We start from the raw sequence: 142,190 nt of genomic DNA, 5'->3' as shown, positions 1-142,190 counted from the left end.
CAATTACTCTAAAAATTACAGTAGTATTTTGTTAAAATTACAGACTTTTCTCTCATGTACATTTAAATTCACAGTAAAAATCTGTGAAAAAAATTGCAATCACATACCGTAATTTTAGCAGGGACAAGAGGTTAAAAATACTGCATGATCAAGAAAGTTCTGTAGAAAATACAGTAAAAACCTGTCAACCTGCAAAACCTGTGAACAAGCACCAATTTGTTGTTATGTCCATATTTGTTTCTCAGTGCTACACCACATGATGCTGCCTTGTGAAATAAACGGACAGTTACAGTTAATATGAAAACCTTATTGAAACCAAGAATGGTACCAAAAATCATTTTGTTTGTTCTTAATTTGATGGATGAAAGTGGTCAATTATTTTAGTTTAACTGATTTATTGGAAAAGAATGATGTTAATTGCTCTCACAAAGAATGCCATTGCATTTGTAAAGCCATTCCACTTCCTTTAATGCATCTAACACAAAATACATTGATGTACTTTAATGTTTCAGTCAATCTTCCAGAACTGAAATTGGATGACACATATTACCGATAGGAAATATAACAAGGTAATTGGAAAGAACTATTTTATATATACATAAAGAGAGAGAGAGAGAGATACATACTGTATATATAATATGTATATAATACAGTTGAATATATAGTATATACATTATATAAATACAATAGTTATTTTTACTGGTTAAACAACTTAAACATGAATGCAAATAGAATGACAAGAAACCCTCCATAATCAGTTTTAAAAATGAATGGGAACTGTACATATAGTCTATCAAATAGATTTCTAAGGGAAAAAAAATTCTTAAAAAAAAAACAATATGAAACCATGGTTTAGTTTCTGAAATTTTGATTTACTTCTCATACCTTATGTAATTTAATCTAAACTTCTCTTTATCTGTATGTGGGGTTATTTATGTCTAGTAAATACGTTTTGTTTCATGTGCCAATGCTGTATTAACTATTGGAATCTGTTCAATAAAGTTGTATCAATATAAAAAATAAATATATAAAAATAATTTTGAAAAACTGTTTCCCGTCGCCATTCAACCCTATCTACACAGGAACGTTTTCTATTCTGTCTGTACTAGAACAGCGATTTGGGTGTTTAAAAATGGAACAATTTGGAAACGAGCTACAGAGTGAACAGTTTTCAGTCACCTCCCTCCATGTACACAAACAGTGCTGCTTTCTCGAAATGCGTTTGCGCACTGTGGTTGCAGTCAATCGCCATGCGCGAATACGGTTTCGCGCAGGCGCGGGGAAAGAAAGACCTTATACGCATGCGTGTGTGGTTCGTTGGAAAATCAAACCGCCAACGGCTGCCTGGTAAACTACAGCGTTTTCGTGTCTTCTGTGGTCTCGTGTGCGCGGAAATATTTCATAAAGTTGCTGTCTGCTCGTAGAACGAGCTGCAAACGAAGATGGAATACAAAGCAGGACATTGGCGTGTATTAATTCGACGTCACCCGGAGCATCAGCCTACGAGCTATTGGTAAGGTATGTAGAACTTCTTTTGTCGTAGTGTCAAATATTTCTTGAGTTCTTTTCATTCAGTAACACCACGTGTTTATAGGTAGAAGTTAAATGGGTCAGGAGGCATTTTGTTTCAATTCTAGACCAGCCAACATTGCTGTTTGATTTGTATTGTTTGCTGTCATTTTAGCGTGGAGAACGTTGAACACTTGCTGTGTTGGGGACCATAAGTGAACCCCAAGCTCAGAGCTAACTCCGCCCACTTCAGACTTTTGAAAAATGCACAAAAAATGGGCGGTTGGATACTGGGAACACTGGGAAGAGGGAGAGGAAAAAGGACGGAGTTTTCCAGATGAGGTGGGAGTGACCGTGAGGACCGTGATGTCCCCTAGCCAAAAAGTGAGAGTCCCGCCGCAGCACTGATGCTTTAGAGCGACCTAAGGTGAAGGATCTTTCCCCTTCAGAGTCATATTCATATCTGTGTTCAGAGTCACATTCATATCTGTGTTCAGAGTCATATTCATATCTGTGTTCAGAGTCATATTCATATCTGTGTTCAGAGTCACATTCATATCTGTGTTCAGAGTCTCCTGAGGCAGGCTTTCCAGCTTATTCCTACCCCTCCATGAATATGGACGCAACTTCCGCTCCGTTCTATCTAAATGGGACTTTGCATAGAAACGAGATGCTAAACGTGACTATTAAAGCAATTTTAATACCAAACTACATAAAGTTAGACTGCTTCACCTCAGACGGGATAATATTATTATTATTTCTCTAGCCTCTACTGGAGAGTTCAAATTGATGACATTACTTTAGATAACCTACACGGGCGTATTTAGCTAACTTTAGTAGCTTTATATCGGTATAAAAAGATACATTTCTAGTTTGTGGAGTTGCTGAAATTCTCATTTTACAAACTAATCCCTCTTAAATATGGGAATTATATTTATAAAATTATCCATGACTCAAGTTGCCAGCTCTTCAGTTTGGTAAATGTCAAGTTTTGTATTAAGAATTAATGATAAATTAATACTAAAAGAATCACATCCCCGATGCATTTAGACAGTGGACAGCATGCTGTGAGAGACATATTTAACTTTGTCATAATATTAGTACCATGAACATAGCAACAGGTACTGAGCATTACAGAAAATATGATTAAAACATTTCAGCTCATTGATTTAACAAAAATGAAGCAGTATTTATTACAGCAAATATTTATTTATTTCAGAACAACCACTGTTGACACTAAATCACTTTAGTAAGCCTTTGGAAAAATCATGTTTTTGCTATTATTGTTACTGTACTGGAAGTTCCACTTCCATTCATAGCTACAGTAGACCCCCAGGAATAATGTGGTATCCACCTTATTTACTTATCTACAGCTTATAATACAAACAATGTGAACATGTGATAGCAAAAATATATACAAATTCCAGAAGAATTCCTATTGAAACAACTGTCGTTCTTTGTTAGCGTCCATAGTTAGTTGCTGTACTAGAATACATGTATTTAATGTAGCCTACTTCCGTTTTGGCACCGGAAGTTTCGCCCATATTCACATTTACAGTAGCGGCCCCAGGAATAAGGGGGATAGTGTGGTGGTGGACTGTGGTGGTCCTGGGCACTACCTGTTGGCTCCAGCACCTCCTAAATGCACAATGGGGATATGTGCACGTCAGTGTCATGGCACTAAAGATTTAATAGCTCACTTGATTTTTGCAGGATGCAACAAAGCTCAAGATTCAGAGAGGACAGTTGGAGGGCTGCTCAGAGGACATAAAGGGCTTCTCTCCTGTTTCGACAAAAAAGAAGACAACCTCTTTTGCCTTGTTGAAACATTCTTGCCAGATGGGGTACCAGTGGAAAGCCTGCCCCATGTATTGTTTTTTGTAGTAAGTGGATCTCAGAAACACTTTAAAGACTGATTTGGATGGTAATGGATGATTTGCTTGTAATTCTTTTCTACTTTTATCATCCTCCCAGGAGCCTCTTGCTAGGCTTCAAGGCAGCTCATGCTATGCATTGACCAGCATTGGGATCCACTCAGGAGTTCCTACAGAGGTAATAATTTTTCCTCTTTAGAGGTAGTTATATGGTATAGTGTAATGCTGGCAAAATGTTTTATTTCCTTCCAGCCGTGTGCATCATATGATACAATATCAGTTATTTTTATAACTGTGTTATTGTCACCTGTAACAACTGCTATCCTGAGGAAGACGGTTCAGGACAATAAGAGCCAAAACTAACAGACTGAAAAACAGCACGTATCCCAGAGCAGTTGCAATAATAAACTAGAAAAGCACTCAGAGAGCGCAGACCTCCGCCATTAGCCCTATCTCCCAATAGTGAAGAGTCCTTTAAAAATTCCTAGATCCAGACGATGATCTGGATCAGTCCCAAAATCAAATCCGTTCTTCCTTTTGCCATTTCTGACATTCCCTGGAAATTTCATCAGAATCTATCCATAACTTTTTGGGTTATGTTGCCAACAAACAAACCCTGCCGATCACATAACCTCCTTGGCAGAGGTAATAATAATTGCACTGAATGGAACTGTGCAAAATTTCGTTGTACTTGTGTACAATGACAATAAAGATTCTGGTTCAGATTTTTAGGTTTGATAGTATCCAAATTTTCAAATTTAAAAAACAAAAAAGAAATAGATGTGCAGCATTTTTTTCTAAACCAAAACTGTTGTGAGCAGAAAAAGCGCAAGGGCGAGCAAGATGACATACAGAGTTGTGGGATCAACACACACTCTAAGTGGAGAGGGTAGCACCAGTCACAGCTTAGTGTTGATTTTAGAAGAACATATAAACACAGAAACACCCGTCTTATAACTGCTTAACAGCTGGATCACTCTACATGTATGTCTGCATTTTGTGTCTGCTGTAGCTTCTGCCACAAAACACAAGGGATGTGACAAGACATTCAGCTCACGGGACAAGAAGAGATTGGGTCCCCTCCTTTTTTGAGTGAATTCAAAAATTGGATAGTACTTTGCAATCAGTGCATACATAAGTGTTCAAAACTTCTAAGTTGACATGATTTGGTGCTTTACCTTGTCTTTCTATTTTTCCTTACTCTTTTTTAAGGTCCTGTTTCTTCTGCTAGTGGTGACTAGGACTCCATTACTTTATACTGTCTCCGGTATTCCACTCTTCTAAAAAGACGCCAGTTATCAAGGAAAAATAATGGTAAGCCTTGCACAGCATTTGTACATACCTCAATAAATTCTTTAGATTAATCTTTCTTTAAGCAACATGAAGCCATTTTATGTTTATTTTATGTAGTTTACACCAAGCACTGCATTAATCTGGTCATGTAGAAATACCCAGAATACTGCCATGCCACTGCTTTGTCCAGCTTGTTCTCAGTGTTCTGATGATCACACCATATGGGGGCCAATACAGTTTTCTGTGTGAGTCATATGTTTTCATTATGATTGATTTAAAATTCAGCGCCCATCATCTTTGTTACAGCAAAATCCTTTTGTACCCCAAAGCATTTAGGGTAAGTGTACCCATTAGGCCCACCAAAATCTAAGTTCACGTATTTTTCATAGATACTAAGATGGTTTATAAACATGATCATTTGTTAGAATGAAGGATTAATCCCTCATTTGAAGGTATATTTATTTACTTATGCATATTTTAGAGAACAAATTAAAGAAATGTTATAAATAAAGTCAAAAGTCTGGCATGGGCTTAATTGGTACCTAAGTACCATTTAAGCCCACGTGTGTTCCAAATAAGCCCACAACCACGTTTATTGACAGAAATTAAAAAAATTATTACATTTTTCAAGTAGTAAACATATATTAATTCAGTAACATGTTATACATGTTAAACACAATTTATTTTTTGAACTTGGATTTAATGTTTGGCTTGTAACAATGGACCACCACAAACATGACTAAGTAGGCCTAAAACTAATTTTCATTGGCTTCAGTATTTAACATTTCATTGAACATTTTATTTAATATTAACAAAATTTGATTCAATATTGACAAAATAAAAAAAATGTGTTTGTTTTTAAAAGTATTAAATGACATTACAGTGAATCAACAATATCTTATTGAACTTGGATTTAATGTTTGGCTGTAACAATGATGATTTTAGGACAGTTGCTGTAATTCCTCTTTTTTGTTGGCATTTTTCTCACTATAAACAAATAATTATGCAAAATTAACTGACATAACAATTCTTCTGGTCAGTGTGTGATCTGTGATGTACTCGTGTTAATGAAGTTAGTATAACAACATCCAACACAGGATTACAGCGAAAAGCTATCAAACCTCAAAATTTCATTTTTTTCTGTTGAAACACATAAGATGGGCTTAAATGGTACTACAGTGACTACCAGGGAAATGAAGATAATATGTTCTCACCAAAATTAAACAAATGTTTAAAGAAATGCCTGTAGGCTAAATATGCTGCAAAACTTGCCATCACAGTTATTCCTCTTCTGCCAAACTTTCTGAATTATCAAGGAATTCTTGTTCAAAGTTTTATGTAAGATTTATGTAAAATGAATCAGAAAACACTTAGTTTGTGTACTTATCATTTTTAATCATTAAGCAGTGTATCTATCAGTAGGGCTACATGTATTGACTAGTGATTAGCTTGCTACGCTAGCTAGCATGACTCATCTTTTCACATAAAACTAAATAGTAAGAAATTACAAAAAACTACCTGTTTATACACAAAAAAACAAATCAATAATCTCTCAAATTACATAATATGAATGTACTTAACAAGTCAGTGGCTGAAAATGGTTGAAAAGAGGTTCTTTCTGAGGGGTCCCAAAACACCAAAGTTTTGAGGCGACTTTATCTGAGCCTCCTTGAGACTGCACAAATGTAGGCGGGCCTTTTTCAATATCTACAAATGTGATTGGTGTCAAACAAAAACTGACATATAATTAAGAAATTGTGTGATTGGACAAAATAATGTATAGCATAAGACAGGCCCCTCTTTTTTTTTTTTTTAATTTGACTTCAAAGTCGCAAGTGGGCTTAAATGGTGCCTGGGCTTAATGGGTAGGCTTACCCTAATACAATACAATAATAACTTTATTCATCCCCGAAGGGAAATTAGATAGAAATTATATATAAAATTATATATTATATTTACATGTAAAAGCAAATTCTATATTTATTTGGGTGGTCTTACAAGTAAATATATAAATAAAGAGCATAGTTTGCAAATATTTATCTTGTGGTTCAACTACCTAAAATCACAATATAACCCTTATGAATGGTTCATACCAAGGTCTTTTGCTAACACTTGTGGTTTGGGCTATGGTGTGTAGCTTTAAACCAGTGTTAATTTCGTCGACTAAAACTATGACTAAAAATGTTCATCGACAGCTTTGTTTTCCATGACAAAAACTAGACTAAGACTAACAAAAATAGATCTGTGATGACTAAAACTGACAAAAACTAAGTTTAGTTTTTGACTAGAATGTAATGTAGTTTTAGTCGGACAATCAAAATCAATGATATCTCTCCACTGTGGGTAATTCTGTCAAAAACAATGCAGCTGTAGCTCTTCTGTCTCTCAGCTGTAGAAAGCAGGACCCCAGGTTTGGCAGGGTGCAGAGAACATCCCACTATGACTTGGTACCAGATTTAAGCAAGACAATAAATGCTTGGACTAAAAGTAAAACCTAAAATGTGAGGACTTTTTATGGACTAAAACTAAATGGACAGAAATTACTAAAATGTGACTGAAACTAAAATTCATTTCACTTAAAGACTAAAACTAAGACTAAAATTAAAAATATCTGCCAAAATTAAAACTGCTTTAAATAATGACATCAATTCAAATTTATGTTTAGTTTTTACAGCAATAGCTATGTCACTTTTTTGTGTGGGTCCATATCTTCTTGGATATGTGAAGGAGGGGGTAGCTCAGTGGATACAAGCCTGGGCACCACAGCTCTAAACTATAAAGGAAAAGCAAATTGCAATTAATATGTCATAACTGTCTCATTATAATCAATAACGGAAAAAGTAATTGGCTGTTGTTAGGTGATTGCTGACTTAATAGCTGGCACTTGTGGGTACATTTATGCTTTCTTCACCATATTCTATTATAGAAGCGATCTGTATGTACTGTACACACTGTTTATTTTATTCTGTTGTGCTGATTGTAAGCATGGCTTATTAGAGCCTAGTTTTCTCAAATTTACATCTGTGTAGGCATTAAACTGAAGCACTGAATCACTCTAACTTTGTTTTGTATATGTACTTCCTGCAGAGAGGATGGAGCCAGTCCAAAGTAGAACACTTGATGAACTGTGCTCGAGTCTTCAAGAAGATGAAGTTTCTTGGCCATGTGAAGCCTCCCAAGTGGAAGGCCTTCTTCAGTCAAGACTGGACTCATTACTCTTGAATCATTTAGGGGCAAGTGACTTTGTTTCATCTTCATGCATTACACCAAGGACTACCTGTCATACATATGGACACAAGCTTTTTTTTCCAAGATCTAAACTGCTTTGTGAGTATACAGACAAGTTATCAGATGTGTTGAAAGGTTTTTTATTGCAAACATATAACTGCAGAGTTTCTTATTGTTTATCAGAGAGCTTGAATCTTTTGTTAAAAGTAGGAGTATTAGGGCACTACTGCAAAAATCTAGCAAATTAACTGAAATTTCACATGTTTTGTACTGTATTTTTTACAGTAAATTTCTGGCAACCACAGCTGCTGGTAATTTACCGTAAATTTAAAGTAAGGCAGTATTAAGCTACTACTGTAAAATCTGCAAACATCAGCTGTAATTTCTCATGTTTTGTCCTGTATTTTTTACAGTAAATTTCTGGTAACCACAGCTGCCAGTAATTTACTGTAAAATTTAAAGTTGGGCAGTATTTTGCTACTACCGTAAAATCTGCAAATATCAGCTGTAATTTCTCATGTTTTGTACTGTATTTTTTACGGTAAATTTCTGGTAACCACAGCTGCCAGTAATTTACTGTAAAATTTAAGTAGTTATAATAAAATACCGTTTAACATTATACGGGTCTACTGTTTTTATTACTGAGATAGATTGTATTTAGGTTTACAGGATTTCTGGTGTTTTTACAGTAATTTACTGTAAACAGGTTTGTTTCATTATCGTTATTTTTACAGCCAATCCCTGTAGAAAATGTTGTAATAGAGCTGTAACTTCTACATCAAATTACAGTAAGTTGTACAGCAAATTACCGTAAATATGGTTACAGTATAACTGTTATTTTTACAGCAAATCCTTGTATAAACGGTTACAATATTGTATTTTTTTTAACAGAAATTTACAGTTAAAAAAAAAACAGGTTTGAACTGTAATATTTACAGTTGTAGAATGAAAACACAGTTTTTTCTCATACATTCTCACTGTAATTTTTACAGTAAATCTCTGGTAACCACAGCTGCCAGCGTTTTACCGTAAATTTAACGGAATTTTTTTTACAGTGTACAGTTATCTGAGTAAGGTTTTTATTAGGTGAAGTTGGTCTAATATTTTTGTATTTGCTCAATCCGTAAAATCCATGTCCAGAAATGTAGTTTGTCAAAGTAAACAAGAAGACTCGAAATGTAATTTTCTGTCCCATATTTGTAAACCCATGGCAAGAAAAGAGTTGAGATCAATGTGAATTATCTTGATGGTGTCAGTATGCAACAAGATCCAACAAACTTTCACTTTACCTGCATACAACTGCACACACATTTAGTTGAATGTGCCAAGATGGTCAACAATCTTTAGATTGATTTTTTCTTTTTCAATTAACAAATTAAAAATCTCCACTCAAATGAGCAATGATATTGCAAAGATAATAAACTGCCAAATTTCTAACCAAAAACTGATAAGACTAATGAATTTAAAATGACTGGTTTCCTGTTGGAGATGCATTGTTGGCCCAAGAGGCTTTTTTGTTGGTCTCTCCAAGTTGCATCTGCACACAAAATTTCATAAATCTATGAAAACACTGAAGGAGGGAGCTTAACATTGAAAACCATTAGGGGGTACTACTGATGCAATTCTGAATGGTTGCAGTGGGGACCCAAAATAAATCAAAATTTCACAAGACTGAATTCGCCTGCAAAGTTGTACAACTTTTCACAGATGTTAAGACCCTCAAAAGTGCATATGATGATGGAAAATTATCAGAAAATCCCTGTTGGGGGTCCTAATTACCAGGTGCATAAGACCTGTTCTGCTGTTGCTATTGAAATGGGATGGCCCACCCATGGTGATGGCTGGGACCTTAAAAGACCCAGTAGAGGGTGTCCCCATTTGTGATTAAACAATCTAAACTACATGCTTGATTGGTAGTGCTAGCACTCACCTCACCAACATGCATCTCCTTGGCCTTTGAAGGATAAGCGATGGAGATTATTATTGGGGTCAAATGCCCAAACTAGCTTTTATTCTTTCCTTTTTAGCTATCTTAACTTTAGTTTGTTCTTTAAAGGCTGAGCCTTGTCCAATAGTTAAGTCCACTTGTCCTCTATGTGATCAAATTTTAAACAAAGAGGCTCATACCATTTAAAGAAAGTAGGGTTTACTTTTGAAAAGGGCTCATTTTACTGGGGAAATTAGAAAATAAAAGGTGTAAAAGTAATGTGTGTTCATCATTGGTTCAATTCAGGATAGACCATTTTACTTAAACTGGGCCCCCCTAATGTGGCCTTGGAAGTATGTCTTAATTCTGTCTGATTTTCATTATAATCATTGTAAAGTCTTAAAATCTGGCAACATGACAACCTCAGTACATACTGTATAAAATGTTTCAGACTCTCCCAATTCAAACGACTATTTCCAGGATTTCAGTTTTAAAACTAAAGAAATTATTTTTCTATAACTTGGCAAGGCCAGATTTACATCTTCAAATTAAGTTTTTGATGAGACATCCTTTATTTTTTCAGAGCCACGTTCAGGATGATCAATACCTCGCGTCTTACACCATTGAGCCGATGATCGAGATGCTCTGGACCGAAGACTCCACTCATGAGGACACTCGATACAAAGTCCTCTTCCCCATCACGACTCCATTACTGTCTCAGCCTCTGCAAGTCATCGACAGTAAGTCTTCTTGCTCTTCAAATGTTAAAATTTATTACAGGCACCCTCCATCATGTTTTATTTCCTGCCCCGCAGACACCGTCCCTCAGGAGCAGGTATTTAAAGTCCTGCTCGGGCCCTTCGGCACTGATGTGGCTCTAATGAACATTACCTTCCCCTCGGAGGTTTTATCCGTGGCTGACTTCAGTGTCAGAGGCTTTAACTTCCTGGAGCACATGTCTCCAAACAGCAGCTCTAAGGTCTTCACTGTAGAGGTGCCTTTCACAGACCCAGTGGTACAACCAATGGTAAGTAACAGCCTGCACATGGGAAATTAAATATTCCTGGTGGTTAATTTTACTTAATCAGTTTATTTCCCACCAGAGAGAAAAGGGGATGACGGTCCTCTCTCTTCACATGACGTTGGGCCTGCTAGTCCTGCCAGAGTTTGCTCCATTTTCTCACACTGCTTATGTGGAGGCCAGATTGGTAGACGTTGGTGTGTATATAGATTTGATTTACTCAAGGTGTGCTCCAGGGCACTTAAGCTGATGATCAACACTGTTCAAATGTGGAAAAAGAACATTGGTACTTGTCCTATTTAAAATGAGTGTTTATCCCCTCTGCAGTTCCTCCCTCCATCAGCGGTGTCTGTGACGAACACAGCTTCTATGTCCTGGTGAACCAAGGGAGCATGAGCTTTCAGACCATAGTGGGAAAACAGATTTTGACCCCTCATCTTGCTCAGCAGTATGGTGTAGTGGAGAACGGGACACACTTCAGTTTGACAGTGCCGTATTCTGCTTCTGATGTTGCATCTGAGGTATGTTTATGTGTTGGGAGTGTATGAGAGGGCAAAGGTGGGGAAAATGCATGTAAATTATTTTGAGTTATAAATATAAGGCAAATAATTAAAATGCCTCTGTTTATAACAAATTGACTGAAAAAAATCCAACTACCCATGAGCTGACTTCAACATTTTTTAATTCACATGCATGTCACCCTCTAATTTTGACTTCCACCTCTTCTATTATCTTGATATTTTACTTCCTGTTCAAGTAATTTATACTTTCTGAAACCCCCTCAGGCCGTTCAAGTGTCGACCATCAGAAGCAGACTTGACATCATCCTTAGAAATCCAGAAAACAACAAAAACATCAAAGAATTCTCCATGGCATGCAACTTCGTTTCATCGCTGACAGGTTTGCTATCTGAATTTAGCATCCTAAATTGTTAAACAAAGCACTCAGCACTAACTGGGACCACTTCATCTTTCAGAGTGTTTTCCCAATGGAACCATTACAGCGTGGGCCATCAAACTGGAGTCAGTGCCCAGTCTGAACCCTTCTCAGCTCACGCTCAGAGACCCCGCCTGTGGCCCCGCTTACAGCGACGACAACTTCGCCTATTTTGTCTTCACTGCAAACTCCTGCGGGACGACCAGGAAGGTAGTGTTTCCAGTCAGTCATATCCATCAACATGCTGAAAAGACATTTCATTTAAACTCGCATCCTTATTCCTGTAGTTTCTACCCAACATGATGCTGTATGAGAATGAAATCTCTCTGCCAGATGGGCTTCAAACAAATCAGGATCCAAACAGTGAAGAGCCTGAGTATGAGTAAGTGTGAAGGACCTTCATTAGCTGAAACGAACAGAGCTGTCAAAAGATAAACAATTAATCTCAAAATTTCTTTAATTGCATACTATTTTTAAGATCGCATGTGGAAATTCCAATATTTTGCATTTAAAACTGTCATTTTGGATTTGAAGTCTTGAATTGAGGGTATAATGACTTTATAGGTAGACTGAAGATCAGCATGATAAAAAGAAACTTGTTATGGATCTTAAAGGGAATAAGGGAACAGTATAAAGGCAATTATGATTTCACAAGGTGCACATGACTTTTGTCCACTGAGCTGTCTCAGTTTTGTAAAAACTGAAATGAGACAAGTAAAGGCTCTGTAAAGTGATAATAAATCTTTATTTTAGGTTTGTTGTATGACAGGCCACTGTGTTATGGACCACCAGGCCATATTTCAGGAATTAAAAACCTCTAAGTCTATCAAATTAAACTTCAAAATCATGAAAAATGAGGCGGTAGAATCTGCTCTAGGATGGTGTGGGCGTGTCTTTTGAATGAGCTCAAGCCACGCCCACTCATGAGAAATATGATCCTCTTGATTTTAAAAAATGCTTCTGATCAGAGCGCAGCTGTCCGGATCTGTGCCAGAGCAGAGAGATAGCAGTTGGGATTAAACTTACTGTTTTCTGGTACAAATCTGTTTTGATCATAAACTGTAGAAAGAATCAGACAAAGCCTGTGTCACATCAACTGTTTTATTATAATAGCCGGACTCAGACAGCTTTTGAAGCCAATCTGTGGTAGCCTCCTTATTGAAATTGCTGTCTCAACTGAACTTTGGATGAACCTAATGGCAGACAAGAGCCCGCCCACTGAGCTAGACTTCCTGTCAGCTAAGCTAGCACTACTAGATATAAATCATTATACTTTTTCAGTTTATTTTCTATATTTAATGTTTAGTTCCTGTACACTGAGAGCAAAGCTAGCTAGAGTCAATTCCTTGTTGCACAAGCATACTTGGCCACTAAAGCGGAGTCTGGTTCTTTTGGCAGCATAATGGCTCCTGTTTGGTTTAGAAATTTGAATTCTTTTGATTTATGTGGAATTATAACCTATTGTTGGTTAAAAGGGGGTCACATTAGGTCAAAAAACGTGTACATGTGAAACCTAAGGACATATGTAGATAGTATAATTAGTTTTTTACATCCCTACAGCATGCAGAAGAAGGTCCACTTACAAAACCTACGAATTATCCTAGACTAGGATGCTTTATGGAAGATAGATGATTGACACTACATTTAAATTTCTTCTGAATATTTTCAGTGATGTTGGAGTGAATGTTTTACAATGGATCCTGATGTAAGATGAGCAGATTATTTGCCAAAACAAAAGTGTTGCATTGCCAGTCAGTGTGAAATAAAAATAAATGTAATTTCTCACCACTCCAAACCCTTTCCTATGATTGTCTTTCTTCAGGTTAAAGGTGTCCTGTTACTATAACATCAACAAAACTCATGCTGTGGCCTTCCACACCAGACCTCGCAGGAGTGAACCGTACGCTGAAAATGCAAAAGGAGAGCTACAGGTGGAAATGAGACTTGCTTTGGGTAAGAGTCTGAATATATTATATATTTGCACTTATTTCCTGATGTTTGGAATCACTATCTTCATCTGTAACTTTAAAACCGCCTATTTAAGCCATTAAAACAGGTTAGTATTATTCACACTCACTGGTCACTTCATTAGGTACACCTGTCCAGCTGCTCATAAATTCAAATATCGAGTCAGCCAATCACATGGCAGTAACCAATGCTTTTAGGCATGTAGACATGGCAGATGATCTGCTGAAGGTGAAACCAAACATCAGACTGTTTCTATTTTACAAGAGGCCCAGAGAAGGAAGAGTGGATTAAAAAGGGCTTTTTAGTAGGTGATGCATATGCATTAAATGTGGACAGGCTGCCTCAAAGACCAAAAAACAATCATGTGACTCCCTATTTCTTCATCATTTTGTTTTATATAGACAGCTCAGTAGATGTTGAAAATGGGAATGGATCAGAGTTTGACTAATCTGCATAATGGAGGCTTGTGGAGTGTCTTGTAGTGTTTCAGTTTTAAAAATCCTCCAGGATGCTTTTCTTTGGTACACTGACTGTCTTTTATAATAATTTTTTGTGTGTTCCTAAAATAATGGGACTTGTATTAAATTCATTAATGTTTCTCTGCCCTCGCCGCCCCATTGTCAGCTGGTTGATTAAGAGGATTAGATCTACTTTGGATTATTAGACACCTCAAAGTTCTGTGTACAGTCCTCTTCTATTTCTGGTAATTCAGGTCAACATGCACGGTCTCTTTTCACTCAGATGATTCGTACACCGAGTTTTACAACGTGGAGGATTATCCAGTAGCAAAGTACCTACAGCAGCCGCTCTATTTTGAAGTTGAGCTGATGAGGTCGACAAATCCTCGGGTGTCTCTGGAGCTGGAGAACTGCTGGGCCACGCTGGATGATGACAGGACGTCCCAGCCAAGATGGAACCTCATCATAAATGGGTAACTTCTCAATGTTGACCTTTGGGGATGGTTTATAAATCAGAATGACTTCTGTTGACATTTTCTGGATGTTTTAAAGTTAGATTCTGTGAATATATTTTTCCTCCCTGTACTATGGAAGGAAAGTGAGCCACATGATCTGTCGCTCGAGAGAACTGCAGGCTTGTAACCAAAGGTGAAGACTACCAGTGCAAGCTTTGAATTGCAAAACAGCAATGAAACCACATAGAAACAGCACAACTGGAAAACCCAAAATGACTGTATGTAGATGTTGTTATGGGCGTGGTTAGATTTGAAGCTGGTAGAAGCTGAAGCTGTTGAAACACAATGAATGATTGTACATGTATGCAAAGAAATGAGCCTCATAAAGAGACCCTGAGGCATACATTTATAGTGATGAGACTTTGTCAACACTCACTGAATGTTTAAATGTCTTATCACAGAGAATTAAAAAAAAGTCCTCATAGCTTAAAGCTGTAGTCTTTGCCACTTGTAGCTTTATTTTTCCCTCCTGAATGTGTGAAATTCATCCATACGGATGAAACAAATGCAACACAATTTAGCCTCGTTTACACATTACGAGCTTAATTTGAGATTCACACTGCACATTTGCAGCATTTGTGCCTCAGCAGCAGCCCCAGGTGAATTCAGGTCTACCTGCATCTTTACGTTGACTTTACATACAGTAAACTCTTGAAAATGATTTTACTCATATCTGGTGTGAACACAATATTCAATTTGTTGAAGACTTGTCACATTACAATTACAAAATCTAGATTTATAGGTTGGGCAAGAACCCCTCTGAGACCAGCGACACAGGTTGTTAAAAGTTAAACAACTTTTTAATCTGAAATTATAGCCTCACACTTTTCCCTCACAGCTGCTGTGCCTATCAGTGACCTTATCCATGACCTTGATTTCCTTTGGTGATTTCAGGGGTCTTTTGTGATTAAATGTTTAAATCCACAAATTCTGAAATTGAATGTATTTTAATCTGTTTCCATCATTTCTGCTGCTAGCAGATAATGCTAACTGCCATTTTGTATCTGAAAAAATGCTTTGTTGGTCAGTGCAGCTGTAACTGCACAGATCCTGGTGGAGATGGCCTGAATTAATCATAGTGAATAGAAAGCAAAAAGGAGCCTGTGGTGTGGCCCTCAGTGTCACTGCAGATGGGAACTGCTTTGAATAATTGCTCTGAAACAGCCTTTTTTTGTAAATATGTGAATATTTTTAAGACTTGTCACAGAATGTTTTTTTTTTTTAGTTTTTGATCTCCAAGAGATGGGAGAACTAGTTTGTTCAAATGCGATACACAGTAAGCAATAGTGTTTTGATTTCTTCTTTTGTCTTTATAGCCAAAGTTTTTTGTTAATTCAAGTGACAATACTTCAGCATACATTTTTAGAGCCCAGGTTTTCCTTGAAAAAATATGTTTAAAGTGTGACTATGCAACACAGGTTAAAGTTTTACAAGCTTAAGACAATAAGTCCAGGTGAGACAAAATGGTTTTATAGCTTACGGTTTGAAGGGCTAAGAACTTATTTAAAAATATAGAGGAATTGACATGTTTTATGTAGATATTTTATTTTAAAAGTTTTGTGTATTTAACATTCAAGTTCCTAAAGATGGACAGTCACACACTTGAGCCATACCAAAAATTGTCTTCATAACAAAGTGTTAACTGCCTCTCTGTTGCTGTGTTTCATTCATGTTTTGTGCTTACTTGTGATGAACAATCATTTTTGTCACTCAGAGTTTAACTAACCCCAAACCCCTGATCCCTGCGATGGTCTGGCCCCATGTCACATTCCCATGTAGGGTCTTAAAGCTCAACTTTGCCAACCTCTGTTGCAAACCAGGAAGGCCACTTTTAACTGTGTGAAAGCCCGCTGGTGGCAGAAAAGAGTTTAAACATGGATATTACTGATTTTAAGAACCATGGTGTCAAAGGGGGATGCTTGGGAGAAATGTCAGATGGTTGGAGACGATCAAAATGAAAGTTATCACAAAACGTAGCAGAATTTCTCTACCTTACTCCTGAATGATCCGTTTTGTCCCCTTTCCAGGTGTGGAAACCCAGTAGATCCGCACCAGTTGATCCTGCATCCAGTTTGGCCCAATGACAGAGTAAAGTATCCTTCTAACTTCAAACGCTTTGAGGTCCAGATGTTCGCCTTCGCTGAAGACGATGATAACCTGAGTCGCCAGGTAATTTTATAAAATACTCCAGTGTTTTTCTTTAACGTTGCAGGACTGGAACACTTCTGACCACCTATTAATACTTTTACATGTCCTGCAGGTGTTCGTCCACTGTGACGTCGTGATCTGTGATCCCAGAAACCCTCTGGGTGGAGTTTGTAATGGACCGTGTTCAAACCAGCAAAACCGAGCCAGAGGTAGGAAACCTTGTTCGATGAAGTGAATGCATAAATTGGAATAAGTGGCTTGATGATTTTATTCTTCACAGGTCAAAGACATGCAGTTTCTGATGTGGACAGTTTCAAGCATGTGTCATCAGGACCCATAATTCTAAGTTGACATGCTCTAATAAAAGATTTTTAACAAAGTCACTCATGTTTTTACTTGGCATTCCCCCAACTGAACTCACAACTGTAGTTTGTAATTGTTTTCTGCAACTGTAAATTTCAGCTTTAGACCTCATCCCATTAAATCCAGTCTGTACTAGCTGAGGACACATGTCTGAGCTTTATTAATAACTTATTGATCACGAAGAGGAAGTATCATGAGTGCAGGAACCAAAAGCAGCAAAAGATATCTTGGTAAAATTCTAGTTACACTGAAAAGTTTACTATTTTTTATTTTCATTTTATAAATGCCATGGTGTCATTCATAAGGCTCCTGATAAGACAATTGCAAAAGTTCATTATATTCAGTATGTAATGGCAGCAGGTCCTACAGTTTACTTAAACCAACAGCAGATGGAACAAACGACCTCATACGTCTGTTAAATTTGGCCCTCCTGGTTCAAGTAAACCACCTCCTTAGTGGAAGAAGTCACGCAGAGGGTGTTGAGGGTCTCCCAGGAGGCCCCTCTTTAGTCTAGAGTCCTTATGAAGAAGGTTTGAGGATGTGGTGTGGGGTGGCTGTCTGATCTGGGCCTGGACACTGATGATCCCTACAGGAAGTGAATGGGGTGGAGGAGGTTAGCATGGATCCATGCTGAAAACAGAGGAGAGAGGAGAGCTTATTTGAGGTTTGGCACCAATAAGATTGGATCAAGGAGGTCATCCTCAGTGTCCAGGATTCTTCTGAGTCAGGTCCTACGGAGGGGAGGCAAAAGTCGCTGGCTACTGTTGAACACAATGGTTACACCCATATACCCAGTGGAAATAAAAATGGAGGCGGTTCTGAAAACAGCTTGATACAACTTTTACCCAGAGACCATTAATGTGCTATCATATCTATAATAAATATGATATGTATGTTACCCATCCATTTTTACTTTGAGGCCATAAAACTTTAACATTTACAGTTGAAATGATGCATTTAAAATCTGCTTGAGTATTTGAGGACCTAGCTTCCTCCTGATTTTTTTTTTCTTTTGAGAAGGAAAACAGTGAGCATTGGATTGTGGGTAATTCCTCAAGCAGAGGATGCATATACAGACTCAGTCAGAGTTTTGACAAAAGTTGAGGCCCATATCCCGCTGATCACCAGGGCTTGAAGGAACAGGCAGAGACGGTGAGCAATGTGAATGACAATGGAGCAGGCATCCTGCCTGCCTACACTTAACTTCATATATTATGAATGAGGGCTATGCATCTGATAAACTTCACTTTCTGATTAATTTTTTATCTGAGAGGGTCATCTTGCGTAAACAGAAAAACAACACTTAGAAGAAGAAGCTTTCCAAGACTTTCACTCCTGTTGTGGAAGAGTTTAACAGTGCTGAATCCCCCTCTCTCTCATAATATAAATTTAGCAAAAAAGTAAGGAAATTTGTGTTTGGTAGATTATTTTGTTGTTGTAAAAATTCTAAATCTTATACCATTGGAAAACCTGTTTATTACCCTTTTAAATGGTGCCACATTTGTAAGGAACATACAAACGTGGGATGAGCAGCAGAGCAGAGTGTGTGGGTTGCGTCCATGAAAAATGAGCCAAATCTCTGCCAGTGCTTAAGAGTTTATTCTGCCATTGACTCTTGTTTAGTGTTTGACGGACTGGATGATGGAAGTCTGAAGGAATTCTGGCAATTTAACAATTTAATCATTTAAGGAGCCACCTCCTCCTCATGCTGGTCACACACTGCTGTGGGATGGCATCCCATTCTTCAACCAGCATTTGTCACAAGCCAGCAGATGTGGTTGTGTTGGTCTCTCTGGCACAAACAGCACACCCAAGCTGATCCCACAAGTGTTCAATGGGGTTGAGGTCAGGACTGCTGGCAGGCCATTCCATCCTCTCCACTCCCAAATTCTGGAGGAAGTCTCTGATAAACCTGCTCTGTGGGGGTGAGTATTGTCATGTTGGAGGATAGAGTTCAGTCAGGTTTTAGAATCTCATCTCGATCTCCCTGCATCGACGTTGCCTACAATAAAGACAAGCCTTGTTTTTCCAGAGAGTGAGATGCCGCCCCACACCATTACACTGCCTCCACCAAAAGACATTACTCTATCTCCACACTTTGACGCTACAATCCAGCTGCTGTAAGTAGAATCTTGACTAGTCGCTGAACATAACAGGTGTCAGTCAGGCACCTGATTGTCAGCACCTGGAGGTACCAGAAGCTCAAAATTGGCATTGGCAGAGAACTTTTGGCAAATTTTTCATGGGTGCAATCCACATACTTAGCTGTGTTGCTCATCCCACAAATGCATGCTCCTTACTAATGTGGCACCATTTAAATGGGAAATAAACAGGCTTTCCAACAGTTTAAGATTTAGTGCTAAGAAGCAATCTTACAAAGAAATAATCTGACACAAATTTCCTTATTTTTTTGTGCAAAGTCACACATATTCCATTTTGTTTCTTGTGCAGTGGTTCTAGCGACAGTCCAAACAATTAGTCCTTTTTGTCACTGGTCCCATTTTCATCTTTTCTGTATAGATTGAATGTCTACTGTAATGTAATCAAAAAACAAAAGGGAGGATTAAAACTCTCAGGACAAATCTTTTGAAAAATACTTCAGGCTCCTTAAACAGTTTAATCAGGGCACTCAAATTTATATTGGACGTTAGTCAAGCTGCTAAAGTAAATCAATGAAGAATTACACTCTGAACAAATTTACAAGATTGCTTTCAGAATTATGATTGTATTAATAGCATCTACTCTGGAAAAATCAGCATTTGTTTCCCAAAAATTGACCAGATTTTTTGGTTCAAATGTGAGCAGCCTATCAGATTTCCAGAGTCAGTATTGTCAGCTTTCCAACCTTCATTTCTTTGGCTTTTATTGTAAAAGAAGCTTTGAAATCAGAGACAAAGTAAAGTTAAGAAAATGTGTTTATTCAGAGTTTGTGTACTAATAGAATGGGTCCAGAAGAGAGCCGTGTTTGATGAGAGTCTGTGCTTCTTTGTTCTAGGAAAAAAAAAAAAAAGTTTACCTCATAACCTGCACGTAGACTTTGAATACAGTCTGTTTTAATCCAGATTAAATAGAGAAACTCACCTCTTTTTACTCCTCCTTTAATCCCTTGATGCCTGGAGTCACTTGTGCTTGCAGTTTGGACACACTGTCCTCTGCAGGAGCCGTCTGCTCGGCTGTTTGTGTCACAAATCACTGCATCACAGTGGACATAAATCTGTGGGAAAAAGATGATTTACTATGCAGGGCCCTGCGCAGCTGACCATAAGATGTCTCATTTTGAGGGAATTTGTACCTCGTCTTTCAGAACCTCTTCATCTTGTGTAAAGGTGAACATCTTTATTGAGAAACGCTTGGCATGGGACGGGAGTGTAATCCTCGAGTCACTCACAACAGGATGGAAGAGGGTCATGTAGCTGTCATCGTGATTTTCACAGCTAGAGATACCAGGGAGTAGAAGTTTAATAAATCACAACAGCCTCTTACAGCATAAAATCCTTATTTATACCTTCATTAAAAGTGAATTTTGTGACTGTTACAAAGAAGTCCATTGGTTTTTATGATCCCCTTAATGTAAAATGTGATCAAGGTTAATTTAAATAAAAGGGGGAACACTGTGTCAAAAGGCATTAAATGTCCTAAGTCTGAATAGAGCCCTCAGATTCAAAACCTACAAAGAAACAGATCAAATTTGTGGACTGTCGCAACATCACAGAGTAGCTCTCCCAGCTTTAAGAAGACTAGCATACCTAGATAATGCCTTTTGAGATTGAGCTAGCCTACTTTTGCATGTATACGCCTCAATCAGGTGTTCTGTGTATGCAACAATCTCTGGTTTTGACCCAGAAGTTGAACAGCATACAGGAATTAAATGTAGTCTGTCATCTGCTACTGACATCACCGCCAGCTAAGGGTATTGTGTTCATCTCATTTGTACAATAAGTAAAGCACAGAGTGTGAAAAGACATACAGAGCTGTAAGTTTGTTTCACTCCGACAGAACAACCTGATAGCCAGCGACTATCTTGCAGCTATCAATCTTGTAAGCAAGGTCAAAAGGTAAAAAGGTCCACACTAGCTAGCTGAAAGGGGATATACAGGTATCACCATCTATTGATGGGAGTCAGACATGCTCCCATCAATAAATCAACATAACAGCAGATAAGTGCTGACAAACATCTGAAAACGAGATTCTAAAATCCATTTTACAACAATATACATCAACATTGATGTGGTTGCCATGTTTTTCAGGCCTAAAGAGTCTGTTTACACTGGGCCTCATTCATAAACAGTTCTTAAATGTGTAAATAAAAAAAAAAAAAAAAAAAAAGTACCTAGTTTGAGTTTCTGACATTCAAAGCTTTTTGCCAAGAACAAAATTCTAAAAAAAAAAGATGGCACTCTTACACACATTTGAGTGCAGCTACAGGGCGGTATATAATTTGGCACATTTATATTTTTATTCAATTGGTGTAAAATAAATAGTTACACTGAGGGTGTTCGTGACCAAAAATGGCAGCATATATAAATATATGTTAATATTTTTTCAACTTCTTTTACATCTATTTTTTAATCAAGATCAGACTAGATCATACATTAATTTTTGGGAAATTTAACCTCTTCAGTACCAGTGTGAGTGCAAATGCAAAAAGTGATTTGTCATGAAATACACAAAATATTTTTCATACACTACATGCAAATTGGATTCTATTGAAGGGGATTATCACAGAACTGAACATGTAGATGAGTTACGACTTTGATTTTTATTCCTTATTTGAAATTAAATTGTCATGCTCAGGATGCAAGTTTGCCAGAAATAGATGCCATACATAATAATAAAAATATATACACAGTTAATTTTCTCTTAATCTCACTTTTTGGATTGTATTTTTTATCAAGATTAGACATGATCATAAATATCAAATATTGCTTGGTTTTAGGGCATGTAACTCTTTCAATGCCAGTTTAATCTTGAAAAGAGGGGTATGGGTCAGGGTAAAACTTAGAAAGGGACTGAGCCATAGAGATGTCTGATGTTTTTCCAGTCATTGTCAGGGAATAAACATTTTATATGGTCAGGTTTTGCATAAACTGAAGAAGGTAATGTGTAATACTGTTCCATTACCTGTCCACGATAATGTCCCAGCTGGGCAGAGATGTCCTGTCTTCATGCAGTGTGGCCCAACAATTCTCCAGGATGAGCTCCAGCTGTGGGTCAGCTGACTCCTTCAACTCCACCTCAAAATACAGAGGCTGCCTCAGAAATCTGACCACTGGATAGTCTTCAGCTTGGTAGAAGAGCTCATACGAAGCATCTGGAGAAGAATGCCATTAGAGGGGGGAGGCACTGACCACAGACATAAAAGACTGTTAATATGTCTTGTATGGAGCAGGATACGTGAAGGCCATTTAGTCAAATCCCACATTACCATGAGACAGCCTCATCTGCACCATCAGCTGTCCTGAGCCAATCTCCGCTGCAGGCTCTTCGCTTCGGGGTTTGTAGGTAAATGATACAGTCTGAGTGTCGTTGACCATGTAGTAGCAGGAAATTAGTTGCCTAGAAGATGCATTAAGTGTGGTTAACCTAAAAATCCCCTTCAAACATGCAGAGTAAAGATCAGAGGAAGCTGCTTACTTGTAATCAGGATCAACAGGTGATGTGTAGGCAGCTCCTTTGTTGAAGTTGTGTTTGTTGTTGTAGTAAAGGCCAATCTCGTTCTCATACAGCATGTAGTTGTCAAAGAACTAAAAGAAAGGACAAGCTTAATATAAAAATGCCTACGAGAAGCACAAAAATATCTTGAATCCAGCTGACACTGTATTTACTATTCTGCTAGTCCCACAGGAATCGGCGCTGAACGAGAAATATGCAAAGCGATCATCAGCAAACGTCGGCTTGCATGACTGATCCCTCAGAGTCAGAGAGCCAGGGTTGAGATTGGGCACAGATTCCACCTTCACAGCCAGAGCTGTTATTGTTCCATTTGAGTGGCACTCTAAAAGAGGAAACCGATAACAAAAAAATCCTTTAACATATTTTAAATATCCTTTTCAAAGCAGGAAGTAAATCATTACAGTTTTGGCCTGTCCAAAAGGAAGGCCCTTTTGTCCCACACATCAATTCTTTGAGTGTTAGACTAAAATGTCCCTCTTACAATGCACAGTATCAGATTCAGCCACCAGGGGGATCTCAACCAAAACTATCAGTACAGAACAGTGCTGCACAGCTCCACCCACTTCTGCCATTCACTTCTGGTCTTGAATTTATAGAGTTAATTTTGAGAGCCATTTTTAAGTTTAGTCTTCATCCTAAGATTAAAATGTTCATTTGTTTTAGTCATATTTTAGTAATTTCAAGCCTTTAGTGTTTTAGTGTACAGAAACTTAATTTCAGTCCATGGAAAGTGATAACATTTTAGTCTCAACTTTTATTTAACATTTAATCTCTTTGCCTGAATCTGGTATCAGATCATACTTGCGTGTTCTATGCACTCTCCCAAACCTAAAATCCCTGCAGAGAAGCAGAAGAACTACAGAGGTCTTGTCTTTTGATAGATTTACAGACTGTGGAGAAATGGCATTGATTTTGACTGACAAAAACTAAATTCTATTTTTTTCTCGTTGTAGTTTCCTTTACAAAAACTTAACTAACTTTTCAGAGTAGTAGTCATCAAAGATCTGTTTTTAGCACATCTTACACCCTATTCGTATGGGATTAGCATTACCAAGAGGCCTCTGGTAATTTGTAATAATTACACAGGATGCACATGTATTCCGGTGCTGGTAATTCATGTCCATAAATAACAAGTTAAACAATTCCAGGGGAAATTACCAACCACATTTCAGCACACAGAGGTCTACAGGTAATTCTAATCCAGTGCGAATCGGCATCTCTGTAATTTAGAGTTGTATTCATGATACTTTTAGGTCCATGTGGCTTTTTCTGATCAAAAATATAACAGAGGCAGGGTAGGAGACTGTTACATTACAGACTTCACTTATCCTGTGTAAATGGACCTCACCAAACACTAACGTCAGGGGGTAATTCACGAATTATCAGAGGTCCACAGGTAATAGTAGTCCCATGCGAATACTTCTTTAGTCTTGTCTTTCCCATAGAAAAAAAGGCTGTTGAGTAAAATTTTAGTCATACTTTAAGTCAAGTTCGACCCTGGGGGACCACACAATAAAACACCTCATATGGCATATTCACTAGACAAAACCATCTCATTCAGACATTTCTTACAATAGAAATGCACTTAAGAGCACTTCCATGTTCACACTGGAACCAGTCCCAGGATGTGCATGGCTCTAGAGTTTCTTCTTGGTTGGTTTTCTGTTTAGAAAATTAACTTTTGAGGCGTTTTATTTATCAGAGACCTTAGTCTTAGAGGTGGGCGGCACAAAGCAGTGCTGTTCTAAACTTGCTGTGTGTGTGGGGGGGCTTTCGGAGGAAAGTTTGGGCAACTGAACTTACTTATAATGTATGGCAGCCACTATGACAAGACCTGTCCTGTTACAGATGTGCAAATTAAGAATTTCTGTCTTTTGGAAATATTTGAAATACTGTGAAAAAAATGCAACATAGGAATGGTCACTTTTTAAACTAATATATGTTTCATTGCAAAAATTTTAAATAGCGTCTTTTGTGACCTTTCCATTTAAATCATTCAACCAAACAATACTTATTTGTAATGATAGTTATGGAGGGTCTAAGGGCATTTGTAGTTGATAAGTAGCCTCAAATAGTTTCTTTCAGGACCAAATGAGCTTTATGTCTAGCTCTATGCTCTTTGACCTAAGACTCAAAACTTATTAATGGCCTTCATGACTCATTACTTGAGACAATTTAAACTGCTTTAAAAACTGTCTTGTTTTAAATCTGTGCTTTGATATTTAGAATTATGAAATATATATTTAACAAATCATCTTCTTGCCAGACAAAGATATGGAATTGTGGCAGAAATCGAAGCCACACATTTCCCCAAGCACCCATCTTTTGTTTAAATGTACTATAAACACCTGTGCATCTCTATGATTGGACAGATAGCCAAAGACTTTGCCGAGTGATGTCCGTTTAAGTCTTGTTTTATAATTATACTGAACAAAACTGGAGAGGTATCACCCTGATTATTTCACCAATGATGACTACGTTTGGATCCACAAGGAAGGAATAGGAATATAAAGTTTAAAAAGAAAAAAATGGTATGTTATCCATTAAAAACTGCAGAAGGTACTAAAATGAACATCCTACTGGTTGTCGTCAAAGGGAAGTTGCAGGCCAGGTAGAGATCAGTCAGCACCCAGTTGTTTTGGGGATCGTAAAGAAGCATGTCAAGTCTGGCTCGGACTGAATCTGTTGTCAGGAGCTGTAAGACAAAATCGACTTATACAATGAATATTACTTTACGGTGAAGCCCTCAGGACACCTTATATATCCAGATGTTTTATTTCACAATTTTCCTGTGTTAGCAAGTACATTAATCGTTTTCTGAAGAGTTATGACTTTGTTGTTTGATGAGAAATTAACTCACAGTAAAACCAGCTGTGATATCCTAAGATAAGATAACCAAGGCCACGTCTAAACAAATACACTGTAAAATGTGTTTTCATTTTATACAGGATTCAATCATTCAATTCTGGCCTGTGGCTACTTTCCTCACTCTCTCATCCCCGGTTCTGACTATAAGTAGAGAAGGACAGTGGATAAAAGGCGTGAAAGCCCCAAATAAGAAAACCCTGTAAAATTACTCCACAGTAAAAGTGTATGGGCTTCTGTTTACGGTGATATTTTGAAAAGTCTAGACATACCTCGTATGCCACGTCCTTGGCAGTGTATGGCACAGTGAGGCTGTAGTGAGTTCTGTTCTCATTAAAGTGGTAGCTCTCAGCTAGCTCAGGTGTTAGCTGTCGAGGTCCGACCATGGTCTCAAAATTGCTGCCTTGGCTCCCGTACGTCACACTGATGTAAAACAGGTTCTGGTCACATGTACCGGTGACACTGGGTGGAACTAAACCAGAGTTAGTTACATTTTTTTAGGTGGATAAAAGCATTAGTGATCAAAAGTTGAGTAAAGTCAACTGACTCACCAACATCCTGCAGGGACGCCTGCAGGTCCACTGGATGGGCAAAGGGAGTTTCTTCAGGCAGAATGATGAACCCAAAGACCAGAGGGAGGGAGTAGACTGTAGCCAAGGGTTCAGGATTCTGCAAAAGTCAAAACAAGCTCAGCTAAAACACTGAAAGCATGGCCAGAGAGCACGCAAGCTAAATGGAGATGCATACATGTTGGAGGACGACGCCAGCATCAAAGGGCACTTTGAGAGAGAAGCTCTTTGTTCCATTAGGAAAGCTGTGCTCCTCAACAGTGAATCCTCTGGCATTGCTTTCTTCAACAGAGAGAACCCCGGTGGAAAATGTGATGTTCCTCAACTCCACGTCATCAAGGAAGGTTCCTACATGTACGCTGAACATGCGGCCCTCTGGGACTGTATCTGAACAGAGATAAAAAGGTTAACTTCCTCGAGCTTCAATTTCTAAAGTCTTAAAAAAAAGTGGGACTTACGGTCTTGGGAATGTGGAGGTCGAGGCATCAGAGGGGTGGTGATTGGGAACAAAACCTTGTATCTGGTGTCCTCCTGGGTGTTGTCAGCCCTCCACAGCACCTCCAGCATGGGCTCCACAGTATACGTGATGTGATACTGGTAATCTGGGGCATGGCTCTGCAATAATTCATGGCGCTTCAATAAAACATGCAAATGGACCAGTGACCAGAGTCTTGCATATCAAATCTAGATTCTCTCTCAGACCTTGTAATAACCGTCAGGCGAGCCCACAGGGATCTCCATGACGATGTGGAAGTCAGTGGTGGTTAGTGAATACCCCCGTGTGGCCATCTGAGATTTATCCAGACGCTGTCCATTGATGCCCATGTGCATCTCTGTGATTCTAAAGCCGCCATCTACCAGGGGGGTCACTCGGCGAGGCACGTGCCAAGAGATGACATCCTCGGTGAAGAGAACACCACCTGTTAACAATGAAGAGGTAAAGAAAATATCTAAAGATCATGAGAGTTTTCATTTTTAATCACAGTAACGGCCACATTGGAGAATGAGATTAAAGGTCTAATTTTAAGTCATACTTTATGAGCTAAGTGGTAAATTTATGTTAAATGTATAATTTTAGTCTGTTTTTACTATATAAACATATGCACAGCCATCTGCCTGTGCCATCTGCTCATTCTGAAGTGCTGCACAACTATAACAACTCTCAGAAAAAAACCCTTGAAATATCTTGACAGTCTTTTACAATGTTCACCTTCTTTGAATTATGAGAAAAAAGTTATTGTGACAGATTAGATCAAATGTTCAAGGACATAATAAAGGCATTCAGAATAAACAGTTTTAGGAAAAATATTTGAAAACTGCCCATGAAAATCAGTGCCCATTGAAAGACTTAAAAACAAGTGACTTATTGCTTGGATTATAACCAAAAAATGTGATATATACTTTTGCAACTTAAATCTCTTAAAATCATGACCTTAGGCTTTATAGTTAATGTAATTCTTTATATTTACAACTTTATCTCATACTATTTTTGACTTTATTTTCACAATATTTCAACTATTCTCAAAAATTTCAAATTTTTCCATAACAGATCCCTGATAATCCTGGATACACAGGACTCTGATGATTTCAGTCAAAGATACACCTTTAATAACTTCATTTAAAAAGGTATGCTGAAAATATACAGGTGCATCTCAGAAAGTTAGAATACTGTGAAAAAGTTCATGTTTGGCTGACCTCTGAGGTCAGCCCTCCACATGGCTCTGTATGTGACTGGCTGAGTGAGGGACTCTACTTTCAGAACCATAAAGAGTTGCGCTATGTGCGTGGTTTTGTTGTACTGAAAGCCATCAGTAATGGCTGCTTCCACTGCTGTAAATACCTCAACCACTGGCTGTTTTCGAATTGGCCTACTGCATACTCCTGTCAAACGCAGTACGCAGTATAGCGCACTGCGTACTGCATTTGACAGTAGTATGCAGTATGAATGCCAGTCGGACGTTTGTGTAGTACGCTTGGCCTGGTTTAGCTGGTTTCCGGTATACAGAAGTACGTCATACCCTGGTCAATATAAAATGACGCTACATTGTTTTCCATCCATTTACGTACAGAAAAAATCTGGGAAACATTATTTGATTTTTCGGAATTTTTATAGCTGTTGTTTATAGCTTAGCATGTATAGTGCAGTGAAAGGACACACTTGTCAGCACCTTTCTGGCCGTTATGAGCCTTAGGGCAAAACCAAAAACAACAGTGACCTTATTACAACTTATTTTGCTATAGCACATGTTAAAAAGGTAAAGATGAAAGGTAATGGCACTTTTTGTAACCATCAGTCGCTCCGGTGAAAGTTCCGCCACTCTCCGCTATTATGAACTCTGACCTGGTGCTTTGCATCGTGGGTAACAGTAGGCAAAGAAGACTGGTCTGATGCATACTGTGAGATTTTCCTGAATCAGTACGTCATCCGGGTATTTTTGGCATACTGCAACTTTCGCATTTGTTCGCATACTGCATACTGCATACTACATTTTGGGCAAATCAGTACGCACTGCTAGTATAGTAGGCGAATTTGAAAACAGCCCCTAATACCAGCGGTTTCCAAAGTGTGAGGCGGCCTCCTGTGGGGCTGACTGATTGCCTGGAAAAGACAGATGTTTAAGAACATTTGCAGACAAAAAGATCCAAAATATGTTAAAATTTGTTACTGATTAGACATGAATGTTTGATAATATGGTTGTTTATTATTATTTTTTCCAATCTGAATCTTTATCAGGGTGGGGGCCACTGAATGAATCATTTTCTCTGAGGGGAGGCTCACCCTCCCACACCCCTGGGTTATACTAAAACCAGACCATGTTTCTGCATGCAATAAAGAATAAAAACACCCTAGAAGCTTTTCATGTTGGGAAAGATGTTTTCGCTCTTCTGCTGACCTGCTTGGCATGAGTATGTAATAGTTCTTGGAGGAGGGCAACACGGAAAGCTTTCCGTGACAGAAAAGGTGTTTTTGCTCTACTCCCGCTCTGTTGTGGCATGGGTTTGTGATCACTACGGTGGGGTTGTCTGGTGTATCCAGGAGCTGCTGCCTCGGTAGCTGTTAGCTGTGATGTAGCTGTAGGAAAGGCAGTTTAATCGGAACTGGACCACTTCTTTTTAAAACAAACCCCAAGAGTCACAATGAAAGCTTGTCTTACATACAGTTTGACGCACTGGAAAATTTTTCCACCATTCATCGTGTATACAGTGATTGCAGCAATGCAGACCACACCAGCAGGGGTTCACAACACTTTTTACCATCTTTTCTCTCTTTAGATCAGTGGTTTTCAACTGGTGGAGCAGGACCCAAAAGTGGGTCACAAAGCCCCTTTCAGTGTGTCACAAATGTGTTCCTGGAAGCAAAAAATGTGCAAAAGCATGTGAAACTCTTAGAGCATGCTTGTTTTGTCCAATCTCTTTGATCTGTCACGTTTTGTACTGTATGTACTATTTTTCATTGAAGAAATCCAGTCAAAAAAAATCTGAGTTGGGCTGCAATTTCTCATTGAGTTGATGGTTGGACCTGAGGATCATAATCCTCCATGTGAAGAAAACAAGAATATACTGATAAGTGCATAAACCTTGTGAAGCACTGGTTTGATTGAAAAGAGAAGTGACTGGTGAAGGAGGGCAGAGTGGCTCATGGACTATGAGTCTGTCATCACAAAAACAGGATGAGAGCTCAACTAACCTATTAAAGCTGGCAGGAGTGAAGGCTCTTGGTGGCAAATGACAAGCTACTGAAAGAGCTGCATGGAAACTGAACATTGGACTCTGCTAAATGCAAAGTCACGCAGGAAGAAAATTCAAACCTTTGTTCCCTCTGGGAGACAAACAGAATGCTTCTTGTGCACCAGTGCGACTTACAATCTAGATTTTATGGTACCGATTCATCTTTATGACCTACGGATCAGCTAGATTGTTTTTTCAATGCCTTAGGGCAGCTGTCAGACAATACACAGCACTGCAGCTCTGCCAAAACAGCCTTTGATTCTAATGGTTACTGCAAGTTTCTCAAATGATGCATTTGACTCTCAAAATTAGATCTTTGTCACAGAACAACCTTAACATAAACAGGACAATCTTGGCGAAGAAAAAAGAGGTATTACTTGGAGTCTGAGAGTATATTTTAACCTTCTAATCATGCATGGCAATAAATCCCAATTTAGGATTCAACTATTACAGAGCTGCATGCCATTTAGATGTGGTAAATGGAGTATATCCTCCCCTCTTCAGCACAATATGTGCTCTGCATCAAAACAGCTCTTGCTTTAATTTAAGTGAGGAGCAGAGAGAGCTACAGCACACACTCCTAAGTTTAAAAAGCCAGGGGGCTAGAGATGACAGTCACATGGAACCACGCTGGTTGTGATGCATCAGAGCTTGAAACAATGCAAAACTAACTTGCTGAATTTGTTCCATGTTTGTGGCTGCTTCTCAAGGCAGCAAGACCAATTTCATTATTTGAAAGCCACACTTTTATGCCGATGTTGTAAAATCTGTGCGTAATCATTTAACAGTTGTGATCCACTATCTAGATTTGCCCTACTGCCCAACATCTTCATATTTTCATTGTTTGAGACTCACCTGTGGGACAAGCAGCTGCCAGGTTCACCACATTCAGACCTTGTGGCGCCTTGTAATAAGCGCTCACCCTGAAGACTTCCATTGGGACTCCGGCCATCTAGAGAGTGAGGACACAACATTTATGAGAAGGAAAATCAATGAAACAGGAGTGTCAGTAAGTTATTTTGCTTACATCCTCTGAATAAGTCTCAGCCGTGTTATACGGGCTTCTCATAACCAGACGGTTTGCAGTCTTCATGGCACCATATCCAGCTTGTTCAGCCTCCCTCAGCACCATCGACACCGGCTCTGGAGTGTAAAACGTCATCTTCCAGATACCATGAGCTGCGCCAGAGGCCTATGGAGGAGAGAGAACATGCATTTCCATCGAAGGGATGCTAAATGGTGAAGTTACAGAATTGGAATTGTACTTCAGGAATGGCGTTCATCTTGGAGTTGTTTTCTTGAGTCTGCCCCTTCGCTTCAGCTTGTGAATCAGGTGTAGCCATGTAGTTTGACACCTACAAAAAAGAAACATATATATACAGGGCTATAATTTGTCAAATATAAGAGGAAAGAAAGAATTGATGTGGTGAGACATACTTCCATGTAGTTCCTGTCACAGAGGATCTCTCTGGAGGCCCACCGAGTGTAGCTACAGGTCTGCGTCACATCATGACTAACCACATCTGATGGGCTCTGGCTGTACATGTGGAGTCTCAAGCCAGCGTTAAATGTTAAGTCTTCCTATGAAATAAATACATTTTATGCAGGAGAACAGACATTCATCTTTAATGACTTTGGTTTAAGAGCTGACATGGTCTTTAAGATGCAGATTCAACCTTGCGTGTGTGTGGGAGGGGTTACCAAATTTTCTTAGTGTTTGTACAAGAAATCATACTTGACATTTTCAACATTTTCAGATACCACACGGCAGAGACGGGCACAAGTGACTTATTGCAAATAAATCTCTTATGGACATAGGTAACTCGACATAACAGGAAAATACTGCTAGAATAATTAGACCTATACAATATTGAGAGTTTCAGTACAACTGCGGTGTGGTCTATAAATGCACCTACTCCTGATCAGTGGTGTAGAGGTGTCTGAAAAGTGGGTGTACCCTTCATTTGTGCCCCATTGTTTTATATATCTACACATCCACGAAAGGACACACACACACTGCTCTGCAGAAACAGGTCTTAAGTATTTGCACATTGACATTAAACTTTTATTCCTTCACTTTAAGTAGATAGGATCAATATGAAATTATGTCAGGCTATGAAAAAATGAGTGAATACATGAGCCATTTAAAGGCTTAATGGGTGGAAAACTCTGATTAACTGTTAAAGAAAATTCTTCATAATAACTTAACATTTCATACTTTGTTGTCCACATAGCAGGCCATCAGAGACGTGTAGATCCTGGTGTTACCCCACGGGTCAGACTCCATGCTGTACCCACACTGAGCCGCTAATGTTGGTGTAAGCAAAATTTGCTGTGTGCCATCTAGAAAGAAAAGAAAATTAGTAAACTCCTCTACCTGTGACGTCATCGTCAGCAAATTGTATACTCACTGAGGGCTTCCACCTCCAGCTGGTTCCCCACGGCAAGAGCTTTGTCCAATGACAGCCTCATGAGATTCCCCGCACAGTCCGACTTTAGACCACTGTCTGAAGGAAGACAGGCCTTTAACTTTTAATAACATAACGTGTTTATTTTGTGTGAATGGAGGCTTACTTGACTGATAATTTTGCTTCTTATTTGGCCTTGCTTGCCCCAGGATGGTCACTGCAGCCACCAAGTTCCATAACAAACTTGGACAGATAAAGAACATTTCACAACATTAAAACCAGTACATGTCAGCCATTATGAGAGATTCTCTAATAACTTACATGTTCTCAAGCCTCTTCATGTTGCAGTCTTCACACAAATATGAAGAAAAAAACTACAGGGTTCCAATCACTATCAGAATTTGGAACCGAAACCCCAGCAAACCCCCACCAACAAACCAGCTCTGAGGTGACGAGGCTGGCTGTCAACAGGTGTTGCTTATGTCACTTAATGACAGTGCACAGGTGAGGCACATCAGTGGTTCACCACCCACTTCACATGGAGCTATGTGTCAGACTGGATGTTTGTGTAAATGAAGAAAAAGTATAATTTTATCATAAAATAATTTATTGCTTATTGCAAACATATTTACACGTGATTGGCATCAGACATAATGATTATACAAGAAATTAATGCTGCCAAAAGAGTCTGAGAAAACGGTGACTTTGAGCATGTAATGACATATTTCTACAAAAACAAACAAATCAAATCCTGATTTATTAGAATAATTTCTGGGCATTTTTGTAATTCAATCAGACTGTATTAAGATGTGAATAATATTTTTCTACAACATTTAAAATCAACCTGAGAAACTGATGTCTAAAGGCTAAATCATCATAAAATTCTTAAAGCTCCAGTAAAGAAATTGTGTTTTTTGTTGACTTTGGCGCCCCCTTTAGACAAAGAATACCATTAATCTCCTCTAAATGTGTGAGTGTGTGATTTTTTAAACAAATTGTCCTTCAGCTTTCTTTGAACAGTGAAACAATTCACTCACGGAGAATTGTTGCTGTGTTGAACGTAGCTTTTAAAAGGTTGTTTCTGCAGCTCATGAATATACTATATTAAGATGAATGGTGCAACAGCCTCCTGGGATTGAAGCCCAGAAAGATGGAGTGCTTTACCAGCATATCTCTAACTGAATTCAGACTGGGGTCACTTCAAACTCAGACTGAAGAACTGGATTTGACTCGAAATTTTGTTGGGAATTTGCTGGAAATTTTTCAGGAATTTTACTGAAAGATTTGGGGAATATAAGAGATTTTTTATTGGATTTCTTAATTAGTTTGATTTTTTTTTTCCAAGACCTCCTGAACTTTTAGTGGTTATTTAGTTCACACTTAGCTTTAACAAGTTCTTCTGGTCCATCTGAAAAATGACAAGACCAAATGTTTCTAAATGACTGACCCCTTTTTTTACTGATTGAATGACCCCTTACCAACTGGTAGACACAGCCAAAACGAATGGTCAAAAGCCTACTCAGCTGTGTGTTGTTTTTGCAGAAAAAGGGCCTTGCAGAGATGTGTTGTGATGTTCCTTCTTCCTGTTCAAACACAATACTTAGATTTTATCCTTATTACATCCCACTTATCCAGAATAATTAGGAGAAACAAAAAGACATATTCCAAACTAAAGTACAAGTCTCAGGAAGTTAAAGAGGACTCAGTCTTGTAGTTATGCATGGTCTTATACCTCCTGTTTAACTCTGTGCTACCGTGTGATATTATATATTTTGTGTTGTTATGTCCTTCTATTGTTGAGTGATTTGTGAACTGTTTTTTTAGTTAGTTTTATGCATATCAAATGTCAAACTAGGGATAGGCATTGCAAATTAGCTTGGATATAAAAAGTCTTCTTGATGATGATTCCTTTTGCTTTTGTAGGTCATATAGTGACATTTATATTCGTTTTGGCCTTGTCCTGATGGTTTTGTTTGCACTTGTAGGTCAAAGACAGGCACCAGTAATAATCTATAACAGTTTTATAACCAGTTAAAAACTTCTTACTGAGCTTTAATTTATGTCAAAGCCTTAAAATGGGAGAGAAAATGTGCTCCTTTTGTAGCTAAGGTGCTCCTCATCGTGACTCTATGTGAGTACGTATTTTTATAACTACTGGCCTCCTTTGAGTGTCTTTATTACTGACAGTAAAACACAGGCTCATCATTTCACCTGCTACACTGGGGTCGCTTAGTCTGCGCCATCTCCTTGCAATTATACACTGATATACTTTCATTTATGAGGCCATTACATCTTCTCCTACTGGAAGGGTCTTGAGTCAGTGCACAAAATGAATTTTCTACGCTCTGCTTCACAAAACTCCTGATAAAAGTCACGCCTGATCAGGTAGGATGCCTACAGACTTACATTTTTCATCTAATACTGTTTCTGGGTTTCAGACAGGTCACTGAAAATGGTTTATGTTGTTTGTTTCTCACTTTAGGTGACTTTGTGTAATATCTATACATAATGAAACAGCTCATCTTCAGATAAGATCTTCTTCGACTTTTATGTGCCAGCTCAACTTTAGTTCACTTAGAATCGCTTTCTATCACATGTAATTTTAAATATATAAACGTTCCACTCTGTAGTTTATGACTTTGTCAGTATCCTCTGTTGATCTTGTGCTGCTGGTCCAGAAGAGTCTGTTTCAGGCTCACTTTTGCATCTTCAAAATCTGGATTGAGCTTTAACACTTGCTCGAAGTCACTCTTAGCCTCGTTAAAAAAACCTGCAGAGAGCAGAGAACAAATGTAAATCCACTGTTAGAATCACTGTGATTTTTACGTACTAAGGAGGGTTGATAGAGACAGTAGTTCTGTTTTTTTCCAAGGCAGCATTAACACAAGTGAATAAACAGCTCCATCTAGTGAGAAAGAAAGAACACACAGCATTTTCACACACATGCCTATGATTATCCTGATGGAAAGACAGACTGGAAAGCAGAAAAATGTCTAGTTTGAACTTAAAGACATCTGATAACATGTGCTGTGAGCTTGACATGCAAAAATACTTTTAGACCAAGTACATTTTGATGAGATTGGCACGCTGATACCTCTTAAACTGTGTGATGCTGTCATGCTGTGTTGTTTAAGTTGGTTTTACATTGCTGGCCAAGTCTCTATTGTGAATAGGAACTTTTCTCCATGGGACTTCCTGGAAAATGTAGGATAATTGATGCATTTATACTCGTTTTTAAGCACTCAGGCATCTATTCATGAATATATATTTTGAGTGTTTTTTTCTTTTGTTACATGTCTTCAAACTGCCTAAATTTGGTAGACAGTTGGTGGCATTTAAAGGAGGAAAACATCTTTAAATTGTCCGTGTGAATAACAGCTGATACATCTTTGAGTTCAGAATTTTTCAAGTCTCTCTAACTTTATGTCCATCTGAGGCCGCAATTGGGCAGGAAAGGGGATTGAAACAACCCAGGCCATGCTCTTGATGTCCTTGCATATTACAGGGGCACGGGAAAAAATGTTGTTGAAAACTTAAAGTCCACCCCTTTAGGGTAGAGTAAGTGGCCTAGGGCAGTGGTTCTCAACGTGGGATCAGGACCCCCTTGGGGGTCATGAGACAATGAGAGGGGGTCACCAGGGGGGTCCTGCATCACCAGAGGTGAAAAGGCCCGGACAAAAGACACGCTAATGAGCTTGACCTTGTCTGCCAAGTCACACGTGTGTCAACATGTGTCCAAACTTGACTCTGGTCATCCTGTCCCATCCAGTTCAGCCTTGGGTAGTGGCACATTGGGCCCCATGATTGAATCCTTAGCGCTCTGCATGCTCAAAACTTGTGCACGTGGTTGTATTCACCTCATATTTCAGCCCACCTATACTAGTAGTACAACTACAAACAAAAAGTCTTGGCTGATCTAACTTTAAAATATTGTCTTAATTTGATTAGGAATCTTAATGCGCAATAGAAACTGAAACAAACAAAAATAATTTATTGTTGCCCTTTCAATTTTATAAATAAAACTTTGCCCACCCTCCTACACAGTAGGTGGCAGTAATGCACCTCAAAGCAGAGTGCAAGACAGGAAAGAGGAAGACGACTCCGTCAAATATATAAAAAACAGTTGTCTGTACGGTCTTATTTTGTAATTTTAAGGGACATGAGACTTGATTATCCTTACCTAATCTATAGTGGATAAGTCCTCTGTTGTAGTAGGGCGTTTCAAACCGACTGTCAGTCTGTATTGCTGTAGTGTAGTCCTCTACCGCTTCATGAAAATCCACACGGAGATACTTTATCTGCCCTCGGTTGTTGTAAGCAGTGGCGAGACTACTGGCTTCACAGTCCCTATGGAGACATGGCATTATTAGGATGTTTGAAAAAAAATATATATATATATCTAGCGGAGAGCAATTCCGAAAACTGCGAAGGATTTCTCACATTTACAAACAGTTAATGAAAGGTGGGTCACAAATTTGACAGGTTACAAAAGGTGTTGTAACACCAGCTAGCTGAGCCAGTAACCGTTAAGCTCGTTTTACTTCCCCAGAAAGGTTAGGCGATACCTGGACTGTAAGCATGAAGTAATAAACTTCGTGTATAGTTCCTCCGCCTGTTTGTAATTCTGCATTTTAAACTCGGAGTGAGCACGTTCGAGTATTTGGGAATAGTTTTCCTCCATGAGTCTGCGACGGGTTGTTTATACGCAGGCGGATGTGACGTTGATGGTAGGGTGTCCAATCATCGTTTAGTGCGTCAAAGGTGGCGCGGCGTATCTACTAAAATTGAATAAATGCTCAATTAGATTGTAAATTCTAAACACAAAAGTCAGTAAAATAAATTGAAAAAGAAATTCTTGATTTAAAAGAAAAAAAAATATGGCTACCTATGTTCAGTTTCACATCGTGCATTTGCGATACCTTTTTTCTCTTGATTTATCGGCGCTGTTATTATTTGTCTAACAAGATTAATCCGCATATATGTTTCAGCATTTGAACACTTGCAAATAGACATAAAAACAGAATTCTTCGCAGTCTCTTAACTCATATTTTAATATTTTAATTCACTACACACATGAACAACGTGAGATGTTGGAGCTTTGACATTTTTCCTATTGCATGAAAATTTTTGACTCATTTTGAATTTGATGTCAGCAACACTACTCAAAAAAGTCAGGATGGGGCAACAAAAGGCTGGAAAAGTCAGTTGCACCAATGACAAACAACTAGAGGAGCATTTTACAGCCAATTTGGTTAATGGGCAACTGGTCAATAACATGACTGGATATGAAATGAGCATTTTAGAGAAGTAGAGTCTCACAGAAGTAAAGATGGGCAAAGGTTCAGAAATCTGCAAAAAAAAAAAAACAAACTGCATTGGAAAAACTCTGGAACAATTTCAGAAAAATGTTCCTAAACATAACATGTCAGAGAAATTTTCTCCAGACAATCTGGAGAAATCTCAGTGCACAAGGCCAAAGGTCAATATTGGATGCTTGTGATCCTAAGGCCCTCAGGTGACCCTGCATCAAAAACAGGCATGGTTCTTTACTGAAAATCCCTGCATGGGCTCAGGAACACTTCCAGAAATATCTGTTAACACAGTTCACTGTCAGGTCAGCACTCAAAAGGGTCCTTTTAAATACTTTAACTCTGGGTAAGGCAGTATGACAGACACAACAAACATGTTTTGACAAGCAGTCTTCCTCAGCATTTTATTCAAAGAAGTCAAATGTGAACACAGTCCAGAAATGTTGCCATCTTCTCTGGGGTAAGGCTCATTTAAAATGGACTGAGGCAAATGGAAAACTGTTCTGTGGTCAAATGAATCAGAATTTAAAACATGGGTTTAAGAGATTTGCAAATCAATGCGTTCTGTTTTTATTTATGATTTACAGAGTGCCCCAACTTTTTTGGAATAAGGGTTGCATATTTCTATACTTTTCATCATTATATCATCATAATATTCAAATACTTATATCATTTTCCCCAAGCTCTTCTTCAGTTATGTCCCAACAGCAGGTGGTGGACTTGAATCAAATCTCACTAAAACATAAGTCATCATTTTTAATTTGCTGTGAGTGCCATTTAAAATAGATGCAATTATAGATACAAATTCATCAACGTAGGAGTTTTAAAATTATGGACAGTGACTTTATACGTAAAACTATACAGGTTTTCTCTAATTTTAGTGACAGACTGTGACTGTACAGACTCAAGCATCTGAGACAATATTGACCCTCAGTGCTGAAGCAAATATACAACAAGGAGGAAACCCATAACCGAACTAGTGAGACATTCTCAAACAATCTCCCAGGTGATAAAGTCAACCACCTTGGTGAAAAACGTCACCTTTAGGAAGCAGAGGTCACTGTAGTCATGCTCCAACTTCCCTTTTGCAGCCCATTTGTCTCCAGTGTGTGTGGATGAGTGGAAATAGATCAAACAGAGACCAGCGTGACCCTGAGGAAGAGTTTGTAGGACACTAGCTTTTGACACTGCTGGGAAAATGGCAATAACATACAATATAGGCTAGCTGAAGGCTCGCACATTAGACAGAGAAGTTTCTGCATCTGAAAGACTCTAGGGTGTAAAAGAAATTGAAGCTGAGGAAGAGCACAGACAGTGTAAAACTCCATGATGTTCAGGAAAATCTTAAAAGATTTATTTGGGCATGTCTAATCCTGAAGTGGAGAATTCCTGAGCTCCTCTTGCTCCCTAAAAGTTGCTGTTTGCTGACAGAATTAACACAAAGTATTAAAGTCCACTTTGGCTGAGTGAAAACGGGACAGGCATCAATCACAGTCCCTTATCCAAGAGAACACAGTATGTTTCAATGTAGTTTGACCTTTCACTACTTTTACAATCACTTAATGCTTTGGATCATTTTCCAACTCAACCAGAGAAAAACAAAAAAGGGATCAGACCAGATCAGATGAGTCCTCTTCTTCAGGCAGAGAAAGAAAGTGACATTTTAAAAATGCTGACGTAGGAGGACATTAAAAAAGGCTGGGTAAGTCAAGCAGACTGTCCTGGTCAAGAACTATCATCATTTTACCAACAGGCGCTCAGGTTATCCCTTTAAATTAGCATTTGTTTTTATGTTGCAGCCTGATGCTACAGTTGAAAATAATCTTTTTACACTCTACACTCAGTACCCCATCATGATCGTGAGGTTAAAAGAACTGCCTGCAGGGCTCAGAGACAGGACTGCTGCAAGGCACAGATCTGGGGAAGGCTGCAAAAAATGTCTGCTGCCCTGAAGGTTCCCAAGAGTACAGTGGCCTCTCAGATGGAGGAAGTTTTGCACAACCAGGACTCTTCCAAGAGCTAGTCACCCAACCAAACCGAGCAAATGGGGGAGAAGGGCCTTAGTAGGAGAGGTGACCAAGAACCGGATGGTCGCTCTGACTGAGCTTCAGAGATCCTGCGTGGAGATGAGACAAAGTTCCAGAAGGACAAATATCTCTGCAGCCCTCCACCGATCTGGGCTTCATGGCAGAGTGCCTCTCATTTGTGCAAAACACATGAAAGCCAGCTTTGAGTTTGCAAAACGCCCTGAATGAAAGCTGATGGTAAAATTTGTGGTCAGGCTTTAACGAATGCATAAAGGATAATGGACTGGTTTGAGCTGGTGCTGGTTTGGCGTGAAGAAGAATTTGAGATTCAAGGTGTTGCAACCAGTTAAGGTTGAATGGATACTGGACATAAAGGTAAACTTTCCATAACATAACATTTTCTCCCTCTGCAGTTACAAAAACACAGCTCTTAATGAAACAGTAGACTGTGACGCTGTTTTGAGACATTGTTGAAAATTCCCCTCCCTGAATGGGGATGTTTGCACTGAAGTTTATGTGTCTTTTTCTCTTCTCAGAGTTGTGTGAGTCCCATTCATCTCTTCCCCCTGAAACAGCGGTGGGCTCACCTCTCTGACCGGCCGTGTGTGTGGTAACCATGAAAGCCCCTGAAATAGCAAACAAACATATAACAGCTGTCTGGTTAAAGGAAGGAGGACCAGACTCAGGATAAATGTTGGCGTGTTGACTCTCTCCCTCACACAGACAGAGCAGACAGAGACGCTCTGTTGTCAGTGCTGCTTCAGACAAATATGCCAACTCATTCCAGAGGTTACACCATGACCCCTCTCTGTTGGGTTTTTTTTTTCCCCCTTTCAGCGATGAAGACATGAGGGGGAGAAAGGGTTAAGAAACAGATGGTGGTGTAGATGACTGTTTTACATCATTTCCCTCTATTCTGGGGTATATATTTGACTTTATTCCAGCTTTATTTATGATCTTGTTCCTGAGTAAAGGTTGACATATGATCGTCCCCTGACCTTAGATATCAGAAGGATTGGACCATTTTTGAGAAGCAAGAGAAACTTATAACACATTGTTAATAGAAATGTCAGAGCCCAGCTATCATATTTACCTTTCTATATTGACATAGAAATACATGCCCGGCATTAAATCTGACAGTTATACAAGAACGACTGATATAATGCCTCTTTGTATCTACAGAAACAGATTTGAGACAGTATGTTGAATCTCCCAAACAGGATCTAGTGCCAGCTGAGATTTTTTCTCATAGAGGACTCCTCAATACTTGTGTTTTACCAAAGCAACTTAGGAACAGTTGAAAAATTGAAAAATCACTTTCTAATATACTGAGTGGTAAGAATAATGTGTTCTCTCTCACATACAAATATGTACTTACAACAAGTGTTGCTGATAGTTCTCTTATATAGTCACCACTGAAATAGGCAAATTCACATTCTGTCCTCTGCCCCCCTCATAAATTAGGCCACCCCAGATCCTATTAAAATTCTTAATTTAAGGAAAATTCACAGTGCCACCTCTGTGATACTTTGTCCCCGCCATGAATGCCATGGAGGTATAATGGAGGGACAAAGGTTATATGGGGAAATTGGGATCACCTGAGTGCTGTGAAAGTGTCTTAAGTGATTGTAGTATGCAGATGCCTACGTCTCGAAGGTCTGATTATCTGTATTCCCGGCTACCATTACACCATGAAGACAAAAGAACACTCCAAGCAAGAGAGAAAAGGTTATTGAAAAGTATAAGTCAGGGGATTGATATAGACAAATCCAATGCACTGAGCATCCCCAGAGTTTGATTAAATCTTTCAACAAGAAATGGAAGGAATATGGTGCATGTGTAAATCTGCCAAGATCTCACAGACGGAGTGACCGTGCAAAAAGGAGACTAGGGAGAGAAGACACTCACACCTTTGACTGCTCTGATGGAGTTACAAGCGTCAGCAGCTGAGATAGGAGAGACTCTGCATACAAGTGTTGTCCAGGTTCTTCATCAGTCAAAGCTTTATCGGAGAGTGGTAAAGAGAAAGCCACTATTGAAGAAAACTTAGACTCAATATGAACTATAGTTTGTCAAAATATCCGTGGGAAACTCCATGGTCAAGTGGAAGAAAGCTCTTTGGTGTGATGAGAGCAAAATGGGACTTTTTGGCCATCAGACATGGCACTATATTTGGTGCACATCAAACACTGCACATAACCACAAACACATCATCCCCATAAGAAGCATGGTGGTGGCAGCATCATGCTGTGGGGATGCTTCTTAGCAGTGGGCCCTGGAAGGTTTGCAAAGGCAAACAATGACATAATTGCAGCAAAATATAGGAAAATCCTGGAGGAGAATCTTATCCAACCTGCAAGAGAACTACGGCTTGGGAGAAGATTTATTTTTTTCAGAGAGATAATAATCCTAAGTATACAATGAAAGCTGCACAGAAATGGTTTAAAGATGACAAGGTGAATGTTCTGCAGTGGCCAGTGAAAGCCCAGACCTCAGTCAAAATGTGCAGCCTGAATAAGACCCGTCCACACAGACTCAGCGCTGTGATTGCATCAATATGTGAATCTACTAAATACTGAGTTGAAGGGGTGAATATTTATGCTGTCAGTTATTGTATATTACAAATTTTTGTTTAATTGGCATTACTTTGTATTAATCTGTTTTCACTTTGACATTAACGTTTTTTTAATCAAAAAAGCCAAATTATATTGACTTTGATTGATTTATAAAATCAGTCAAAGGGTAAACTATCCATTAAGGTGAATACTTGTACTGTACAGCTCATATGGGGCCTACATGGACATGCTGGCTAAAGCACAGTGCTGTGTGTGATCCGTGGAGCTCTTGCGCTCTCTCGTGCTTCTGCAAAGCCACAGTGTAATGTGAATTAGCAGACTGGGACACTAAATATTAAACCATCGTGGAATCAATATGGTTATCTTAGTGATGGCAGAGCTTCATTGCCACACTGTTGCAGAAATGCAGTGAAAACATGCAGTGAAATGATTCGTAATCTGCCAGGGCAGAGGTGGGACATAAATTTCACTCAACATGCATGATCTCATTACAGATAAAGTTACGTGTATTCATTGCATTAATTTAGACTATGATTGATATCAAGGTTGGATGCTTAAATGTTTTACTCTTTCATGTATACGCCTCAATCAGCTCGAACAGGGTTATGCACTCAGTGAGAACCGTGTATTTTTATGGCAAAGGATCCACAGTTCATGTTGTGCTCAGCTTGAAGTACATGGATGAGAGGATTCACAGAATGAGACTGATGATCTTATACTGTATATGTGACTTAATGCATCATCCAGAAGAAGGCCAAATATGATCACACTTAAAGAGGCATATTGCCACCTAATATAGCAGAGCTGGACATGCTGCAGTCAATAAATTAATCTCTTGGTGTTTGTATACTGGGACAAGAACAGTAGATTGATAAAATGGCCAAATCATGCTATAAATGTGCATGCAAACATACAGTAGAGTAACAGACTAGTAGTGAATCTATGATATTTAAATACAACACATTTCTTTTGTTGGTGCCCCCGGTTGTTTTCAGTGGAGATGGTAAAACATTAGGAACGCCTTTACAGCACACCACCACTATCTACACCATTTTCTACCACCATTTTCTATACCGCTTATCCCGTTGGGGGTGTGGGGGTCTGGAGCCTATCCCAGCTGGCACTGGGCGAGAGGACGGGTACACCCTGGACTGGTCGCAAGTCAATTGCGGGGCCGACATGTAGAGACAATCACAGCTACGGGCAATTTAGAGTCACCAATTAACCTAACAAGCATGTCTTTGGTGGTTAGGGTTAGGAGAGCATCTGGAGAGAACCCATGCGTGCATGGGGTGAACATGCAAACTCCACACAGAAAGGCCCTGATGGGGAAGCAAACCAGGAACCTTCTTGCTGTGAGCCAATGGCGCTACCCCTGTGTCGACATGAAGTCTTCTATGTACAACTAAATTGAGAAATAAAAATCAGAATTATTGACTTTCTGGCCATGTAAAGGACACCTGAAGATGTAGGGGCTTCATAAAGCTGAAGTTATGGCAAAGTTGTTGTACTAAATTGTATGAGAAAGCATAATTTTATGGCTGATTGGGGTAAATAAATGCTAAGTGGACAACTGCATATATGCAAAAATTACCATTTAAGCCCCTTTATATGAACACATGAAAGTGCACAACAGCTTTCTCTTTAATCGTTTTATTGTCCAGTCTGATCACATTTCAACAATTACCATAGCACACTATACAAGGTGTAAATATATAACTCTTCATGGTTAAGCTGTTGTAACAGAGATTATACAGCAAAGAAAATATGCAAATATATCTCATATATAAAGAAAATTGCATGCTTAAAAGCACATTTTTTTATACTGTTCCTGAATATACTGACCTTTTCATTAAAAAAACTATATACAATATAGAACAAATAGTACAGAAAACATTCATAAAACAGTACAAAAGACAGAAATAATACTCATTTTCATATATCATTAAACATTACACCATACTTATAGTGTAAGTTGCTTTACAGCAGTTTTAAAAGTTCATTAAACAGGATAAAATGTAGATTTTGTTAATGCTCATCAATATTAACTTCAGGGATACTGGTTTGTAAATCACTGCTTGGCTCCATCTGTCATTAATGTTCATCCAGTTGTGATGGGAGACTTGATGACAGGAAGCAAGCCATCTGTCTCTGCAAAGGTAAATAAACAAAAGGTCAAACTGCATGCTTGGTTGACAGACTTTTAGCTACAAATCATCCCAGAGAGAAAGCTTTCAGCACCTACCGTCATTCCCAGCTTTAGCCCCGGCCCACCATGTTCTCCAGGCGATCTATTCTCCCAGAAACATCGGTCAGTGAGACCAGTCAAGGAGTCATATCCACCAGGACATATTACTTCCTTTAGACATATACAAGACACACTGGTAAATCATACTCCAATAAAGCCAGCGGGTACAAATACACAGCCGCAGAGGCTGTCTAATAAAATATCTTCCATCTGAAACAACATGAAGGATATGCTTGGCTGTGAGCTGCTCAATGGCGGCCTGCGTCTTCTTCTGGAAAACCAGTCTGGCTTCACATTTACAGGGATCCTCCACTACCTCCACCTTCACCTCTTTCACCGGGAAAAAGAAAATGTCACATCAGTGTGGCAGATCATGTAGAGAGTGAATGAGCACACAGAAAATCTCCAACTCTACTTTTCCAACTGGGAGGAAACACAAACAAAGCTTGCACAAACTGAAGCACATCTGGATGTAAAAACTCCATAATTTTGCCACAACAATTAAAAAAAAACAATTCTATAATATTACCTGATAATTGTCCAACAAATACTACAGTGAATTACAGCACAATCATGCACCAGTTGGTTGTGATGTTGTGGAGCCGAACACACACTGCGTTTAAAGCTTACTTTTAGCAACAATATCACAGCAAAAAAGGCAAAAATTTGCTGCAGGAATCCATACAGTATGCTCTTACGTTTCAGGGAGCATGTTTTCTTGTCCGGATTCAAGATATAACCATCCCGGCACTGGCAGAAATAGGAGGCATTGCTGTTGACACAAATGTGTTGGCAGTCATTTCCCATGGCACAGGGGTCCACACCTGGAATAAGGCGGGGATTAAGGGATGGTGCTGTCAGCATGGCAGCATGCATACAGTTTCTAAAATACAGTGTAGTATAGATAAGTAGCTGGTTGAAGGTAAGGTAATGCTCTGTAAAAGGTCAAATCTACTTAACCTCTTTTACTGCTGCAACTAATTTTGATTGGATTTCTCAGATATTTTTTGCCTGAAAAGGTTAAAATATCCAAACTTTTCTTTGGTGTTTGTACTCGACCACATGTCACTTGTAGTGGAAAACGTCATCCTTCACCACATCTCAGCCAAGGTCATTTTGCAAACTGCTGAGGTTCACTGTGTGTTGGACAACACAGGTAAAATCACAGAACCCTGAAGTACAACAGCAATCACAGTTACACAGACAAATTACATCACAAATGCAAGAGAGACAGGACAAACATCAGATAGAAAAATTACAGAAAAACTGCAGTAGAACCTCATTTGTCCAAATATTCAATGTTCTTTCAAAGCAAAATTTGCCATTTCAAGCTAAATGATCCAAATCTTGTAATAATAAGAGTCTCTACTTTCTATAAACATTAGCAGGCCTGTTCACAGAATTGACTGCCCCCCCTCAAAAACCCAGTGAATGGGCCCTCCCCAGTGGTGATTTATTGACATCATAAATGCATATGTGTTAGATCGATAGCACTAATGCTAGCATCCTAGCTAACAATTACTTCATTTTGGAGATGAAAAGTATGTCAAGCTATTAGCTAAGCTTGCACATTTTGCCACATTTGTTTCTACCTTATATCCCATTTCTACCACTTTTGGCCAATTTTTGACATCTTTTTTAACCCCTTTTCACTGCTGCATCTATTCACTGCTGCAGCTCCCAATTTATGCCTCTTTTTTGCCACTTTTTAGTTGCTTTTCATCATTTGACCCCCGTTTGTTTGCACATTAACCCAATTTTACCACTTTCAGCCAATTTAAAAAAAAAATTAACTCTTTTTACTAGTTTAGCCTCCCAACTGCTTTTTCACAATTTTTACCACCCATTTTTGCCACTTTTACCCAAATCTTTGCTGCTTGAACCCATTTTTTGCCACTTTTTTTTAACCATTTTGCTACTCTAACCATTTCTAACTACCTATTTCTGCCAATTTTTGTGACTTTTGCCTATCGTTGCCACTCTTCAACTGCTTTTCCCCATTTTTACCCCTCATTTATGCCCCTTCTAGCCAAATTTTTGCCGCTTGAAGCCAAATTGCGCAACTTTAGACCGATTATTTCTACTTTCACTACTTATTTCTGCCAGTTTTTGCCACTTTTAACCCCCGTTGGCCAATTTTGGTTTTTATTCTGCAATAATCTAATTCTTTTTCCTTTAAGTTATATCAGTTTCTTTCACTTTATTCCCTGGTATCCTGATGTTTGTGCACATCATGGCTTAGCTATGAAGTCTAACGTTACTTTCCAAGTGGTTTAGTGTATGTGCCCATCCACATTGTTAACATCACCAAAAAAAAGGTAATTCTGTTTTAAGAGAAGGGGTTTAAATGTTGATAAGAGGCTATATTGTACTACAGCATAAATTTAAAAAATCCTATTTTAATGCTTTGATTAAGAGTGCTTATTATTTCAGGTGAAATATAAAATATTGTTATTGCTGAATAACTTTACAATGGAAAATGATTTTCTTGATTTCCATGGGTCCCCCACATTGGCTGGGCCCAAGAAAGCTTCCCCTTTTATCCCCCCTTATGGGCGGCCTTGCACATTAGTGCCTTATGTCATGTCACTAAAGTGCCTTATGTTTAGGTTATGTACAAATGTTCACATTCTCATTGTCTTCATTCTTTCGTTTCTGATTGAATTGAACAACTGAGGTTATTTTGTACTCTTCAACAAATAAAATCAAACATTCAAAGCAATCAAAATACTGATACTTTGATTGCAAAACAAATGAAGATTCATCAATAATCCTTTTTTTTTTTTTGCTTTTTGCTTTTTAACAAAGAAGCTGAAAGTTTAGGGCTGCATGGCCCCAAGACTTTACCCTTGTTTATTTTGGCGACTATACAAGCAGGTTCTAGTGCCGACATCTGCAGTCCATGTGGGGGTTGAGAGCGTGTGGTATGTCCCTCATGTTTCAGAGTTTATAATTTAACAGTAACACAGTAACTGATCCAAACTTGCAGCAAAACCCCCAGTAGACTGTAGGTGCCCCTTACTGAGGAACTAGAACCGAGGTTAATGGCGGGAGAAAGGTCTCGTGGGTCTCCTTGTCCTACCGCACAGTGTCTCCCTGAACTTAGAGGTGAGTTTCTCGATGACTCCATACGTCTCCACATAGAAGACGTGGTCCTCCAGAGGGATGCTCGCCATCTGCTGCAGGGAGCGCATGTCAGCACGGTCAACACCTACGGCGTAGATCTCAATGCCTGACGCCCGAGCTGCTGCAGACACCTCCTCCACCTGGTCCTGAGGTCTCCCATCTGTCACAATGATAGCCACTTTGGAGATGTTCCTAGAGCGAGGTCGGGCCCCAGACTGTTCAGTGAAGGCTTCATTCACAGCTGTCTTGATGGCAAGGCCGGTCATGGTGCCAGCCGCAAGAGGCTCGATGCGGGAGATGGCTTTCTTCATTTCGATTTTATTGGCATGGTCTTTGAGCAGGAACTCAATCTTGACTGTGCTGGCGTAGTTGACCACAGCGACTCTGGTGGCATCAGCACCCACATCCAATGTGTCCACCATGTCAGCAAGGAAAATCTTCACCTTCTCAAACTCAGCTGGACGCACGCTCCGAGAGCTGTCGATGATGAAGACCAGGTCGAGGGGCCGGCTCCTGCACTGAGAGTCTGTCTCTGGTGATTAACCACAGCATGTCAGAATAAATCCATTTGGTACTGAACATCCAGTTCACTTTTGCTTGTAAAACATCACAGATAGTGTGACACAGTTCACATTCAAAACAAAGGACACTATGGGATGCACAATACATGCTCCCACAGGGTTAAGTATTGTGCATCACTGTGGTGGTAAAATAAAAGTTTATGGTCCTGGTGAAATTATACAGTATTCCATAATTCATACTGTATCCTTTCAGAGTGACATCAGTCCATCAGAGACTTTCCATTGGACTTTTATCCTTTACCTCGAAAGAAAAGGATGTTCGATGCCCACACATTAAGAGTGAAAACACACCTGAAGCTGGAGACAGTGTTAGAAGCCCTCCCCACAATTCACATACACACACACTGACCTACAATGCAGCATTTCAATCTTAGATCATCACTGCTTGGTCTTATGTTAAGCTTGAGGCACATATTTCTAAGCTCTGCTCAGATTGGTTTATACATTCAAATAAACTGAATAATGAGGGGAAATAAAATGTTAATTCAGTCTGCCTTGAGGGATACTTACTTTTCCTACAAATACTAATGCAAATGGCCAAACTTAGCTTCAGTTCAGCACAAAGACAGGAGACAATGGAGATATTACAAGCTGAGTTAAATGCATATCTAAGCTCAGAAAAAACAACATTATCTGTTAAAAGCTGAAGTGAACAGGCATGCCGTGGTTTATTGGAGGGGTTGTGCACTATTTATTGGAGTATTTACCTCCTGATGTTGTTGCTGGTTGCCTGGCAGCCTTACTGTGTCAACAATCCTCCACAAAGTTATTGCAAAGGGCCAACCTGTGAGCCCAGACAACCACAATGTGGCCCTATGTACACTTCAGCTGGTGTAGACTTCATCAAAAGACCTAGAAGGATTTATATTTTACTGTTTTAAACCAGAATGTCTCTCAATGGCTGCTGTGTTCTGCATAGTATCAGCCACACGCTTACATAGAAACGGTCAAATTATTCAAATCTTTAGCTAATTACCAAACAAATAAAGACTTAAAAATTATGAAAAAGGTTGTACTTCATTTTTTGTTGAACATTTAGTGTTGCCATGTTAGAACCATTCTAATAGGAGCCCTTCATTTTAAGACATACTGACCTTTTAAGAACAACGACAATGTCTTTTATATGGAAATTGCACAAAAATAAACACTATATTTCTAAATATTTTAGGAAATTAAAAACAATAAACTCACACATAGGCTGCCATTGGTGTTCAATGCATCCTGGGTAGTGATGTCAAATGACTATTTTGTTTTTCAAATAGGCTTTAAGAAAGGCACTTCATGGGAAAAGATGTGGGAAGACATATTTCCACTTGTTACTCATTTTTCCTTTTTTCCAAAAAGAAATAGATAAAACAAAAAGCACTTCTGATTTGTATTTGGTATCAAAAAAAAAACAAACTGAAAATCAAAACTTGTATCACTGGGGCTATAACATTCCCCTCCCAAAAAAAGAAAAAAAAACTACAGACGCGAAACAGAAAACCTAAAATCAGAATGGATCATTTTTCACCATCATTTTTTTGGATTCTGGATAAAATACTGGAGCTCCTCAAAGGCCCAATGGCACATTTTCCTTTGTGGGTTGTGCCCCATGTATGCAGGCAATCCTGGGTTCAAGTCCAGCCTGTGGTTCTCTCAACTCATGTCATCCCCAACCCTCTCATCCCCGTTTCTGGTTCTACCCACTGTCCTATCTCTCTTACAAAGGCCCCCCTAGAAAAAAAAACAAAACAAAAAAAAACTTTAAATTGTAACCTACAAACAGCTTGTTTCTTAATTTGGGATTTTCAATTTCAAAATGAAAGTTTGTTAACTTTGAAATACAATGACCAAACTACAATCCTGATTTTTATGTTTTATTACTAATTATGACCAAGCCCATTAATATCTTGATGAATTAAAGTCCAGGAGCCTAAACTTTGGAATAACCTACAAGTACCTGCTGAAAAAACCTGTTTGCATACTCTTTTTCAGCTTTTAAATCTCTTATTTAAATTTAATTTTATACTAAGACCATTACCTCTGTATATGCTCTTATTGCCTTAAATTTTGTGTTATTTTAATTGCAGATAAAGTCTTTTTAGACATATTATTCATTTATGTGTTAACTTGTAGTGTATTTGAGCCTATATCTGCAAAACATCCTGTAACTTTTTAAGAAAAAAATGCATTTTTAGATAAATTTTACAGTTGTTCTTCTTATTATTGACATCACTACCTGGAGTCCAATGCACATGGCTGCCTACATGTTAATCTATTTTCTAAATGTTTAAAAAAAAGTACAATTCAAGTATGGTTCTTTGTGTGCCATACAAACAAAACACTTGCATAACTAAAAATAGTCAACAAGTCTGAATGTGCTGGGCTACTTTTAAAGATATTTCAGATTTTGAGTTAGTGGAGTTGATTTCTCTGGACAAAAGCAGGCTAGCTGTTCCCTGTTGTTTCCAGTCTTTGTGCTAAGCTACGTATGCTAACAGTCTGCTGGATATAGATATGACAGGTGCTTATGTAGCACAGAAAAAGAAGTGTACATCTCACCGCTGCTGGCAGACAGACCTTAAATGGCATTAACAGATTTCTGTTCTTTCCTGTGACAATATCAACAGATCTGACCTGGAAAGCATTGAGGAGCAGTGTTTGGGTTGGAAAGCAAACCTAGCTGGTAATATTTCTACCTGTCTCCACAGGACTGACGGTGGTGATGAAGCCGCTTTGGGTACTGACCGATAACGTCACAGGAGTGGTGGTCTCCACAGTGGTCACCAACACCGGCATGGTGGTTGTCAGCGGTGCCGCTGTAGTTTCCGGCAGAGTTGGCAGCACTGTCGGCTCTGGTAGAATCGGAGGGATTGTTGGGGGCTGGAGCACAAGTGGTGGTGGTATTGTTGGGTCTGACTTTTCGGGGCAGGGGCCTTTTATTTTGTAGGGGAAATGGCCTTTAAGCTTTTGATGAGGATGGTGGAATATAGGAGGGGAGAAACCTTTGTATATGTGGTGCATGTGAGGTGACACCGGCCCTTTAAATCTGTGGTGGTAGGGGGGCATGGGGACTGAGGGTCTGTGGTAAGTCACTGGAGGAGCAAGAGGAAGAGGTTGGTGTATGACCGGTGGAGGGATCCTTGGTGGCTGGTAGTGGTAGTGATACCCTCCTCTATACGTGTAGTCACTTCTGTGAACTACAAAGCCACCAGAAAGGAGAAGTGATAGAGAACATTAGTACGATGAAAGCAGGTAAACAGGAAAGTTGTGTTGAAATTTACAACTTTTCATTCTTGAGACACAGACAACTTATTAGTTGAAGCATGAGAGTAAATTCAGCCACCTGGCGTGTTTGCAACAAGCTGGATTATTCAGTCAAGTGCTTGTGAAACATCCAGTGAACATTTCATGCATGAAAGTGTAGAACAACAGCAAAACACTGCTGGGTAAATAACATTATTAAATGACCAAATTTCAATCAAGAGCATTTACTTTCTATCTTTATAAACAGATGAACAAAAGGAATGACTTTTCTGCAATATAATTGTCAAAAATGTATGGCTAATATCACAGAAAGTTTACATTTCTTAAAGTTTAACTCTTATTGGATACTTGAGGGCAGCTTTATAATGTAATGCTAGTACATTTACTCAAGTACAAATCTTAACTTCTTACGCAACTTTACACTTATACTACAGTAACTGAAAAAAAATGAAAGAGAGAGAAATGTTTAACTTTTACTTATTTGAATATGAATAACATTGTTAGTGAGAAAATATTGTGTTTTATATTGGAATGATCTAACAAAGTTAAGTTTGGCTTAGTTGGCAGGCTACCAGAAATAATGGTCCAGGAATGTACTTTTATGGAACTGAAGTGGTCACATGGGGTGCCTCCCTGGATCGGGCGTCAAGTGTATAAATGACTGTCAAAGTGTGCATTCTCTGTCTTTGGCCTGTGCATCTGTCAATGACCGCAGCTGCTGCAAGTAAATTAAGAGATCCCCAGTCTCTCTGTGTCTGTGAAGTTTCTGAATCTTCCTCTCATGCCAATACATTTATTTCCACATAACAAACACTAAGCCCAAAGAATACTGTATCTTTCCAACTATTGACCAATGAGGAAGTTACTGTTTATCCAGTACAACAACAGTGTAATGATAGTTCAACACTGAGGGATTTTCCCCTTCATAAAATCCACTTTGCATTTAAATAACATTATCACTATGTGGATTTTTTGCCAATGTCTGTTACAATTAAGTATTGATAAAGTATAGTATTGATACAGTATCGTATTGATAAAGTATCGTATTGATACAGTATCGTATTGATAAAGTATAGTATTGATACAGTATCGTATTGATAAGGTACAGTATTGATACAGTACTTCAGCCCATAAAACACATTTTAAGTTTCAGGAATGGACAAAAAGTATTTTAGCTTAAAGATGTCTGTTGATCCTGCCTACAACTCCACAAACATATTTGTTTATATCTGTAGATACCAACATAATACTGATAATACTGGATATCCCTAGTTTTGTTAGTATAAAAGAGCACGTTAATGTATCATTACCAGTAAAAACTAAATAATAAGGTTAAAAATAATGGTTAATTTAGGGTGATGTGGTAATTCTGTGAATATATGATCTAATTTTCCTACATAAATACACTTTTTATTCATTACTAGGGATTCAGAATTATTGGATTTTTGCTGATATCTGATTTGATGATATTTCCAGGTTAATTTAAGCCAATGACAAGCCCAAATTTAGCCAATATCTTGGATTTCCCTCAGGATTGATAACATATCTATCACCCATCTCTAATACTGATATCAATAGCAGTACTGATATTTATAGGGTTGTTATCCAGCCTAAAACTTAACAAACTTATTCATTCATACAGTTAATATTTACAGCTGATATAGGAACATTTTCCTTGCCAAAATATCAGTTGTAAATATGGGAAGATATGTTCATAACTGCCAATACGATATTTCACTTTTTTAAGCTAACGTCTGCTTATACCAATATTATACCAATTATATTGTTCATCCCTATTCATTAAGGTAATGATTTGTATCCAGTAAGTTTCAACTGGCCTACAGAACATGAATGCAAGCATACATCTTATTTTACTCTTTTTCCTGTGATAACATGTAAGGTTTTGTTTTCTGAAGATCTTGAAAAAGCTACACATTGTCATTGGAAAAACAGCTTTCTCCATCCTAAGACAATAAGCTCAATATTTCCATATCTAATAAAGAAATACTAAAATTTCACTTATTATCTCAGTAAAAGGAAGTAAAATAAAACATATGAATGTTTGTCCAATAAGGCTTTCCACACATCAAAGACTCTTTGCCACGTTTTTCCCTCCATATGTCTGGATACAGCTCCAGAGTTGAGAACCAATGAGCTTCAATCTGCCATCAATTAAAGGAGTAGACGGAGCATATTTTTGAAGCGTAATGACGTACTTAGTAGTAGAAGAAGTCTAAAGTTGCGTCAACCAAAGATGCAAACTTGAGTAAATGTTGCCCTTACCTAAATCTTCCACAACTATCTTACAAACTTTCCGAGTCAAACTTACTCGCAGGGTTGAGGGTCCTGTGCGGTGGTCGGCCATTATGCCTGCTCTGAGCGTGGCTCTGTGCGGCTAACAGGTGAGGGTCTCCCGCACTGAGGTGGTACGTGGCCCGTACGTCAGACAGCAGCAGAGAGCCGCAGTACAGCAGGCTCCAGAGGAAAGACTTCATCCTGTCTGCTCTCAGGGTCCTCCTGGTGGTCTGCTCTCACTCACAGGATCCTGCTCAGCTCAGCGGGGGTCTGACCGCCTCCTAATATGAGGGGCTCCCGGTGCAACACGTCAAACCGTCCGCCCAATCCAGAGCCAGGACACCGGGACGTGACCTGCAGGTTCCAGACGGTATAGAGGACGGTATGGAGACGACTCCCACTTCTGTACCTTTTTGAGACGTTTTGTTTATTTCATCTGATAAAAAGATTCTATTCTAGGCTTGATATTTAACATACAGGAGTCACTGGTCCGTAAACATAATACACGTTTTGACCGGAAGTGCACTTGCAGCAAAAAGGTTATATGGTGGCCCACAGCAGGCTAATTATGCTCACATTTATACTGAGTTGCTACGTATTATCCCAGATTGAATGCTTCAGTTTTGTTGAAAAGCTTCTCATCACGCCAACAAAAATAACTTAGATATGCTCATAGGTGGTTTTACCAGGCAAAGGTAGGCAGTTGCCTGTGGCCTCTGCATTACGGCCCGGAGGCCCAGGCGATGGTGTGAATCATATGTAAGGTGTCACATATTATTTCAATAATTAATATAGCTATTTCGAATATAAAAAGTTGCCCAGAGTGCATTAAATAGCATCAAAATAGTTAGATTGTCCAAAAAACATCCTTAGATAGGACCCCTGGATCCCCTAGTAAGTTCAAGTCCCTCTCAAAGCCCCACCACATCTTTTTATCCAAAGTAGATCTCCACAGACATATCAAATTTGTAAGTGCACATATTTGTATTTCTGCATTGCGACTACTGAGATGTGGAGATTGAGTTATAGTGTCACTCATTTAAGAGATGATCACATTCTGCTTTCTCGCATTTGGTTCTGTCCTGTACTTCTGTGGCTTTGTTCCTTGAAAAGTAAAGATTCAAAATACTTTTCCTTATTCCTTTAAGCAAAAAGGTAAAGGACCTCATATTGCTCTTTGCCTGAGGCCTCCAAATGAATAAAACTGCCCCTGGAAATCCAATAGTCTGGCTTGCAGCCTTTTCACTTTAGAAGGCATGAAAAGAATGGTTTGTTCAGGAAAAATGGGGTTAAAAATATCTAAATAAGTGATCAAAGTTGAACATAACATATGATTATATACTTTACTATCCCAGTAGTAAAATTCACAGTGAAAAGCCTACAAGAACACAAAGCTTAGACAAATTTCAAGAACTTTTTTTCTTCATTGTAGTATTCTATACTGTGATTTATATAAAAAAAATAACAATAGTTGTTAATTCATGCAAAAGTTTGCTTAATTATAGTCCTGTGGTTAAAAAAGGCTTTTATTCACAACTATAACCCCTTAAAGCCTATTGTATCTTATTTGATACCTGAGTTTGTGAGACCTCTCTCTAATTAACATGGGCAATAATTCCTTTAATAAACCTTTTGAATACATATCTGATAAAAGGTGAAAATGCCCTCCAGTGGATTAACAATTGCCTGGAATGTGTAATGCATCAAATGTGAAAATATGTGAAATTTTATGTCAGTTGTTTTAGATTTTGTTAGAAGGTTAAATAACATAATCTCAGTATATATCTCAGTTAAAAAAAGAGAATTGTCTGGCTATTATTTGAGGTATTAGGCTTTAAAATGTTAAGATTTATTTTAAAGAGCTTGAAATTAAGAGCAAAAACACTCTACTAAATGTTTTGAATATCTGTAGCAGTCCAGGGTTCTTACACACTATAATCAAATTTCAATTAAAAATGTCAAACTAAAGACATTTTAAAGACCTGAATTGTGACAAATTTAGCACTTTTTGCAACAAAAGGTCAATAAAAGGTATGCAAGATTATTTAGTACTCCGGGCAGGGCTGAATTTGGTGATTTAATACACTGTTGATGAAATGTCAAATGGTATAGGACAAAGACATTTTTCTCTTATAATTACGCAAATTTGATGACTGATGGTATATTTCATACCTCTATTTAATTAATAAACTGTATGATTATATTTTTAAATCTAGCATGTTTGCTAAATTCATTCCAAGCAACGCAAAAAAGGATAATTGAAAATGACAGAAAACAAAGCTTGGATAAAAACATGTCTGGCCTTGAATTTCAAATGTCCAGTATAAGACTTTTTAAGGATCCACAGAAACCCTGCGGTCAACTTTTTAAAGCTTCCACGCCAGAGATAGCTGAAGTTGTAGGCATAAAGTTTGTTTTGAGTAAAAGCAATATTTTAGAAACTCTTAAAAAAATTTTTTTCAAACTTTCCCAAATTTCCACTCTGACTAATAATGCTCTGGTTTCATCTTGGATGTAACAGGTCAAAAGTCAGTGTCATTGGGCCTCATGTTCATCCCTAGTGCAATATCTCAAGAGCGCTTTGAGAGATTTTCTTAACCTTTGCACTAATATCCACTCTAACTCAAGGATAAACTGATTAGACTGCAAATTATTTGCTTACCAAGATTCAAAAAAATAGATTTAGAAATTCCAGATAATTTATCTTGTTTTAAGTTAATTCCTTATTTTCAGTGTGCAACTTTACAGTAAAATCCTAAACTGATCATGATCATACATTTTTTGTCTCAATTGGTAAGGAAACTAAAAATAAGTGAATAACTGTTAAAATAAGGGTTCTGCTGACTTATTTCTCAATAAAATAATCTTGATCATAATTTTAAGATATCTTGTCAAGTAAAATTATCCTGCTGCATGGTCAAATAATTTCACTAGTTTTGAGTACCTTTCTTCTTAGATTTAGTGTTTTTATCATTGGAGGTTATAGGTCAAAGATCAGTGTCACATCTCCACAGAAACCCACCCTGCCCTTGATCTTAACCCATCAGTGTATGCTCATTGTCTGGTAAATGTTTATCTTTTCACAGGCAGGTAACTGTCAGGATGTGGTTCTAGCACATTTCTAAGACTTTTCTAAAAATATCCAGAACAGGAACTCTGGGGAGGTCTTTTAACTGTCAATATATTTCTTTATTATTTCCATGATGAGCCTGTAGTTGTATCTACCTTGGACATTGTGTTAAAGGAGCAATCTACAGCAAAGCTGCTGCTTTTTATATCTACTTCAGAATTCATTAACAAAGACAAAAGTCATAATGGTATCAATCCTCTGAAACTTTTATTGAAGTCAAATGTTTTTCACTACAGTAGGATAAAATTATATAACCAGTAAAATAATGTGGAGGGATGTTGATGATCAGCATGCAACTACTAATGTTCACAAGACCAGCTGTTTGCTCCAGCTGTGAGGTGAGAAAGAAGCAGAGAAAAGGATTCATCATCAGCTCCCTCTGCTGTCAGCCTCTCTCAGTCTCAGCTGGAAAACTCGTCACTAGCTTTGCTAAAACATCGGGGCAGCAGAAACTGTCAGGGGGCGGTGGAGGTGAACTGAACCACAGCAAAGCTAAATAAATAAAAGACAAAAAGTGCTACAGACTTCATTCAAGACTGAAATAGAATAGTCCAGATCTTCATTATTAGGGGGGTAAAGTAACACGATTCAACAGTAAGAGCTATAATAAGTGGATTGTCTTAATAGATTCTTTTTACACTTCATATATCAATCTATAGATAGGATGGTGCTGGATCGATGAAAGCATTTTAAGCTATTTTATTTTACATGTATCCCTTTTACTAAGACATAAAAAAGGCCAGAGGGTGGGAGGGGTAGCAGCTTCTGTCACTTTTCAAACATCACATTCATCCATTTTTTTCACACAGATTACAGTCTGTCCCACCTTTCTCCTCACACCTCCAGAATAATCTTTAGAAATACAGAGGGAGGGGTGAACTTAACATTTTAGTGGCCTTACACGTACACACAGAGGGTCAGAGAGGGGGGGATAAGGGCATAGTGGTGCTCAGAAAGGTTAGTGAGGGAAGGTAGGAATGCATATGGTGTTGTGTGTGTGTGTGCGCGCATGTTTGTGTGTTTTGGCAATAGGGCTGGTGCTTAAGCAGGCATGTAAGGAGGAGGGGGTTCCTTCTCTGGCATCTTCATCGCCATCTCATAAGTTGGCAGGATGTACTGGAGGAGAGAGAGAGAGAGAGAGAGAAACAATTTAGAGTGCACAATAGAACTGCTTGATAATGGCAAAAATCATAATCACAATTATTTTGATTGATATGGAGATCATATTATAAAACATTATCACTAGATGATTTTACAACATTTGCAACACATGCATTTATCAAACTTAGACACTGTTAACTCTGATAAAAGGCACCAAATAAGAATGAGTGAAATGAACAAATATATCCAAATAAAGATAAATAATAACAACGAATCAACAAAAATAATTACTTGTATGGCCAAAGTAGAACAACAAACACAGAGACATTTACCACATGACAAATCCTATGGACAAAACAGGATGTATCAAAGTACTCGTTTAATCATCATGATGGTGAGAAGCTGAAACCATGATTGAAATGTAAACTACAGTACAACACCAAGAAGACATTTCACAATAAAAAAAATCTGGATCATAGCTTTGAGGAAATATTGTTCAACATATTAAAAAAATAATAAAGCAGTTATCGCATACAGGTGCATCTAAGTATATTAGAATATCATCAAAAAGTTGATTTATTTCAGTAATTCAATCAAAAGGTGAAACCCATAACTTACATAGATTAATTACACGCAAGACTGATATATTTCAAGTGTTTCTTTTCATTTTGATGATTATGGCTTACAGCTAATGAAAACCTAAAATTCAGTATTTCAGAAAATTAGAATATTACTTACAACCAATAAAAAAATTAGCTTTAACAAAGAAATGTTGGACTACTGAAAAGTATGAACATGTACAGCACTCAATACTTGGTCAGGGCTCATTTTGCATGAATTACTGCAGCAATGCTGCATGTCACAGAGGCTGTGGAACTGCTGAGGTGTTATGGAAGCCCAGGTTGCTCTGATAGGGGCCTTCAACATGCATTGTCTTTGCAGCTGTGTAGCTCTATTGGATGAAATGGATGATAATACTAAATCCCAGCGTATCAAAAAAACAACCAGTATTGGTGTAGTTACCGTCTTAAAGACTGCAATGTAATGAGTGCATTAGCATAATAAATGCCTTAAGAATATGCGTCAGCAGCACCACTATCTGTGTGTTAAGATGCTTTAAACATAATAAATGAAATTCTGCTATTGGTTACAGGACGATTGGGCAAACAACAATTGTGCATCTATACGGCACATATACACTCGTGCGTGGCACGGCTGATTGTTATGTGATCCAAGGCAATGTACGTTTAAAAACGTGTTAAGTTTTCTTTCTGTGTGTAGATCAGTGATGAGAAATGATTAAGTTTAGGCTTTTAAAAAACACAGGTGCTGCAGTAGCAACATCAAGCACGATTAAACCGTCAACACTTTTTAAAAAACATTCAAACTTGTCTTAACCCTTTTTACAAGAAACGTAGATTAAACTTATCAATGCCTGTTTGTTTTTTTAGACTCCAAAGTAGTCAGTAACTTTTTCTAAACTTCCCGTAAAGAGAACTTGGAGCAGGATGGAGCTTGCCAGGCTGCGCAACATGGAAATAAAGTGTAACTAAATCCATTGTTTAACAGTAGAGTAGAAGCATACAGAGCATTAATTCTTGGACAATGTTTGATAATAATTGAGGCTTATTATTTCTCATAAATCCCCTTAACAACGGGGGGCTGGCATATGAGCTCTTAAGCATAGAGAGCGAGAGGAAAAAAAGGAGACAGCATCATTTGATTACTTACGTGGGAAGTTTTAAAAACAATTCTTCAACTTTGTATTACTTCCAGCCCCCTGTATTCAATGCCATTTTTTTAACTAAAGGCGTTTTGTCTAAGGATTAAATGAAGCACGGGGCACAGATGGCTTAGTGGTTAGGTTGTGTTCCATGTATGGGTTAGGGTTAGGGAACTGCACTGTGCTTGCATATGTACGTGGACAAATGCATGTAAAATGTGTTCTTTGAACACCCAGCAGTAGGGTATTATCGTATACCCTGATAAAATTTGGGGAGGGTTTGGCTGTAACAAAAACAGATACCACCAAATCCTATCTTCTAATATTATCTGTTTAGGCAATTGAGAGTTTGCACCTCTGCTAGCTGTGGTAACTGATCTATCAGTTTGCAGGGACTGTCAAGATGAGTGAGTTGCTCTGCCCACCACCCTCATTTGCTGTCTTTGATTAAGGGGTCTTTTCAACCAGACAAGTGCTCCACACTGTTTATACATATGTATCCCACATTTTCTATAAATGTGGAATTATGACCTAATGAGGGCAAGCCTGATCTTCATCGCTACGTAGCACAACACAGTGTGAGCAGTAAGTGGCCGCTTACAATTGAAAGAGTACAGGGGTGAATTTTCAATCACATCAGGTCTTACATAATGTGTGATTATGGAAGTACTCTTGGTCACAAACAGAGACAGTACAAGTCTCAGCAAGCTATATTGGTTGCACTGATATCTATGTTGCAGCCAACTTCCTAATGAAAAATAGGTATTAAAGTGCTGTTTATAAAGTAGATTTTATGGTACTTTGAAGAAATAGGAACAGAATCAACTTTGTGCAGCATATTTGAGGGAGATCAGTTGATCAAATAGCTGCGCTTGGTCCAAACACTAAGGGATGAGGAGAGAGGGTGTGGTTTGTGTTTTGTCTGAGAGAGGTGTGACATCAGCTGGACATCTACTCTGAAAGTATTATGTTTTACAGCAGGATGGTTTCGGTGTTTTTTTTTGGGGGGGGGGGTTATAATCAGGTTAATATGTTTAACAGTGTATCATAACTATACTAAAAGTTATTAGTAAAAGAAAAATCATGTTAGAGTAAACTCTTATAATCAGTTAACTTTATAATCAGATGCATACTGCAATAACTGTCGTGTCTGATTTTAAGCCCCCTGCTGGTTTGCTATTATCATTATATGCAACTACATCTGACGGGCCATAACAGGATATTTTTGAGACTTATGAACCCTCAGTGATCAGTGAGAGAGTATATGGGGCATTTTAGGTCAAGTTCTTTCTTATTTCTAACCTGGGGAGGAGTCTCAAAGGCAGGGTAGACGGCGATCTCTGGCATGTTCCTGTTGTTGATGTACTTATAGCAGTTCCACACACAGTTGATCAAGTAAGCCTGAAAAACAAAGATAAGATAGTGTTCAGGGTTTTATTGTTTAACAAGGTTGAAAACAACTTATCTCCTAGAGCTCCTCAAACCAAATCTAACTGGCCCAACTTTCCACTTTAATACACCAGGAGTAATACAATTAGTATAAATTAAACAACACTTTGCCCTTCTAAATCCTCATCACCACTCCCAGCTGAAAACAGTCATAGAAAAAGGACCTTGACTTTCTCATCTACATCTAAGAAGCTTCTTTTTACAATGGCCACATTCAAGGGGCATAACTAACAAAACAATTCAAAAAAAGTTTAACTTACATAAACTGATACTTTACCTTGAGGATGATGAGGAAGGCGAAGAAAACAAGCACAAAGAGCAGCAGGCAGCTGGAGTCCAGAGAAAGGAGGTTGTCCTTGTATGGGAAATCAGGCTGAGGATATTAAAAAATGATAATAAAGTCATCAATGCAGCTAAAGCATTAAGAGAAAAGTTTTTAACCTTTTAGATTTCTGTTAGGAGTGGGTTGTAGCAACAAATAATTGAAGTGTATTTTGTATTTATCATGAGGATTTTACTGGTGAAAATATATCTGATGATTCAATATTTCTAAAAAGAAAACACTAGTATAGATATAAAAGCAAAATGAGCAAAAAAAAAAAAAAAAAAAAAACTGACGGATCTGTGTAGAAGCAAGAATGTTGCAGCAGTTCTGGAGCTTTCGTCCTCTTCTGAAGCATATTTCTTTGAAGGATTGTGCTAAATATAGAGTGCCATTTGACAGACAATGTCCATGTCTTCTAATATAACTGATGTACAAGACAGCACATCCCTCAGTTTGACAGATTTTGAAGTTTAGCTACTTAACTGATGACTGATTGGCACATCATTGGGATATGAAAAGATGAGGAAGTCTTGAAATGCTTCTCTTTTTACAAGAAATGCATAAATAGAGACACATTTTTAACTGGTCTTCAACTATAATTCAACCGTAATTTATTTCAGAAAACTAAATCACACTGTGGCTCATTTGACAATGATGTTTAAACATGTAAGCTCACATGGGCACTGGGCATTTACTTAAATAATAAGGTAAACTGATAATTTCTGGACATAATTATGCTTTAAATTCACATTTTAGACAATACAGTTATTAATTGTTGTACTAAAACACATTTTACATATTAATGCAGTGGTTACGGACATACCTAGAATAGGCTACATCTAATGATGACATGCAAGTTTGATGGACAATAACACACATTAGTGTCAAAATAAAGAAAAAGGGAGTTGTTGTAATGCTTTGAATCTTGCAGATACAAGCTGTTATTTTCTTTAGTAGCCACTAGATATCACTGTTGTGTTTTCTTAATTTGAAAGCCCAGCCTTTAGAGGTCATCTTCTGAATATGGAATCATACTCTTCGAATGACCCAACAAAGACAAACTCCTACACTTTTATCTCAACAATGAAAGGTTATTTTCCTTGTGAAAAAGGCTTAATTTTAAAACTAGGGTAGTGTTGTCTATGCTGGGAACTGTACAGTGATTGATTCATATCAACAGGGTCAGATCAGGATCAATGAGCCTTATTAGACTGTTAGAACTGACCAGCTGGTCCAGGTAGTCCTTGATCCTGGGCAGGTAGGTGAGAGAGCTGATGGCCACCAGACAGCTCAGGGCAAAGTCAAACAGCTGATAGCAGAAGAACGGTATGAGCCAGCCGTCACGATGCTGTGGAAAACCAACAGTTATGTTATGAACAAGCTCATCAAATGGACGGTCTTACATAAGAGGATCAAATTGTATTTACTTTAACCTTAACTCTTGTCATTTGTTTTTAATTGACATTCTAACATATTTTTTATCTAATAGATTGGCTCTGTTCCAATAATTAGACATTTAAAGATAAATTCACAGTCTGAGCAGCAATCTCCAACTTTCATGATCTTCCATGATCTTCTATGACCTGTTACCAGCTGGGGCTTTAACTCTTATGTTTGCTTCTTTCTCTACTACAGAGACATGAACTAGCACAGTGGTAGAATGGCATCTCTTTGAACTAGATAAGATATGATTTCACCATAGCAGACAACAAAGATATTGTCCTGTCTGGGCTGACAGAGTGGTCCTGACCAGTCATCATATGTTGCTATCATGGCGCTATCTGCTGTCTTTGTAGCTGTGTGCAACTTCAATTGTCATTGAGGAGGCAGGTCAAGACGTGTCAGTCATGGCTATAACAGAAGCACTGCGTTTGATGCTAGTGGTCTTGTGCTCTGAAAAGAAGAAAATAAAGCACATAGACTTGTCCTTCTGCATCAACAAGAAGACAATGTGGAATGAGTATCCTTCAAATAGATCACAAGGTACAATTATGACAAGTCAAGACATTATCCCAGTTAGCTTAGATAAATACTACTGTGGGATGTTCTAGACATATTGTTGACTGTGTCACAATACAAGAGCATTTGACACACCAGATGTCAAAGTTGGGGCAGTATGCAATTAGGTCAAAATGCATCTAAATGTGTGTAGTCTGATCCAGCCTTTAAGTTTCAGCAGAGGTCAAATGGAATATAACCAGCTTTGCTTTGATTGACCAGAGCAATGCATAACTAGGTTTAGCACAGGGCTGCGGATGTTAGGAGGACTGGAGGCTGGTGGTGCTAGCAGTGCTAATGTTTGCCACCATCTGCAGAGTAATTCAGCATTGTTTACCATGATGCCAGCTTTCTGAAAAGATAGCTCATCATGACAATGACTGCACAAAATATTTGTTTTTTTTCTTACTTAAGGACTAGTCAAGTAGTCTGAAATTTAATTTATCTGTATAAACAACTGAGGGGCATCCCTATTTTAAAGGGGGACATTCAAGACTTATATTTGTTCTGTGGCTTTCTTGCCTTAAATGTTCAATCAGAGAGTTCTCTGATTGAAAACATCTTTCCTTTGTCTCAGACTGTAACTGAATCATCACATGTGGTTTGGAGTAAATGAAAGAGTTTGCCTGCAGAAACAGGAAGTGTGTCATTTAACTCGGGTGTTTCTAAGTGTAACGAAACTCAGAGGAGGTTGAAAATCAGCTCATAAGTCCTTCAACTGGGGAACTTCACAAGAACATCTAAAGGTATTCTGTTCTTGCTACCAAACACAATGTAATAATACAGCCTGGGAGAGAAATAAACTAATTCACTGACTACATTCTTCTTTTCACTGACTCATTCATACTGTTTGTTTACTATAGTCATGGATCAGGGTGTTTTCTGGGACACTACAGTAACAGTGGCTCTACACAACCACACAGTAAAGAAAAAAGGGAGTCTAGTGTGGGTGTCTGGGACGATGTGCTTGCACAGCTAAAGCAGAACACTCACACCAGCAGCCACAGAGTGCCAGCCTGCAGATGTGTGTCAGACTTTAACTGTGCAACCATCTGCTCTAGCAGCTTGAAGCTGGGCCACAGAAAAGAGCTATCAAACCTGTCAGTCTTGATGCCATCAGACAGGCCTGCGAGGTAAAGATGACAGGTAGTAAGAACACAACATTGTTTGCTACACTCCCACTGCGTCACCACTCTTTTGGACATGGAAGTCAAATTGCCTGTCGTCTTCCATCTTGCATTAAACAGCTTTGAAGCAATGCACATTCTGGGATTACATATTTGCATAAGCACCATGACAGGGCTTTGAATACAGTGCTTCCTGTCAAAGCAGACATTAAAATTAGAAACATCCTCTGTATAGACTTACAGTAATGGCTCCATACACCATCATGGCACTGATCGTGAGCATCAGCAGAGAGATGGCAAATCCAACACAGGCGTTTTCTGTGTGAAAATAAATAAGAGAAAGATTAATTTTGATTTCTTTTCAGCTTGACTTTAAGTAGTTTACGTGCCCCTTGCTGGCTGTGGATAGATGTGTACATTTGCCTGCTCTGCAAAACAGCAGTGATTTGCATACAGTGTAAGTGAACTGTCTCCAGGGCTTCCCTACTTCCAACTAACCATGTTTTTAAAAGGCCAGCTCTGGGGAGCATTAAGCCTCTCCCTCTCAGCTGTAGAGAATCTGCGAACAAGCAATGAAACCCTGGATGGGATAATTAAAAGGCCTGCCTTTCATATCCTCTTTTCCTTCCATCACTCAGTCTCTCACCTCCTGAAAACTGTCTCGCCTGTTGCACTCGAGAGAGGATGCTTGTTAAGAGCTGCTGCGCAATGCGGTTCAGAGGCTTTCCTTGGTATGTCTGGCTCAAGCAGAACAACTTGTCTGAAACAGTCAGAGGACGGTCTGGGATTCATTTTCAACTTATCCAAAACAAATTTAAGATAAAAAAAACTCAACAAATTATGAAGACTAAAATGAAGTCTTTAGAGTTAATTTGAAAGATAGAGCCTACTGTATTTTTGGCTGACCGCTGAGGTCAGCCCTACAGATGGCTCTGTCTGTGTCTGACTGACTGACTGAGTGATGCTACTTTTACTTTCAGTCATACCATACAGAGTGAGGTTTAGTTGTACTGAAGGCCGTCTAATGGCTGCCTCCACTGGCAGAAATACCTCAGACATAGCTTTAGCACTGTATCCTTTTACTTGAACTGGACCACATCTCTGTGTGAAATAAAGAATCAAAACACCCCTTAAAGCTCTTCATGTTGGTAAAGAGGTTTTCACTCTTCTGCCAACCTGCTTCAGCATGAGTATGTGATGAGGGAAAGGGTTACTTGTGTGAATGCTTTTATACAATGGCTAATAGTGGAGCGATAAGCTCAGAAGTAGCCACAGCTGCACTTCTGTCAAAACTGGACACTTATTTATTTATTTAAAAAAAAAAAAAAAAAAAAAAAAAAAAAAAGCACAGAGAGCAACACTGAAAGCTTTCTGTGACAGAAAAGGTGTTTTCACTGTTCTGCCAACCTGCTTCAGCAGGAGTATGTAATAGTTAAGAGGGGAAGGGTTACTTGTTGTGTGACTGCTTGTATACAGTGGCTGCTAATGGAAAGATTAGCTCAAAATTAGCCACAGCTGCATTTTTGTCATAAATGGACAAGATCCTTTATTAAAGCAAGCGCAGAGAACAACCCTTAAAGCTTTCTGCAACAGAAAACAATGTTGTCGCTCTTCTACCGACCTGCTTTGGCATGAGTATGTGATAGTTAAGGGGGAAAGGGTTAGTCGTTGTGAGTGGTTGTAAACAAGGCCTGCTATGGGAGTGATTAGCTAGGACTTAGCCACAGCGGCACTTTTGTCAGAAATGGACAACATGTCTTTATTAAAACAAGCGCAGCGAGCAACACTGAAAGCTTTCCGTGACAGAAAAGGTGTTTTCGCTCTACTCCCGGTCTGTTTCGGTATGTGTTTCTGATCATTACAGTCGGCTTGTCTGGTATATCCAGGGTCTGCTTGTGCGGTAGCAGCTAGCTTGGATGTCGCTGTAGGAACACCCCTTCACTTGGAATCGGATCACAATTCTTGTCAAAACCAGAGCAGAGAGCCACACTGAGCACTTTTCTTGGTAGAGAAGATGTTTTGCGCGTCTCCTGTAGTGATGTGTCCCCTCCCTGTACAAATCTGTACAGTTTCCACACAGAGGGAGAGAGAGAGGCAAAAATTGAGCTGTATAAATTTAACTCACCAGTAACCATTAAGTCCATATCAGGACAGTGCCAGGTTTTGTAACATAGCTTTTATACAAAACATCATGTAAAATGTAGCAATTCTTTCAGTTTTATGGTTTATTTATTGTACCCATGCTCCATTTAGAGTTTGATTTATTTGGGAAATATTTTGACAAAGCAGTATTATTTATTTTATTAGCTTTCTCAGATGTATTTCAAATATATTCATATAATGAATATGAGTAATCTTGCGTGCCAGGTTAGCTTTTTTCTTGCCGACGGGGCTTTATGTTTTTAACTTTTGGGATCCTTCAATTCTCAATCCACAGACAGAAGGGACAGCACAATTACACACCCCAACAAAAAAAAATCACTCTGCCAGAACACACAGCTCAGTCAAGGATTTCAACTGGCATCCCAGGTAGTTGGGGTCAGCCATATACTAGGTTTTAACCTAGTCTTGTTCTGTATTTAAAGGTTTGTGATAGTGCAAGAACAGATATGTCAGAGATGGTGATCTAATAGCAAATATTTAGAGCACAGAAATACCAACACATCCTCCTATACCTTGTTCTAACGTAGGCGTCTTATACATTTCTCAAAATATTCATGTTTGGGATATTCAGTGATGATGAAAGGTTTAATGCTGTGAATCCACTGGACCTATGAGTGGGTCCTTTGGGAACTGAAATGGATCTTAAACAACTGTTGCTCTTGTGAAATGAACTGCTTTAGTCTTGCATTGTTGAAGGCAGAACAAGTCTCACATCTAAGACCGTCTCCTTGAAAAACAAATATGCTCCATTTAAAAATGAATTAAACACAATATAAAAGTTAATACGCTCATTTAGGTGATTAAAAGCAATGTTTTATCAAATAAAAGTTGGTCTAATGGGTTATGGGGATACTCTCCTTGGAAACTGTGAGTGCTTAATGCTTTTTGTCCTGCATTTAGTCATCTTTAATGTTTCAGTTTGTCATGAAATTGGACCTAAAATAATGTCTAGTATCTCATGCCTAACTGTAAATGTTTACATTTACTGCCATTATTCACATAGAAAAGTACTTATAAACAAAAAAAACTGTACAATATTATAAGAGTTACCTAGGCATAAAAAGAGCATTCACTTTTAGTTTTTTATTGTAGTTGGACAAATTTATCTTTTGTTTTCAGTTGATCCACAATAAAAATATGGCTTTTTCAACACCATCCCTGAACCTTGAAAACAGATTTTTTTTTTTTTCAGATAAAATTTCAGGCCAACTGCCTTTATTTCTAGATAGGAGGACAGCGGTTAGAGTCACTTAATTTCAAATAATTTCCCAGCCTTTTCAACCTCTGTCACAACTGACAAATGTATAACATGGATGAGTCTTGCATATCTATTACAAAATGACTGGTACAGACAGGTTGTGCCTGTAGCTTCTCTTCCCTCTAAAGTGGCTTACTTTTGATTACAACTAGGGAAGAGGTTGTTGGATTTTGGATCTGATATGCTGATATTAACAAAATAGTTTTAGCCCATACCAGGGGTGGGACGAGATGTTTATCTAACAAGATGAGATTTGTACCCACGAGACACAAGATGAGATTTTACACTTTTTTTTGTCATTTTGAAAAAAATTATGAGTGGATAATATGTCCTTTATAATGCTGAAAGTCGTAATCGCGAGGCATTCAGGTCTATTCAGAAATATTTAAACTCCTCTTGTACTGAACAGGGTATCAATACTTACACATAGTTTGTCTTGTCCAACTCTGACTCAAACTGTACATTTTAATGCTCTTCAAATCAGACCTTTCATTTTAATATTCTAGCACATCTTTATTTTACTACTCTATGCACCCATTGCTACAATTATAGTGATAATAAAAGCATTTAGATTATTTTGAAAGTAATTTAAAAACTATTTACAACAGATTGAAATATAAAGAGTTGCATCAGTAAAAGTAAACCATTTCTCATCCTCTTCTAGTACATCCATATGTAAAACACTCAAAAGAAATATTTTTGTCAATAACAGGTTTGTTTTCTATTGTAATTTAGAGAAATAGCTTATTTTAGCTTTAGCTTTTTTCTCATATGAGCTTTGACAGTGTTGGACAAGACACATAGATGAAGGTGTGTTAATGTGTGTGTGTGAGTGAGCGAGTGTGTGTGTCTCTGCTCTGTCTGCTGTCAGACAACAAACAGGGCACATTTAACTAGAGCTTCAACTTCGCTTTTTGGAGCTAACAGTGGACTCTATGGCATTCAGACTGAGTTTGTTTTGCTAAGTTTACCACTGCAGTATACAACTACCCGATGCACTACACATGTTAAGCTTCTGATTGATGATAGCACAGCCAACAGCTGATGGATATGTGGCTGACAGACGGTGAGACGAGGAGACATGACGAAGCAGCGACTGAATCAAAGTTATAAAGTCACGTATACCAGCACTATGAGTGAGTCTGCGCGCATACACAAACTCATGGAGACTTCTAAGGTTTCTAGCAGCAGCATTTAATCATTGCGGACCATTATGATGAACGGGGGTTGGAGCAGTGATCTTACTCGGTCACGGATCAGCTCCATTACTTCATTAGCTGGCAAACCAACAATTTTAAAGTGCCCAGGGCATCTTTGTGATATTTTATAACTTCCAGTTAGGTATTGTTTTCTGTCAGGAGAGCTGCTACCCCTGGTGTCTGGGCAATATTGATCTCACGAGATGATTTTCACCTTGACGAGACATCTTGTGACGTTTTGATGTACTGAAAATTAAAACTCTGGTACTGGACAACTCTATTTTGTAAAGCACTACGACTAACTTGAAGACAAATTCTATGTATGCAAGAGACTGATTTTAAAATTTTGTCCAAATCAGCTAATCAGCTTTTTCATGCTTCTGATGTGTGGAGCTAATGAGTGCAGCCTGATGAAGCTGCACTAAAACACTAACATCGGCTCCGCGGGCTGTGGACAGCCTCCACTGCAATGTGTGCTGGCGTGAGCTCACTATGGGAAGGTCAACCCACCCCAGTGGTTTCTCTCTCTCTCTCTCTCCTGCTGAGTCATTTTTTTCAGAAAGATGAAGAGGCCAAGCAAACCAACAAAACTACCAGCAGCTATAAAGGAAAGACACTTTGATCATCCTGCCAGCTCTTCCCCTGCACATACAAATGCAAACACCTCGCCTGTACCAACACAAGAAAATACAAGAAAAACCACCAGTGAGACCAAATCAATCACATGTACAGAGCACAGCAGGGCTCTGTTGACCTACTGAGTTGTTTTTGTTGTGTTGTTAGAAGGGAACTATGCTCCCCATGGAAAATCAATCACATGACAACAGTCACACAAGAGAATCTCATGGGTTAGCGAAAACACATTCTAAATGTTTCTTTATTTAAGTGCCTAACCGCCCTTTTCTGGGTAATGCAGAAATAAAGGCCGATTTTAACAGACAGACGCAAATGTGATTGCTAAATATATTGCTGTTTATTTGCCAATACAATAACTCTTGCATAGATTTCAATGCTTACCAGACATCCTGTCTGAGGCAAAGTAGTGGTCGATGACCTCATACTGCAAGTCAATAGTGGGCACGTTCTCTGGGTGGGTCACAGCTACAGTCAGTAGGATGCCCATCAACAAGTTGACTACCTGCAAGAAGGAAGGAAGGATAATTTTTTAAAGAGCTTGAGCAGTTAAAGGCAGCTAGGAATGTGTTTTACATTGAAGTCCTACAAAAAACAGGCAGTGTTTTTTCTTGTGGGAAACCAACTTGCCACAAGAAGGATGAAGCAAAAAAAGATAAGCGAAAACAATTCAGCCCATTATTAGTTTATCAAGGTTACATAGTCATCATGTGAAAACATAGCCATGAATAAAAACAATTCAGCTTCTCCAGGGGGACAGACACTGCATTTACAAACAGGGGAAAATGAATTTCATACAATAAACAAGCAAGAGTGGCAATTTTGAATACACTGCATATGCTGGCATAAAATTAATCTAATGTTTAACTGGAAGAAGAAGAAAAATTAAAGAGACTAAATGCTTTGAAAAAAATATGCTATGTTGACTAAACAGAAGTTACAGTGACATCACTAAAGCACAGGGGTTGCGTCTGAACTCACACTCATTCCCTGCTCCCTAATTTCTATTATAGGGATAATAGGGATTATATAGTGAACTGTCTATAGTGGACGATATAGTCATCTCATTGGTACAGTTTAAAAAAGATTTCACTTCTCTAATCTCTACCCTACTCTTCTAAAAAGATGTACTATTCTGGCCATGGGCAGTGATACCATCGCCATCACACAATTAAAATGTGCAGCATCAATGAGTGTGGGTCAAAAACAACTGTACCAATCCCTGATGACATGTTATAATCAATGTATTTTTGCAAATAAATAAAAAAATTATTAATATGATTTTTCAAAGCAAATAAGGATGTGTATTTTTGTGCCACGTGTCATTTGCTTGTGCATATAGATGATGGGTCAGTCTCATGTCATCATAAGAAAAAAAAACATAACTGAGTTCTTGGGGCCATATAAAAAGATGGAAGATTTTGGTATTTATGCCTACAAAAAAAACTGTTGGTGGTCAAAATCAACTATTTGTCATGTATGGGGCAGTCTAACACCCCATTTGCTTGTTTATGTTTTGACTGGTATGCATGAATGGTAAATAAAGTGAACACGCTGTTCATCCTTTTCACAATACGCTGAAGGGTACAATGAGAGGGTATAGCAACGCTCAGTAAGAATTCAGAAAGCACTACAAAATGGCTTAATCACAGTCTAGATCAGTGGTTCTCAAGTGGTTGAGTCACGGGACCCACCATCAACTCCTCAAGGAAAATTGCGACCCAAATTTAGGATTTTTTTTTGGTTAATTGGATGTATTTAATTTAAAAAAATTACAGCTTGGGCTTAAAACAGTACAAAAGATGCAACAAAACAATGAAAGAGGGCAAAACATGCACATTTTTGAAGAGTCTCACTGAGTAATTTGGAGCATTTTATCCGCAGACACACATCTGCGACCCACAGAAAAGGGCTTCGTGACCCATTTTTGGGTCCCAACCCACCAGTTGAGAACCACTGGTCTAGAGCACTATACGTGTGATTTCAAATACAGCCAGTAACTTTTGTTTGACCTAATTCAAAACAAGGAGTAGAAGTCAAAGTGACCCATACTGAGAATGCAGTTGACCAAATAAAACATTATTGTCTGGATTTTTATGGTATCAAATCTTCATACAGAGGGCAACTGGACTTGACTGAGGTTCTTGAGGACTTTTCCCCTCTCCTCCAAAAGTCTTCTTCAGTTCTGAAGAGACTGGGGCCAGAGCTAGAATTAATAGCCTCTGTTGAGCATCCTCATACTAATGATTTGAGTGGTCACCTGAGAAGTGTTAGCTAACCTAATATGATATTTATGGTCAAAATAATAATAATAAAACCAAGAAAAATATCTTCTCCAATAATCTTACAATAAACCAAGATGTAATAAAAACATTTAACCTTTTGAAACCTGAACAGTGGCTTCTCTCTTACAATAGTTTATTTTATCAATCTTGTGTTACCACCTGATGTGAACAAGCCTACCATCTTGCTGTCAAGAGCACCTAACACCCATGACACATACACAACACTGGGATGAAGAAAATATAAATTTTTACCAAGAAATACCCAATAAAACTTGACTGATCATGTTCACCTACATCAACATAACAATTGTGAATGTATAGGATACTTCTTCCCTGGATGACCAAAATGTAGCCAAAAGGTTTTTTCCTGTATAACACATCTAACTTTAAGGCATTACATGGCCTGCATATTTAAATGATTTACTGAGCCCATATTCAAGTGGTCAAGTCTCCGATCATCTGACCAGGGCCTTTAAACAGTTCCTTGGTCATAATTTAAATCTTGTAACTTGCAATAGCAGCTCCTAAACTATGAAACAGTCTTCCCCAGAATATCAAGTCTGCAGATTCCATTGTTGCTTTAAAACGGCTGCTCAAAAATAATTTTTATAGATGAGCATTTTTAAGAAACTCCCTCCGTGCCTGTGCTGTGAATGCATGTTGGTTGGAAGTTTTGTGTTTGTTTTTCCGTTCATAGTTTCGATGTCTGCTTGTATGAATCTGGTGTTTGTATAACTTGTATATGTTGAGTTGCTTAACTTTTTTACTCCTGCTTGTCTGTACTCTGATTTGATTTTTGCTCTCTCTTTCTCTCCTGCATGTGAAGCACTTTGTAACTCTGTTTCATAAAGTGCATGGCATTAAAATGATTATCAAAAAATGAGTAAGCATTCAAATTGGAACAATCCTCGTGATCAACTAAGGCTGTATAACAAAAAAAATCCACTGCCTGTCAACCCATGACCAGAAAAAAACATGAGTGATCGTCAAATCACATGTTAAACGGGTTTGACTGCTCTCTCACTAAGGCAGTGATTTCATGAAAATCAGAGGAACGAGGCTCACGTGTTTTGGGAGTCAAATATTGTTCGGCTGGCAAAATCTTCAGAGGATTTGTGAGGAAACGCAACCAAAAACAGGATCATCTGTTATGTGATGTAGAGAAACCAGAGGGGATTAACTCAGCTGTGAGCTGAATCGCAATGCTGCATGAACTTGCTGTAGTGAGCAAAGGGCAACGATGGCTAACGTTAGCAAACAATAGCAAACAGCTAAATTCAACGTGGCTGTGTAATGAGTTAAAAACCACCGACATGTCTGAGAAAGATCAAAACAAAGAAACGTCTAAATCTTTAATAGATGTTCCAATAGGCTTCTACTTTATTTGGAAGCTCGCTGTGTTTTGAGAGCCGCTGCGTTAGCAAGTCAGCGGAAAGTCGGCTAACTTGAGCTAACGTCCGACACAACGTTAAGTCAAATTGACATTTAGCACTTTGAAGTCATAACCTAGTGTTGGTGGGGATCTGCATTCATTTCTGGCGTTCTTGATAACTTTAAAACTGAAGCTTCAAGGTTAGACGACTTCTTTCAACATAGACACTTAGCTACAGAGCCATGAAATTAAAGCAGGCTAATGCTAACCATAGCTTTATGATTAACGTTAACCCAGCGTGCTTCAGAAAATTAAAACAATAAAGCTAACACTTTGTGGCTAGGACGTTTCGACAAATTTACTTTCTAGTATTATATCGTGGGCTGAAAGCGCGGTAAGCATTGCATGTATTATATAACTACCTACTTAGGCATACTTCATAGACAACGCTGGCCAACATTAGCTCAGTGACTCCTACCAACCATTTTACGTACCATGTACCATGTTCCCAGAATGATGGTCCCCGTCCGGACGTGGCAACATCCACAACACCTGGTGGTGTACAATCTGTCTCGACTAGGTTTAAAGTGATGCATGTCCTCCACGAGCGTTGGAAGAAACATCAGTAGAGCTATACGTGGAAGAGAAAAATCCTCTCACCATCAACAGTCAGCTAACGAACACGGAGAAACGCCCACCACTTCCCTGACGACCTGCGCGAGCACCCACCGCGGATGAAAACAAACGGTTTGACGAACAGGAAGAGGCGGGGACTGCAGGCTTTACTTTGACTGATTGGGATTTAGACCAATAGCTGGGAAGGGATTCCAAGCACAACCAATAAGGTCTTGGTGATGTTGGAACATGCTTGATTAGAAATGATTAATAAATGGAACAGGCAGCTTGACTGAAAATGGTGCATTTCATAGATTTTTCAATAGTAGACAAAGCTTAATTACAAACCAGGAACGCATTCAGATGCCCTTGGCTACTAAATTGTACATGGTCACCGAGACCCCGTTTTGCAATGAGCACTTTATTTTGATTTTTTCAGAGTATCTTTACAACCGCAGCCAACATTGCTGCAGAACTTTATTAAACTATAAGCTAAACTTGTCCTTCTCTTGAGGCTCCCATTCTAAGGCTTTATTTATAGTTGATATCTACAGTGCATCAGTACCCCATCATGACAAAATGAAAACATGATTTTATAATTTTTGCAAATGTATCAAAAAAACAAAAAACAAAAAACGGAGATACCACATTGAATTAAATATTCAGAATATTTGCAAAACACTTGAAATGTAACTTAGGCGCTTACCATTTCAATCAGTCCTTGCTGAGATGTTTCTTCACCTTGATTGGAGTCCACCTGTACTTCCCTTACTGAAGCCCTTTTTCCACAATCCCTCAGTTTGGTTGGGCAGCCAGCTCTTGGAAGAGACCTGGTTCTTTCATTTGAGAATTAAAGAGGCCAATGTGCTCTTGGGAACTGTCAGTCCAACAGATTTTTTTCTTGTAGCATTTCCAAGATCTGTGCTTGCAACAATCCTGTTGCTCCTTTCATATAGGGGTGTGCGCATTTTCAAATCATGTCCAATCAGTTTTATTTACCACAGGTGGACTCCAATCAAGGTGTAGAAATATCTCAGCGATAATCAAAAGAAATTGGAGGCACCTGAGCTACATTTCAAGTGTTTTTGCAAAGGGTATGAATATTTATGTCATTATGATATTTCAGTTTTTTAAATTTCAATAAATTTGCAAAAATGTATAAAATTCTGTTTTAACTTTTTCATGATGGGGAACTGAGTGTAGATTAATGAGAATAAAAGGTTTTGGGGGTTTTTTCAACTGCAGCATCAGGCTGCAACATAACAAAATGGAAAAAAGTAAAGGGGATATTACTGAATAGTAATGATCAGAACTGGATTATACTACTTCAAACTTTTTACTTACTAAAACCTGATCAAATTGGACACCATTGTTAAACTAAGGAGGAAATACATAGCCCAATTAATCAGTAGTTATTGTACGGTGTTAAGCAGGAACTGTGCATCACACTAGTTGCTACACCATAATGTCTACAGAAACAGTACACGCTCTATGTATAATCCTAAAACAGGACCTCAAGGTTGAATGTGGTAGTAATGCTTATTTATTAACAATTATACAATATAAAAATAGTAAAGCTCTCATTACACATTTACACGAGACGACATGTTACATTGTAGCAGCTGATTATAACCTTATCATTGTGATTTATATATAATATATAAAATATAATGTCAAACAAGTTTGCTCATAATTCATCACACATCTGTAATACCACTTTTATCAGAGTCAATTATAAAGGGGTTAACACTGAAATTTTAACTATATATTCACAGCTGATCAAACACATTTAAAAACACCAGTGGGTGCCACCAAAAAGATACATGTATATGTGCAGCAGGCATTTTATCTTGTCATGGTTGTAAAGGCACAGGTGTGACTAACAATGAGGACAATGACTGTTCTGTTCAAGTGTCGAAGTATCTATGATGTCATGAAAGTACTTGTTACTCATTAAATAAATAGTAATTCATTATTCTGTGAAAATAATTCCTTCTATGATACAGGGCTATAAAGGACTGAAAAGTGTGTACACACCTAGAATTTCCTGAGAAGAGGTATTATCAAGTACAGCCTAACACAGATCAGGCTTTGTAAAAAGTAAAGTTAAAGCTGGGAGGAACTCTCACATTGTATCCCAGCTTACTCTTTTAATCCTGTACATGTGTAAATAGTGTTTTCTGATGAAAAACTCATCCTGGTTTGTTTTCTAAGTCTAATGTGAATGCTTCACTAAATCTGTGGCATGCTGCATTATAATAACATCATGAGACACCCACCCAGGTAATATTAGAATTCATATCAAAGCATCAGTATTTGTATCAGTCTTTTTTTAAAACCAGCTTAAACTACTCAAGGAGCCTTAAATAAGATATTTCTTCATAATTTTAAATATAAACAAAATGTCAACACCATTACTAGATACACTGAATTAAGTGCTGCAATAGCTGCTTACCCCCCCAACAAAAAAAGAACACTACTTAAGCTCCCACTATACAGAATTTGACATTGCAGCATCACTTATAAAATAAAAAAGGGTGAATGTTGTGCTGTAAGTTAAAAACAAGTACTTCATCTCTACTCTTTTAGTGATAATCTTCCTCTGAGGATCTCCGCTGACCCAGGATGTATGCTTCCTCATCTCTCTTCTGCCATCTGTAAATCAATAGGGCTGCTACTGCAGCTGCAAGTATCCCTCCTGTCACTCCTCCTGCAATAACTCCTGTAAACACAATTACTAAGTCAGAAACAGATTGTTGCACTTCAATTGAAGTCTGATCATCATACTGAAAAGTACCATGAACGACGTCTTTGTTCTCCAACAAACTCTTCTTGCTAGCCAAGATAATGTAGCTGTCTTCTGAGGGCAGCTGTGTTTCATCAGAGGTCATGAGAGGAGAACCCTGAGGACAAAAGTAGGAGTGTTCACTGGTATAACATCCTCCTGAATCATCAACCTCATAAGATGAAGAACAAGAGAAAACAAGTCATGAGACGTACATGTGAAGGATTCTTGCCACCATCATCTGTGTCTTCTGCTAAGGTTTGGGCATCTTCTGTATTGTCATTTTCACCTGGTAAGATTTAAACACAGAGAATGGAATAATAAATTTGCTGCACAAAGAGATGTGATGACAAACACTTTCTTTTTCATGATGTCAGCATTACCATTCTCTGACCAGTCCCCTGAACCAGAAGCAGAACTTTCCAGGTCATATCCTGATCCCTCCAGGTCTTCAGGAGAGCCAGGAAACTAAAGTCATGGAAGAAAATGGGACGAGGATATGTAAAGAGGCTGACTGAGAGCACACACACACAAAAAAAACATTTCCCGCCCTATTATCAGAAAACAGACGAGGTGGTGGCAGCATTTTATGGTACTTTCCAGAAGACGGCAATAAAGACATGATTCACATCCTAGATTCAAAGTCCCTCAATCTGAAAGGAACACTGTGGCTGACAAGAAAACAATGACTCAAGTGTTATCACCAATAAAGTTTAATGAGTAAAGAATACAGCTTGAATTAAAATGTAATTACCAAGCATGTTGTGTAAAGCCATAAAGGGAAGTGAGCACAGTCAGTCAGTTTAGTGTTGATAGTTTGAACGCAGCTATTTAAACTCAGCGTGGAGTCAAAAAGCTTTCATAGTCTAATGATCCGTATTCAAATAACCAAACTGAAAGTGTAATGTTACAACAATGCTGTTTACTCTCTAAGAGACTTGTAAATTTAGCACAGCATAAACTAAACTCAGAGATGAGGACTTGGTCTAAACATAGTACTTAAAACTGCTGTTCTTAGAAGAATTTAACCTCTGTGTTTGACTGTAACTTTGTAATTTGACTGTGCTGCTGTTTTTATTGGCCAAGACACTGGAAAAGAGATTTTTAATCTCAAGTTTTTTTTCTCCTGGTAACATAATGGTTAAATAAATGAAATGAAATAAAATAATGTTTAGAGCTTCAAAGCTTTTCGAAGATGATTGAATGCTCCAAAAACATAGAAAATCAAAATTTTTAAGTGGAGAATGGGTAATTATGAAAACTTTTATAGCTACTCCAAAAATACAACGGCCGCCAGTCCAAACACCATATTACTTATTTCAAGTTAAACACTGAATCTGAATTGGATTCTCACTCAGGCAATAATGGGTTGGGACCTAAAAGTGGGTCACAGAGCTATTTTAAACATGGGTGTCTGAAAAATCTGATCATGGTCATACATCCACTTATTTTAGTTTGCTCAGTTTTGCCGTGAAGGACATTTTGGTTGTTCTCTCAAGATCTTGACTTGTGTCTCGCTATCTTGGGATAACAAAGCTGGTCTCCCCATGATAATGTGCTGATTTCTCAAGATCTCTAAGAATAACGGAAACGTACGTTATCACGTGAAGCAGAGTGAGAACCGGTGTCCACAGCCAGCACTTTTGAGAGGGGCCTGGCTGCAGCTGGCAGACCACTACTGTGGGACACCACCTAAGAAGTGATGTAATTTGCCGGTACATTGTATCACCAGTTAAATAATTATTTTTTTACATTTCAAGCAGTATTAATTTTGTTGACTAAAACTATGACTAAAAATGTTATTTGACAGCCTTTTTTCCATGTGAAAAACTAGACTAAGACCTGCCAAAAATAGATATTTGATCATCAAGATGACTAAAACTCGACTAAAATGTAATTTAGTTTTTGTCTGACATTCAAAATCCGTCATGTCTGTCAAAATATAACGCACCTATAGCTAATCTGTCTCTCAACTGTAGAAAGCAGGGACCCCTTGGCAGGGTGCATAGGACACACTACGATGGTCTGGTACCAGATTCAGGCAAAATAATAAATGCTTGGACGAAAACTAGACTAAAATGATTTTTAGTTTTGTCAACTAAAACTAGACTAAACTATAAAGGGTAGAAATTACTAAAATGTGACTAAAACTAAAAGACATTTAATCTGAGGACTAAGACTGAGACTAAAATAAAAAAGCAACCCCAGTCTGCTGGTAATATCTTCTGCTCCTCGTCACCCTCTGAGATATCCCACCTCTCAAAACTATCACCATGACAGTCAGATTTTATGGGAACCTTAAACCCAGTAAAAAGTGGGTATTTAAGTTATAACTTAAGCCTGTGTTGGGACTATTTCAGCTGGTGCAACACCTTAAATGTTCGTAAACTCGAGCGTAAACTCTGCTGTAAGTTAGAACTTATGTTCAAACTAGGCTATGTTTGAACTTTCCCAAAGCTGGTGCAACCTATAGCAGAGGTTTAATCTGGAATGGAATTAGATTATGTATAGACCCATTTAATAAGCAGCTACATGAACAGTGGCTCACTAAAGCTAATGGAGCTACCCTAGCTACGTTATCTACATTATCAACATAGATAACGTAGCTATGTTAGCTTAGTGAACTTACATTTTTTTTTTGGTGAATAAAAAATGAGTTTATGAGATTTGCAAAACTGTAAAAAGTGTACAGTCTTTAGGCTTATGTAACGTCGCTTTCGTTCGCTTTAGCCTTAGCTGAATTAGTGTTTTTTAATGGAGGACGAGTTTTTTATCCTGTAAACAGACATTATTATTACAGGTTTCGTAATTAGGTTTTGCAGGTCAGGTTTCTGACTTATAACTTTTGGTATCCTAAGCCTAACCTTAAACCTTACCTTATCCCTAACCAAAAGTTTAATCCAATTTTTTTGAAAGTTTTAGTGCGTTTTTACATCCTGACAGAGATGCCGCCTGCAGTCTGCAGCCAGACTGTCTTGGCAGCACTCACAAATCCACATTCAGAGCACCTCTTTCACTGGTGTTTACTGGTGCTGTGAAGTTGCTTCTTTGATTATATCTGTAATGTTTTGGAATATCCATGTGCTTTATTTCCCATCATAAGGAAATATCACCATAAAAATATGAAAATACTGTAAAGGAATCTTGTCTTGATGAAAGCAGCAGCTGTAGACCTGGAAACTTTATGCTTGAAAAAGCAAATCAGATCTGCTTCTCTTCTGCCATTATCAGAAGTCTAGTCCAGTCTTGATTCTGATTGGCCAGTAGGGAGAGGTGACATTGCCTTGAGTGCTGAAGCTCCAAACGCAGCGAGCATGGTGACAAACACAGCTGATCCAGGCATTTCTGCACTCAGGACACTGTGTGTTGAAAATGTTGGGCTGCTTTGGTTTTGTATTGAAAATGAGCAATACCAGTGCAAAAACCAATGCTGTGAACAAATGTATGCAAATGATGCACTTTTTAAAAGTTCCATCTGAGGTCCAAACTACAACATTTTTCATTAAAGGGGACATATTATACAAAAAATCACTTTTTCTGGCTTTTCTAACAAAAAAAAAAATGCTTGATAGCTCAGTGGGTTATCCTGCTGACTATGGTCTGGGAGATTGATGGTTCAAATCCCAGTCAGGTCCAAACCTTTGGATAAGAGCGTCTGTAACATTGTAACATCAGGAGTGCCACATCCATTTCTTGAGGGGGTGTGGTCAGGGGCGGAGTCAGACAGCTAATTAGCATTTAAAGCCACAGAAACGGCTCGTTCTGAGAAGGGCTGAAACAGAGGGCTTTTTAGACATGCAAAAATCCAATACTAGAGTGTTTTTCAGCAACAAACTTCACAGGCATGTTTTGGGGACCTTTGAGACCAATATAAACTTGTCTTAAAAGGGTAAAATATGTTCCCTAAATTTGAGGTCTGTGTTGTCAGAATTCTCCAGATAATAGCAACATCGTCCTTTATCATTAACAGAAATATTAAAATGAACATAAGAACTGCTCAACTTCAACTACTGTAAATACTTCCCCCTTTCGTGATCATTATAGCTGCTAATGTTGATATAAGAATGATGAATTTACTATTATACATTGCTGTTCCTGTTTAAACCACACATATAAGGCCCTTTTCCACCAGCCCGTCTTAGTCCTACTCTACTCGACTCGACTCTACTCGGTTTGTGTTGCGTTTCCACAGGCGTGGTACCTCATACCAGATACTATTTTTTAGTACCTGCTCTGCTCTGGTTCCAAGCGAGCTGAGCCGATACTAAAAGGTGACATCGACCAACTGCCGGCCACCAATTGGTCAGAGAATGTCGTCACCGAAGAGTCATGAGCTCAACACCCGACACAGGAATCAAACCCGCCATTTTTAGAAAACGACAACAGGACTATACAGCTTTGTCTGCACGTAAAGTACTAGGGCTGGTGTAGAGTCGAGTAGGGCTGGATCTGTGTAGTGAAATAAGCGCCAATACTGTTACCAGTATTGTGCTCATGCACGCTCTGCTGCTCTGGACCTGCTAGACAACAACTGCTTCAACTACCACCATCAGACTTCTATTAACACAATTAAAATGTTAATCCAAAAAGAGCTATTATTAACATTTTTACGGGTATTGTAGCCTTTAAAATGAGAATAAGTTTAAGATGGATGGCCAGGACAGCCATACATTTATCTTATCCACTATTGTTGCTTCGTTTGCCCATCTCGCTCTCTTCCTGCATCTTCCTCTCTCCCCTAAAACACCCGACACAGCTTCAACACATGGCTGTCAGTCCAGATATCCTATTTATTGTTGTTCTAAATCTCCCTCTGTCTTTTTCTCCCTCTTTCCCTTTTCAATCCCAGCACAGCCTCAGCATGGATGTTCAACATGAGTCTGCTCGAGGTTTCTGCCTGTTAAAGGGAAGCTCTCTCCCGGCCACTGTAGCTTTACCAATTGTTACTTAGTGGTAAGTTTGTTGTCTTTGTAAATAATGCATTAAAGAGTACAGCATAGACGTGCCCTATTTGGAAAGTGTCTTCACACAACATTTGCTATGAATCAGGACTACATAAAAAAGCCTGATTGGCAGTTCTCTATTATTATTTACTCTTGATGAGATGAGAAATAGTAGTAGTGAAGAACTGACATTTTTAAAGATTTATTTTTGGGCCTTTTCATACCTTTATTTGGGCCACAGGCCAGATTTGAACCCGGGCCGCCCGTGTATATGGGTAGCGCCTGAAACCACTCGACCATCTGCACTCCAGAACTGACATTTTTAATTCGTTCGTAATATCGTCACTATTATATCTGTGTCAGTAAAATATATTGTTTCAGTATACTAAATTGAACAAAATAAGAAAATAAGTAGCCTTTATGAATAATTAACAATACAATAATGACATTTAATAACATATAGCTTGTAGTACTGTGGGAATGAGGCCTTCCAACGTAACCAAAAAGTCAACTAGCAGTACTAGAATGCGGAATAGAGTTTCGTCTACTCTGCATACCACCCTATGTTATAAGCTTCAAAGGGTAATAGTAATAGGCATTTTCTGCAGCTAAAAACTAGAAGAGGCATCTTTTATGGTTGCATCATTAAATATTCTTGATATAAACAAAGATAATTTTTTTCTTGAAAAATATTCTCTCAATTTTAATCCAAAAACAAGCTGTTTTTAAGGAAAAAGGTGCATAGTCCAAATGTAGGACATGATGGTAGCGCTTTATTTAGATGTCCCTAATTGCTGAGTAACTTTGCAGTAGTAAGTGAAATTATCCAGTAATATCTCAAGAACAAGATGGTCATTGCATATTAATGAGTTGGCTTAATTTACCTTGTATGAACGTACTGATTATCAAGTAATTCCTCATAACATTGTGGCAACTCTTTGGTAAATAGGTGGTATTTTACTCCAATCCTCTAAACCTAACCGTCATAAAAGTGTGGCAATTCAGTGGAAATTAGGTGGTATTTCACCTTTACCCTCTAGCTCTTACCCTAACCCTAACCCTCATGATATTGTGTCCATGCTCTGATAATTAGATGACTTTTTACTCTAATCCTCTAACCCTAAAATAATTGTGGCAACTCTTCTCTAGTAATTAGGTGGTATTTTACCCTAACTCTAACCCTCTAACTCTGCTCTCTGCAATGCTCTAATAATTTGATAGTTTTTACCCTAATCTTAACCCTCATATAATTGTGGCAATTCTCTGGTAAATAGGTGTTTTTACACTAACCATCTAACCCTAACCCGTGTTTCACTGTGGCAGTTCTCTGGTAATTAGGCGGGATTTTACACCAATCTCAATCCTAACCATCTAACCCTAACCCTTGTAATATTGCGGCAATTCTCTGGTAATTATGTGGTAGTAATTTCTTATAAATAAGATGACCATTTTCTATGTTAGCTGCTTGATAATTCCCAGGTATTTTTTGTTTTGGCCCACTTAATTAAATTAAGTCCTTACTACCTAATGCCTTATTACCAGAGAATTACCACAATATTACACGGAATTACTTGATGATTGATGCACTTTTACTAGGTAAATACTCACCCTTAAAAAGTTATTACTAACCCCTAACCCTCAGCCCTTAAAGTTACTTGAAAATGATCCACTTAGGACTAATTTTAATTTTGTGGGCAAGACAATGAACATACGTGAGAATCATGAAGCAACATGTATAGAAAATTGTCATCTTCTTTCCTAAGAAAGTACTTTGTAAAATACTTCCATTACCAGAGACTGTCCACAATAGTATGAGGGTTATGGCAAGGGTAAGAGGGTTAAGGTTAAATACCACCAGAGAACTGCCAGAAAATTATGATGAATTTATACATTATTAATATTAATAGGTACATATTTTTGAGAAATTTCCAGATAATTACCATTAATAACTACAAAATTACAAGGTGATTAAGACCCACTAAGCGTTACCCAAATATGTATTCATCTGCCAAAAAAAAAAAAAAAAAAAATTGATTATTTACATCATTATTTCTCTGCCTTTACACATTTTCTTCCCTGACATTAAGTTCATACGACGGAAAATAAACCATGTCACACAAATCACTGAGTACCTGATAAATAATATAAGTTAAACTAAGTAAAGCTTCTAAATTAAAACACAACTCAAGTCTCTTTTTTAAAGGAAACTCTGTTAAAATGAGCACACCTTGATTTGTCGTACAGTACAGCAACAACCTTTGCTAACTTCAGGAAGTGAGAAAGATGAGCACGAGATTAGCTGTCAGAAGTTTACCAAACCAGGCTTAACAGACTGAAAATGACTTACCGACGTTTTCACTGGACATTTCAACACCAAAACTGTAAAAATGGAGACCGTCAGGAATATCCTCATGTTTCGGTTTATTTGGTATCAGAATTATGTTGTTCTCTTCCTCCTCTGAGATCGGCAGGTGTTTTCATTGAACCTCGATGCTCTACCGGCAGACAAGCCACGCCCACCAATAAAACACGAACACAACATGGACTTTAGATAATTACAAAGTTTAAAGAGAGCCACTAGAATACTTTTATAGCCAACTGAAACATCTTTCAATAAATACTCTTGCGTCATAAATCACTATAGACTTGTGATTATAGAAACTAAAAGTGCTGTACTATGGAGCTTACAGCTGTAGAGATACTGCATCACTGTGAAGACTGTCATTAGTCTACATGTTCAGCTGAAGGAATCTGCATAGCAAAGACTCAAAAGGCAATGGTTGATCTCTCAGCTTTAAGCAAGGCCGCTCATGAGGGGGGATAAAGAGGAGAGCTTTCCTGATAAACTGGGGCCCATAGAGGTCAGCAAAATCAGGGTCCATCATAAAGTTAATCTGTGATAACTTATCAAAGCTGCAAAATGAATTTGATTAATTTATGCTATATAAACATTACATTTTTATAAATGTAACACCCTTTTCTTAAAAGAGAATTACTTTTTATTGGTGATGTTAACAGTGTGGATGGGCACACTGAACTAAACCATTAGGACAGTGGAGTAAGACTTCATAGCCAAGCCAAGCCAAAACAGCTTCAAAAATCAGGATGCCAGAATGTAGCCCTGAAAAACAGTTTTTGAAAACAGAAAATTGTAATAGAAAATAATTACATAATTGTAGCAAGGGGTAAAAAAAATGGGTGAAAGCAGCTAAATTAGGTTGAAACTGGCAAAAGGCGGTAGCAAACATGATTGGAAAAAGTAGCAAAAATGGGAAAAAGCAGCAAAGATGGGTTAAAAGTGGTAAAAAAGTGTTCAAAATAAGGCAAAGATGTGATGTAAGTGCCATAGTGGCAAAAATGGAGAAAAAGAGGCAGAAAGGGCATAAAGTGGCAAAACGGATAAAAGGCAAATAATGGCAAAATCGGTCTAAAGTGGTAAAAAAAAAAAAAAAAAGTGGCAAATCAATGGTATAAATGGGCATAAAGTGGTAAAAAAGGGGGTGGAAAACAACAAAAACAGATTAAATGTGGCAAAAAAAGGCAAAAACTGCAAACATGGGTTTAAAATGGTTACAAAAATAAGCAAAATGGCTGAAAGGCAAAAATAGGCAAGAATGGGCAAAATGGGAGGGAAATGCCTAAAATTGTCAAAGATGCAGAATTGGGCATAGAGTGGCAAAAATGGTTAAAAAAGGCAAATGAAGTCCATAAAAGGTCTAAAGTGGTAAGATAAAAGAGGCAAAACTGGCATAAATGAGCGTAAATTGTCAATTAAGGGGAAAAAAAGCAAAAAGAGGTTAAAACTGGCAAAACAGTGGCAAAAAAATGGCAAAAATTGGTTTAAAATGTTTGAAGATGGCAAAACAGTGGAAACAATTGGATATACAGTGGCAAAAAATAGCAACAAGAGCAAAAGACTGGCAAAAATGGGATGAAAGTCAAAAAGAAGAGGTTTAAAAAGGTGAAAAACAGCAAAAATGGATTCAAAGTGGCAAAAATAGAGAATATGGCAATAATGAGTTAAAAGTGGCAAAAGTGGACCAGGTAGCAAAAATGAGAAGTAAGTGACTAAAGAAAGCACCAAATAGCAAAAATAGTTTTAAAATGATAAAAAGAAGCAGCGGACATAGGTGGAAAAATGTGATGATAGGGGTTAAAAAGTAACATGAATGAATAATTCTAGGTCCTAGTCATACTTTGACACCCTTTTCAGTGCTACTGATCCAACACACATGCACTGACATCATCACTAAATAACAACTGGGTATAGGGTATTAGTGCTGACTATGTTTTTATGAAATATTTTCGGTTGAATGAAATGTCTTAGCTGCTGACCTTCAGTTCCACTGTAGTCATACATGTAAGAGAAGAGATTTAATATTTGTTCCTCTTTCAGTTGCATGGATGTTAATCCTGAATCCTGCAACAGTGTGCCACTGCAGTCCGTTATCACATACCCAGTAAAGCTTTATATATACACACATAGCAGTTTTTAACAGAGTATCTGAGCCAGTCTACTGAGCCTTTCAAAGGCCCAGCCATTGTTATGGGTGAGCGTGCCTTTGACTAAGACATGGATGTCATGAATGGATTTGCGTTTGTTTGTTCTTGTGCTTTGCTAACATTGAGCTTAACTTTAAACACACTGATGCTTTTACATAAATCAATCATGAATACATATGTTCCTATTCAAGTTATTTTAAGTTTGAAGTTGAGGTTTAGTTACATTGTATGCACGTTGCATTAATTTTTCTTACATTGTTTCTAATCAAATTTTATAAATATACCTTAAAACAAATCATATGTTGAGTATCCGTTACATCGTCTTTGGCACAGATTATAAGGACTAATAAAGGCTTCCAAATATTTACTAAACACATTTGAAAAATCAAAGAAATGTGAGAGAAACCAGGACAAAACAGGTCAAATGTTAGAAGAACAGTTTAATCATACATAGTCACAATTCTGCTTCCAAAAATGAGTTTGTTTTCTTCATCTAACATCTGGAAATGTACATAAGGCCACCTGAAAATGTACATGACTTTGACAGTGTGACAAAACTCATATGTTCATATTTATATAATTGACAATATTTTACATTGCTTTTGCTTACAAGGTAGTAGCTGTTCCAAAATACAGCACTCTTCTGTACAAAAATAATTCTTGTCGTATCCTGTGAAGTTTCCATGGTAGCAGAGAGGACTAAATGCAGCCTCAGTTTGTAGTACAGAGTGTTTGTTTTTCTTCTTTTTAAAGTGTCACACATTAGAAAGACTATCAACAGTAGATGTTACAGCTCCAGTACAAATAGAGGCTGGCCTTTCCCAAAAGCGGATTAAAAACAAAAGAAAAACATGCCAGATTGTGAAGCCATAGTCTTCTTTTCTTTAAAATAACACTTGATCAAATAAAACTGTATACATTATGTTCAAGGGGGAAAGGAGTGATGAATATACACACATCAAAATGCACATTTTTGCCTTTTTCTCCCCAAAAAAGTGTAAAAGACATCCCATTTACAGCATAAACGTTTACAAATGTACAACTGTACAGACGAAATAAAAGCATCACTACAAATTTAGAGCAAGGCCTGTCAAACACCACGACTAGACATATTTTTTTTCAATTTAAACTAATAATCTTACACTTATTAACTGCACATATACTACATGTATTCTACAATTATTCATATGAAGCAAAGAAGCCATCACTACGAGCATTACAGGTGAATTGTATAACTTTCGATGGCCCCACCGGCCTCCACCTTTGCACTTGCATACCCAACCAAATGAAAAATAAAATTAAAAAAACAGAAACAGAGCCATTAAAAAGGTTCCTCCTGAATCCCTTTCTCTAATTTACCCCACTACTTCTAGTTCACGTCACCTCAGATGTACAAAGCTGGGATACGCTCCACGTCACAACATTTTTCCTACCATACTCTGACCATCAGGCGGTGGGGGTCCCATCACTGCTGCAAGCCCCCGACCCAAAAAAGCAACGATTTACTCATACATAAAGATGCTATACATCGCTAAACTACTTCTACGCAAGAGATGATTATTCAGTACATAAAGATACCGTTTTCTAGGGCAGTGTTCATCTCAAACTACAAGACAGATAAGATGTTACACAAAACATGATAAAGAAAAGAATCATTCCAAGGATTAAAACCTGTCACAGCATGCCAACACGTAGCCCACTCCCACCCAGCTACCCCCACAAAAAAAGCCCCCCGCACTACTCATTTCATGTTAAGATTAAACCAGGTTCCACGCCCGCTGTACAACCAAACCTCATGCCCCGCTTATATAAGTTAATAGATCTTTTCTAAAACGTTGCATAAACCCCGAGTGATCGCCTGCATGAGGGAAAAAGACGGCTCAAAGTCGGGGCTCATTGAATGCAGCAGCTCAGATTGGAAATATTCAGTACCGAAAGCTGCTGAGTAAACACGGGCCCACGCTTCAGCCTGGAAAAGGAGGCAAGAAAAAGCCACCAACGGAAACACACGACCCCTGACTAAAGCACCAATCCCCAAAGCTGAGCTCACAAAGCGGTCTTCAAGACCTTTGGGTGACTGTGGCACCAACACATAGTAGTCACCTGTGGATGGAGGGGTTTAAATCCATCCTGAATATGTAATTCATGATAATAAATCCATCAGCTGCTTTGGCATGGGAAAACTTGACTGTGCATGGGATAATATACAAATATTATATTCAATTGCCTTGACTTGTGTTAGAACAGCTGACTTGATAAGTCTAGTTACAAAAAAACAAATGGAATTGTTGTTTTCTCTTAAAAGTTTCACTCCATTTAGCCTTATAAAATCACTTGCTGGTGTTAATTGTAGGAATTGTAAATTTCAGCAAATGTGTAATAAGTTTTGTTTTTCTACAGAGAATTTACAAGGTATAAAACTAAATGTACAAGATACTATGAAAACCAGTCAAATACATCAATTACATCATTAACAATGGGCTTGTGCTTTACCCAGAAAAAAAAAAAAAGTCACCCTGCTGACTATGCGTCCCCCAAGGGCCGCTCTGTGGTGGCCTTGAGTGGGGCGGCAGAGTGGCAGGGCTTAGTTGTCACAGCGTTCTTAGGTGAAGTTGACTTGTCTTTTTGAGTTTTTTTTTTTCTTTTTGGTAATTCCTCCCTCTAGAAAAGGGGGCGACAGAGGACTTCAAAGGCTAACCCCTATGGCTAAGGAGCATCTCTCACAGATCATTGGGGAGGAGGGTTTGGGGCTCCTTCTCTTCTTCAGGGGACCCAGAGTGTCGACTACATGAGGCCATTTGTAGGGCCTCCGATGGGACCCAGTTCAGAACCGCTCTTCATGTAATACTTTTCTAGCTTGGCCAGAATGTGCTTCCCGTAGGTGTACTTGCGTAAAGTGGCGATGTGAGGCCGGATCTGGGAAGAGAGGACAGAGGTCAGAAAATACCAAAAGGCTGAATGACTAAACAAGAAAAATGGCTGAGAAAATCAATACAATAAATAAAATGTAATCCCAAAGAATCAGAACTCTTATCTAAAAACGCCCTGTTTGTTCCTTCTGAGTAAAAGAAAAATAAAAAGTGAAATAATCAGCATGTTTAAGCTCTTGAAAAAAAAAAGGTTATTTAAACTTTTAAAAGTCTACTTTCCCAAGTCAAGTCACAGTAATGACTAAATGAAGAGAAGCAAGAAAAAATGGTTAAGAATAAATAAATTTCAATCACGTTTCATATTTAAGTAATTTAGGAAAGTCTTAAAAGTTTGTGCCCACTAAAGCCAGGCCTACACTCTGATTTCAGTTATTTACATGGCATGACAAAAGCTCATGGTTTATGTGCTCAAACTGTACAATCCATGCAGAGTGCTTCCCTGGTAATCAGCGTATACACAGAGAATCTGACATTGAATACAATACTGTAAGACCTTTTTCCAAGACCATCTCAGCATATATCAAGACCACACCAAATATTCAATTTCTTACCACTTACACTGGTAACACAGTTATGTGCATGTTAACATGCATGCTAACAGCTAAATAATAAAAATATTCCCTGACAGAAGAGGGAATTCCTTCTCTTTTTAGTGATCTGGATCATTTGGCTCAGTTCAGTTCTAAGAGCCAGAACAGCTCTTCTTCTGGTCCCCTTGTAGCTTTTGCAGACAATATGCAAGATAAGAAACCCAAACCATCTTTTTCGCTGATTAAAACATTATTAGGCGAAACAATATTTGGTAAAAGAAAAACTGATGCTGTACCACCAAGCAGGAGGTGTGCCTTTGGTATAGCAGTGCGTAGTAAAAATTAACCTTTTTTATTCTGAGACATGTTCCTGACACATGTTTGCAAAGGCGCATCATTTCTGTCAGCTGATGTACAATTCTTGTTTAAACTTTTATGATATGAAGGGAAGGCGGATCATGGTGACTTGGACTCTGACTGACAGTTTACAAATGTAAAGGTGCCCTGACTTTTGGGAAGTGGCTTGTATCTTTTCACTCACTGCATGAGTATGTAAAGTTGTACAACCTAAACATCAAACATGTTAGAAAGTCATCCGACTACTTGGTAACAGCTGATCAGGCCGTGGTTAGCTGTTGTGCCCCCCCCCCCGTACACTGCATGTTGAACAACACAATCAAGCCTGAGTGCGTGATCAGGTGTAAAACTCAGTCATGTCAGAGTCACCTTGTAATCACACAGAGTCAACTGGCAGTATCTGTTTTTGCATTATAGCACCAGGTATGGGTTTTCTAGGCTCAGCATCTTCAGTGGAAAATTGACAATCTCACTTTTTCCTCCCCACTTAATCAAATTCAAGTCAATTAAAATTACACAGAAAAAAGCGTCAATTTTGTTGATTGAAACTATGACTAAAAGTGTTCGTCAGCTACCTTTTTTCCATGAGAAGATGGCACAAATATTAGCAAAAAATAGATCATTGGTGATTAAAAACTCTTGTTGAACTGTTGGACGTTCAAAATCCATGATAATTCTCTACTTTGTACATGAGGTATGTCAGTATTTTCTTCAGTATAGACTTAAGTAATAATGCATTGATAGCATTATTTTGAGCATTAGTTTTCTACATTTACATTCATTTGCTACATACATTTATATCCAGCTAAAAGACAACACATGCACTGACTAAGACTAGAGACTAAAATGTAAGAACTTCTTATTGACTGAAATTGGTTAAACTAGACTAAAAGAATAAAGGTTAAATATGACAAAAACGTGATGGATTTAAAGACTCAGAATTAGATTGAATTTAAAATAACTGCCAAAATAACAAGCTATGACATTTGTTTGCCTTGCACTGAACTCACAAATATAAAATAAGTATGTATATATAAATATATATGTATAGATTTTGTCATCCAACATTACCCCTAATGCCAGGACACAATCTATTTTCACATTCTTCATGTTCTCTTTTAAAACTTTCCCTGACTAAAAGCAAAAACTTCACAGAGAAATGTTAAACAGCCTTAATGGTCACTACAGAGCAAACCTAAGTATGGCAACTGTTGTAACCTGGCAACAGTAAGTGCTAATAAGAAGTGCTGTGAAAATGAAGTAGTGCCATTAGTGGGCCCCACTGACTCAGTGACTTTAAAGGCACAATAATCAATCTATCTCTGGCCTGTTTTCATTGATAAACTAGGTAGGATAATATTCAACAACATCTCAGTGTAGTCATTGAACCTTCTAAAGATATTCAAGATAGTTATAGTTAAAGTCAGTTTATTCTAGATGCTTTATCTGATGTGCATATAAACACACTGACTCTTATTTGTTGTCTCAGTAGTTTTGTAACTGACCCACCTTGTGCATGATAATTTTGCGCTGAGCAGGTTCTGCCATGTCGATCATTCTTTGGACGACGTAGTTGGCGTACTGGTCCTTCATCATGGTGTAGAGGGCGCTGTGAGGCCCGTCCTTCTGACAGCACACTTCATCTATGAGCAGAGCTCTCTCTGCACGGGAGGAGTGGATCACACACTTCTCCACGACATTACTGAAGGGACACAGAGAGACACGAACAGATCAATAACAGAAGATGAAGGAGGTACAGCACTGACTTACCATGGGGGATTCTTTATTTTGATAAGCTTCTGCCCATTTCCATGCTGTAGTTGTGAGACATTATTTTAGAAAAGTTGCTTTGGAATCTCTTCATGTGGCACCTGCTGCTTTACAACTCAGCACCCTATCTACTGTAGAATCTGGATCACATGTCACACAGGTATAAAAGAATCCAGTCCATTTTTAGGCGACTCACAGAGGAGGAAAAAAAGCCTCAATTGTCTTACAGACAAGGCCATTTGTACCATGTCTGGGCACGTTTGAGCCTAAAGTCCAGTACGTTCATTCTGTGCTTGGGCGCAGCAAGCTTCACGGCCTCGGCACGGAAGGACAAGGTGGGCTTAGACATGGCAAGAATACAAATAAGGGAGCCATAGCGCAAGGATATGATGTGGAGTAATAACAAAAGCACCCACTTCAGAGCACACAGAGCACACCGTGCAGCAGCTGCATACTCAGCAGACACACTGTCCTAAGAGACAGGCTGATAGAGATGGTAGGATTTTTCTAGAGAGATTGAGAGAGAATTACATATTGTGTCTCGTTGTTTTTCAACTACTTCCAAAGATTTTATCAGAGCTGAAGAATTTAACAAACTTCACACAGCTCCACTACAACCTCTTTCTGATGGATCCCAGTCCAGTCCATATTTCCTGTAATGTTGGTTGTCACAGAGCTGCTTTTTGTGTCTAAACAGGCAAACAGCTAAAAATAACTGCTGTAAATGGTGCTGCACAGTCAGTAAGTGATTAGCACTGTTGCCTCACAGGTTCTTTGTTCAAACCCCAGTTAAGGCCTTTCTGTGATGAGTATGCATGCTAAACCCCTTGCATGGGTGGGTTCTCTCCAGGTACTCCAGCTTCCTCCCACAGAATAAAAACATGCTTGTTTGGTTAATTGGCGACTCTGAATTGACTGTAGGTGTATGTGTGCCTGGTTCCTTGTCTCAACATGTCTGTTCTGTGATTGATTGGCAACCAGTCCAGGGTGTACCCTCCTCTCACCCCAAAAGTGATCAGCGGTGTGGAAAATGGATAGATAGCAGCTGTTAATCCATAACCTTGCAAAGCCAATGGACTGGCCAGATTTCATATCCATCTTGCAAAGCTTCAATCTGAGAGAGGATGGACCATTTAGTTTCATTTGAGGTGAATGAAGTGGTATCTACAGGTGTGATTTGGTAACCAGTGGTAACCACTAGGATAAGCTCGGATGCAGCTGTAGTGCAGCTGCAGTTTTTACTCAGAACTGGACTACATTTCCTCTTAACATAAGAACAGCAAATGTCGCACCTAAAGCTTCTCTTTGTGGGATAGATGTTCATGCTTTTCTACCAACCAACCGTGGCATGAGTTTGTTTCACCAACTGTATCCAGTAATAGCTGGCCTAGGATAAGACACTGTGTCAAGTTCCCTCCAGAGATGCATATGCCCACTACTTCATATGTTTCATTGCTCTGATTGACCTGTAATGACTGGGAAGGCAGAACATGTCCGTCTGTGCCAAACAAAGACTACGGATGAATGAGAAGGATATCCCAAGCAACCGATATGTGAAACATTCTACCTGGCGTGTCAGGTTAGTTCATTCAGAAACAGCACAAGCAGCTCAAGTGTACGCAAAATATAGCCAAGCATTTACATTATGTGATAACTGAAGCATACAACCTAAACCAGTGGTTCCCAACCTTTTATCCTTAAATTCCTGAGTTTCTACTGTCAAAATTTAAAACTTTTAATCTTGAAAATTTCATGTTTTTTCTTGTAAATTTCTGATTTTTTAAACTCTAAAATTTGGAGTTTGTTTGCTTATAAATGTATGACTTCATGATCTCAAAAAAGTTTGATTTCCTCCCACAATTTTGCCTTTTATGCAAAAAAAAACAGTTTCTTTTTTTTATTTACTTTGCCCTAATATGCAGTCTTACATTAGGTTTCTAATCATGATTTTAAAAAATATATGCATGCAGGGTCCCACACCCCTCTGAGAAGCACTGCCCTAAACCTAGAGCTGCTAAAATTAATTTCAAGGTACTTAATAGTCAGATGGCAGAAATTTTCTCCACTCATTGAAAACTTAAGTGTAATGGATCAAAGAGAAGCTACAGCTGAAACCAAACAGCTGATAAATCTTCTGCTCTCCATCATCCTCTGAGACTTTACACTTACTAGAAGGTAGGCATAAGAACAAAGTTATAACTTAAGCCTGCTTTTGATAGATTGCTATTTTGTTAATCCCAAGGGAAATTAAGCATCTACTGACATGAGACAGAAGACATTTTATACATTTAGAAAAAAACTAACCTTGCAAATTTGTGCTGGCTGAGGACGAGAACTTTCCCACGAACTTCTGCAACAATCTTGCTCTTATCCTCTGGTCTGCCGTGCTCCAGAACATGCTGAATGACGTAGTTACCATATTGATCCTGCAGGGGGCAGTGCAAGTGTGAACTCAGGGGAAATAACTTGTGTTTCTTTTTTTAAATAAATAATTAATAATCACAAAGAGTCCGTGCGACACCCTTTTACTCTGATTGATACTCATGCACTAATTTTCAGCACTGGTTTTAATTGGAGTGAGAGAATCATGCATATTCTACATAGATAGATAGATAGATGAATGAGTGACACCCCCGTTTGAAGTCTTTGAATGAACCCTTACGTCATCACTGTAGAAGGTCAGACAAAAGAGATGCTGCTGGTGGCAGGACCAGTAGCATCTTTGCCCCTTCAGAAATGGGTGATAGACAGTTATGGGTGTAATTTTAGAGAGACAAGATGGAGCAACACATAACACCACTCTGGCAGGATGTTATTGTTGAGGCTATTGTTGAGGAAATGGGATCTCCATCTTTAATTTGGAATTATTTGCCTTTAAAACCATTCCTTTCAATCTGTTTTAATGAGACCCTGTCGTTCAGCCTTGATGGCAAGCTCAAGGTGACGAAACAAGGGATTATTTTCTTTCATGATCATTGAAAGGCTTACTATGCGACTTCAGACCAAAATAAATGCTTTCTTTGGACAAAGATCAGCCATCACTCAGCTCCCGCTCTCCTCCTGTACTGTTTATCAGCTAGTTTCTGTACAAAAAGTGGCAGAAAAGTGTTGCTAAATTTAATCAAGACTCAGATTAATTTCAAGGGACAAATACATCTTAAAGTTGTAAAATTCTCATCTTTTTTGGCCAAATAAAATCCTTTAATTAGTTTGGCAAGTCTCATTAGTTGCAACAAAACATGTTTGAGTCTCTGTGTGAAACAAACAAGCTGAAGGAAGTCCTTTCCTGTCAGTGTGAGTGCGGAGCTGAGAACAACAGGAGTGTGACTTCACTGTCTTTAGGAAGTTGCTATTCTGCCATATATTTACATAATTTATTGACATTTTTGTCATCTTAGTGAGAATTCAGAATGTCGCATATTAAGTCTTTACATTGCCCAGAGAGTTGAAAACTTCTGTGAAACAGTTTTGTTGAAGTAAATATGAAAAAAGAAAAACAGATTGATCAGGAGATGCTGCAGGCTTAAGATAGAATCATCAGACAGCAGGGAAAACATGTGCCTGGTGAATCCTCTGTGGCATAAAGCAAGAGGGAGGAAAAGAAGAGAAAGAGGCGGCTCAGTGGGTTAGGAGAAGGCTTGCAAAAGTTGGGAGTTGGAGAGCTAGCTAAGTGTTACATCAGACTCTTTACAAAAGATTAAAAAAAAAGAGAAAGAGGAGAGGAGCGGGGGGACATCCGCAAGAGAGAGGCAAATTGCTCTGACCTTGAACAGTGCATCGCGGGACACTGTATAATATGTTTTGGGTGTCATCTCCAATGATACGCCTTGATATTTCTAGATGGAATAAGTGAGGGGGTAGGGTGGATGTTCAAATAATCACATATGTCAGATGCAATGACAGCTAACAGCACATTTACATTTCATCCTTACACTTTACATTTAGCAGAGCACAACAACAATACACAGGAACAATGACAGGCTGATAAATGAAATGCTCAAACATGAAGGAGACATGCGAATACACAAGACAGGCACATGTTTCAACGCTGATCAGTCACAGCTTGTTACAAGACTTTCTATCTGCAAACAATAAGAGCTTAGAAAGGAGACAGATGTGCTCACCTGGCCCAGCTGTTCAGAGTGCTGATGCAGCTCCTCCAGGATAGGCAGAGTCTGCTCCTGGGTGCAGTGCTCCAAAATCCTTTGAATAACTCTGCAGCCATATGGATGTGTGGAAAGAACAAACACCTGCGAAAAAGGTTGTTAAAAAGTGAAGGCATAGCAGCATTTTTAGGCTGAAATAGACTGAATTTAAAGGTGATATAGAGACACTTAAATGTTCTGTCTAAAGATAGGGATCAAAAGTCAACACTAAACCCTACATTGCGCTTAACTGAGTTGTGTCATTGGTAAACCTCAAGGAGGTTAAAGTTCATCTTAACTAGTAAAAAGCATCATTCAGGGTGCCTGGTTAGCTCAGTGGGTACGGAGGCTATAGTCCTCAACACAATGGTCATGGCACTGTTGAGCAGAAGTCGTCTCTACACTCCCTATCCCTGTATTTCTGGTCTCCCTTCAGCTATTCTATCTTAATTCAGGCAAAAAAGCCCAAAAAAATAATCTTTAAGAAAAAAAAAAAACATTCAGATGACCAGATAAATAAAATGAAGACAAAAATAATGTTTTCGTCTTAATGTGGTCAATCAGTGAAAAGCATTTTTCATAATGCAGCGTTTATACCAGTGTTGTCTCTGGTGGGTAATTGTCTCTAAAGTGACTCATCCTTTGTTTCTTAGCTTAGGAAGATAAAAAATGTGGGTACAGATCAAAATCATAAATTTCAAAGGCATTTCAGCATCCACAAAAGACCTCCTCCTTGAATTAATAGCAGGTAAAAACTCTGCCCCTACTAGTCCCACTCAATAATCCCATCATTCAAAAAGATACACTGTAAAAACTGAGGCTTGAAAACCAAAAGCATCTATTTGTTACAGTGTGTCCCAAAAGCATGCAGCATAGCCTGACAGGTTTCACCGATTCCCATCTGAGTGTCCAAACATTCCCCAAATGATGTTTAAAATGATGACATTAGCAAAGCTACAAAGAGTACTAGTTATATAAAGAGCAATTCCATGTACATAATTTAAAGTTAGAATCAATTTTTGCATGTGAACCATAGCTTACAATAAAAACAATAACCCACCTGTCCCTGGAAGGCATCAATAATGAATTGTAGGGCCTGGGGCTGCACACACTCAATACACTTCTGCACCACATGGTTGCCATTCTGGTCTTTTACACACTTCAACACGTGGCCGTCGAGCTCGCGGACGATGTCACTCTGGAGGAGAAATAATAGGCAATTACTGTTACCGCAGTAACCATTCTGACATTAAAGAGAAAATGAAAATATAAAATGTTGGCAGATATATTAAAAAGAAGTGAAGTCTCACTTACAATTACCTGCTGGTCTGAGGAGATGGACTCCAAAGCTTTCTGAATTACCCTACAGCCATACATCTGTAAGGCCAGAGGGAGGACATGTCCACGGATACGCGTGGCTAAGGCCAACTTCTGGTCGGCACTTCCAAACTGTAAACACATAAATTAAAATCTGCTGAGCAGCTGCAACAGAAACTAGAGTCTCAGTAGAAGTTCATATTGTTGTTCACATTAGCAGAAATAAACATCAAACTGTCCTAACCTCAAAGAACTTTTGAATGACATAGTTCCCAAATACATCAGTCATCAGTTGGTATGCTGCTTGTAGAATCTCCCCAAACACCATCTGCCTCTCAGCTGGGGTGGCTCTCTCTAGCTTCTGCTGGATAAATCTACAGACACAAAACAGGAACAGATAAAAAATGAGTCCAGTGATACAACTTTTGCAACTTAAATGACAGATTTGTACTGAAGTTTATCTCATCTTAAAATAAAACAGCAGTTTCAGTATATCTTATCCACCTGGATCCATGTTGGTCTTGCGAAAACTCCACCATATGTCCTGGCAGGTCACGGAGTTGGAGGTTTGGGAAGCGGTTGTTCCTGAAGTCTTCCAGTAGGCGGCTGCGTCCGGATGGCATTACATCAGAGCGACTGTAGCGGGGCCGAGACGGAGGGAAAAGCTGACTGCTGGAATTAAAGAGACTCGACGTCCCACCGGTGCTACGGTACTTTGCTTCAGCTCCAGGTGCTGCTGAAATGTAACGACCGCTGCCATTCGTCAGGCCACCTAGGATTACATAAAGACCAGATACTTTAAGTATCACACAAAATGAGATACAAAGAGTACCAAATGCAATAATAAAAACTAGGATTTTGTTATACAGATTCAACAAAAGCATGTAAATATCACTTAACGTTGAAAGATGAGGAGCCATAATTTAGTAAACGAAACAGTACTGGCTTTTAATATTTAGCTGTGACTGGTTATGGGCCTTTCTTCTCTAAAGTTATCTTTACTGCTTATTATTTTCATTTATGGCTTATAAATAGCAGGCACGGCTATATATATCACACAGTCACAAAGATACAAAGCATCAAACTTACTACTTTCTAAACATTTATATGATTTAATTTCTTTTTTAAACAATATCACTTCTATTTCAAGGATTTCAGTCAGCAGAGCCAAGGTTACCAACAGTTTAGATCACAGTTGAATTAACCCCTATAGGAGCATCAACGAAACTGATTTTCTAACTTGAGAGGTTTGTTCAGTGTTTTACTTGTGCAAGCCATATTTGGAAATCAGAAATTCTGGTACCACTGAAATACAAGGTACTCACAAATACAGAAAATTTTGGTATACCGTGCAACACTAGTGCAGATTGTAAAAATTATTATTTTTTGCACATTGATGGTTTAGAAAACCATGACAACTCTGTTTAGGTCAGTTAGAAATCTTCTAATGGATCAAGTCTTAAGCTTCAGATGTATTTGCAGCTGTGAATCACTGCTACAACAGGAGGCAGAGGGGGACGGGGTGAGGGAGAAAGAGCTAGAAGTAGCACAGATGATAAACAGTTTTAGCAGATCGTTGATACATTCTGTTTCTTCACGATCTAAGATCATCCTATCGCACACTCCTACCTCTATGGAAACTGCGTGCATGAAAATCCTGTAACCTCGAACACTGAATTAACCATTACGGCGGCAGCTCTAGTCACAGACCCTGACACTTGTAAAATCTGAGTACTGTAGGCTCATTTTGAGACCGTAAAGTTTACAGCCTGCCAATCTTGCTCCAGCATTACACTGAGTATTAGAGTACCTTCTGTCAAAATGATGCTTACCTAGGTGAAGGCTAGAAGAGGATCCATGAGAGGAGGGCAGAGAGGGTGGAGGGGTGAGCGGGGAGTGACCTGGTGTGAGGCCAATGGGGCTAGGTGAGGACGAATAACCCAAGCTGTTGTAAAAGGGTTGACCGATGGGAGTTAAACTACTGCCGCCACGTTTGTACAGGTCAGAGCTCGCCAACAAGGAATCCCTGCGAGATACGCTGCTACTGGTAGAGCTGGATACTGTAAGACAACAAATAAAAACAGCGTAAGATGACAGATTCCAAAAAATAAAACTGTTTCATTCAGCTACAGTTATAATCACCTACCAGAGGAGCCAAAGCCTCCAAGAGCTGAGCCCAGACCGACACCCAGGGAGCCGCCGGTGCTGCTGAAGCCCAGAGAGGAGCTTGGTGGAGGTGGTGCAGCAGAAGTGTGAGAGAAGAGGGAACTGCTCTGAGAGGTGTTGGGGACTGATCCGGAGCCGTAGAACGAGCTGGAGGGCAGGCCGCTGCTTGGCGGGGGGGCCTGCTGCTGCTGCGGCTGGGGCTGAGGTTGAGGCATGGAGCGGTACAGACCATTGGCTGGGGGACCAGACATGTTGTTACCCGAGCCGGATGCTGACACGGCGGCTGCTGGTGGTGTGTGGGAGAAAAGAGAGGATAGTGAGGTAAGAATGACCTTAAGTGGGAGTACATAAGTAAAACAAGGACCCACACATTTTAAACTTACACAAACAGGTACTTACCAGCCTGTGCTGCAGCAGGGTTAATGAGGAGAGGGGTCTGGACTAGACGAACTGGACCACCAAGGCCAGTTCTGGCACCTGGGCCCATCACCAGAGCTCCAGTCTGGTCATAGTAGGCTGCAGGGGCCAACACCTGATAACCTGAATATTGAAAATGAGAGAAAAATCAGCAATCACACAAAGATAGATGGTAACTTTACAAGTATGATGCAGAGCCTGTGTCCTTTGGTGGCATTTGTTACACCAATTGGTGCCTGCTTTCCAAAACAAAGGAACGCAGCATTTTCATGGCTCAGCATCTTCAGTGTAAAAATACTCTCCATGTATGCTTAAGGTGCTGCACTTGGTGTACCTCTTGTTAGAAACAGAATACCGGCATGCTCACAATGTCAGCTCCTTGTAATTAAACAATCAACATCAAGAAGAAACAGGCCCTATGGTTTCAATTTCGTCAACAACAATGTCAGAAGTAAAACTAATCATAGCAGTGTTGTGGATGGAATCCTGGTCTACAGCTGCCAAATACACTAGGACATGATTCCTTTCAACCGTTTTTGTTTTCTTTCTAAAATTTCCTTATTTTATAGCAATATCAAGCATTGAGATCAATTGAATACAGGCTCACTGGGGTGCAGATGGCCTTGAAAATCAGTGGTGTCCCATACAGAGAAGGCTATTAACTTCAAGCAGACCAACAGTCTGGCCTGTGGTTCTTTTTCTGCAGGTTTTACTGTGTACCAGCAAAAAAAGCACACAAGCCTAAAGGTGCACCTTGAAAAACAATATCAGAAAAATAATTAAATTCATAACTCAACAGGCTAAGACATGCTGTATGAACAGACTGTGACAATAGCCTAAGTTTCATAGCATTAGCCTTCAATAGCAGCAGCTCTAGATCTGGGAACTGTATCCTCCAAAGACTTGTCAGATCAGTTTCTCTAATCTCGCCATTATTCTAGACAATGCTGACATCCACCCCTTCCTGATTTTGATTGATCAGTAAGGGAGGGGTGACAAAATTAAACTTTAAGCAACTAAGCATTTTTTGTGCTCTGCTCTACTAAACTGCCAGCACAAAAAAACAGCAGCTATCACCCTTGACATTTACTTCCATGGAAAACTTTAGAGATGCAAGACAACTTTTGTAACCTAGCAACAACACTTGTGCAAAGTGCTGCAAAATATGATAATAAACACTGCTAGTACGAAACAGTTAAGCAGACTCTACACTGAAAATGAAAACACTGAGCAGTGGAAATTCATGTAGACATCTTTGTCTGTTTGTTAGGAGTAGGGGTCTACCAACCAGGCATTCCTGTGTACGCCAGTGCAGGGTTTGCAGCAGCTGCTGCAGCCAGGGACTCCTGCTGACTCTGCTGGCCTTGCCCGGGTGTGAGAGGTCTCTGGTTGGTTCCTGTGCGCATTACCTGAGGAAGATAAAGATACACCAACAGGATTCTTAAGTTCTGCTTTTAAAAGTTTCCAAACCTGGTTTAAGATCTAGCTTAAGCCCCTTGTTTAGCCAGTTGGACTAGCAAAACAAAAAAATCTATTTTGTGGTTGAATTTTTTAGTATTAAACTGTTGTATTACAGCAACATCTCACTGGGGGTTGAGATATTTTAAGTCAGAAATGCCATGTAGTCTGACACCATGAACCTACTGCTGATTGACAGCAGTCCTAATATTCGACAGCATCATTCCCTCTCACGGGAGTCTGCACTTTAAAGTTGTGCAACTTTCTTGTACAGCTGTAAATCGATTGGCAACAACTTAATGTGTTCTCTCTGTATAATGAGGAAAGAGAAATTAGCCTTTAAATAAGAAAGACCTAGAACCAGTTGATTTAACAATACTGATTTTGATCCTTTTTGGGGAAGTATTTCAGACTCCATGTCCCAAATCTCCACAGAAATTTGACACAACTCTTGCCCACAGTTTTACTGCCAACAACTCCAATCAATATTTTGATCACTTTTAAATATTTCTATCTCATCCCTTACTGCTCAAACCAAACCGCACTTCCTACCTGTGGTTGGCCTGGTCCTGGTCCCTGATTGGATGCTTGTTGATTAGCTGAGTGATTGGCAGTTGATGCAGCCTGTTGCTGGAAAAGATTGGCTGGGTACACTCCCCAAGGAACTCCGTAGTACTGTGGTGGGACTACTGTGGGGCCTGAGGACAGCATTTAGACGTTAAAACACACCTTCTACAACTTATTTGAGATAGTCATGAACTTTATCTGAACAGGAAGATCAGCATGAATAAATAAAAAAATACTGCTGCATCTAAATGAGAGCTTCTTCTGTGGAATAAAAACTGTGTGATATGATCACCTGCGAGCGTCGCTGCTGCTGCCAGCCCAGCGGCAGTGTAAGGGTCCGCTCCAGGGGGGGCAGCATTAATGATGTAAGGGTTTGGCACAAATGCAGGAGCAAGCCCAGCTGGGTAAAAATAAAAGAGATACTTGTTATTTCAAATCAATTAAAATACAAGTCTAAGAACAGATCTCTATATGACAAAGAAAAAGGTGGTTGAGAAGTATTACACAACCCTATGAGCCTGACATACCAAGATGCTGCTGCTGGGCTGCAGCCAGAGCATATTGTTGCTGCTGAGCTGCAGTAAGTTGCTGCACAGTCAGGGGATTAGATCTCTGGAATAACTAGAAACAAGAAAACAAACAGAAGATCACAGTCTGTTGAGCAAACCCACAGTTAGATCCTTTGATAGACAGGCTTTCTGTTTATCCAACAGACCTGCTGCTGAGAGTTGTAGTCGAACAATCCTACTGGAGTCCCAGAGGAGTCCACCTGAATCTGGTTCCCAGCGTAGTCAAACTGGAGGGACTCCACGCCGGCCTGCTGCTCCATACCACCCATATTCTGGGCCTCCTGGTTCTGGAAATCCTCTGATGGGGCTTTGTTTTGGTTGGGGTTGTGTTGTTGGAGGGCATGGGGGTGGTGCTGTCCCATCATCTCTAAACCGGTCTGACTGGGACCCATCCTCTCCACTGCTTCGGTGGGAGAGGCTTGACGGCTTCCAGGAGTTGGACTGGGAAAGTAAATAATACAAACATCAGCTCAAATGGTGTGTTTGTGCAAAATCTTGCGTCAGAGAGAAACCAAACAACACTGATGATGGTATTTTTAGGTTCTAAGCGTCTAAAGCACATAGGAATCCTGGGCGACAACTGTTTTTGTAGCTGTAGTCACCTGCCTATCGAAAAAAAAGGGAGGCAGGTCTTTAAATTACCACTCTGGCAACAACAATGGCAGTGAATAAACTAAACACCTCATCTTATGGTTTGTGCAATTCACCCAGTTTTGTACAATGTCAGCATCTAGCGCTGCCACTAATGGTAGGACACAGTTCCCTTCAATCATTTTTTTGTTTGTGTATTATTAATTTGAAAAAAAAAAATCTTTAATAAAAGCAGAAATTAAGAAAAACTTGATGGCAATTACTAAAAGAAGGAGGTGCTATGAGAAAGCTTTTGCAAGTAAGTGTTGTGAACAAAGCTTTAAAACTGAGGTTATGGTGCTTCCAGAATATACTTCCATAAGAGGAAATGGATGATTTTAGACATTGTCATGATCTAAAACTTAAGAAAAATGCTCAGATTTTGCTAAAATGATAGAAACACTGCAATCAAGACCTCTTTATAAAGTGACAGGGAAACACAGATGATTCTAAGTAGGGATAGGTATAAGTACTCAAGGTAACTCAAGAGAGACAAAGGACTCAAAAGAGACCTTTCAGCATCAGTAGGCAGCTGAGATGGGAGAGACTGTGCATTCAACAACTGTTTCCAGGGTTCTCCACTAGTCAAAATCAAGGCTTTAAGGAAGAGTCCCAAAGAGAAAGCCACTGCTAAACTAGAAAAGCACTCCGAGAGCACAGACCTCCGCCATTAGCCCTATCTCCCAATAGTAAAGAATCCTTTAAAAAATTCCTGGATCCAGACGGTGATCTGGATCAGTCCCAAAATCTAATCAGTTCTTCCTTATGCCATTTCTGACATTTCCTGAAAACTTCATCAAAATCCTACCATAACTTTTTGAGTTATGTTGCTAACAAACCCTGTCGATCAGATAACCTCCTTGGCGGAGGTAATAAATAATTATTAAATCTTGACTAGTGTTCGACAAAAGGCATGTGGGAGACTACATGGTCAAGTGGAAAAAGTTATTTTGTCTGATAAGCAATTAGACATGATTTGCAGTTATACATTTTTTCTTTATTAGCAGTTATCAAATTGCTCTCATTACTAATATTTACATTTGGTGGTGTGGCTGTTCTGGGATCCCCCTGCCCTTGACATTAATTAAGTCAGGTATATCACAGAGGAGGAGCTGGGGTGGGGGAGGGTTGCAAGAAGGAGCAGCAAAGCATAGCCAGGCTACTTTAAATAAGACCATGAGTGCAATCAACCAATTGTGTGCATGGAGAGAATCCGCTGCCCATCCAGCTGGTTAGGGCTTGCATGTTCATCTGATCTCAAATATATGGTAGCATTCGACTCTGTGGCCTCCCTGAACTTATGCTCTACGCTCCATTTATATCGTGTCTTGCTAGAACAGGGATATTAAGTACAGTGACCTACTGACTGGTCTGTATGCAACATAATTTCTTTTAAACAGTATTTATTAGAGAGCTCCTGTTCATCAAGTCCCATCCCTAGTTTTAAGATCACTTTTGATTGAAGAGCTTCAGAGAGATGCATTTCTTTAATTTTTCCCTTCATTCATCTCAAACTAAATAAGAAACAAGAAATAAGATTTTTTTTTTTCTTAATGTTAGAAAAAAAAAAACAGGAACCTACTTGAAATCTTTGCAGTCTCTGTCCATGCCATTTAGTAACCCTCTTCCATTAGCTTTGGAGGGATCGTTTTCCTCTCCGACCTTCATCTCTGGGCTCTTGTCTTCTTCAAAGGGGGACCCCTTCTCTTGGGCATCGTTCTTCTCTCTTACATCTTGGTCAACATCTTCTCCACCCTGTACAGACAGAACATGATGAAAGGTTGTGTACCCCCCAATAGGGTTTCTTGGGAAAGAGAGACTCCTGTGGTTGTCAATATTGCAGCAGACGCTTCACTTACATAGCCACCGTTCCTGTAGCGACCATCCATCTTGTCCCCTGGAGAGGAGCTCAGGACGTACTCCACCATGCTCACCCCCAGGCCTCCACCTTCTGAGCGAGGTGAAAGCACAGAATTGGCATCACCATTCCCATGGAAACTCTGGCCTGGTCGTCGCTGCACCATGATTGGCTGAGACACTGAATGATCTGAATAAAAAGCCAATATCTAAGTAGTTGCGTACTTGAACTTTAGCTGGGTAAAAACCTAACCAAATATGGGCCAGTTAAGATCATGGCTGATGCAAAAGGTCATTTGAAACCATTTCATTTAGTAGAAAAAAATGTTGCACCCTCATCTTACAAAAAAACAATGAGAAGGAGAAAAAATATGCATGCAAAACAAAAAACCTGAACTATACAACAGAAGGGACTTACGAGATGATCCCCAGGCATTGTCCCTCCACTCCTCTCCCAGAAGCATTCCTTTCCTTCCATCTTTGGCCAACTCATCAGAATCCCAGAGCTTTTTTGCTGGCAGGAGCTGAAAATAAAATGGAAAGTGTTATCTAAAGTATTTGCAAGATCACTTTTAGTTGACAGAGATGTTGCACTTGAAAAACACTAGGTGTGTAACAGTTAACAGAGGTGACTAGGGATGTAGATGTTGGATTTTTGCCGATATTTACAGATTCATTTTAGCCGATACCGATATTCAAATACGCTTTTCAGACAAGAAATTTCAGTCCTTTAGGACACACTTTAAGGTTTGAAGATGAACAAGGAAACAAACTTTAGTCCTTAAAAAACACTTTAAAGTTTAAAGAAGGAGGATAAATAAAGAAAAAGACCTCAACTGACATAGGTCTATTGATTCAGCCTACAGTTCCATTAATTTATTAGTATATATGGAAAAAATTTACAGTCAATATATGCTGAAATACACAGGCAAAATATCAGATGTAATTATCAACAAAATTTTTGATATAGAAGTCACAGATCTGTTTTTACCTTGTGTTTTGGTAAAGATTCTGTACATCAGTAAAAATGGAAAATAAAGTCCCACATTTATAGTTTTATGCTAGGTTTCCCTTATTTATTACTTCAAAGCAGGTAATAGTGATAGCTGGTGCAGCTGTGGTTTTTTATACATAAAATATAAAAGAAAAACTGAAGAAATATGCAAAATAAAAAGCAACACAGAAATGAAAAGTCTAACATCTCCTGAAAATGACAAAATTAATACGTCATGCCAAAAATAAAATAAAATACGTGCATTACTGAGCCTTTTATGGTATGACATTTTTGATTTATGTAGAGAGTAGTGACGGCGCCACATAGTTGTTAGTAAACAGAATGGCGTATGGCACTTAAAACGTATTAGCATTGTTAATGTCATCAACCCTCTCTGCTTTCACATGCAGCACAGAGAAGTAAAGGCTCAGGCTACAGGCTACTTGAACACGTCATTGATTACGTCACACTACAAGATCATTTGTCGTTTCCAGCGTGCAAAATCGGGCCAAGGGTTTGACAAGAGCTCAATATGTGTAGTCTGAGCCGGCCTTTAGTGAGAGGACGAAGCCAGTAAGTCTCGCTGCTCCTGCACTCATAGTTAACGTTTCTTCCTTTCGTGTTTTGTTTCGCCTGTTTTTCCTCTCCTTTGTAGCTAACACTTACGAGCGTTCCTGCCACCTACAGTAATGGGTGATACTGTCATCTTTGAGTACTGTTTTTCCATTTAGATCAAAGGCTGTAGAAAGAACCTAGACGTATTCGTGGTGGGACTATGTACACCTAACCGTGACGCTCCTAAATCATGACAATTTATGACAAATAGCATTACACCTATAAAAAACACCAATATCAACAACCACGTGGTAACATAAATGTGACCTAAACAGGCTAAAGAGCAGTTTTCACGGTAACCCTGGTCAGTGCAACAGTTTTTCTTAAATATAGCAAAACATTTGTTTTGGGTGTAAACACTTGTCCATCAAAGCTCAAAATTGTCTTTAATGATAACAGTGGAGAGGATTGTGTGACTGATTTTTTTTTAAAGCACTCTTAACAGAATACAAGAATGCTGTTGTTAAAAAAGAAGCTTACCTCTCCCATGCCCCTCGACTCCAAAGCAAGAGCTTGGAAATCGTAGTTCATTTCATCAACAGCACGGACCTGCCACAAGGGAAAAGAAATAAAACAGGACTGTAAACAATAGGCTTCATGCACTCAATGAAAGACCACAAAATAAAGACATCAAAACATAATGTTTGTTGCCTCTAGCAGAACAAATTAGCCTGTTTGTATTTATTTTTGTCTCCACTCAAAAGTTTGATTCAGTCGAAAAACAAAGCTTCCAACAAAATATGGGCTGCACTGGATTGGCAGCAGACAATTGATTCTTGTTCATTACAGAGGCATGAAAATGTTTGACAGTTTATAACCACATAAACAAAGAACCAGTAACAGTTTTTGAGACAGAAAAACAGTGAGCACATCAGTGTCTACTTGGAAATAAGTGTTATTTATCAAATCACCAAACCTCAGAGAAGAAAGCCTTTAATGCTGTGTATGAGTCACTGTGCTTTTTAAGGTGCAAGGCCGGCAGTACTGGAACTCATTTGGATGTTAAAAGCGTACAAACACATTAAAGCCTGGAAATCATAGCACTTAAACACTACACTAAAGCGGTCAAAACCACAGCAGTGCTGCATCCAATTTTGTCTCCTCTCTGATCCTCCCTTATAGTCTTATAAGTGAGCAGCAGGATTTTTTTCCTATGAAAGACACAACTTCACGCTGGTGTGCCAAACTCTAGCAGCCGTCCCTATATGCAACAACTTACCAATGTTGTAAAAGATAACAAGGGAACAGCTGGTCAGTGCTGAATATTCAAACAACAAGAGGCTCCAAAACAGTCTTTTTCCAATCAGTCTGGCTGATAAGATCATGTTTGATCTACTGTTTGCATACAGGGGGATCTGTTGAACAGATGTGTATGGGGAATGGGGACCCCAGCATACAAACTGAAGAGACTTTGCACAGATAGTGGCTTGACTCAAAAAAAAAAAAAAGAGGCAATGTGTCTCCAAAATATACAGTTATTGTCATAAAGCAAGTAAATTCATGAGTGTCTATCAAATCTCAATTTCAGATTTGTAAAGACAAGAAAAAGAAACACTCAAGTTTTAGACAGAAAACTCTGAAGCTGTTTATGGAAACAACAAAGTAGGAGTGCTACTAGGTCTTATTGTGTCACAAGTACGTGCTCTTGTAAGCTTTGGGTTTGATTTGCTCAGTTTATCTCTTGAAGGAGTGGTTACATGAGTAACACAAAGGAGTTCCAATCCAAAAAATTGTAAATCAAAATATTCAATCTATGCTGTCCTTCAAAAAAAAAAGCAATCCAAGGCACACAGTATGTTTTGTATCAGATTAAATGCCTTTATTTGACATGGCAAAATAGATTCAAAAATAGCTGATAGCCACCCACTCAGGTCTTCATCAGGGCCATTGTCAGTAGCAGTTTTTTGAAACATGTTTTGGCATGTAAAATAAAGGTGTTTTAATCTTACACAAAACCTTCAGTGGGCTTCTGGTTACTCCTTTGAAGCCGGGTGCAGTTTTAATTTTTTGATAATAAATTTTGGACTGAACTCTTTTACTTCTGTAAGCACCCCTTCACAAGATACTACTGTTACTAGCTGTTCATGTTACACCAACAGGGCTGCCCCCGGCCAAAGTGAGGCCCGAAGCAAAGTCTGATATGAGCCCCCCCAACACAAGTCCAAGTTTACTTTTGACAAGAGAGGTTGCAGAATAACGGATGGATATACAGGACAGGTGTGATGAGAGTTTCTGTGCTGCAAGCATCCGAAGAGAGAGAGAGAGAGGGAGGGAGAGCGAGGGAGCGTGAGGGGACACTGTGTGCACATCATTGATCACAGATGGCACCGATCTCCAAAAATAGATAACTTTAGGGTTAATTTACAAATGTGTGACAGCCAGGTAAAATTCATGTCGTATAAACATTACCTAGAATCACTAGACAGATGTGCAGAGAGAGAGAAGAAAAAACTCTCAAAGTGAGGCCCCCCACAGTGAAAAGGCCCTAAGCGCTTTGCGTAGTCTGTGTATGGGCAGGGGCGGTCCTGTACACCAATCACACAAATAATCCACACCACAAAAACAGTCTGTTCTGGTCTACGATTGGCATACCAACACTTGTCAGTTTTGCTACCAACTTCTTGCTCTTTTATGTACAGAACTTTATCAAAGGCTAGGGAATCCTTTCAAGACTTGTAGCACTAAAACTAAAAAGTGTTAAAACTGCATTATTGTATTCAAACATGCTCTTTCCCTCTGCTATCTTATAGATCAAACACATAAGGTGTATGTACTGCAGTAGATCAAATCAGATGCAAGACATCCAGTCTGTTTAACAAATGGAGAACTGTAAAGACAAAAAACTACATGGCCAACTAATACTGCAAGACAATATTTTACAAGTCTGGCCAGTTATCACGGCTATGATAGCACTCCTACTGTGCTAACGCATTGTCCAAAGCTCTGGTCCCACACATTTTGCAGATCTAAAGTCTGTATTTCTTTAAAGCAGAACTATTAACATTACCATCATTTCCCCCCTGGGCTTAAGTGTGTTTTGCACTGTGAAAGGCCTGTGGCCTGTCCATGGTGTAATCTATCTGTTTACCAGTATGACCTGGAGTATGCAAACAATACTGGATGGCACCCAAACTAAAACAAGTCTACAATTAAGAAGAAGTTCCCTAAAAATTTCTAATAATCTTTTGCATAAAAATGCGGAATCTATCAGGTGCCACTAGATTTTGGGTATGTCAAGAAGATATTACCATAGTTGATGGATAATGAGATTGCTTATACAGAAAGTTTACCTGGACAGATATGCATCCTTTAACTGGAAATATGTTGTTGTTTACTGGAAGCTGTGGCACTTGTGATAATGCAGGCAAGGGTGACATCACTTTCTCAGACTTATAAATAAAGCACCAAATCAGTTTTGTTCAAATCTTTCATTTTTTGTTGACGTACAAGGACTTGTTGCCTGCAGATTTGTCCATTACAAAAAAATTTGCCGAAAACTCCAGTTTCATTCATAAATTAATCTAGATTAGTATAAACTAGGGGTTCCTACAAATGCTTAGAATAAGCTTTACCAGTTTTGTCAAGATACAATACAAATTTGAATGCAATGTAAACGCAATTTCCCTTGGGATTAAAAAAGTATCTATCTATCTATCTATCTATCTATCTATCTATCTATTGATTATTCGGGCAACAATACAGTATATTCTGAAATCACAAAATCTGCCACAGTAAGATTTGGATTTGATGCAGGAGCCTACGATCAACAACGAACAATATTTTGCACAAATTTAACACAGTTGAAGGAAAAAAAATGTCAAGGCAATTCAATGGCTGAAAGGTTTCTACTATTTCATGAAAAAAAATCTTAACAAAGACCTGCCTTTCCATTAATGTTTCAATTGTTGTTTATTACATGAAGGATCCCTGATTGCCTTTAAATTAAAAACATAATTACAAACATTTGTGATGAACATTTCAACTTTCAAACAGCAAAAATTTTAAGTCAGAAACATTTCTTATTTTTTCTCTGTCTTCAGAACACTCTAAAGCCCCAATGTACCTTTTTGGCATCTTTTAACATTTGTTTTGCATATATACAGTGCTTAAAAAAAAATTATTAGACCACCTGTTATATTTGTCTCAGAGACCATCCAGCATCATGAAGAGCTTTAATGCAGACTCTTTCATTTTCAGTCAGCTCTCCACGTTTTACCATTTTGAACAGAAATGAGTAATTTCAAACTGATTTCACCTTTTTATACCCAAATTTGAGCCGGCTCACTGGGCTTCTCTGAGAAGTCAGAAATGAATCAAGCATAACATTCAACCACTAAAACTCATTTTTCTGTTCAGGAATGCAAGTGAATAACTATAATTTGACATATTAATCAAGAAATAATAATGTGCTTTACTATTTTTTGTAAATCAGTAAATTTGAAAATTAATGGATAACAATAATAATTATATTTTAGCATTAAAAATATCATTTGGGTTAAAGAGCTTGTAAATATTGGTGTATTAACCACTGTGGAAACATAAAAAGGATTTTGGTAATTACCAATGCTGTTACTTTTGGGCAGCTGTGGCATAAACCTTACTTTGGGTGGTGGTCTAATAAATTTGTTAAGCACTGTATATATACATACATATGTTGCACATGGAATTGAATAGTTATTTCTGCTCTATTTCAATCCTTCATGTTTTCCATGTTAATGTAGAATGTTGTTCATGTGTGGGTTTGTTGACATTGTGAGACTATTGTGAGATTAAATCTATGACAAATGAAGATGCAGAGAATAATTCAGGGATTTTTTAGTTTTACAGTAATCATGATTTTGACAAGGACAAAGTTTGATTTTTAAGGACACAAGCGGTCCAATAACATGTGAGAATAGGGAGGTGAGATCGAAAGAAAGCTTTCCAGCTGCTATCACTCCAAGGTCGCGCAGCTTTTATTTCAATTTCAAATATAGTACAAGACGTTGGACTACCATTGGTGTATCAAAGAAGGCGTCCAGCAGCTTTTTCCTCTCAGCTTAGCTGCAGAGCCTGTATCAGACACCACTTTAACAACTGCAGCCACCAAGATAGTGAGGGAAGTTAAATTTCTATACCTTAATGATCATTTGGAGATTGTTTGCGAATGAAGACATGCAAACGTAGTTGGCAAAAAAGGTGGGTGGCCAGGGAGAGAGGAGTAAATATTCTTTTTATCCTAATAATCTCAGCTGCTACCCCGTTTACACCTAGCTTGTATGAAAGTTCAGAGCGACACACAGCTGGGTGGAAACTGTCAACAAGCATGCAGGAAGAATCTTAAAAATAAAAGCATGACTAAAATATGATAGATTTGACGTTTTGACTTCTGTCGCCATGATTGGGTAGTTTATCAACCAACTGATCTATTGATCCACATCAATGTATCGTTACACCCCTATTACAAGCAGCCGCATTTCCCCTGCTGTGCTGTTTGGCCAAAAACTCTGATTAAGTTGATTGTTTTGCAGTGTTTTTATTTCTAAAATCAATGTCATCATGAAGTGGATTTGAAACAAATTCAGAAAACTTTCTCCTTGAACCATTTCCTTTGATTTTAACACTCTCATTTTCTATGCAGGATTAAAGTGTGTTTAAGGACGTGGTGAGTGAAATCTTTGTGTCGCTGAACTCCACAGCATTAACCTCTGTAGCTTCAAAAAGCTTGCCTTGAGGAAGTGATAATAAGGCAAGGATGTAAATCTGGTGTAAATCACAGATTAACTTATCATGTGAAATACGTGAAATAGTGTTGATTGTGACAAACAGGGTTCTTTTGTTTAGCCTGCATACTACACTTTTTTATCCACACATAAACTCTGACACAGCAAGATGCTGCAGGCTTGGTATATCTAATCTAGATGAAGAATCTTTACCTGATCTATATGGTTTGCATCCCCAGTTGGCCAGCGATGCTTGCCGGGTGGGCAACCTCCAAGCTGCTCCCCCGGCTGCCTCTGAAAGAAGTATCCAACTGTGGCATCATCCTGAGATCGTCCACTAAGCGGAGGCTGCGGGGTACCTGGGGTAGGGTTGACAACCCTGTCCATGCCCTGCAAATGTGGACCTCCAGGAGCCTGTCCAGCTCCCCCGACTGCTGCTAAGGGCCCTCCACCATGGACTCTGACACCCCCAGTCTCAGGAGCACCATTTGCATGCAGCATCCCTCCTCTTGTCTCCTGCCAGGCCACGTCATTCATACCTAGGATGCTGCATGGAACGCTCATTCCACGGGAAAGCCTAGATAAAACATAAGAATGTGATTCTGTTAGTATAGGATTGTCATTGTTAGAGTTGAGAGGTGTTAAGAAACAAGGATATCACGTCTGCATGGTCTATTTCGGCAGCCTTGCATTATAAGATATATAATAATAGATGTTAATATGACACCAGACAGGCTTTTATGAGTCACTTCATATTACCTCCATCTAAATCCGATGGTTTCAGGAGGACTGTTATGTATAATACTAAATTAAAATAAAAACAACTGTGGGGGCATGTGATCCAGATCACTAATAGGATGAGTTTTAAAAAAGGAGTAAGAAACACTGTTATAAGGAGAAAATATAGGTATCACTTTGGTCTAAGGTGGTCAAATTCTTATATTTTTTGTTCAAACAAATACAGTCTCCATTTTCTCTCTATTTTGTCAAATTTCAGTGTCAAACCTGTTTAGACGGGCTTTAGGTTAATTGATCTTTCTTTCATGTAAAAAGAACTGTTTATATTGTGTGTAATGTGTTTCTAATGATACTGCTCCTATTTTCATACTACACCATTGTTGTTATGACTATTGCGGTCATTTCCTAGTCATTACTTTTATTCCTTGTATTTTTTTGTCTGTGTAACGCACTTTGTGACTGCTGTCTGTGTAGGGTGCTATACAAATAAACTTTACTTACAGATAGTATCAAATGTACTGAAACTTTATAGAAATACACCAACTTCATAACACAGGTGTGACTGATTGATTGATTTTCCTTTTTTAATTACAATATCAATCCAAAGATTGATACTTTGTATATAGGCCTGCTCTGTTTCCTGACAGCTCCTTGCGTAACCAGTCTAGAACTTATGTCGCTCATGCAGCTTGAAACTTGACCTGCACTCGCCTCTAAGAGCTTTCTCATCCCTACTGACTTTAGTCTGAACATAACATTTAGCATGTGAATGGGAATAATGTGACTGACCAAATCAGAAAGGGGACAATGAATAAATTAACAGATTGAGTACTGTGAAAACCAAGCTTTGTACTTAAGACTGGACTGAAAAAGCTCTTGGTATTGTGTTTTTATTCTTGCTTCTTTTTCTGATGATGTGCATCGTTTGTATATGTTGTATATTTTGTCTCGTTTTCCTATGTATGGATCCCATTAAAATTGTTACTGCAGTAAAAACTTATAGGGTAAATAAATAAATAAAGTGGCGATGTGTCCAATCAGTATTTGATGAAAATCTCCGAATTTTTACGTTACTTTCTTCCTATATGCAGTCACTGCATCACCTTAGTTGGGACGTTGTATTATGGGTTTTTAAAAGTAGGAACTATAAAATAAACATGTAGTCCACTCCTATATGGGCTATGTTAAAGGCTGACGTTTGAAGTATCCTTGAGTTTTAACAAAACATCCAAAGGTACTGCATAACAACCGGCACTAGATGGTTTTCTTCGCAGGGATGTGTCTAATTCCCGAGATGCTAACTAGTATCACGACTGTACCACGGCTAAACATTGAAATGTTACGTGTCTTACAGTTGTCTTGAGCGTCTACATTAAATATCACTCCTCTCTATGTAAAACCAACAACACATAGCATGTTAAATGTGGACATTTGATCGATTCCAAAAGGGTAGGCAGTAACAAAACAGGCGAGTTATGAAAATGTTAATAGCTTGATGCATCGACAATGCTAAATAACGTTGCCGTTAGCCTAACGTTGGCTAGATATCATAGCCAGCGAAATGCTAACACTGATGTAACGTTACGTTAACGCTACTTGTGACTGAATGATTATCGGGACATGTTATACGTGCATCGTTATTTAACGGCAGTTTAAAAAACTTACATCTACCTGCAGTAACAAACCAAATACCACTTATCGGGTTAAAAAACCGAGGTGCAAGTTTACCAGCAAGCTGCCTAGCTAACCTAGCACAAAGTCCAATGCTAGTTAGCAGGCTAGCATTCGGCTCCGAGAAGAAATTAAGGCAAACTCAAGGATAAATGGGTAAGCATTAAATGCCGCATTGCATCTCACTGCCTTAGCGTCGAATAGTTAACTGGCATCAGTGGGAATATGAGCATGTGGCTTTTAAGCGTATATTAATTCAATTTGAGGGAGCTTTTAGCACCACCTTCGCTAACAGCTAACGCTACCCGCAGCAGGCCTGCTCTGTTTATTATTGGTTGGTGACGCTAGACATCAAAGTTAAAATCACGAATACACCATGGTTGAACAGTAAGCTAGTAAGCTCAGTTGTCAGACGGGAAACAAGCTGCTCTACTGCCCCGAGACAACATCTTGGCTTTACACAGTAAGCCGTATAAGACAAAATAGCTAACGTAAAAGCTAGCAAGCTTTGACTGCCAAGTTGGTGTTGTACGAGCTAAAACATCAACCAAGGCACTCAGTGGCTGAACAACATGGCCCCCCTTCAAGTTCCAAACAGAGGGGCCTTAACCGCTAAACAAAAGGGGAAATACTCGCACCATGGCAGGCGCGTTCAAATCAAACATTTTCCACAGCTTTCGTCCTCGATGTGAAGAATTAAAACAGAAATACTCACGCGCTGTCGTGTCGAGAGAGGGTCTATGCTTGTTGCACGCCGTCAACCCAATTCTATATTGTTTTGTTTCCTTGGAGAGAGCGGTGATTTAGCAGGGCTTGATAGTCAATGCTAAGAGTTTGCTTACGATAGTGCCCCCTCCCTGTAAATAGTGTGAACTACGTAGACATGCGTATAACAATGTCAATGTAAATTTCACCCTGAACAACATGTGAAGGTACTAAATCTGGTAAATTCAGGTAAATGTGATGTGCTAATTAGCCTAACATTTTAAAAAGCAAAAGTCCATGAAGCTGAGCCTTCTAAAGCGCTTTCCTTTAGATGCCACTAAACCTCAGAAATGTGTCTTATTTTGAATGAACGCTAATTGAATTAAGGGTAATTAAATTTCTGGACAATAATGACACAGTATAATAGTTTATGTCTTAATGTTTAGGGTGGGCCTGTCTAAATGACCGGATGCTCCATAACTCGAATCGCGTTACGCGAGTATGGGCCTAAAAGACCCGAAATACATCATGTTGCAGTTACATTTGGGCTGATTTTGGCTGATCCTGGGTCGGGTGGGTCCTCGTGGTCCATGACCCTCCTCTACATAAGAAAAACCCACGAGATCCAATCACCTCTTCCTTTACAGACTGTGATCTCACCTCCCTATTTCCGATTGGATTGCTATATTTAGGAAACCACCCTTTGCTTTATAAAGAGATCGCAGTGGTAACCAGTAAAGGGTTTGGAGTCGGAGAAAGAGGTCGACTTACGGGACTACTTCATCGTGTTTTTTCCGCCTATTAAAGCAGTTTGAGTGAGTCTTAGGGGGAACAGTTTGCTTTTTGATGCCATATTTGAGCGAGAGCTAGGATAAGGGCAGGAATGGCAGACATACGCAAAAAACTTGTCGTGGTGGGGGACGGCGCATGTGGGAAGACATGTCTACTGATCGTGTTCAGCAAAGACGAGTTCCCCGAGGTGTATGTTCCCACAGTGTTTGAGACATATGTGGCGGACATTGAAGTAGACAATAAGCAAGTCCAGCTGGCATTGTGGGACACAGCTGGACAGGAGGACTACGACAGGCTGCGCCCTCTTTCCTACCCGGACACTGATGTCATTCTGATGTGTTTCTCCGTGGACAGCCCGGACTCGCTGGAAAACATCCCCGAAAAGTGGGTTCCTGAAGTTAAACATTTCTGTCCAAATGTGCCAATTATTCTGGTGGCTAACAAGAAAGATCTGCGCAACGACGAGAACGTAAAGAACGAGCTGTCCCGATTGAAGCTGGAGCCAGTGAAGGCAGAGGATGGCCGGGCCATGGCCATGCGCATTGGCGCATATGACTATTTGGAGTGCTCTGCCAAAACCAAGGAGGGGATCTGGGAGGTATTCGAGACTGCTACACGGGCAGCCTTGCAAAAAAGAACCACACCTTCCCAAGGCTGCCTCAAATGCTGTGTTTTGATGTGAATCGACGCTTTCGGGAAACGCGCTTGACGCGCAGGCGAGACGTTTCTCCTGCTGGGGAGCTGTGTCTGAACATGTATGGGCAGTAACCATGGTTTGGAGACTCCCTTACAATCAGACGACCCAGGCTGAACCAAAACCAATGACTAAATACAAGCTGTTTGAACACACTGGATCATCATTCGATGTCTGGGTGCGTGTGTTTGTGTGAAATGCACTGGTTACAGCATGTTCTTTGTGGGTCACATGGTGCCAGTCTGACAGGTGGAGGGGTAAAAAAGGACAAAGGCTACATTTCAGTGGAAGCCTTATTTACCCACTTCTGATGTGGACATGGCCTTTGTAAAGGACTGCTTTCAAGCCAAGATTTCAAATACTCACTTTTTTGTGTTTCAAGTGTTTGCAGAGGCCACTGCCTCACTGCCAAGGTTATACTTTTGTGATAAGCAAAGCAGTAAAACACATTGCACTCGTTATTTATGTCCACTTTGTATTGTTAAATGAGTACGTTTGGGAAATTGCACAGCACCTGAGCACTAGTTATTCACACAAAGTATTATGAGAAAAAAATGAGCTTAAGTTCACGATTTTGTTGATTTGAATCACATCACAGAAACATGTTTTGACCTCACAGTTATTGTGTATCTGTTTGAATGCAACAAGATGGTAATCCAAGAGACTTAACAGTCTGCCAGTCTCCTAAAGGGCTTTTACCATATTTTTTGGTGCAGTTTACAAGTTTTCAAGTTGTTTTGCTCCAGTATAGTGCAGAAACAGAAATATCTAAGTTTGTAAGCATGCTTTTATGCTTATCACTGGCTGCAGTGGGAGAAGAAAGCTGCTTCTGGCCTTTAAATTTATGGCAAAATAATTGACTAAAAAGAAGCATGTAAATAGTGCAGCCAGGGATTTTTAGCTATCATTTTACTACAGTTACAACACACACATTTCAAACACACGATATTCTTCATAATCATTCAAATTTAGACCTTTTCTTTTTAATTTCAGTAATGTGGTTCATATTCTAGTGAGGAGACTGAGCATGTGTGAGGGCCCGAGCATGTGAGTGTTCGCTCAGTGAAACACATTTTCTAAGAAAGTGTTATGAAAAGGAAGAGTGGGGCTTTGTCAGTGCTCTGTGAGCCAGTTGCACACACTTGTATGGGATAAAGCCATCTGATGGCAAGTAAAATGTCAATGTTGTGTTTATAAGCCCATTTTTATTACAATCTTAAAAGGGTTTGACTGAAATGGTAGGCGACACTAAATGTAAGATATTTTTTTCTGACACTGCAACATGTTTAATCGAATTGTGATTTGTTTGAGACAAATACTACACCTGATGTCTTCCATTATGACTGTGAATGTACCTCAAATTTTGTCAAAAACGTTGAAGCTTTGAAGTGCACTACAGCAATCAATGTATTTCAGCATATTTTTCATACTTGTGAAATAAATTCTGCTCATGTTCGATCTGTTTCTCCACTAAAGTTGTTGTTTTAACGACCCGGTACTCAGCGGTGGGAATGATAGCTTTAATGACAGCTATGAACATCGATTACAGAGACTGTTACTACACTGGGAATCCAGGGGGAAACCAAAGTGGATCCTGGTTATTCTGTTAGTTAATGATAATTGGAAAAAAAAATCTAGAAAGTCAAATTAACTTGTATATTTACTTTTCTCCAGTACTACATCACTAATGTAAAGCTGAATCAGAGTTTAAAGAATATCTTTTCTAAATTCAGCTAGAGTTACAACAGCGTAAAAAGTCACATTCCTCCCTGACTGCTGTTGCTGAGCTTTTTGCTGACTTACAGCACAGGAATGCATTGTGCTGGACTGGTTAATTTTCCCACACTGGCCCCCCTCATGTGCCTCTGATTTCTAAAGTTATATGTTTTTATTTCCCGACAGCGCAGCAGAGTTTCCATTAAACTGGAAATTTAAACTCTGAGAGAAGATAAACAACAGACAATGTGCCAAATGTATTTTTTCTGTTATGGGTTTTTCAGATGATGGTCACATTAATTAAGGGACGTAATCAGAAGTTTGAAGGGTAGAATGGAAACAATGGGAATATTTGTGAGGAAAAGTGATGCAGAATGTAAGGGAAAAGGCGGTACTGTTTTGGGAAAATCAATAAAGAAATGATGTGTTGCCAAATCTACTTTTGCTTTCTTTTGCCTCATTTTTTCACAAAGTAAAAGACTGAACATTATATTTTGCTGTTTAAGGAGGATACGTTCATAATTACAGCATAGACCTCATGCTTAGTGACTGAAAGGAAGTACATTTATAGGCACAGTTTTGGAGAACTAGTTCTTTCTGTTTAATACTAAAAACTTGACTGTATCAATGTAACAGGGAGAGTTGGTAGTTACTCTGCTTATTTTTATTTTGTACATAAAACAACTGTAATCCTATAAGATGGAAAGTGAGTAAATAGCCTGAAAAGTATCTGTTCCACCACATTACAGAATAACATTAAAACCCCAAATTCAATAGAGCCGGGACGTAGTGTAAAATATAAACAAAAGCTGTTTGCAATGATTTCCAAAACATGTAAACCCCAGTCTCTTGTTGTAAAATGTTCCAACATAGCTGTTGACATCACATTCACAATGGGCACAACAAAACATCTCAGATTCAACATTTGATCATTTGTGTGTCTCTTATTTTAAAATTAACATGGGGTTTCAACTGTGTTCAGTTTCTGGATGTGTGCTCAGTTATGTAACAGGCACATGGGCAACTTCCAACATCTGACACTTTCACTCAGGCCTGCCCACAGATTTGGATGGGCCCCTGGAAAACCAAGTGAATGGACCCTCCCCAACTGTGATTTACAGATAGTTTCAATGCATGTGTGTTGGATCAGTAACATATGTGCCAGCTGTGCCACTTTTTAACTCCTTTTCATCACAGTTTCTGCCTATTTTGCCTTTCTACCTGTTTCTATATTAAACTCATGTTTGCCACTTTAAAGCAATTTCTGTTTAACCAATTTCACATTTAACCTCCTTTCACCATTTTATCACCCACTTTGCCACTATTAACCCATTTCTGCCAATTTTTAATCCCTTTTCACCTTTTTGCTACCCATTTTTGCTACTTTTTTCCTTTCTTAACCAATATTTTCTGCTTATCCCTCTTTCTAGCCTCTTTAAATCTTTTTTTTGCCACTTTTTCTTGATAAGTTCTGCGACTCTCACCACTTATTTCTGCCAAATTTTGCCACTTCTAACCCATTTTGCCACTTTTTGTCTGCTTTGCAACATTTTAAGTACCCATTTTTGCCACTTTAAGCAAATTTTGCCACTTGAGTTGCATTTTTGCCAATTTTTGTATTTATTCTGCAATTATTTAACAGATTTTCCCTTTTAGTTATTTTAGTTCCTTCTGCTTTATTCTCTGGGTTCCTGACATTCGTGCACATCATGACTTAGCTATGATGTCAAACATTACTTTCCAGAGGTTTTGTTCGGTGTGCCCATCTAGATTGATAACATTACAAATAAAAGGCAATTCTGTTTTAAGAAAATGCGTTTTGTACTAAAGCATGAATGAATACAATTCATTGCTTGTTGCTTTGCTAGAAGTGGTTATTATTCAGGTTGAATATAAAGTATGGTTATAACAGCTTAACTTTATAAAGGACTATGGTTTTCCTGACCTTCATGGGCCCCATATTTGGCTGGGCCCATTAAAGCTTTCTCCTTTATCCCACCTTATGGGCTAGGATTTATAACAGAGTACTTTTCCCAATGTGCTTTACTGCTACTTACACATAAGGACTCTTCTTCTACACATTGACATTTCCTGCCATTGTGTGGATTCATTTGTGTATTCCAGAGGGTGTGTTCACTCAAGGACTTAGTGTTGTTAATAAATGCCAGACTGGTTTTGTTTCTAAACTTGTTCTCTTTGTTTTATGATGAAAGAGCCTGAGTGTCACAGTAGCTATTTGTATGCCTGCTAAATTTAGACCTGAGAATAAAAATGACTCACAGGCATATGACAGGGTTGTATAAACCCTTTTTAAAGTATACCATAATCTATCTGGTTTCAATTGGCAGTGTATTAATGCAGCATTTCTCAACCTTTTCTCAGTCAAGGCGCCCTTTAAATTCAAAAAATCCCAAGTCACCATAAACAAAAAAATATATATATATTTCTAAAGAGAACATCTTTCATCTCTATGTCTGATGTGGGTTTACGTAGTGATAGAATCAATAAGATAGATTTCTACGGCACTCTTGTGAAACAATTTAAATGCTTTGTACAAAATGGGTTTCTTTGATGCGTTTCTCACTCCATGAGAATACTTCACCTGCCGCAGTGAAAAATAAAAAATGCATGCCTCACAGTAATGTTATTTCAGGAGCACCTGAGACAACTTTAATTATGTACACAGGGTGGCCAGTAATCTTAATATTCATGGTAATTCTTTCTTACATATAAACCATTTTCAAGGCCCCCCTTATGATGCCAGAGGGCACCCCCTATTGAGAGAGGCTGTTTGAATGTGTAACTATTAGGGATGTAATAGTTTGGCATTTTTCACTAGCTCCTGTTTTTATTTATTTTTATTTTTTTTACTTTGTTTTCAACTTCAGTCTCTTTTACTTTAGTTTATACTCAATGAAAAAGATTTGCCCTATTTTTGTCATTAGAACAGTTGAAGATTGTGTTAGCTTAAACATCCAAAATAGAGTTGATTGAACACATTTTTACATGATAATTCATCTGTTAATTTAAATCTTTGTAATTAGAATGGCTTAAGAATAATTGAATTCCAGGGGAGCAGGTCCCTAGATCCTAGGTCTGGGCTATGCCCTGGCTATTTTACACCTCCAGCTCTGCTCCTGACTAAACTTACTATTCATCAGAGTTTTTTGCTTCAAAGATCAATTTAAGCTTGCCTTAGCCACATCTTCCTGATGGAAAAAGCCTAGTAGACAAACATTTTTAAACATATTTTTAGTTGATGAAATTAACAGAATTGGAGATATGTTGAAGAATATGCCAACGGAGGCTGTTCACTCATGTGTGAACAATATTTTAATACCACTCCTGTAAAGTCCATAAGTTAGTGTCACAGTTCTTAAAAGTTAAAGAATATTAAAAAAAGAACAAATTTTGACCCTCTGCAATGAACAAGCACACCCCAAATGTAAATCACTGTGCCTAAGACAAATTATAAAGGATGTGTTAGTTAATATACTTGTGACAGAGACTAAAGGTAAGGATATTTTGTCTATTATTTTATTTTTTATTAACACAGTGCAGTTTTAGTTTGACTCATGTTTTTGTAAAGCCTGTTTTTTACTTTACTTTCAGTCAAAAATAGTTTTTAGTGTTTGTTTGTTTTTTTTTTTCATTTTATTTTTTGGTTATTTATTTATTTTAGGTTAATGATTGGAACCTTGGTAACTATGAATTTTTGACCGTATGTTCTTATGCCACTGCTATACCATGTTGAATAAATATTTTGTACAAAACATACTTTTCAGTAAGCACATCAGAAGATCAGACTATAAACCCACTGCTAAACAAGAGATGCACAGAGTTATATGCAGTACAAATGGTCTTTATTGAAGGTCACATATTCTTTTAAATAGTACAAGACACAAAGAGTCACAGTAGGGTCAGAAAACTGGGAGACAACTAAAATAGTTAAAATTATGAAAAACAGAGTGGAGAGACACACACAGTACAGTTACAGGACATTGTTAACCTATAGTTTTGTTTTTATGATGGAATAGTTAGCCATTGTCGCTTAGTTGACTGTGGCAAGAAATGGCAAAGGAATATCAACATCTATCTGTCTATCACTGACTCTGACAAATGGTTCAACCTTTTTGCTTTTTTCCTTCAGAGCTCTAATGATGTTGTTCTGGAGAGCATTAATACGTTTTACCATCAAGTCAATCCAGGACTGAATATCAGCCTGAAGCTGCTCAGTAGACATGTTAGCCATAATATCCTCGAGTTTAGCTTTCACAGCTTCAACATATTCCATCACAATTCTGCGGGCCTCCTCTACCTGTGTGGCAACATCAGCCAGAATTTGGGAGTTGATGGCATCAGTGTAAACATCACTCACAAAGGTGGAGAGCTTCTCTACATTCTGAGATTTAAGGGTTAGGAGAAACTTCTCGCTTTGTTCAGTGGCAAACCGCATGAAATCAGAGAATTTGGTAAAAATATCTTCCAGCTGGATGTTTCCCAGTTTCCTAACAGTGACAATCACCTGGTCCTGAACTTTCCCCAAAAACACAGACAGGTCATCGAGAACTTCCCTTCCGCTGACAATGTAGTTAGAGCCAGGGATGGTGAATTCAATTGATCTAAAATAATCAAGGGCTGTAGTAAACATGGTGGAAAAGTACTCTGGAATCTTCTGAACGGCCTCCTCAGTTACATCAGCAACGAAGGCACTAAGTTTTTGGTAGATCTCGAGCCCAGACAGCCTCTCTTCATACCCAGGGAACTGGAATTTTGTCTCCCTCAGGAACTTAACAACAGCATCAAGAACCATATTAACTCTCTGTTGGTATCTCTTCAGCATCATAATGGCTTTATCTGTGACAGTTGTCATAACACTAGAAGGATCTACATTTGCAAGATTGTCAACAGCATTCTTCAACATCACTTTGCCCTGCTCTTTAGCCTGCTCATAAGAACCCTCAAGGCTTCTAGCATGCCTGTAGATTGTGTTATAGGTCTTCACAGCAGGATCAGACACCATTTCCATGACTGCGGGCACCTGTTTCTTCATTCGCAGCATCATCTCGTATGGCATCTCCATATTCCAGGTTGTCTGGAGGTTCAGCTTCTCAGAGTTCATCACAGACATCTTCAGACCCAAGATATCGATGTCTGTTGTTGGCTCAGACTGTGGGGAACATGAAAGAAAAGATGTATTACTACAAAGCAAACACCATGAATATTGAAATCACATTCAGAGGTTATTGGGTATCAACTGAGTATTCAAAGTTTTCTTACTGGGTAGCGGCCATAGAGTCTTGCTTTAACTTGGGCAGGGCGCTTGGTCTGCATCTGAAGTGCAATGAGTCCTGCAGATGGAGTGGACATGGACACAACAAGGCCTTCATCTGAGTTTCCAACAATTTCCTGGTTGATTTCCATGGTCAGGGCAGGCAGAATAACCTTTGCTGAGTTAGTGATGGAGGTATCCACAGTCTCGTAACTCAAGATGATGTTGCTCTCATGACTTCCCTCCAGCATTTCATGTTTTGCAGACAGGACAGAGGCCATTCTAAGTCCAGCAGCGGTGTTAATGTTTGTGTTACCCTCAATCTTTCCATTCAGGCACTCAAATTCAGAGAGGGAGGAGGCATCGAGTCTGACAATGAAGCTGTCCTGGTTAAGAATGCTGGCGTCAGTTTTGAGTGTGATCACAGCTGTTTTCAAGGCAAACTCATAAGTCAGATCACCCATCACAGGGATACTGATGCTTCGGACACCGAGCAGGGGGATTTTTGGAACCGTGAGCTTGCTAAGGGCAGATGGGACATGGAAGGCAGGCATTGTGATGAGACTGAAGTCGGGCAGGGGGATGGTGAAAGTAGACACCTCGACATTCATTACTGGAACTCTGTAGGCAGGGACTGTGATGGTTTTGGGCAGCTCAATGCTGTATTTTTCATACTCTGACCTTGCTCTGTCATAAGATGTAGCCAGGATGTCAGCAGCCTTATCCTTACTGATGAGCATGTTCTCGACATTGGTATTGATGATGTTGATGATTGGATCCATGTTAATGTATGCAATGGTGTACATCTCTGGGTTCTTCATGTACTTCAATTTGGAGCTCATGTCAAGTGTCTGCTGAGTTGTGATCAAGAGATTGCTCAGGCCAGTGTCCTCCCAAAGAGAGAAGTCCTCCACACTTGGTGTCTTGATACCAAAAATTGGTATATTTATTTCAGGAATGGTGATTGGCTCCCTCAGTACATCAAGATTTGCTTCTCCATTAATCTGGGAGAAGATGTTGATTTCGCTATCACCATTATCCATGCTGAGGTAATGGGAGTACTTGTACTGGTTGAAGCGAGCCAGACCGGTCCAGCTAGCTTGCTGCACTTCAGAGTTCAGGGTTGCAGACATGTCATTCTGGAGATCAATCTTTGCGGACACTTTGAATGGGAGGGTAACCTTGGCATTTCCCTTGTTCTTGGTGTCAAACATGAACTCACTAGGTGTGATCAAAGCAAGCATGGAACTTGCGATGGTTCCCTCAACCTGTCCGGTAAGCTCCGCATTGTGAGAGGCAGTGAAATCAACTTTCATGTCTTCAACTTTAGCTTGGAACTTGACTGCTGCAACACTACCCTTCATGACAGGTGTCTCTGTCTCAAACTTGGCATCAAAAATGATGTGGCGGAAAATGCAAATATCTGCCATCACATTCTGATTCAGTTTGAAGTTGCTGCTGCCTGTTGCTCCAGTGAAGGTCACTTTGGCTGTGTGGAGATCCATGACCACCTCAATATCACTCTTGTGGGATGCCTCATCAGCAAAGTCCAGAATTGTGAATTGTCCATCGCCCAAGTTGTTAATAGTCAGAGTAGCAGTGCCAGCCTCAATCACAAAAACAGCCTTCTGATTCATTGATGTTTTACCGAAGCGTTTCATGTCATGAGTGTATGTTGTTTCCATGTTGGCAGACACTCCATTTTCCATGGCGAGGAATGCATTATTGACAAGCTCAGCAATGTAAAGTTCGGTATCAACCTTTGCGGTTGTTTCAGTAGAAGCTTGAAGTGACAGGCCATACAGAGTCATGGTTCCCTTGTGGTCAAATGCAAGACATGACTGGCCAACTTTGATGCTCTCAGTGATGGACAGGCGGCTCATCTTGGGTGCAGCGATGTGAGCTCCCGCGTCCAAAGAGAAGTCAAGGATTTTCAAGGTAGAAGAAGCCTGAGAGTTAAGGTTAAGTTTGAACTCTGGTGTGACTGATGTAGTTGTGGTGTTCTCAAAGGCAGCAGAGGTTGTGAGTGTGTAATGAGGTGAGGTAACCTTGAACTCTCCAGAGAGCTTTCCGAAACAGGGGATCTTGCTCATTTCTGCCACTTTCTCTTTCAGCTCCATTGTGAATGTGTCATAATCAAAAGATTTGATTTTCTCAACCAGTCTCGCAAAATAGTCACTCATGTCATCGATCAGCTGTTTGAAGTCAAAGGAATACAGTTCATTGACAAACTCCTGAATAGGTAGCATCACTTTTTGGAGCACAGGTTTGATGTCGATGGACCTTACAGCAGCAAACACAGCCTGGATCTTCTCCCTAACCTGATACTGCTTCATAATTTTGACCACCTCATCCATGACAGCTTCAACCATCTTCTCAACCTCATAGTTGGAAAGGATCTCTTCAATTTTGGCATAGATCAAATTGAACTTGTGAGGAATGTTATACTGCTTGATCCAGCTCATGATGGCATCCCTCACTGTCATCAATGCATTCACAATCTGCTCGGTTGGCAACTTGGCTGTCAGATTGGTCAAATAGTTTTCAACTGAGGTGAGGAACTTTTTCAGGTCTTGGACAAAGAGATTGAAGTCGAAGTTGTCAATGACCTCCTTCAGTTCAGACACTTTGTTCTGGAACTTTGTGCTGATCTCATACCTGGAGTTGATATCGCCCAGCATTTCAATGCTTCGGTCCATCAGGCCCATCATTGTTATTTTCATGTTTTCAAAAAAGGCAGGCAGGTGCTCAATGAATGGGATCTGGAGGAAGTGGCTTTCGCTGTTCTTGTCATATTTCACAAATCCGGAGATGGCATAATTTTCACTGGCCTCGGTGAAGAAAGGGGTAGTGACTTCTCCTGTCATCTCTACACCCAGCCTCTCTGCGTTGTTGTAGGCGCTCATTTCCTGATCAAAAGTGTGCTCATTCACATTAGCTGTAACCTTCAGGTTGACACTTTGCTCTTGGAAGCTCAGCATGCTGTTGAACTTGTTGTTCATGTTGGTCTTGATACTTGGTCTGCCTTCCAGATCATGGGTTGTTGAGGCTCTGCACTCAAGTGAATGTGTGAACAGCATGGGCTCTGCTTTCAGGAGGAATTTGCTGTACAGCTCACCGCTCTGCTCTCCAAACAGACGCACTGAACCATCTGAAGTGAGAACTGCATCGATGTTCAGAGCAAAAGGTTCAGCAACAGTTTTGACTGTGCTGTCCAGGCGGAGAGATGGTGAGTTGAAGTTGGCTGCATTGTTGAACTTCATGGTCAGACCAGCAATCTCCATATCAGTGGCATGAGTCATGTGTGTGCCCAGGAGTTTACCATTAGTGTTGCACTTGGCAGAGAGCACCATGTCAACAAACTTGACTTCATAAATATGCTTGAGTTCTTCCTCTGCAAAGACTCCCATCATTGTTCCAGTCAGCTCCATGTTGTAAGGCTTGGCCTTGAACTGGGCATCATTCACAAAGTTGACATCCATGATCTTCAGGTCATTTTTCACCATAACAGAGGCGGTGAAGCGCTCCATGTTAACTGTGATATCATGCATGTAGGAGTTTTTGGTGTTGAGGAAGTTGTCAGTCTTGGAGTTGAGTGTGAAGGAGCTAAGAGTAAGAGCCAGTGAGTGGGTATTTTCGGTCCTCATCTCATTGAGAGATCCAACGATGTTGTTGGAGAGGATCAGGCCATCTTCATTCAGTCTGAGGTTCACTCTGTTTCTGGTGTTAATGTCAAAGAGGTTACCCTTAAGAATGCCATTGAAATACACCTCTGAAGTTGCCATCTTTCCTTCAACATTGAGCTCAGCTGTGTTATCTTTAATGGCTCCCTTTGTGGTGAGAGACATGGTGGCACCATTAGCGTCAACTCCACCGTGGAAAACATTCTCAAAGGTCATTGGGCTAAACTGAGCAGTTGTGGTGCAGCTTGTGGTCAGGCCATTCATGTCCAGGGCAAAGGAGGCCTTATGAGAGGCAAGGCTTGAGAGGATGCTCAGGGAGGCATCGGTGTTGATCTCCACACCAGTGGGGGTCATGGACCCAGTGAGCAAAGAGTAGGCACGGTTCTCAGTGTCATCAGCTTGATTTTCTATCCTGAGGATGACCTGTTCTTCAGAGGCAGAGAACTCAAACTGGCTACGAAGCATTCGCTCATCAGCCTTGGTCACAGAATCAGCCTGGGCAGTCAGCTTGACATCCTTGTAGTTAAGACTCATTTTGGTGGTGTGCTTGATGGGTTCACTGTTCATGTTGGTGTTGGACTCGATCAGAAGTTCCTCATTTGCATATGATGCCTTCACCTTGTTCATTACCTTCAGGATTTCAGAGGTCACACGCAGTGTACTCTCCAGTCTTGCTTCTTTCTTCATTGGTTCAACGGAGAAGGTGTGAAGATAGGTAGTGCTAGCAGTCATGGGACCAATGGTAATGCTTCCATCTGTGTTGATGTCTCCAGAGAGCACATCAGAGGCAAGGACGACCTGGGTGGTAACGGTCAGGGAAGTGTCCAGACCCACAGGGGATCTAACGTACACATTGTACCTTCCAGTTGACAGAACATTGTCTGTGACAGCAATGGTTTCCAGAACACCAAAACCAGTGCTCATGAGCATGTGCTCCATGGAGCCTTCAGTGGCCATTTTCATGGTTTTCTCTGCAGTGTCTGTGATTGTAGTCATTCCTGTAAGTAAGACAAAACCATACAAATATTAATGTGGTACACAATTCATCTGCTTTTTGTGTTTAAAAATGTATAAAATTCTTAAATTACTGAGAGAGTAAAGTTTAAATTACCCTCCGTTGAAAAGGCGAGAACCTTAATGGGACTGTCAGCCTTCATGCTGAATTTGGCCACATAGCTAGGAGACTCGACTGTGTTGTTACCAGCAGACACAGTTGCCTCCCAGTTATAGTAGTTGCTGTTGACCTTGGAGGTCACTTCTACCATTCCCATCAGAGGCAGAGTGAAATCATATTCTGAAGGGATGGTGAAAGTGGGGATTCTGATCTCCTTTGAGGCAACCTCCATGCCCAGCTGAGGCATAGAAATTTCTGGGGAGGTGACCATTGGAGGAATCATCAGCTCTTCAGAGGATTTTCCACCAAGAGGCAGAGGGAAAGTGATGGCCAGACGTTCTTCGTTGAACTTGTATTTGATTGCGCTTTCACTGTTGAGAGGAAGAAAAAGGAGAAGACATTAAAGCAACTAGACATTAAATATACAACAGTTTTACCAGGATATGGCTGTATTTCTTATAAGTATGTTTACTTACAGGTCCATGAACAGGGTTTCAGGCATGGAAGGCATGGATGGCATTTCGATATTTGCCATTTTGTCCCTCAAGGTCTCAACGTAGGGCACGTCCGCTGTGATCTTGTCCATCCAGATATTGCTGGCCTATTGAACACACATGACATTTCCCATGCTTAAGTTTGAAAGGCTACATAAAACCTGCTAATAGAGTAGAGATTTATGGTTTCTTACCTCAACTGCCTTGTTGAAGATATGACGCAGTTTCATGTCGGTCTTCACAACCTGCTGGTCCATGACATCCTCCACAAACTGCATGAGCCAGGTCTGGAGGGCTTCAGTGTAAGGCACCAGGATCTTAGTATCAGCGTTCATGCTGGACATCAGGATAACCTCAGCCTGGTCTTCACCTGAGATGAGAAGCATTCAGTATTTTAATGTCTAATTTGATACCGTGCTTGGAAAAATCCAGATTAATTGAAATGTTTAATCAATGAAGTTTTTAGCACCATGTTTTTAAACAGACATACCATATTTGAATGTGACAGCCTGAACAGAGGTGGTCTCTGGGAGTTTCATGTCACTTTTGATCTCCATTGTGAGTCCGTCAGCATTGCTCATTGTAGCTGTAACGGCAGCATCGGTCTGAAGTGAGGGGACCAGAAGCTGAACCTGCATCATGCCTTCAGCCATGGCCTGAAGCCTGTCAAAAAAAGATTTAATCAACCCCCATCACTTAACCCCGCCCAAAGACTTAAGAAACATCTAAAAGACTATTTCAGTAGATACGTTGAGTAACTTATGATATTGTTTGAATATGCCTGAGTTGACTCACTTGGCACGGCCAATCAGAGAGATCTGAGGCCCGTTCTTGTCGGAAATCTCAAAAATGATAGATTTGCCCTTGGCGCTGCTGTCAGTCATGCCAATCTTAACACCAGCCTCAACATCAAAGTCGGGGATCTGGACCTGGGTGGTGAAGACATTCCTGTTCCTGTTGTATTTCATGGTGGCTGTTGCCTCAGTGGTCTCGGTACCTAGGGACAAAATGTAAGAAAAAACATAACTTCATATTTGTTGCCCAAGACAAACAAGGATGCTATATGGCTTTAGATTTTTCTCCCCTGAATAAGAGGATCATACCTTCAGCTCTCAGGGCAATATTCAAAGCGTCAACCTTCTGGCGGCCATCTTTTCCTTCACTCAGGAGTTCATAGGCGATGGTGGCTGTGTACTCAGAAACCTTGCCAGTGGGCTTAATCAGCACAGCATAACTGTGGGGAAAAAAATAAGTCAGAGGGGTTTTCAAAGAACTCTTAACTGATAGTCGGCTTTAAATCTAAACTAAAACTACTTTGTTTCCTCACTAAATGACCTATAACTAAATATAAAGAAACTAATCCAACTTATGATACCACCACTGAATGTAAAGAAGCAGGGCCAACAACTTACTTGAGGGGACGCATAATATCAATTGTCAATAGTTGAATAAGTGAGTTACAATCCATTATATATACCCAAATTATTCCCAGTTCTTTTAACCTCGTCTTTCAAATTAAAACATCACAAATTGACAATGCAGAGATATAACAAATTATGTTAACTATTACTTTTGTTTTCTTCAGTGAAACTACAGAGGACAAAAGAATCTTTTTTTTTTATTTCAAAGAACATCTCACCTAGTCTCTCCAGTGAGAGGGTAATAAGGAACATTGGTCCTGCCACGAGTGTTGGCACGACTTGCTCTTGTGCAGTACTGGACTCCAGTGAAGAGAACTTTGCAACTGGATTCACCCTCATTGCTTGGGATCTCTGCAGCAAAACCACCACCCACAATCTGCACTTTGTTTCTGTAACAGAGGAAAAAGAGCAGACTCAGTTAAAATTGCAGTACTATGCAGTACAGTGGTTTTTGGACGTACTGAAATGTATAAAGCATATTTTGTGTTTTTGTTACCTGATTGTGAAGAACCTTGTGGTACCCTGTGGGGCAGGGATGGAAAGCTTGACCTGGTTTTCCTCCATGGTGATCTTGGCATTGAGTGCACTCTCATGGTACATGTTGGTGTGCACCTCAACACCTGATGCAACAAATTCAGGGATGTGGATTCCCATCTTGGTCACAAACTCAACTCCAACAGAGGGTGAGAACACCAGCTCCTTCTGTAAAACCAAACAAGATCATATAGAATCAAAAAGGGTGCAGAATCATGAAAACTATAACACACTTCTTCTCCACATAACATCTCAAAAAAAAAAACCCCAAAAAACAACTGTTACACCAATTTTTAGCACTTTTATTATCGTCATATATTTCAATAATGCTTTGCAGGATTTTTTGAGGGAGTACATGAATCAAAGTTGTATAAATAAAATACAAAATAGGAAATATTTACCATGTTTGGAGCCATGCGAAGGCCTCCCTTTGCACCAGGAGTGAAAGTACCAGACAGAGCAAATGTCAAAGGCAATCCACATGCTGTTGGAATCATGAACTTGTTGTCCATGAAGATGTAATGGGCGAAGATCTCATTCTCAGTGCTGGAGATCAGCTTAGCCATGACCTGATAAAGAATCAAAATCCACTTTTAACTGTCTATCGCTTTGACGGACAAAAGAAACTTCTGAATGTTGGATAGGCTTTGAATACATATAAAACATGTGAACAAAACAGTACCTTGGTAGGAATGATCCTCATGAAGATATCTGCATACATCATTGCATTATCAGCAATAAATTTTAGTTCACTGCCTTTGATGAAGCCCATCTCAGCTCCCATGATCCTCAGGTAGGCCATGGCCTCTGGGGTATCCTGGCTCTGCAGATCCTTGACCAGCTTGTTGAAGTTGCGTGTGACCTCTCTCATAAGATTCTCAGGAACCTTTGGGAAAAAAAAGATGCATTAGTCACAATGAGATGAAAAAGAAATGACTCCAATGAAGGGCTGTTATTGAAAGAAATGACATCTAAAGTTTACCCTATTATTGTCTGTTTCCATTGGAACCCATTTCCTCAGGATTTCTTTGACCTTTGGTGGCATCTTGTCATCAGCCCAGTACAGAGCCTTTGACAGGGTGTCGGGGAAGAATCCATTCTGTCCAAACAGAGCTTCAATGGTTGGCTCAAAGCCCTTTCCTTCCATGCCAAACTGTCGGAGAAAAAAACATGAAAGTTCAGTCAGAATCTGGGTCAAATACATTCAGTTTTCTGTTGTTATAAATAGAAATTCTTTGCTTGAGCTTCTAGACAATGGAAAATGACAATCTAAAGAAGAGTATTTCATACCTCCCAAACATCCATGTTGAAACCAAAAGCTTTCAGTGTAGTCTCAAGCAGCACCTCCCTTGGCAGCTGGCTGCTGGGATCAAAGATGATGTTGCCCTGAACGCCGCTCAGCTTGTAGTTGCGAGACATTGTGGTGTAGTCACTGTGTGTGATGACCTCAGGGTCCTCCAAGGCATCCAGAATCTTCCTGCCAAACCTGAAAGGATTAATAATGTAGGGAAAAATCAGCTAAATGTTGGTAGTTGTGTAGTTACATTTGCAGAGTATTTTCATTTGAGCTAGCACTACTTGTGCTGACAGTTGCTCTGTTCTTACTTCTGAGTCTCTGCGTCGGTGGAGGTAATGATGTTGTAGATGTGGGAGGTCACAAATGACTTGATCTGCATGTTCTGCTCCTGTCTCAGCAGCTTCTTCACCATCTCAATGTCGCTGTCCTGAGGATTCCTCATCAGAGTCAGGTAAGCTGCCAGGCGCTTCTGCACAGCACCCTTGGGGTACTGGCTGACTCTCTGGAGGTTAGAGCGAACCTGGAGAGAAAAGATCATTGTTTGTCACTGCACTATACAATAACAAGAATAGGATAATGATCTGTCAAAGGAGATGTTGGGTACCTCATCTGTCACAGACATGCGTCTGAAAGCCTGGATGGCAGCCAGCTGCACTGACAGGGTGGTTGCAGGCTGTCTCATGCACTTCAGCAGGGTAGCCTTGATGGTTGGGTCAGCAGCCTCCATTGCATCTCCCATGTTTCCAACAACCTGGATGGTAAGGAGAATTTTTAAAAAGGGAACTGGGCTACCTGAAGAAAATGGATGGTGCTGGAAGTTTGCATAAAAGTGTGAGAAGGGATTAAATTTTAGAGATGGAGACGTACTCTCAGGGTCAGGAAGGTCAGATCTTTCTCTCCAGGGCAGTCAGTGCTCAGAATGGAAGCAATGTACTCATAGACAGCAGTGATTTCAGGGGTTACACCCTCAGCCTGGTACAGTCTAAGAAAGAAAAAAGTGAGATTAGTGATTTGTATGAAAAACACCACTTGTAGCTGAGATTTAAAAGGATGATATGTACTTACTTCCTGACTGCATTGCTCAGACCATACATGATGGGTTTGCTCTGCTTGTACTGAGCCATAGCCAGCATGTCTTTCACCATCAGGCGGGAGGGGTTAGACAGCAGTCCCAGGGCGTAGACGGCGGCATCGACTTCAAGAGCAGCCTGGTCAAATGTCCTGAGAACCTTCAGCATGGCGCTGGTGCACTCTGGGGTGCCGCACTGAGCCAGAGCTTGGAAGGTCAGAGCTCCAGACACATCCATCATCTCAACGGCAGCAGATCCAACGGTGTCGACATTTAGGCCACGCAGCTCGGACACCAGGTTGTGGAAGAGAGTGGCACGCGTCTCACCATTGGTCAGGGTGTTCAGCTCCTGCATGATGGACATGACGGCATCGGTGGTCTGCACAGGGAGCTTGTCATCAGCAACATCCATGGCCAGGGACTTGATGTTGATCTCATCTGCAAAGAAAATGAATCACAAACAATTAGAAACAAGAGAAAATGAAAACAAACTGATATTTTTAGGCTTAAAAATATATTACAACATGCTCTTAACGTTTTATTTCTAACATATTTTAACAACTTGAACACTTACTACGGTCGAAGATTCTGTCGTTGATCTTGGAGGTCTCCCTCAGATTCAAAGTCTGCTTTAACAATGTAAAAATTCCATATTCCTTCCTATATGAAGATAGACGTACATAAATTAGTCATAAATACAAATAACATGAATTCGGTTATTTGTATGGAAGTGAAGAGTAATTAGGAAATTGCATTGTGAAATAATTAAACAGATATTAAAGCTCCCGGGAGGAGTTTCAAGCTGGTTACAAAAAAAGACTCTCGGTGATGTCTCTGTATGAGCCCCAAAAAGCAAGCAGCACCATTAGATTTCAATTTCTTGAAGTTAAAAAAGTTGTTTAAAATATCTGAAACTGCTGTGGTGGGGTAGGTGCCACTTAAAGTGACTATAAGCATGTTACAAAAACTTCCCTAATATGTTTTTTCATATGTGATGAGGGATGCATGGAAAGCAGAGGGGGATAAACCACTTCTTTTAAATGTACAAGTCATAGAAAGTAGGAAAATAAAAGTCATGTACTGGTCTGTCCACCGGGGGGCGCCAGTGTCAACACAAACTAATGCTCCTCACAAGAGCTTTAATTTATGACCATTACATGCTTATAACCAAAATCAATCATAAAAAGTAAAAAAAAAAAACTCTAAACTGTTGACAGATATTAAAACAACTCCATATTGCACATATGGAATTGAAAAGTATTTCGCCCGTTATACTTTTAATTCGTCAATAAGAAAATGTAAAGAAATGGTAAATCTGTTTCTCTATTTTAAAACAATTTTTATAAAAATAGGAAAGTAGAAGTTGATTTTCTGTCCTCAACAAAAAAGAAGAAAAAACACTGGAATTGGTGCAAAATTATTTCTGTACATTGTGGGAATAAAAAAATCAGTAAGAGATGAATTAAAATGAGCACCAAAAATAGGAGTAAAAGAAAGCTAGAGCTTATTTCACCAATCTTTTTTCTACATTCTTCAACTTTTTGAAACTCACTCGGAAGACAGAGGCAGGAAGATGTGTTTCTCCGCGCAGGTCACGGTGGTCATGTGCTTTTTCTGGTTGTCAAACTTGTAGTTACAGCTCTGGGTGCTATCGATCAGCTTGGATAGAGGAAGGTTCTGTTGAGAGAAAGAGAACAGAGAATTCTTGTAAAGAAGGCTGCTTAAAACAAATTCCTCTGAATTTGCAAGGTAACTCATCAGTTTACATCAAGAAAGAGCAGCTCTTTATTAGCTGTTTTACACCAATGTTGTTTTTTAAAAAGTCATCTGAAACAAATTATCCTCTTCTTACAAAGAGAACTGTTTACTTTCAGTTTTAAAATCCCACATCCAATCTGACAGCCTTTGGCCTTTGCTAGTGACAGTATTAATGTCGCACCATGCCAGTGATGAGGGCCAGGGGGCTGGTGTGCTGCCTGCGAGCAAAGAACATGTCACATTTGGAAAGATCCCTGTAGACGTTAACAATAGTGGCAATATCCTCTCTGGCGTTGATGGTATGGTCGGTGGGGCAGATCCCGTGCACGGTGGGCTGCAAAAAAAAAGAAACATAATTACTTGTGTGAATGCTGGAGTCGATTTATTACACAGAGTTGCAATAACCTCATTAGTAAACATGTTTTTTTGTCCTTCAGCAGCCTCTTTGACTTATCAATTGATCTAAAAGATTGCCTCCCTGTTATAAGAGCAGGTGAGGTCATTAGAGCGATAAACTTATCTAGGACTTTGCCCTACAGCTGAAGATAGTCATTCTGAGAACATGATGTTACAGGAGGACTTAGCACCTGTGACTGTGGCAGCTTATCTGCTCATTGTGCAACTTGTTTATCTTTGCATGAAAAAGAGATTCCATTCTGTGGCCTGAATTGATCTGTAACAGCTGGAAATACTGACAAAACAAAAACGAAGCCATAAAAAACATTCGGGAAGCTACCATTTTCTTGCTCCTATCCTCTTCCATAACTGGCACGATGAGGGCAGATACGATTCCTCTCTTGATGTTCAGGATGTTGACAGGCTCATCATCTTCAGGGAAAAGTTTGACGTCGAGGTCTCCTTCAACTGTGAACTTCAAGGTGTTCCTGTTAACAGATCATGGACACCTTTCTTAATTTTAGCCACTTTTGTGATCTTAGAGCAAAAAACTTCAGGGCGAATTCATATGGAGAATATTTTTTACTTGAACATAATGTGGCTCACCTGGCCATAGAATCTCTGAAAGCCTCAGCTTCAGCAGCGGGACGGTACAGCATGTTTCCATTATCATCAATGTCAAAGATCTCACTCAGAGAGCACTCTGTTGTACGCAGAACGAAGCTGCAGGTCTGGGGCACTTCAACCTCAACCTGTTAGCAAAAAGTCACAATTTTTTAGATATTCTATTCTATCAAATCGAGATGACGAGACTTTGTTTAGTTAGCGTTAGGGCTGTGAGACATACTTTGCAGGAAACTCTGGGGCCGCTCCTCTGTTCGGTGGCTCCTTGCACGCCGTTAAAAGCCTCGACTTCATAGTCGTACACAAACCGCCTGAAGGTCTTGAATCTTTTGGACCCTGAAACACATTTGAAATATTAGTTTCATAAGTTATCTGGATTTTTCAATACACTTTACACCTTTTTCAGTTCAAAGATTTATTTTTTATATTCTAAAAAATACTTTTGATTCAGTTACCCACATTTTTTAAATAAATATATAATGTGCAATACCCTGTGCAGTATTTTTAATACTTGGTTTTCTGTAGTTTGTAAAATAGATTATTTCTTAAAAACTCTGCAGCTTTGCACATTTCTTATTCCTCTTATACAGCTCTTCAGGACTTATTGCTTACACTTAAATTTCTTATTTTACGGCACATTGCTATAGCTAATTCTACCTTTGTAACAGCTTTACTGTGTTAAAGAGCACCTCTACAGATGGAATCTGCCCTGGAATTTAGACAGTATTTCTAATTCTGAGTGTTAGACCTACTTAAAAGTGCTTCAATAAGCAATTAAATTCACTTTTCTCAATTAAAATTCACAAATTCAATGATGTCAATCTAAGTCGACAAAACTTGAAGCACTTCTTTTAAGTAGGTCCACATCTTTCCTTCATTTTAAGAGCACTGGTGTCACCAAAACCCCGTAACTCCACTTTTCATGCTTTAATCATTTTTTCCATAAATCAGTGCCATTAGTAAACCTTTACATCTGTCATTAAGGTTTTAACCAATATTCAAGCAATAGAAAGTGTCAAAAAGATGCTGACTCTGTTCATCAGTGTTGAATTAATTTATAACTACAGAGTTGTTTTTTTTTATTATTATTCCCTGAAAAGTGATGATTTTGGAGATACAAGGTTTTTGCACAATGACAGAGATATACAAAAGCATCGGTGTGAACACAACACAAAAAGAGTTAAAAATACCATAACTTAAGGTCCAGTAAGTAAATATTTCAAAGCTTTCCATGTGCCTCATGCCAAATGCATTTATTATTTCAAATTAAAGCCTAAATAAAAGATTAGATCTTTAAAAGAATAAGAAATGCATTAGGTTAAATATTGTCTGCCTATTTATAAGAGTTTTAAGACTACAAAGGCAAAGAGGTAACTTACAAGGGCAAACTGGAGATTGTTCCTCAACATTTGCCACATCTTGCTCTGTAAAAGACAGAAAAATATTTTTTCCCACACTGAAATAGCCAAATGGTTTTCACAACACATGTCAAAGAACATGTAAACATGTAATTTATATATCAGGGATTTTTACAATTAAAATCAAACTATTAGTATTTTTTTATCCTTACTTTTTTAGCTTGAAGTGTTTCTTTGTCAACAATTAAAAAAATGGAATATCCTTACTATCAAAATAACAACACAGAAATAAAAAATTAAATGCTTCAGTCCTTTCTTAGAATAAATTCTCATATAAAATCCAAACTGCAAAGTTTCAAATGTAAGCTCCACAAAGTCTCTAAAATAAAGCTTAAAATGTATAATACTTACGGGCTAGTGCGTATGTGCCCAGAAGCAGCATAAGGCAGAGCTTGGTACCCCCCATGATGGGTTTTAGTAAAGCTCCAAGAAGCTTTAAGGTAGGGAGAGTCCTCCTCTTTCTGTGAAGACTAATTCTCCTGCTTTGTTGCCCTGTCTTTTATAGGCCTGCAGTCTTACTGTATGTGATTACTTGCAAATGTGTTGCCCTGGTTCCAAAGTCTGAGCTGTCCTTGTGGCAGGCCAAAGGTTAAAGCGTTTCACAAACTTAGGTTTGTCTGTCAGCACTGGGTGGGGGATGGACTCTGGGATTCATGTCTTTTGCTCCAATAATCTGTAGTATTTAGGGTTTGAATTCTTTAGATTTTAGGGTTATTTGAGGTAATGTAATGTAGAAATGAAAAGAATAAGACGGTTTTACTTATCAGGAGATCATAAAATGATCATGCATCTAAAAAATAATCAGATCAATGTCATATAAAAGCTCATAGAGTCTATCACTGACTTTGATTGCATATTGGCAGAGGACAAAGTCCAGTTAAGAAAACTACACAGAAGGATAAATCAGCTCACATTTTTAATTTTTTTTAACTGTATCATCTTATTTTTTTTATCAAATGTTGTGAAAAAGGGATGTTAAGATCAAATACTTGTATTTTATTATGTTTTTTTGTGGTTGGGTTTAGCATGTGAAGAAAATCAACAGATTGAAAAGAAATTAGTGCAATACTCTGTAACTCTTCACTTTAAAGGATTTAGAGCAAAGGTGACAATACTTGAGTCTATAAATGCCCCATATATACAAAAAGGCCTTTAAGGAGAGTGAAAAAACCTTTGCCCCATGACTACTAAACAATATGAATCATAATGATGCGGAATTGAAACCCAGGTCAGCTGCTGCTTTTGCTACATGCTGTTATCTCCAAATTTTAGAGCATGTCTTTACACTGTCTGTGTTTTATGACTCAGAATGACGCTTAATTTCATGTCACGATAATCTTGAGGCTAGATGATTGCCTACACTAAATATTATAAAAGCAACAGTAATGGGATTTACAGAGGACATTAGTAATAGCTGCATTTCATTAAAAAGTTCCAATATTCATTTTTAACTTCTTAATTAAAAAAAGACATTGATGCCAGCTCTTGGTTTCTTTAGTCATTTTAAATCCCAGTGATGGTGGTCGCCATATTGGAAGTGCCATCTCCACCTAACTTTTATTCAAATGAGAAACAGACAAAGGAGTGGAGCTGAGGCAGGCCTTTAGCCTCCTGGCAAACTTCACCAGTCTTTTATTTAGCCACACCCAGATGTATGCAAGTGCATGCATAATTCTTAGCCTTACTGAAATAAAAACCACAAAACAACACTCTTAAAGTCTTTTTAAAATGATGACATGAGGTACTGATTCCAGATTACTTAGTTGAACCAGGCTGTAGACAAGTTTACCTCTGCTGTCAAAACGGACATTTTAATATAGGACCTAGTTAGCTTTCTGTTTTTTTTTAGCCAGCCTCAAATTGACTCTTGAACTGCTAGCCACTCTCACAGGCCGTTCAGCTGAAAAGTTGTCTCTTTCAGAATGGAAATACACTCTAAAACTTGAACTTTGAAATAAAATCAGACTAAACTTCCTTTTAGGGCTAGGGTAAGGGTGAAGGTTATGGTTAGAATATTAAAAGTTAAAAGTTAAAAACCTGACCTGCAAACCTGATTACAAAAAATTTAATAAAACTGACTAAACAAGTCTGCTTACAGGGAAATAGCTTGTCCTCCATTATGACATTCTAAAGTTGGGCGTACACTGTGGGAATTTCATCTGATCCAGCCAATTTTGAATCAAACGACTCACTTGGAAGTCGCTGACTTTCAGTCTGATCAGTCGTGTGTACAGGGGGATACAATGGACGACCATGACCCAACTACAGCCCGATCAGTTGCTCTCGACTAGTCAGATGGATTTCCGACATGTTTTATATTTTGGTCGTACAACTCCAGACACCCCCACACTGAGAGCAGAGCCACAAGCACAGTCCTCAACTTTAAGGTATTTTGTTCTTTGTAAACTGCCAGACAGCATTTAAAATAATCCTGACCACAGCAGGATTGACCTTCTAATGCCTCCCACACTCCTGCTTTAATAAAGATAATGACTGGAAAGGACTTCAATCTCGGTACGTAAGACTTCTTCAAAGAAAGCTCCATAGATTTTCATCACAGTCCATCCTGACTTCACCCATGCACGACAATCGGACTGTAAAGTGTGAGCACATAAATCATGCAACGTTGGTCGTGTGTTGTATGCAATTCAGTCGCACGGTACGAGCTGACATTCCACCACGACTGTAACAGAATAGGCTTGAAATCACACAGTTTATGCCTGGCTAAACGCAGAAAGCATAGCTCACGCAGCCCTGTTAGCTGCATTAGCTACGTAGATAACGTTACTATGTAGCTAAAGCTAAGCTCACAAAGCGGCTACATAAGCTACGTAGGTACGTTTTCCACGTAGCCATGTTAGCTTTAGCTATATTTGCTAAAGCTCACATTGCTAAGGCTAAATGAGCCACACTGGCTTATGTAGTAATGTTACAGAAGATCGGCTTGTCCCCCATAAAAGTATTTTAACACACCAGGCATAGGTCACATCACTCTGTTAGCTGTGTTTGCTATGTAGATAATGTAGATCCGTGGCCAACTAAAGCTAAGATCACAAAGCTGCTACATAAAGATACATAGGTACATTCTCCATGCAGTTGTGTTAGCTTTAGGTATATTTTCTAAAACTTACATTACTAAAGCTAACTAAAATACATTGGCTTAAGTAGTAACGTTACATAAGATTAGCTCCTCCTCCATGAAACCTTTTAACATACCATGCACAGCTCACTTAGCCCCATCCATCCATGCATCCATCCATCCATCTGTCCCCTAATTCTCTCCTGCCTGATGTAATTTTTTTTTAAATTTGTTGTCTTTTAATACTAGTAATCATAAAATGGTGGGAACTGGATCAATTAAAAACGGTTCAAAATAATAGTAATTAAAAAAAATGGTTTAAAATCAAAAAGTATTTCACAATCTTATTATTAGGGGTGAGAATCACTAATGGCCCCACGATACGATATTATCTTGATACTTGGGTCACGATTTGACATTATTGTGATTTTAAACATTTTGCAAAACAGAGAGTATACTGCGATGCAATATATATCCATTTATTGTGATCTATACCACTTTTCAACTGTTTAGGGGGATTTATTTCTTTATATATTTGTCATATTTCCACAATATTTTATTTTCATGTAGCACTTCTTGCAAACCCCATGTGTCATGTCCATTTCATTCATGCCCTGCTTGCATTCCTAATGTTCTTCCCCTGAACAGTAATCATTAGTTTCAATTAGGGGTGCACCAATTGCAATTTTCTGGCCGATCACTGATCTTTAAAAAGCTTGACCTGCTGATTCCGATTTTCGCCAATACCGATTTTTTTTTTATAACTGAAAGCATACACCTTCAATGTTCCAATCTTGAAAAACATTGAACAATACCCGTGAAACAATACAAACTTGTTGGTTTAACTGCACATGAGGAGGTCAAATATAAATGAAAAGTTTAGAACATTGCTGTCCAAACTACTAAATTATATCAGTTCCTTTAGTCTTTCATTTTTCACATTTTAGTAGGTAGAGGTACATATGAAACCGATCTTATCCACCGATCTTATCTAAGTATCGGCCGATCCCCCAAAATTAAGGAAATTGGCACCGATTCCGATTTTGGCCGATCGATCGGTGCACCCCTAGTTTCAGTCCTAAATTATCAATAACAAAATTAGCTTCACCCCAGTGAAACACAGGAGAAAGTTGTTTCTTCAATGCACAGTTTCTAAATCGCATCTCGAGGTGGCTCTCAGTCAAAAC

At 38.9% G+C, this 142,190-nt stretch overlaps 9 protein-coding genes across 19 annotated transcripts in view; 2 read left to right on the top strand and 7 right to left on the bottom strand.

Annotated features, from left to right (window-relative positions):
- The window catches only part of LOC121521400, a 21,434-nt gene extending 4,178 nt beyond the window's left edge, over nt 1-17,256 (top strand). For both annotated transcript variants that reach the window (XM_041805351.1, XM_041805352.1), the window contains exons 10-21: nt 10,415-10,571; nt 10,647-10,858; nt 10,935-11,049; nt 11,180-11,373; nt 11,638-11,752; nt 11,829-11,998; nt 12,076-12,170; nt 13,611-13,741; nt 14,498-14,687; nt 16,757-16,898; nt 16,990-17,086; nt 17,158-17,256. In XM_041805351.1, coding sequence (XP_041661285.1) covers nt 10,415-10,571; nt 10,647-10,858; nt 10,935-11,049; nt 11,180-11,373; nt 11,638-11,752; nt 11,829-11,998; nt 12,076-12,170; nt 13,611-13,741; nt 14,498-14,687; nt 16,757-16,898; nt 16,990-17,086; nt 17,158-17,228 — 1,689 coding nt within the window. In that variant the 3' untranslated portion in view covers nt 17,229-17,256. The remainder of the gene's footprint in view (nt 1-10,414; nt 10,572-10,646; nt 10,859-10,934; nt 11,050-11,179; nt 11,374-11,637; nt 11,753-11,828; nt 11,999-12,075; nt 12,171-13,610; nt 13,742-14,497; nt 14,688-16,756; nt 16,899-16,989; nt 17,087-17,157) is intronic.
- A 2,881-nt stretch (nt 17,257-20,137) lies between these two features.
- zpax1 (zona pellucida protein AX 1) lies at nt 20,138-32,965 on the bottom strand. Its single transcript, XM_041805350.1, has 21 exons — nt 32,806-32,965; nt 32,651-32,727; nt 32,488-32,583; nt 32,295-32,419; nt 31,514-31,657; nt 31,342-31,431; nt 31,104-31,268; nt 30,932-31,028; nt 27,050-27,267; nt 26,806-26,962; nt 26,526-26,734; nt 26,330-26,447; nt 26,051-26,250; nt 25,494-25,608; nt 23,066-23,235; nt 22,875-22,984; nt 22,666-22,796; nt 22,362-22,551; nt 20,533-20,674; nt 20,322-20,454; nt 20,138-20,231 (listed from the first exon to the last, which is right to left on the bottom strand). The coding sequence occupies exons 1-21, from the start codon at nt 32,823-32,825 to the stop codon at nt 20,161-20,163; spliced, it is 2,778 nt and encodes a 925-aa protein (XP_041661284.1). The 5' UTR covers nt 32,826-32,965; the 3' UTR covers nt 20,138-20,160.
- A 2,048-nt stretch (nt 32,966-35,013) lies between these two features.
- ttc32 (tetratricopeptide repeat domain 32) lies at nt 35,014-37,193 on the bottom strand. The gene is made up of 3 exons (XM_041804500.1): nt 37,050-37,193; nt 36,665-36,831; nt 35,014-35,254 (listed from the first exon to the last, which is right to left on the bottom strand). Exons 1-3 carry the CDS (start codon nt 37,163-37,165, stop codon nt 35,127-35,129), a joined length of 411 nt encoding a protein of 136 aa, XP_041660434.1. The 5' UTR covers nt 37,166-37,193; the 3' UTR covers nt 35,014-35,126.
- Nucleotides 37,194-44,330: 7,137 nt separating this feature from the next.
- matn3a (matrilin 3a) lies at nt 44,331-54,122 on the bottom strand. 3 transcript variants are annotated; one of them, XM_041805881.1, is made up of 6 exons: nt 53,930-54,122; nt 51,033-51,533; nt 45,343-45,468; nt 44,876-44,974; nt 44,642-44,711; nt 44,331-44,547 (listed from the first exon to the last, which is right to left on the bottom strand). In XM_041805881.1, the coding sequence occupies exons 1-5, from the start codon at nt 54,093-54,095 to the stop codon at nt 44,656-44,658; spliced, it is 948 nt and encodes a 315-aa protein (XP_041661815.1). In that variant the 5' UTR covers nt 54,096-54,122; the 3' UTR covers nt 44,331-44,547; nt 44,642-44,655. The 3 variants fall into 3 exon arrangements, with proteins under 3 accessions (XP_041661815.1, XP_041661813.1, XP_041661816.1); XM_041805879.1 differs by lacking the exon at nt 51,033-51,533 and adding an exon at nt 47,727-48,302; XM_041805882.1 differs by lacking the exon at nt 45,343-45,468.
- Nucleotides 54,123-57,210: 3,088 nt separating this feature from the next.
- laptm4a (lysosomal protein transmembrane 4 alpha) lies at nt 57,211-75,213 on the bottom strand. 3 transcript variants are annotated; one of them, XM_041805971.1, is made up of 8 exons: nt 74,980-75,213; nt 74,153-74,289; nt 70,386-70,506; nt 64,990-65,066; nt 62,849-62,971; nt 61,576-61,671; nt 61,152-61,250; nt 57,211-58,141 (listed from the first exon to the last, which is right to left on the bottom strand). In XM_041805971.1, the coding sequence occupies exons 2-8, from the start codon at nt 74,279-74,281 to the stop codon at nt 58,067-58,069; spliced, it is 720 nt and encodes a 239-aa protein (XP_041661905.1). In that variant the 5' UTR covers nt 74,282-74,289; nt 74,980-75,213; the 3' UTR covers nt 57,211-58,066. The 3 variants fall into 3 exon arrangements, with proteins under 3 accessions (XP_041661905.1, XP_041661907.1, XP_041661904.1); XM_041805973.1 differs by lacking the exon at nt 74,153-74,289 and having other exon boundaries at nt 74,980-75,208; XM_041805970.1 differs by lacking the exon at nt 74,980-75,213 and having other exon boundaries at nt 74,153-74,389.
- A 593-nt stretch (nt 75,214-75,806) lies between these two features.
- Nucleotides 75,807-84,487, bottom strand: LOC121521701 (syndecan-2-like). The gene is made up of 5 exons (XM_041805846.1): nt 84,349-84,487; nt 77,442-77,526; nt 77,274-77,347; nt 77,071-77,176; nt 75,807-76,995 (listed from the first exon to the last, which is right to left on the bottom strand). Exons 1-5 carry the CDS (start codon nt 84,412-84,414, stop codon nt 76,859-76,861), a joined length of 468 nt encoding a protein of 155 aa, XP_041661780.1. The 5' UTR covers nt 84,415-84,487; the 3' UTR covers nt 75,807-76,858.
- A 2,442-nt stretch (nt 84,488-86,929) lies between these two features.
- Nucleotides 86,930-115,795, bottom strand: pum2 (pumilio RNA-binding family member 2). 6 transcript variants are annotated; one of them, XM_041804880.1, is made up of 23 exons: nt 115,653-115,795; nt 112,742-113,105; nt 107,307-107,375; nt 105,636-105,741; nt 105,220-105,407; nt 104,943-105,115; nt 102,877-103,171; nt 102,689-102,782; nt 102,454-102,561; nt 102,147-102,292; nt 101,425-101,545; nt 100,119-100,259; nt 99,700-100,005; nt 99,386-99,613; nt 98,058-98,325; nt 97,798-97,927; nt 97,551-97,685; nt 97,297-97,434; nt 96,216-96,341; nt 95,856-95,927; nt 94,396-94,517; nt 91,831-92,023; nt 86,930-89,420 (listed from the first exon to the last, which is right to left on the bottom strand). In XM_041804880.1, exons 2-23 carry the CDS (start codon nt 113,090-113,092, stop codon nt 89,289-89,291), a joined length of 3,642 nt encoding a protein of 1,213 aa, XP_041660814.1. In that variant the 5' UTR covers nt 113,093-113,105; nt 115,653-115,795; the 3' UTR covers nt 86,930-89,288. The 6 variants fall into 6 exon arrangements, with proteins under 6 accessions (XP_041660814.1, XP_041660816.1, XP_041660815.1 ...); XM_041804882.1 differs by having other exon boundaries at nt 97,557-97,685; XM_041804881.1 differs by having other exon boundaries at nt 99,700-100,002.
- A 577-nt stretch (nt 115,796-116,372) lies between these two features.
- Nucleotides 116,373-119,283, top strand: LOC121521129 (rho-related GTP-binding protein RhoB). The gene has a single exon (XM_041804887.1). It carries the CDS (start codon nt 116,526-116,528, stop codon nt 117,114-117,116), a length of 591 nt encoding a protein of 196 aa, XP_041660821.1. The 5' UTR covers nt 116,373-116,525; the 3' UTR covers nt 117,117-119,283.
- Nucleotides 119,284-122,688: 3,405 nt separating this feature from the next.
- On the bottom strand, nt 122,689-138,418 carry LOC121521126 (apolipoprotein B-100-like). The gene is made up of 26 exons (XM_041804879.1): nt 138,276-138,418; nt 137,886-137,930; nt 136,730-136,842; nt 136,489-136,634; nt 136,223-136,370; nt 135,668-135,820; nt 135,281-135,405; nt 134,303-134,388; nt 133,725-134,166; nt 133,527-133,641; nt 133,264-133,410; nt 132,968-133,179; nt 132,653-132,848; nt 132,345-132,515; nt 132,045-132,248; nt 131,764-131,931; nt 131,325-131,530; nt 131,047-131,217; nt 130,511-130,641; nt 130,203-130,404; nt 129,898-130,070; nt 129,602-129,777; nt 129,390-129,514; nt 128,911-129,284; nt 124,125-128,797; nt 122,689-124,014 (listed from the first exon to the last, which is right to left on the bottom strand). The coding sequence occupies exons 1-26, from the start codon at nt 138,328-138,330 to the stop codon at nt 122,896-122,898; spliced, it is 9,876 nt and encodes a 3,291-aa protein (XP_041660813.1). The 5' UTR covers nt 138,331-138,418; the 3' UTR covers nt 122,689-122,895.
- Between the last annotated feature and the right edge of the window lie 3,772 nt (nt 138,419-142,190).

The sequence above is a fragment of the Cheilinus undulatus genome, linkage group 14 (genome assembly GCF_018320785.1).
Source record: "Cheilinus undulatus linkage group 14, ASM1832078v1, whole genome shotgun sequence".
NCBI lineage: Eukaryota > Metazoa > Chordata > Actinopteri > Labriformes > Labridae > Cheilinus > Cheilinus undulatus.
This window is presented reverse-complemented; position numbering and strand designations above follow the sequence as displayed.

Bases quoted from the DNA above. Each gene is read 5' to 3' on its own strand.
- zpax1 (XM_041805350.1), bottom strand. From the start codon at position 32,825: ATGAAGAGGCTTGAGAACAT. The intron at 32,420-32,487 runs GTGAGTATACAA...TTTTCTTTCTAG, and splicing joins GCTGGAGGTGGAAGCCCTCA to ATGGCACACAGCAAATTTTG. The intron at 26,735-26,805 runs GTAAGTCCCACT...ATCTCTGTTCAG, and splicing joins ACCTCCACATTCCCAAGACC to ATACAGTCCCAGAGGGCCGC.
- ttc32 (XM_041804500.1), bottom strand. From the start codon at position 37,165: ATGGAGGAAAACTATTCCCAAATACTCGAACGTGCTCACTCCGAGTTT. The intron at 36,832-37,049 runs GTATCGCCTAAC...ATGTCTCCATAG, and splicing joins ACTTCATGCTTACAGTCCAG to GGACTGTGAAGCCAGTAGTC. The intron at 35,255-36,664 runs GTAAGGATAATC...TGCTCTCTGCAG, and splicing joins ACTTATCCACTATAGATTAG to GTTTTTTTAACGAGGCTAAG.
- matn3a (XM_041805879.1), bottom strand. From the start codon at position 54,095: ATGAAGTCTTTCCTCTGGAGCCTGCTGTACTGCGGCTCTCTGCTGCTG. The intron at 44,975-45,342 runs GTAAGAGCATAC...TCCCGGTGAAAG, and splicing joins GAAAACATGCTCCCTGAAAC to AGGTGAAGGTGGAGGTAGTG. The intron at 44,712-44,875 runs ATATCCTTCATG...GACTGGTCTCAC, and splicing joins TGAGCAGCTCACAGCCAAGC to TGACCGATGTTTCTGGGAGA.
- laptm4a (XM_041805971.1), bottom strand. From the start codon at position 74,281: ATGTTTCTTCCAACGCTCGTGGAGGACATGCATCACTTTAAACCTAGT. The intron at 70,507-74,152 runs GTACGTAAAATG...TCCTTCTTGCAG, and splicing joins TTCTGGGAACATGGTACATG to GTAGTCAACTTGTTGATGGG. The intron at 58,142-61,151 runs GTTAGAAATAAG...TCTCTCCTCCAG, and splicing joins CCTTTGAGACTCCTCCCCAG to TACATCCTGCCAACTTATGA.
- LOC121521701 (XM_041805846.1), bottom strand. From the start codon at position 84,414: ATGAGGATATTCCTGACGGTCTCCATTTTTACAGTTTTGGTGTTGAAA. The intron at 77,527-84,348 runs GTAAGTCATTTT...CCATGACTTTAG, and splicing joins AATGTCCAGTGAAAACGTCG to TTTCCTGGCTCTCCTGAAGA. The intron at 77,348-77,441 runs GTAATGCTGACA...AAATCTTACCAG, and splicing joins AGGGGACTGGTCAGAGAATG to GTGAAAATGACAATACAGAA.
- pum2 (XM_041804880.1), bottom strand. From the start codon at position 113,092: ATGAGCGTTCCATGCAGCATCCTAGGTATGAATGACGTGGCCTGGCAG. The intron at 105,742-107,306 runs GTAAGCTTCTTT...TTTTATTTTCAG, and splicing joins AGTCGAGGGGCATGGGAGAG to CTCCTGCCAGCAAAAAAGCT. The intron at 95,928-96,215 runs GTGAGCACATCT...TATTCCATCTAG, and splicing joins ACTCTGAACAGCTGGGCCAG to AAATATCAAGGCGTATCATT.
- LOC121521129 (XM_041804887.1), top strand. From the start codon at position 116,526: ATGGCAGACATACGCAAAAAACTTGTCGTGGTGGGGGACGGCGCATGT.
- LOC121521126 (XM_041804879.1), bottom strand. From the start codon at position 138,330: ATGGGGGGTACCAAGCTCTGCCTTATGCTGCTTCTGGGCACATACGCA. The intron at 134,167-134,302 runs GTAAGTGTTCAA...TTTTCTTTGCAG, and splicing joins CGACAGAATCTTCGACCGTA to ATGAGATCAACATCAAGTCC. The intron at 133,642-133,724 runs GTAAGTACATAT...TTTCTTTCTTAG, and splicing joins CTGAGCAATGCAGTCAGGAA to ACTGTACCAGGCTGAGGGTG.